The following is a 144,179-nucleotide window of genomic DNA, read 5'->3' as shown; positions in this document are numbered from 1 at the left end:
AACATTCAGAACATCACCTTCACATTCAGAGAAATTTTACATATATAAACCAGCTGTTTTCTCAAAGAAGTACAGCCATGTCCTTTAACAGGGAGATGCCAAATCTAGCAACTTTTTAGCATCCACAGGCTGACAGGCATTAATAACAAATTGATTTGTTAAAGACAATGACAAAATAAGACAATAAAACTGCCAGCATTGCTGTTGCTGTCTCACCTGTCAGTGCAAAATGAGGAGCCCCCTCCAGGAGGATGCAGAAACCTACACCTCCAACTCCACATATCACACCGACAGGCAGAGCTCTGCAACCAGTGGCTGACCTTTCTACAAAAAACAAATAGAACATTAGAAGTATTACATTATACAACTTTTCTATAAAACATCAGTGCAGCAATAACAACCATGACCTTAGAAGGATGACTGTGCAACATGCCATAAAGAGATTTTTAAAACTCTTAAAACAACTTAAAACTAAAAAAAAATTAAAACTTACACCTCCAACTCCACAATGACAGGAAAAGCTTAGCTGGAATGACAAATATCGCCCACCTTCCCTCCCCCTTAACATGGGGGATTTGAAACTGCAGCATGTGTGTTGTGGGCATCTAGTTAAAACATCTGAACTCACCTAATACTGTAAAAATCTGTATTTCTACTCCCAAGCCCCATGTTTTTGGATTTGCCTTTGTGTGTGTGTGTGTGTGTGTGTGTGTACATTCAGTCCAAAAAGGTATTTTCTGAGCTCTGAGAACAGCTCAAATGGCCCATTCAGATTCCTTCTGCTTGCATTCAAATTCCTTCAGCTGAGAAACCAGCTTGCACACCTGTGGAGGAATGAAGTGCCGTTTCTTCCCCTTCTTCTCTGCCTTGGAGCCTCGCTCAGGATTGACCCCAAAGAAAACTCTGAGGGAAAAAAAAAAACAATAGTGATATGCAGACAAAGTTTGCACATGTAGTGTGGCTTGACAGGAGTGGAGCAGTTCAATAAAATCCTACATTTGTTTTCTTCAATATGCCCCTATGTGTGAACCTCTCTATCATTCTAGTTGACCATCTGTCTAGAACCCAATGTTGTTGTGGTGCTGGTGCCAGTGGCTAAGCTCTCTTCCTTTGTCTTTTCAAGACACATGCATTCACACTGTGCATATACAGAAATGTTTGCAAGGGTGAGAAGTCTGCTTATCACCAACACATGACAGCATGCATCCTCAATGTGTATGCAGGGATATTATAAATGCACAGAACACAGAAGGGGATAGAAAACACAGTTGACATTGTCCTATCAAAAGGTGTAACAGCACATTTGAACACGGACTGTCCTGGGGGTTATTCAAACATGGAGTGGAGAAACTGTGACATTCAGTGCACGTTACACATCAGTACAAGTATTAACATTTGGGCATGAATCCACTATGTAGTATTTTTTAAAATTAATATGTTTAGTCTTTCCTTCGGGGGGGGGGGGGGGGGGGGGGGGGGGGGGGTCCCTGGAACAACATATTTTGAGTTTGGGGTCTGCAGCCAAATAAATTTCAGTTTGTGTGTCTTTGACATGAAAAGGTTTGACCACCACTGACATAACCTGGTCTCAGGTGCTAATGGTTTTAAAGAGATAGCTCAAACGAATTTTGTGTCAACAAACCATTCTGAGAAAAATATGTTTTTGCTCCATTTCCCAACTGGAATCATGTTATGTTTGTTTTGTTATTGATTGACTTAGGACACTATTTAAAGCAAAAAGCATGTTACCTGCCCTTTAAAAAGATATGACACATTTATTCCAACAATAGTCTTCAACAGGGAGCTACAAAATCTCTGAACAAATCCATATTCAGGGGGATCATAAGCCAATAACAGCTGATCTAAAAGCTCACAGCATGTGACGACACATTTTGAGCTTGTACATCTCAGACAAACGGGTTTAGTGTAGATTGACAAAAAGCAGGTCAGGTGCAGAAAGGCACGGCAAAGTCACATTTACAAAGTATTTCCAAACAATGAGTGCTTACCTTTGCATGAATTCGAGAGTAAAAGCCATCTCCGGTGGGTATTGGACGTTGCAGACATAAAACATGGAGAAGACGTAGCTCAAGGCCACAATGGGAGAGGTGATGTGGTCATTGACAAGTAACCCATCAACAGCAATCTTGAATTGCTGGTCACCTTAAACACAGATAAAAACCATGTACCATTTACAAAAAAAAAAAAAATCCTATATTTTAAGGCAAGCAAAACATTTCTTTAATAAATATGACGCAACAACAGCTTATAACAACAGCTAACAACAGCTTGCTGGGATACAAAAAAAGATTTAACTACAAACCTCTGATTAGGATGCATGGGGTCACTGGGAGTTCGACTTCAGGATCTGCAGAGATCTGTTTTGGTGACAGACATGATACATGAATTAATGTTTCCAGTACACACAAACCTGCTGGCAAATTGACTATCTGCTAGTGTCTTCATCAGACAGAGGTAGCCATTATGCAAAAACATTAATGTAAATAGTTTATAGATAGAGAGTTTATAGAGAATATCAGCAGCACAATTAGGGGAATCTATACTTCCTACTGTGGTTGGTTACTTGGTTCACCACTGGATGCAAATAATTATCTTGCACACAGTTTAAAATCTACAACATCTACCTCTTTTTTGTGGAAGAGTTTATAAGAGTCTTCCTTGAAGTATTTTGAAATGCCACAGATGAGCTGTATTGGACCTTCGCCCATCTTCATCCCTTTGGAGTCAAGGAAGTCATTGATCCCCTTTTCTTTTTTGGAAAGTTCCTGTTCAAGGTTCAAGGTGTTAATTTTGTACAAGTACATAAGACTAACACTCATTTTCGTTTGGAGCTATGGAGAGAATTTTGAAAAAAATAAAAATAAAAATGAATTATTTCATTTTCATTTGCAACCTGTTCTGTTTTGATCTCAAATGTCCTGCTTTTTTGGTTGTCACTTCCTGATTTTTGGTCTCAAATCTATTCCATTTGATTGTTCATCCAAGTTATTCTATTTGATTGGTTGCCAGTTTATCTTTTTTGGTCTCAACTCTTTTTGGTTGCAAATCTTTTTCTGATTGATTAATAAAGACAAAATTCTCTCCATATGGAGCAGCACAGCACAATCATAATAATAACAATAACAACACACCTGTGCCAGCTTGTTTTGTACAGAGAAGCCAAGGAGTTTAGATGCATGATCAAACAGGTGAGGAACTTCAAACAGGAACGGCCACTCGTCCTTTACAACGGCAATAGTGGTATCATCATCGTTGAGGATTTCACGCTGAATGGGATATGTTTCAGTCATCAATTTTCGAACAGATGACTCCTAAAGATATGAGGCAGTTAGACAAACAGTCGAACAGTTAGTCAAACTAACCAATTAAAATAATAAAACAGGGTATCAATTTCAATTGACTATGGGCATAGTGATCTACAGACGATCTACAATTTCACAATGTGTCCTAAATTGTACTTGGACCCAGACCTTATCGCATTACTCCTGCTATATACTATTGCTGTGTGAATGGTTGTATGTCTAGATGGTGGACTGTAGGAACCGAATTGCCCTTCGAGGATTAATAAAGCTTTCTGTATCTGTAATGGATGATTGCAGACCCACCTGAAGATCCTGGGTTTGAAAGGCACGTTTCAACTCATCTCGTTTAGACAGCAGGTCTTCTCTACACACGGCCCCCTCAATGATTGGATCCCACGCCACACATCCATACAGATCTGAATTCCTGGGCCTTTTCTTTGTTGAATTTTCACCCCCTGCTTGCCTCTTCAGTGAGCTTTGTGGCCTCTTCATATTTTCAATTCTGTGTTCCAGCTGACGAAAGAGAGTTTCAGAACCATCTTTTGCAAAAGGTTTGTTTCCAAACGGCTCTGTCAGCTTGAAGGAGGCAGGATATTGTCCTACAATCATACTGGCGAGTTCCCTCAGCTTTTGTCTACCAGGTCTTCCTGGGTGTTTATGGAGGTAATCTTCAGCGACGATCCGAACCATCTCTCGTCTGTCTTTCCCCATTATGTACTTTTTTTCACGCAACTCATCCATGACTTTTGAGGGAAATTTGTGCCATGGTACAGAATATGCGTCTTGGGATGGGGAGTCGGCTGTCTCAGGTGGTGTTGAGGGCAGCTGAAACCTCTGTGGTTCAGGTGTTGATGAGGGGCCAGGCCGGGTGAACTGCGGTGGAGTTTGTGAATCTATGGATGACATGACAAACATCTCCATAAATTAAACACATCACAATTGTTGCAAATCAATTAATACATTGGTCCTCAATGTCCAGTTTGGGTCAACCAGGAATACAAATGGACCTAATTATGAAAACCAATTATAGAGTAATTATTGCCATGTACAGCTGATGGCAACTTTTTTTTTGCATTTTTGGAATAAACCTTTGTAGTTTCAGAAAACTTGCATTAAAACAGAGGGGCAAAAACTCACCTGCTTCCAATGCTTTGACAGCTCTGACGAATCTTTTGCACTGAATGAATGGCAGAGTGTCTTTAATGTCCTCCGGGTCCACAAGGCTCAGGTCATCTACAGAGAGAACTCCTAATTCCTCCAGTTTAGCCATGAGTGTATCCATCTGATCGCTACTGAGCGATGGCATTGCTTTCTTGACATAGTTTTTCACAAGTTCCATGTTGGTGTGTGTTTAAGAGGAATGAGCCACCGAGTACCTCTCTGGTAAGAATAAAGTGGATGATAATCAGCAAGTTTGTTCAAATCATGGCAACTGAACAGGTCAGAAGCATTTTCATCAAGTTCATAGAGTCCAAGCTCAGGTATCCAGCTGGCAGTTTTCCCTCGAAGCAAAAGTAGGACAGTAGTTTCATTTTTTACAAAAATGCTTGCTATTTGTCCTAACTGCAGTAGTCCTTTTGTGTAGCTCAGTAAGACCAGCATTCCATTTGCATATGTAGTGCCTTTAACCTGCACACTCTCTGTGACAACTGAGTTACTTGAGTTCAAATCAAATTCTCCAACCACTGTCTTTATGTTCTGGTCATAGAGCTCTGGATAGAACCGTGTTGAGTCTGAGACATGAACCTGGGAACGAAACAAGGTACCACAAGACTGATAAGCCTGAAGCAACTGGTGCCGTTCAGCCAGAGACTTGGTTACATTTATGAAGTTCTTACTTGCTCTAATGCACCTTTTAAAATAAGAATGTTTTGACTCAAAGCGCATTGTCCAAGTATATATGAGTGGGCCAAATTGTAAAGTCAAGTGTGCATAGTGAAGCAGATAGTGGTGTTTTGGTCTAAGTTGAACTCTTGGAAACAGCTCTTGCCTCAATTCCACATACAGTTCAATCAGTCCCTTCATGAAAGCAATCTGCAACTCTGAGAGCCGAGGTGCACAGACAAATTCAACAAGCTCCCTCAGAAGTAGTACAAGTCCCCATACTTCATTATCAGCATCTTCAATTGTGTCATGCACCAAAACAGGCAAGAATTTCAAAAGCCACCTGTTTTGGGCTGCATGTCCTCCAAGCCTGGCTCCTGTAGTGGGAATAGTGTTTAGCTTGTCGCTGCTTTCACCAGGAAATGATTTGATTCTTTCATTAAGAACCTCATAACTGAACCACTTTTGTGTTCTGATTAAGAACTGCAAAAACAATGCCAAATCATAATCTACTACCCCCTCAAACAGATCATGAGCTAAACAAGCTGGTAAGCCTGGCTGACACACATGAAAGTTGGACAGTTTGTTGAAAACACTGTCACATTTAACACCGTGATGAGTGTGTACTTCATTGTTACTTTCCAGAAACCGCACAGTCTCATTATGATCAGCTGGATTTCTATGAGTGAAAACTGTGAGAGGGTTCGACTGAAATTCACTTTTTGTTGCCAAACAGTATCTGCAGAAATATTGAGCTGTGCTGAAATTTTCTGTAAAGCCACCAATCATGTGGGAGCCCAGATTATCGCCCATTATGCACGCAACAGTGCCTTTATATATTTTTCCATTGAAAGATATGCCCCTTTCCTCCAGCTCACACAAGTCTGACACTAGCTTATTGAAAATCTTATCCATTCCAAAGTATTTGCAATCTTTCTCTACACAGAGTAATGCCAACTGTATCTGATCAACAGTTGATCGTTGGTGTGGATGAAAATTTCCAAGTGTGAAGTAGACAGCCAATACTTTATGCTTTGTCTTGGCAGATCCGAGTGGATTAGCCACCTCAAAAGCATCCTGAAAGAGCATTACCTTTAAACTGTCTGGGTCTGAGGAAAACATGGCATTGGATTTGATGGCCCACCCATCAGTGACATCACACAGTACATCATCTTCAGAATTTGAACTAGGACTGTGCTGATCTAAACCTTGCTGTTTCAGAATTACTTTGAGGGTTTCCAGTATTGGGATGTAATGATAGTGCCTCTTCTGGCCACTGCGATTGCGTCCAAGAAAGACTTCAACAGGTTCAACATAGTCATAGTGTGACTTGTAATATTTCAGCCTCTTGTGTTGCGTAGTTAAATGACCCTTTTCATGTAATGCCTTGTGCATAGGGCTCTGCTCGTATATACTATTCCCAAGAGATGTTACAGTCTCCTTTGGAACACCATACTGCCCCAGTTCACAGGCTAGTGCATCCACAGTATATTCCTGTTGAATATCACTTATAGTTCTCATTTCATTTGCTATTTCTGTTATTGTGGAGGCTGGAACCAAATATTTTGCCTGTAAACCCAAGTAAAACTGAGCAAGACTCTCTGTGAAGTTGTCTTTCACTTGATCACTGCAGAAATTATCACTTTGTTCTGCATCAATGTTAAAACTTTCAGGTTCTTCAGGTGATCCTTCACCTTGGAAAGACCGTTCTGTTAGTTCACATATATGAACTGGGGCTATCTTGGTAACATCCCACCCTTTATGGTATCTGGAAATATGCGTTAAAAATGATGACTTTACATTGAATGTCTTAGAACATCCATCAAAGGGACATGTTACAGTCAAACCCTCATCTATGTGACCACTCAAATGACACTTTAAAGTTTTAAGATCATCATATTCACTGCTGCAAAAATTAAACAAGCACCTTAACTGTACAGACACATTACGGTTCCATGTTTGTGTGCTCCTTCTGTCTACATGAGCTCGTGACATATGCACAGCAAGGCTACTGTATGTGTTAAACTTCCTTCTGCAATCCCTATGGCCACATAAAAAAGATACATTATTATTATTTCTGTGTGTTCGGCAGTGTTTCAAGTAATCAGTCGAAGACCGAGCGTTAAAGCCACAAATGTTACAAGTCAACATTTTTAAGAGATTGAATTTGCCAATTGAAGGATAGCCAGAATCAGAACAGAATCAATATGAAAACAATAAATTTATATCAGCACAGTGAAGCACATTCACTTTTCAGGTACCTTCAAATAAGTAATCTGTGTTGGGCTGCATGGGCCACTCTCTTTGGGCTGCAATGTTTTCTGCAATGAAATCTGATTCTACTTAACTATCACCCCTTTTAATTATTACCATGTTCAGTTGCATGCTAACGTAACACAGCGAGCTATAACAATACACACATGTGGCTAATTTACACACACACACACACACAAGCGCGCGCATCCAACTTATGGGCTAACGTTAACTTTAGTTGGGCAAACCACGCTTCAAAATAACGCAAAACCCACACATTCAAATGTTACCATGAAACACACACGGCTACCAACTGACTATCGAGACCAAATTTCATGTAAGAGGGAGGGAAAAAATGGTTTTTGACGTACTTACGAAGCGCAGGCGGCTGGCTAATGCTAACGCAGCTAGCAGCAAACGTCCACTCACATACACACCACTACCAACTGCCTATCGAGACCAATTTAATGTACGAGGGGGAACAAGGTGGCACTCAATTCTCATTCTCATTCCACACAACCAACCTGTTTCCAACTTTCCTTGTGACTTGCAGAAATTTAGGTAGGCACTGACCGCACTGAAAGTAATGGCGTCGGAATATTCTGGGTGGGGCAGAAAATTCTGCCTTGCGCAACAGCAAACTTTCCGTATTTCGCAAAACGGAGCGAATCCGTAGCAAATCCACGGTAAAGGGACCCCTAAATTTACGGATTTTTTTAACAGTGTATTGGTAATAAATTATATCCAAAATCGATCAAAGAAGTAACCTAAAACAGCTCTACCATATCAAACAAAATGAAATTTAGTTTTTAAAATAAAACTGTATTCCTGTTTGTGTTTAAACAGGATGCTGAGTGGGCCAGGGTGATGACTGCTACAGACACCTTCTTGTGCAGAGCTGTGATTGTCACCTGCCCCCCTCATTTGGCAGGTCAGTGTGCGTCTCCCACCACTGTCAACTTGCTAAATGAAATTCTCAGTGATGCAGAAGGCAAATATCCTTCTCACTCATCTGTCTGTCAAATGTGGCAAACTGTCCATCCATGCAGATAAATCTATGATTTTCCTAAATCTTCTTCAGCTCTAGAGTGTGGCAGCCACTTTGGCTGAAGTACACTCAGGTCTCCAGCTCATGGACTGCCGGGATTAGATTCTGAACCACAGCAAATGTTAAAGCCAAAACTTTAACTGGAGTCTAACATGACTTACAACTGAAAGCTGTGGGAAGTTGAAAGTGGCAAAGATGCCATTACCAACCTTTCTAAATTCAAGTTACCAAAGCAGGGAGTGCTTTACATATTTTGGACTGTTTGTAATAAGCTTTAGCTGAACCAAAATTCAAAGGAAAGCAATGCTATAAAATTATTTTTACAGACAGGTGATTTGTTTACTCGTGGCTGTCTGACAATATATGGGGATTTTTCTCAACCCTTGATTTATTTTCCTCATATGGAAATAGAGATACCTGCACCCCAGCATCTAATCAGCTACAGTAGAAAATTGTGTTGATGTTGATTGGGATTTGGATTTGATTTCTGCCTTCCAGCTGGTGCTTGTCATGTGTAGGACACACACCAAGGGTGGAGTTGATGCAGGTTGAAGTTGTGACTGGAAGCACACTTGGTTTTGCCAGGTTTGGAAAGGGCTGAAGCTAAATCCGAAGTGCAGGCTTATACTGAGTCTGTTCCTATTTGTACTAAGCTGGTAAAAGATCTGTCACTCAAAGCCTCATAGTCAGAGCCATGGACCAAAGTCAGGATCCTTAATGAGACAGGTCTGAGAGCAATGTTGAATTATGCAGCATGGATTGCTCTGGCAGTGTCACACTTTGGCCCTAAATCAGTGTGGGGAGGTTGACAGGGACTCTTGAAAGCCAAAGTCAACCCAGTGATTGAGACGACATCTCTCCCAAAAGAAGTTGGGTGTAAATTTAACAAAGGTTTGCAGCTTAAAGTCCTCTTTGTGACATGTTTCAGGTTGAATTTTCTGGGAACTGGGTAAACCTGGGCAGCTTTGTGATTTGTGGGTGTGAGAAAGAACAAGCCAGGTGGGATTGACGATAAAGACGAAATGATACCAAGTCTCTCTTTGACGGCTGAAGTCTAAAATTATACTTGCTGTATGCACAGCACCTGTCTCTTTTACAGATTTTTGGTGCTGACATTTCAATCGAATTGTAAAGTCACTGGAGTAATGGGCAGCTGGTTACAAAATGTGAAACCCCCCCAAACTTCCCGAGTCTACAGGATGCCTGGCATCAAGATGTGCCACTATATTCACACACACCAGGATTTGTTTTCTAATACATCATCTTAGACCTGTTCCTGGCTCCTGTATTTACCTCCCTGTTCATCCATCCATCTTTTGTAATGAGTCCCGTCAGGTTTTTTTTCTTTTTGATAGCCCTTCTTTCACTCATGTTCATGATTTATGAACTGTTTTGTCACACGGCATATTGAGATTGCTATGCATGAAAATGATGAATGTGGAATTAGGATCTGTTGCCATGTGTTAATTTTGAAATGTGGACATGCAAAATATTTGGATGTTTTTCTTGGCAAATAGTTTATAGGTTAGTATGTTTATAGAATCTGAGACTAGATACGATTAAGATAAAAATCCTGAAAAGCATTTTCAAATTTCTGTTTGTTTGTTTGTTTGTTTTTTAATATAATGCAATTAAGCATACCATCCAATATTCAGCAACAGTTACAGAGAGCTTTGCAGCTGCTAAATTAGCATTTAGTTTCACACCGTATTACTGTTTCTCATTTCAGGAAGCTCTTAGTAGAACATGCTGTGAGTGCACGCGTTTGTGTGGGCTTGTCTGTGTGTATTTATTTTGAAAGCGGTGAAGCTAAAGTTCTCAAAGACTGCAAACTCACAGTACCTGAGTATAGTGGGATGCATATCTCGTGCAGGAGGAGCTGCTCTAATTAGAAGAGGCTTGGGCAATGGTGAGGAAATGTGCCATTCAGGTCTGGTTTACACTAGTAGAAAAATGGGTAAACAGTGCATTAGCAATGATTTTGACAACTTACACTGCATGAGTCAGGATTCTAGGTCAGTATCTGCTGTGCTGTGAATGAAACTAATGGAGCCTAATTTAGGGATTAAACATGAAGTGGGAGCTAAAGTGATTGTGATGATAATTAACGCACTGTGATTTTTATCTTGCTGAGTTTAAACTCAGTGGAAATAAATTTCACTCTCTCTTTATATTTTACATCTCTCCTGATGAGTAATATAGCAAGTGTTGAAGAACAAACAATCATAGCTATAATTTGCAAACCTTCATTGACCAATGGATAATTGCTATGGAAAATTTGGTCTCCTGGAAGGCTAAACCATGGTCGATATGAGCTTTTGTCATTGGAGATTGATCGTTACTGTTTTTTTTTTTTGTTGTTTTTTTTTTTTAGGTCAGTAGGGATGTTAGTTTTTGAAAGATAAAAATGATGATATTAAAAAAAAAGGGTCTGAAGTGACCATTTAACAAACTACATTTTTGGGGGGTTAAACCTGATCATTAAAAAGCTGTGGTTAGTCCTTTGCATCCAAACAAATAGAAATGGTCACTGAGGCTTTAATGCACTGTGTGTGCAGTCAGTGTAGCTTGATTGTATTTAACCGATACAGTATAATCAAATAGGTTTGGTTTTTTTTTTTAAAAATGATATCTCCTCATCTCAAACATGCCATTCTTCATTTCTGAGCATTTTCAGCTGCCATGCCTTTATTGTGGTGGTAAAATATTCAGTGCTACAATAAATAATAGATAAAACTTGTCTGTATGGGCACTGCATAGTATGCATTTTAAAGGTATGATGGGATAACATCAGCAAACAACACAATACTGTAGTTGCCCTGAACAGCCCTGTAGTAATAGTTGTGCAGTCAAACAGTAATACGAAATATCAAGAAGTTGTTGCCCAGATAAGAGATTACTGCATAAAAGTATGTCTTAATTAGATTCTCATTTCTATTCAGAAAACTGTAAGGCATGGTTTCCTGGCACTAAAATTAGTAGTCAAGATTACAGTCAGGTATTCAGAAGCAATTAAAAGTCATTCAATATCAAAGCATAGTTAAATTAATTAGTAAACAAATTGCTTTGGACTCAGAGGTCATTGTCCTCAAGTCCACTTTTGCTTAGACCAACAGCAAACCTCGAACAGTGGTGTAGGTATGGATGGGGGAGGGTGTATATGTCGACTACTGCGCCTTCAATTTCAATAAGTGTCAAGGGGATGCATAGGTAATTCAATAAAGGGTCTGTGCTGTAACATGGCCATAGATACAGACCTCCATCTTTAACATTTTGTTTAAGTGGTTGATGAAGAGTGCTGCCCATCTCTAATGGCCTTACAGATTTATGATAGTAAGTAGCGACTGCTATTTCTTTGGTATTCATTTGTCATTATTACCTGTATCTTTTAAATTAGCTCTGGGTATGGATACCTCCCCAGGATTATGGCCAGAACTGTGATTTTTTCCTCCTTTGTTTCAATCAAACAGCTGACACATTAATTTATTTTTCTATTTTCAGATGCAATTATCTTAGCCAGTTACCTGGCAAGAAGGTGTGTGTGTCACTATTTTTTTTTCCCTTTTCTCCACAGCAGGTTGCTGAGGCTTACGCTGTGGACTGCTCTGTTGTTTTTGTGAGGATGGAAATGATTATCTTTTACAGCTTACAAAAAGACAGCCGGAAGTTTTCATACTTTTTAAAAGATTTTTTTTTGCACCACTCCTCATAAATTGCCATTCAGAAGCTGCATCTCTGAATCATCACCCCTTTGATGTTATGTCTTGATTTGAGTGGCTTTTCAAGTTTCACTTTCCTCATCCTTCTAACAGTCAAAGACACTGAAAGTGCCAGTACCGTATGCTGTGCTAAAAATTCAGAATGAAAAAGTAATGGAAATTTTGAGGCCTTAGTTGCCGAAGGCAACCGCAGATGTGACTTGCAGGTCACATCCCAAAGAAATTGAGAAAGTGTGGTTACTGTTGTCCAGGAGTGCATTCACAAAAATTAAGTCAGAGAGGATCAAATGCCAGAATTTTTTTAAAAGGAAGGACATGAAATGAAGACAGACAGAATGACGATGAAAAATTGAAAGGAAACCACTCAGAGGGGAAGCAGTTATCCTCAGATGTCAGAGTATTAAGGGTCAGGAACAAAAATTTGTGCAGATAGCTTGGACGCTATGAGATGCTCTTGAACTTGCCACTGTTTTGCATAGATGACAGTGTAATGCAAAAAATCACTGAATAGATGTAACACATGTCAAATTTTAAAAGGTCCATGCAGTCAAATAGAAATGATAATGTGAGGACAATGACTATCCGATCAAAACTAAAAATACTGTCAGCCCTTGAGTGTTGGACCCAGTGAGGAACCAAGAGACTATCATTGCCTTAAGTAAACCCATTTATTTAGTAATTAAATGCTCTAGAGTGAAGGATATTTTGTTATTGTCAAAGTGGCTTTTCCACTTTTATATCAGACAGGGAAAATCATCAGTATTTATCCTGTGTATATACTGAAATCTGTGCTCTCAAAGCTTTATGATTTAACCCACCTTTTCAGAAGATGCCAAAAACAAGGGGACCTCAACAGTAAAAAGAACAGAAATTATCGGATACCTTAAAAAGATAAGACAACAGTGTTATTTTTCTTTCTGCTGCAAACAGCTGATGGCTGTCTCAAATAGGAAAATTTGCTCGCACTCGCTCATGTTTATGTAAGTGCATAAATTGCCATTGCATTGTTCCTGTTTTATACTTTTACCTATGTCGCCTTGATTTGACTGTGATTTTGAGTTGCGGTAGCAAAGTTCCACAAAAGTGTCACAACAGATTAGCATATTTATGAGCGGATGATTTCACTGCACTTTTGTGTTCAAAAGCGTGAGATGCCAGTGCATGTATTTACTTATCTGCAATTCAACAGCTGTCTGACAGAAATGTGGTAAAAGACATCCCTTGCCATCAACTTAGCAATGCATGGTGTCAAAAATAGTATTATGGATAGATACCACTTGACAGGTCTTATGTCATGTGTACAGTGCCGTCAATTGAATGTCTAGGTGCCCATGTCAAATTAGTTTTGAGCCACTTATCATGTCACTGTTTTTCAATTATACTGCTTCAAGATCATAAATTTTGTTCTGCATTGAGGGCATTATTTTGAGGTTGCTGACAGGCCCTTGACGGTTTCAAAATGATGTTTCACATCTTCCAGTGGTTCATTCGTTAAAAGCCTGGCTTCTAGCCAGATGTTGGTACACTTGCCAGGACAAGCACAGAAACAGCTTGCCTTCTCTTTATGCGTGACATACGCTAACTCTAACAGTACTGATGAAGTTACTTGACTGCCTTCACATCAGTGAGATTGAGCTTTAACAGATGTAAGCACTGTGATTAGTACTCTGAAGCCAAGCAGCAGAGAGAGTTGCAGTAGGTCATGGCAATTTATTTAGAAGGTCATTAATGCTAGTCAGTGATTAAAGATAAAGCCTGATCAATAGAAGGATTAGCTCCTGAGTTCTGTCTTAACTTTAGTTCATTTACTCTGTGTTTCAAAATAAAAAAAATAAAAAAAGTAGACTAGTCCTATGTGTTATAGTATGGTTTATAGTAAAGCGCATGAAGTAAGATTAGTGAAGGTGATGCACTAGAGGGCAGTTTTTGGGGCATCTGTCAGTAAGGAGGTAGAACAGGCTGTCTACCAATCAGAAGGTTGGTGGTTCAATCCCCAGCTCCTCTAGCCTGCATGGCAAAATGATGCAGTGTGAGTGTGTGAATATCAAGTTGAAAGCATTAGGACATAGAAAAAAAGCAACTCTATGAATGTGTGAGTGAATAAGGCTTGGAATAAAAATACTTTAAGTGCTAAAATAGATATGAAAACCACTCTGTTTATTTAAGTACTAGTCCAGATTAAGATTCATGGTTTACCTTTGTTTTCCCACCAGCAAAGATCAACTACCAACCAGCCCTGCCCAGCCAGAGAGAATTCCTTACTCAGAACATGCCTGTGGGTCATATGATAAAATTCATTATTACCTACAAAATGGTAAGTAGAAAAAAAAAACAAGAACACACAGAAGCAATGTTTATATGATTAAGGTTATGATGATCTAATCAAGAAGCATTTGTTTTAAATGATAACTCTTTTCCCTTCAAATCTGTTGGGCCAAAGTTACATATAATTCACTCCAATTAATTTGGTAGTTACCACATTTAAGACTGATTGGCTATGGTCGATAATGAAGTTGGTTGTAGATTAAAAAGGTTTTATGTGACTATATATTAGGGGTGCAACGATATTTGTATCGATATTGAACCGTTCGATACAGTGCTTTCAGTTCGGTACGCATATGTATCGAACAATACAAAATTTGTAATTTATTTTATCAACTTTCCTTCTATGCTGTCTGTGTTGAGCGCTCAGTGAATCTGCGTTCGACTACTCCGCCTAGGCTGCACTGTCGAGTGCAGATCCACTGAGTGCTCAACACAGACAGCATTGTCAGAAGGAAGAGCGCAGGGCAAGCTAGTGAGACAGAAGTTAAGCTCTCCTTGCAACATGGCAAATTGAACCTCCCCCACCCTCATTCAGATCTGGCCTTTGGAATTATTTTGGTTTTCATGTGACCTATGACCCCGAAGGTAAGCGCGTCATGGACTAGAGTAAAACAGTATGTTGGATGTGCCATGCAATGCTCAATTACATGGGTGGGAGCTAGTGTGTTAGCGTAGTTAGCCGAACTGAGCCTCCACGTGTACAAACCATGACGGGGGGTCATGGAGCCAAAAGTCCGGCAGTTTCAGCGCCACAGCGAACGTAGCTGCAACAGGAGGCGGAGGTCCGGCGGCCGCTGATGCATCCATAGCGGAGTCTGCGTTATCTACGGCCCGTTGCATGCTCGAGTCAGGGGTCACCAATGTGGAGGTAAGCATCAACGACACAGAGCTCTCAGTTCTCACTCCTTCTTTATTCGTCTCCAACATCAACTGCGCATATCGCGCCACAAAACACAGGAACACACTTCCTATACACCGGGTGTGAGTGGAGTCCTCTAGTGGTCCACCACAATATATATATATATATATACACACACACTTATTAGGGGTGCAACGATACTCGTATCGATATTGATCCGTTCGATACAGTGCTTTCGGTTCGGTACGCATATGTATCGAACAATACAAAATTTGTAATTTATTTTATCAACTTTCCTTCTGACGATGCTGTCTGTGTTGAGCGCTCAGTGGATCTGCGCTCGACAGTGCAGCCTAGGCGGAGTAGTCGAACGCAGATTCACTGAGCGCAGGGCAAGCTAGCGAGACAGAAGTTAAGCTCTCCTTGCAACATGGCAAATTGAACCTCCCCCACCCTCATTCAGATCTGGCGTTTGAAATTATTTTGGTTTTCATGTGACGTATGACCCTGAAGGTAAGCGAGTCATGGACTAAAGTAAAACAGTATGTTGGATGTGCCACGCAATGCTCAATTACATGGGTGGGAGCTAGTGTGTTAGCGCAGTTAGCTCGTTAACGTGTTGGCCGTCCAGCCCCATGCACGGGGCGATCCGCGGTAGCTCATTAACGGAGATTTGCCGTGTTGTGGCGTTAATGTCATTTCAACGAGATTTACGGTGACAGCACTAGTGGGAACACAACGAATATGACTGCACATTTACGCCGACAAACAACAAGCACGCATGCTACAAACTTTACCCGAGTTATTTAGACAGCCGTTAGCACATGATTCTCCTTATGGGGACCTGATATGTTTAATATGCTGCTGAGAATATAGCCCAGAAGAAGCGTATAGTATATCTTTTATTTTGGAAAGAGCCATTTCTCTGTAATAAACTCTCTTTTCCAAAGATGAGTGATTCCTCAATCAGATACAGGGCTCACAAAATTGCTAGCCCGACGTCCCGGGCCTAGTGATTTTTCCAGTCGGGCTACCAAGATCTATCTCTGCCCTGCCCGTCGGCCTATCGTGGGAAGGAAAAATATTGTTACAACTTTGTTTTATTGATTTCAACAATGACATACAAAGTTAGCAACAGCTAAGTCAATCTTGATTTCAGAACAGTGGTATGTCCATTATACCCTCCAACCCCCCAACCCGAATTCTCCCCCTACCAGGTCCACACTAGACAAAACACCGCAGAGAACCAGTCTCTGCCCACACACACAAAAAAAACAAAAACAACATCTCAGGACCCATACACATAACAAGCATAACCCCCCCCGCAACCAAACAAACAAACAAAATCAAGCAAAGCAAAAAAAGAGAAAACAAAAGCAGAGAAAGTACCAAACAAAACAAAAGGAAAAATAAATAGATAAGGTATAAGTAAGATTTAAAAAAGACAAAACAAAAAAAAAAACATTATAATGTAGCTTCGCTCAGTTCACTTCAGACTCAGGAAGTAAAGTAATGGTGTCCACCAGCAAGAGAAATGATTTCCAGATTTTGTTAAATTCCCTAATAGAACCTTTTAGAGAGAATCTAAGTTTTTCCAACTTTAAGTTAAAGAGTACATCTCTCACCCAATGATCATGAGTTGGGGGGTGGGGAAGCTTCCACTTCAACAGAATAAGCCTCCAGGCCAGTAAAGTGGTAAAGGCTAGGGCCTGTTTGAGGGGACCAGATAAGTTCAAGTCAGGAGGAATGCCAAAAATTGTGGAGAGTGGGTTAGGAAGGACAGTCTGGCCATATGCTTGGCTAAGTGTGTCGAATATATTCCTCCAAAATGCACTCCATTTCGAACAAGACCAAAACATGTGGACATGGTTGGCAGGCGATAGTCCGCATCTGCTACAGGCATCACTGATGGTTGGATAGATTTTAGATAATTTTGCGTTTGTATAGTGTACTTTATAGACCACCTTGCACTGAATCAAAGCATGGCGAGCACAAATTGAGGACGGGTGAATCAATTTCAAAGCATTTGGATTATCTCCAATAAAGGTTGGAGAAAAAGGGAGTGGTGAGCTGAGTATTGATGATAATGAGTAACAGCTAGATGCAGTTTCCATTTGTACCCAGACTGTTGCAGGGGGGTCGTTATGAACCCAATGTAAAAGTTTTTGTATGTTAGCTGCCTAATAGTAGTGTCTAAAATTGGGCAGACCAAGACCACCGTCACTTTTAGAGGACTGAAGAATAGACTTGCGAATTCTAGCTTGTTTCCCTCCTCATACAGTGGGGCAAAAAAGTATTTAGTCAGCCACCGATTGTGCAAGTTCCCCCACCTAAAATGATGACAGAGGTCAGTAATTTGCACCAGAGGTACACTTCAACTGTGAGAGACAGAATGTGAAAAAAAAAAATCCATGAATCCACATGGTAGGATTTGTAAAGAATTTATTCGTAAATCAGGGTGGAAAATAAGTATTTGGTCAATAACAAAAATACAACTCAATACTTTGTAACATAACCTTTGTTGGCAATAACAGAGGTCAAACGTTTACTATAGGTCTTTACCAGGTTTGCACACACAGTAGCTGGTATTCAGGCCCATTCCTCCATGCAGATCTTCTCTAGAGCAGTGATGTTTTGGGGCTGTCGCTAAGCAACACGGACTTTCAACTCCCGCCACAGATTTTCTATGGGGTTGAGGTCTGGAGACTGGCTAGGCCACTCCAGGACTTTCAAATGCTTCTTACGGAGCCACTCCTTTGTTGCCCGGGCGGTGTGTTTTGGATCATTGTCATGTTGGAAGACCCAGCCTCGTTTCATCTTCAAAGTTCTCACTGATGGAAGGAGGTTTTGGCTCAAAATCTCATGATACATGGCCCCATTCATTCTGTCCTTAACACGGATCAGTCGTCCTGTCCCCCTGGCAGAAAAACAGCCCCATAGCATGATGTTTCCACCCCCATGCTTCACAGTAGGTATGGTGTTCTTGGGATGCAACTCAGTATTCTTCTTCTTCCAAACACAACGAGTTGAGTTTATACCAAAAAGTTCTAGTTTGGTTTCATCTGACCACATGACATTCTCCCAATCCTCTGCTGTATCATCCATGTGCTCTCTGGCAAACTTCAGACGGGCCTGGACATGCACTGGCTTCAGCAGCGGAACACGTCTGGCACTGCGGGATTTGATTCCCTGCCGTTGTAGTGTGTTACTGATGGTGACCTTTGTTACTTTGGTCCCAGCTCTCTGCAGGTCATTCACCAGGTCCCCCCGTGTGGTTCTGGGATCTTTGCTCACCGTTCTCATGATCATTTTGACCCCACGGGATGAGATCTTGCGTGGAGCCCCAGATCGAGGGAGATTATCAGTGGTCTTGTATGTCTTCCATTTTCTGATGATTGCTCCCACAGTTGATTTTTTCACACCAAGCTGCTTGCCTATTGTAGATTCACTCTTCCCAGTCTGGTGCAGGTCTACAATACTTTTCCTGGTGTCCTTCGAAAGCTCTTTGGTCATGGCCATGGCGGAGTTTGGAGTCTGACTGTTTGAGGCTGTGGACAGGTGTCTTTTATACAGATGATGAGTTCAAACAGGTGCCATTCATACAGGTAACGAGTGGGGGACAGAAAAGCTTCTTACAGAAGACGTTACAGGTCTGTGAGAGCCAGAGATTTTCCTTGTTTGAGGTGACCAAATACTTATTTTCCACCCTGATTTACGAATAAATTCTTTACAAATCCTACCATGTGAATTCATGGATTTTTTTTTCACATTCTGTCTCTCACAGTTGAAGTGTACCTCTGGTGCAAATTATTAAATTGTGCACAATCGGTGGCTGACTAAATACTTTTTTGCCCCACTGTATGAAATGTGACAGAATCTTTTCTAACTTGTCAAAAAATGCCTTGGTAAGAAGAATCGGAACATGTTGAAAAAGATACAAGAATTTTGGGAGGACACTCATCTTTATCAGGTTAACTCTCCCTGCCACTGACAATGGTAGAGAAGTCCAGTGGTCACAATCTTTCCCAACATTTTCTAGTAGGGATAGAAAATTCTCCCTCATCATTTTATGTATAGAAGAGGAAATAAAAAACCCCAAATATCTAAATCCGGTTTCTGTCCACTTAAAAGGCACTATTGAGTGGGGAAGAGCTCTGGCCAGGGAATTGAGGGGTTGCAACTCGCTTTTTTGATAATTGACCTTATATCCTGACAGTGTACCATATTGGTCCAGTATGTCAAAAAGCACCGGGAATGAGTTTAGAGGGTCAGAAATGTACAGGAGCAAGTCATCTGCATAAAGGGAGAGTTTGTGAGTCACACCACACCTTGTAATGCCTTTAAATCTATCCTCTAAACGCAGCCATATTGCAAGAGGCTCGATAGCAATGGCGAATAGGAGGGGTGAGAGAGGGCACCCTTGCCTAGTGCCCCTCTCAAGTGGAAAAGGCAAAGACAAGTTGTTGTTAGTACGAATACAGGTGGATGGCGAGGAATATAGTAGCTTAACCCAGAGAATAAAGTCAGCCCCTAAGCCAAACCTATCCATCACCTCATAGCTCCACTCGACGCGGTCGAAAGCTTTCTCCGTGTCAAGAGATACCGCAACCTCTGGAATCGAGTTGCACGATGTATGGATAATATTCAAGAGGCGTCTTGAATTGTCATATGAGTGCCTGCCGGCCATAAATCCCGTCTGGTCAGAGGCGATAATTTGTTACAGAACACGTTGTAGCCTAAGTGCGAGGATTTTAGATAGTATTTTAAAATCAATATTTAAAAGAGAAATTGGTCTGTAACTGCTGCACAACAGAGGATCCTTGTCCTTTTTCAAGATTAAACAAATAGTAGCTTCGGACAAAGTCTTGGGTAATTGACATTTTGAAAAGGCTTCATTATACATATCTTTCAACAACGGTGCCATAAGATCAGAATTGACTTTATAGTATTCTGCAGAGTAACTGTCAGGGCCCGGCGATTTACCTGTGTTTAAGGATTTAATGGCTTCTTGTACCTCTACTACAGTAATAGGTCCCCCTAATCCCTTCGTCAGATCTCTATCTATTCTTGGAAAATGTATATTTTGGAGAGTTTCTTCTGATAGAGGGGGAGAGCTTGAAGTGTACAGATTGGAATAGAAACTTACAAATACTTCATTAATTCCCTCTGGGTCCGATATTATGTCACCAGCAGCAGACTTGACCTTTGGGATTAGCTTGGAGGTTCCTTCGGCACTGGCTTGATAAGCCAGAAGTTTCCCTGCCTTGTCACCGGATTCAAAAAAGCGTTGCTTAGTCTTAATTAATTATAAATTTAAAATAAATGTTAGAATCCACAAGGGGGTTCTTTATAAGTCTGCACTTTGCTTGATTAAGAAAATATCATATGTTACAGTGACATGTGGGGAAATTAACAGCTGATTTTAATTGCAGACAAAACTTGTATATCAATAACAAAACAAATTGCAGTTTCCGGTGTAGAAAAAGTTTAAAAATATTTATTTGGTAAGCAGAAGTCTTTATCAGACAGCAAATAACTAACTTGACACATTTATACATCAATCTGACAACAATCTGTACAAAAAGCTTCGAGCACATGAAATTTGATTTGTGTAATCTAATCCATTTTGCACTTCCACTACAACACCACAGTTAATTAACAAAATGCTTCTGTGCCTTGTTAAGTAACTGAAATTGTCAGCTGTACAGAACATAAAACAATTTGTGCTCATGCAAACATTTATTTGATCAGTGTCTTGGCAAGATGCACTAAGATTCCAATAAACACATGGAAAAACTGCTCACTGATAGACAATATGGTGTCATTTTTACTCTGCTCCTGTGCATCTGCAGAAATTCTATAGTCTCAGATGTATGGAGACCTTACTTTTATCAATTACGATCATGAGTTGTAGCCCAGGAGCCATGAGTCATATGTCTGAGATATACATGTTTAAAAAGGTTAAATATAATAGATGTAAAGCATATACATTTCCCTGACAGGCTGAAGAAAATGAGAGTATACGTGAATGGAAGGGAAACAAATCATCACGAGAAACAAAGTTCATTGTTTGTAGCTCTTGAAAAGAGCACCATTATTTCTTTGTGCACAGTATTATCACGGCTGGTGGGTCAAGACATAGACACCAAAGGATGCCTTGTGCCTAATTTGGCTGCCAGCTGCCTCTGACTATTCATGTATAAAAGTACAAAAAACAACATTCCCGTGGTGTAGGTGCACCCATTTGCTTTATCAGATGTTTTAACACTACCGTTGTGTGGTCTTACATGTGTATGTGCAACTACTTTCATCCTGCTCTAATGTCAACGTGAAAATGCTCTTTAACAACTTGGTGAGCGACAAAACTATCTAATTTTCCCTACAAAATACCTCTGTTGTTGACCTTAATGGTTGTTTTTAGTATTTTGAACATCTAAATCCGCGGTTCTAGTGTTCCATTTCATTTCTGCACTTTATTTTAGCCAATTTCTGGTTAAATCTGGTTTGCATTATTTCTTTATTTATTTTTTGGGAGTAGTAATTAAACATTTTTTTGCAGGTTTTATAGGGAAAAACAAAAACCAAACAGCTGAATTTCCACTCACCTGTGCTACTCTGGGATTTGGAAATCAAACCTGATTGCAGCAAAAACACCTGATTCACCTAGTATTTTCCAACACATAGCACAACCTCCAAATCAAATCAAATCAAATCACTTTTATTGTCACATCACATGTGCAGGTACATTGGTACAGCACATGTGAGTGAAATTCTTGTGTGCGAGCTTCACAAGCAACAGAGTTGTGCAAAATACAATAACATAAACAGGCAAAATACAAGAATGGCTACATCTGAAACTAATAAATATATGTACAATATATAATAGTATATGCATTTCTGGATGTGTATACTAAATATTTTTCTACGTGTGTGTGTGTGTGTGTGTGTGTGTGTGTGTGTGTGTGTGTGTGTGTGTGTGTGTGTGTACACATATTTTACAAATTAAATAGAGTAAACAATAAATAAAATATATAAAATAAATAAAATAAAATATACAGAGTGAGACATGTGCAAAACAGTGGCATTACTGTACAGTATGGAGTGCATAATGTTAAAGTTCCAGTAGTGAAGCTGAGGTGTCTATGACGTGTTCATCAGTCTGATGGCCTGATGGAAGAAGCTGTCTCTCAGTCTGCTGGTACGGGACCGGATGCTGCAGAACCTCCTTCCTGATGGAAGCAGTCTGAACAGTTTATGGCTGGGGTGACTGGAGTCCTTGATGATCCTCCCCGCTTTCCTCAGGCACCGCTTCCTGTAGATGTCTTGGAGGGAGGGAAGCTCACCTCCAATTATCCGTTCAGAGCACCGCGCTACTCGCTGGAGAGCTTTGCAGTTGTAGGCGGTGCTGTTGCCATACCAGGTGGTGATGCATCCAGTGAGGATGCTCTCAATGGCACAGTGATAGAAGGTCCTGAGGATGCGGGGGCTCATGCCGAATCTTTTCAGTCTCCTGAGAAAGAAGAGGCGCTGCTGCGCCTTCTTCACCGTTTTGTTTGTGTGTACTGACCACGTAAGATCCTCAGCCAGATGTACACCAAGGAACCAAATAACCAAATAACCAAATCCACTATCAACTCCTTTGTCTTTGCGACGTTGAGGGTGAGATGGTTGTCTTGACACCAGTGGGTCAGGGCGCTGACCTCCTCCCTGTAAGCTGTCTCATCACTGTTGGTGATAAGACCCACCACTGTAGTGTCGTCCGCAAACTTCACAATGATGTTGGAGTTGTTAGTGGCTGTGCAGTCGTAGGTGTAGAGTGAGTATAGGAGAGGGCTCAGTACACACCCCTGTGGAGCACCAGTGTTCAGTGTGACGGGGATGAGGTGATGCTGCCCAGTCTGACCACTTGGCGTCTGTCAGACAGGAAGCTAAGGATCCAGCTCCCCCACCCTCATTCAGATCTGGCCTTTGGAACTATTTTGGTCTTCATGTGACGTATGACCCTGAAGGTAAGCGCGTCATGGACAAAAGTAAAACAATATGTCGGATGTGCCACGCAATGCTCAATTACATGGGTGGGAACTACTGCGTTAGCGCAGTTAGCTCGTTAACGCGTTGACGCCGTCCACCCCCACGCACTGGGCGATCCGCGGTAGCTCGTTAACGGAGATTTGCCGTGTTGTGGCGTTAATGTCATTTCAGATTAACCCTGACAGCACTAGTGGGAACACAGCGAATATGACTGCACATTTACGTCGACATCATCCTAGTGCAAAGACAAGTGGAAGCAGACAAAAACAACAAGCATGCATGCTACAAACTTTGCCCGAGTCATTTAGACAGCTGTTAGCACATGATTCTCCTTATGGGGACCTGATATGTTTAATATGCTGCTGAGAGTATACCCCAGAAGAAGTGTATAGTATAGCTTTTATTTTGGAAAGAGCCATTTCTCTGTAATAAACTCTCTTTTCCAAAGATGAGTGATTTCTCGATCAGATAGATTTATTATTTTATCCCTTTGTTTAAGCAACATTAAATTTAAAAACTGTACGTTTGAGTTAAAATATATATTTATAATTTTAATAACTGACAAATTAAAAAAGCATGAAAATATTTTTGTATCAAAAAAATATCGAACCGTGACACCAATGTATCAAACCAAACCGTGAATTTTGTGTATCGTTGGACCCCTAGCCACAGCTGCCCTGGGGCAGACTGACAGAAGCAAGGCTGCCATATCGCGCCATCGGCCCCTCTGCAGGACACCGGCCCTCGAGGCCTGGAGTTGGACACCCCTGGTGTAAAGGAACTTGACTAGCCTGCACAGAGTCCTGGTCTCCACCTGATAGAACACCTCTGGGATGGGATTAGAGCACAGACTGTGAGACAGACTGTCTCATCTAACATCAGTACCTGACTTCACAAATGTGCATGCGTAAGAATAGCCAAAAATTCCCTAAAACACACTCATAAGTAGGGATGGGTATCATTTAGGTTTTATCCGATACCAGTACCAAACCGGTACTTTTGGAACGGTGCCGGTGCTTAAACTGTGCTTGAACCGGTGCTTAAAGAATGAAGAACACAAACTTTGTCCAAAACCCTCTCATGTTCAGCTGTTTTTTTGTAAAAAGATAACAATGTTAGCCTTTTCTGCAGCTATAGGGGATTTATGGTATCACTCTTGGCTGGAAGCAGTGTTTAAACAATGGGGGGAAAAAAACTATCCAAAAACCTCTCATGTTTAACTGTTTTCCACTGTTTCTTTGGTCATTTTAGCTTTTTTGGCCAGGGTGAAGGGAGTATCTGCCATCAAACAAGAAGACAGCCGCATGTAACTACGAGGTGTTTGCTAGTTCACCTTACGTGCATTAATGTAATAACGTGGTTAGCCTACTCAACATAAATTACACATGGACAACATTAAGCTACTCACGCAGAGAAGAACGGCTGCTGCTGCCATCATCACCCGTCATCATTTCTGCTACACTGGCAGGGCTAGGGGCCAGGACTCTCCTCTTTGGGTTTTTGGGGGATGTTGCAAACTCCGGGACCGATAACAGGCAACCCACCCGGAGTAGATGTGCTTGGTGTGAGGTCTCGCAGCAAGCTATCAAATACGGTGCATTTCTCGGCTTTTAAAAAAAAAAACGCTATGCGTCGCCAGGTGTTTCATCAGATTCAAGGTGTTACCTCCTTTGCACAGTATCACCTTAAAGCACTTGTTGCAGGCTGCTGAGTTTGCATCTTTTGCTGTGAAGTACAGCCAGACTTTTGACCGGTTCGCCTTGGGCGTTTTTAATCTGTATTTCTGCTCTAAAAGAACGTACGTACCTGGGCCTGCCTACTACGCTCGCAAAGGTAAAATGATTGGCTGGAATCCAAAGTGTGTGACATCTCAGGAAAAAAAAGCACCGAAATAAAGCACAGAAATGTGCGCTGCTTTTCGGTCTGGTTACTACCGTTTATGTCAGAACGCACCGGATGCCGGTACCCATCCCTACTCATAAGCCTTGTGAAAATCCTTCTCAGAAGAGTTAAAGCTGATATAGTTCCAAAGGCCAGCACACATCAAAGATTAAACCCTATGGATTAAAAAAGGGATGTTACTCCAGTTCAGTTTTGTGCATCTGTGAAGGCTTTTGGCAATATAGTGCATTTGTCTTGCCAGAATCTGCTTTCTCTTTGGATTGTTTCTAGAATAGGAAATAATGTGAACTTAAACAGCATATTGGATGCTCGTTTAGCATTTGAATTAGCCTGGGAGAGTTGATATGCCCTGTGTAGATAATAGATGAATTTGTCATAAAGTATATAAAACATAAAAAATATCAAATATAAAAAATAAAAGCTTAATTTCAATCACAATGTAAGCACATTTTGGTTGAAATCTATTTAGCCTTTTTGTGGGTGGTTGTTGGGGTTCTTAGCAGTGAATAACTAATCAAGATCCAAAAAGGAAACTGTAATTGAAACCAAGTCTCCAGTAATCATGTATTAAGCAAAGTCATTATTTATTTTGAGCAAAAATACAATGGAAATAATTAAAAGAGAGAATACAAATTCAAAGCAAGATCCAGAAATATGCTTTCAGAATCACAGTTGCCATTATACAATGACACTGATCACAATGTTAGAGAGAAACAGCATAAAAAGATGACTCATCACACATTTAAATTCATGTGGATGTAAATGTGACAGCCCATGCTTATACAAATGTAAATGCAGAATACATAGTAGCATTAGTAATACCATAATTTGTGATACAATGCTGCTAGTAGCAGTGGTCATATTATGTTTTCTTATAAAATTCCCCATGTCACAAAGTGAATAAATTCTTAAAATAAAAAGTTTAAGTGTTATTTGATGCAGGTTCAAAAAAGTCCCTACTTTCCAAAAGCCTGTGCTGTAAGAACATTAAAGTTACTTATTATTACATGAGGCTATGAGATTGCCAGAAAGCAACACTTAGTGTGTGTGACAGAGCCAAATGATTATAATTTTATGAAGCATTTGTATTACATTTGTACATCTCATGCTATTTTACTGCCACAGGATGGTCTTCACATACATGAAATGTATTCAAATTACCAACACTCCAATATATGAAAATAAAATTATAGTTACACATGAACATGTAATTTGCATTAGCTACGACATATTATACTTTATAATATTACTAATATTATAATATTGTTCAGTAAAACAAAGCTGTCACAGACTGTATATTTATATTGAGCACACATTTCTTAAAAAAACAAAATAAAACCCACAATTACTGACAGGTTTTGGATCTGTTGTTTTTGAAAGAAATTTAATGAGGAATCAATTTAATATTTAATCACCACAAATCAGGGATTTTCCTTTATAAAATAACTACATAGATGTACTATACAGAGGCCCATCCAGTGATGTGTTACCTAATTTAAGGCTGATTGATCATTATAAAAAGCCTTTGCCAGTAATGGTAATTGCCGATTAAAGAAGCACCGCTTTTTGTTCCCTAGTGTAGTTGCATGTCTGGAGCTTCAGCTTAGGTTTCGATAACAGTCTCAAAAGGGGTAGAGATGCAAAGAAAAAAGCCACTCCTGATATTGGCCCAAAAGATCAACATGGGCAAAGGGACACAAAACCTGGACAGAGAAACATTGGAAAATGTGCTATGAACAAACAGTCTGTGTTTGAGATGTCTGAACCAAAAGAAAAACAGCTGTGAGATGTAGAATAAATACACAGATGCTGAAAGAGGTGGTTGGTCCCAACTACTATGGTTTAACATCATTCTAAAGTGAAACCAGATAATAACCAAAAGTTCAAAAATTATACACAAATTTTTAAAGAAGTTGGTCAGGTAACTTCAGGTCAGGTCAGGTATTCAGTAACTGAGTGGCCAACACAGGACCTCAACCTTATTACTAAGGTGTTGTGTGAACAGCGTATCAGTATGGTACAAAGTAAGTGCTCAGTAAACTAGGGCTGTGCGATATGACCAAAATCTCATATCCCGATATTAAAACATCTATTGTCCCGATAACGATATAAATCACAAAAATGTAACATTCTCTGTAAAGCTCAAGTTGCGTGAAGTGTTTCCAGCTGGGCGTCGTGTACCTGGAGTCGAGTGTTTTACTGATGCATGAAACTATAAATTTTTAGACATAGGTTGTAACGGCCGCCGTTTTCTTTGTGAGTATTTATTACACGGCGTGCTGCAGGGAAAAGCCTGTTCTAACGTTTGACTCTAAGGTTTATTTTTTAGCACCTGACGGCTCTTTTTTAATTGTCATCTGTAATTAATCTGCTCTTTCACGTGATTCAGTTTATTTTGAAAAGTCTAAACAGGATCTTGAGCTTTATTGTGAAAGGTTTATGTGGAACATAAACACGCGGTGGTTTTAGTGTTGTTGCTAACGACAACGCATAAAAACAAGCGCTTGTCCGTCCGTAGTGTGGTTATATTAAATATAAGAGAAAGAGAGAACTTTAAGAAATTAATATAGCCACTACAGTGACCATCAAAACGATGAAAAAATATTGCCGTAAACAGTTTATTTTGCGACACCATGAAACAAACGGTAGTGTAAAATGAAACGATAGACGTTTTTATATCGTCATCCGATATATATCGTTATATCGAACAGCTCTACAGTAAACCATCCTGATTTCATGAAGGGTATTCTCTCTATCCATCCATCCACTTATCCTTATCTAGCACAATCCTGCTAGCCCTGGTGGATTGTGCAAGCCCTGCAGGATTGCAGGGCTACCACAGAGACAGACAACCATTCACACTAATGGGCAATTTAGAATCACCAGTTAACCTAACCCCACTAACTGTTTGTCTTTGGACTGTGGGAGAAAGCCAGAGTACCCGGAGAGAGCTCATGCAAACACGTCTAGAACATGGGAACTCCACACAGAAAGGCCCCAGCCAGGTGGAGGATTTAGACTTGGGACTTTTTTTGCTATGAGGCAACAGTGCTAACCACATTGTGCACTGTGCTTCTTTACTGTTTTCCTTTAATTTAATATTTCACATTTGGATGTGTAAAGAAGTTCCAATATCCTACTGACAACTTTGAGTAACTAAAAGTTGTCAATACAAGGTTCTGTTGATTTATCTTCAAATTTGAAGACATTGAGGGAAATGTGAGCACAAAAGACTATTTTTCCTCCTGACATTATCACTTTTACCTCCTAGGACCTGGCGTCCACATATGTGGACATCACATTTTTTGGGTTATTTAGAACAAAATACTCAATTTTGCTCTACAAGGGCCTGATATCCACTAACCAGGACATTATACTGCTACTGTTCTATCGAAATTTCAAATGAATATCCTCATATGTAGCTCTCATTTTTCTCAGAAACAAAAATTAGGTAAAAAAAAAAATCAGGTAATTCTTTGTTTTTATATTTATCAGGTCCCAATCAGCCCAAATATCAAAGAGAAATTAAAAATGCATGCCGTGGAAGAGTTCAGGTCTTAGGAGGTTAATCATGAAGCACAGAAGGTATTCGTTATTGTTTTCAGACAGATCTATGGTAGCTCCCCTCTGTTTTAGCTTAAACAACTTTTCTTGACAAAGCAGTTTGTTGGTTTTTTTTTTTGCCAAACCTTCAAATTAATCCAGTCAAAATTTAATGACATTTCCCCAACGTGTAATCAAGGAATGACTGTATGCAAATGGTTTGTAGCTCGTTTCAGTATTAAAGTGTTGCCATTATTGATGATGCTAAGAATGTTTGTATTTCTTCGCAGGCTTTTTGGAGGGAGAAGGGCTTTTCTGGGGAAATAGTGGCAGGGTCCTCCACCGAGTGTCCATTCTGTGTAACCTTTGATGCCACCAGCCCTTTTGGTAATGCTGCTCTGGTAGGGTTCATTGCTGGCCAGCAGGCTTCTCATTGGGAATCAAAAGAGGTAATGGAAAAATGCTGTAGAGAGGCTTTTAAGTAACTTTCTATGCACATGTCATTTAAACATGACAGTATTTTCAACATGTTTTAATAAGCAGAAACTTGCATACTCCTCCACCATCAGGATCATTTGCTTTTTCTTGGATGTCCATTGCTAGTAGATATAAACTAAAGAGCTCCACAATCATGGGTATATTTAGGGTTAAGTCTTGTTTGCATTAGAGAAAAAAAGCCACATAGAATGCATTCTCAAAATGATATTGTTCAGTGGCAGCATTTTAAAAATGCACTCAAGATTGCTCATCACCCGAGTGCAGATAAAGCACTGCCTTTAGACTGAGAATTGTGGGGTACTGATGCAAGCTTTCAGTAACTGCAACTTAAGTGAATAACAGACAGAAGTGATTTTTTTACCTGTATGGTAGAAAGAAGACTAAGAGCATTCCTAAAAATAGACAGTGGGTATTTTTTGCTTGTTAAGTGTTTAGAAATAAAGGGAAGGTGTTTATAATTACTGTTACCAGGTTTAAGTTTAAGATTTAAGTTGTAAAAGACAACCCACAAAAATAGAGAATGACTTAACTAAAATTTAAGATGCGTGGTTGTTCATGTTATTGGCCAACCAATCTGTTATTTCTTAACAAAGAGCATTTAAAATTATTTGGAATTGTACAAGTCTTGTCTTAATCCTTTAAATTCCTTTGAATTCTTTTCAGCAATAGCTTTGGTATAGGACGAATGCAGGCTTTATATGCCTTTAAGCATGTGTATGAGGTTTGCAACATGCTTTTTGCACACAGCCTACACGCTTTCCTTCTATATTCATAGAGACATACATACATACATACATACATACATACATACAGGTAGCAGTGTTTCCCTTTACATAAAAATATAAATACATTCAGCCCCATCTCTACAGTTGTTTTTGCCATCTAAGTCATCCTGACTGGCTAAAGCTCTTGAGTAACTATCACTATGCTGCTTTATTCTGTGTAGGATGCTAAATAATTAAACTCCACATCCCCCACAAAAGAAAGAAAAATCCTCAAACTATGGTGGTATATGTGAGTAGACGTGGCATCAGGCATGCAATTACGCACAGTATGTGCTGTTACAAAGTATGAATTTGTTATTATTTTATGTATTTTATGTGTTTTTGGTTTTTTGTTTTTTTTCTGTATTTCTTTTCCATTTTCAGGTCTCTTGCACTTTGCTGGCTTTCTATTGTTGCAGTTTTAAATTTGTTTAAATGTTCACTTGGATGCTCTTTCTTTGCCTGTTTTTTTGTAGTATGCTAACATTCCCAATGCAGAAATACAAGAGATTGAAGATCGCACATAAAAATAGTGTAAACTTTACCGTTTATTGGAGCAAATGGGATGACTCCAAAATTAACTTGACACTTCATTCACCTTCGTTGAACTCAAGTCTTTATAAATAAATAAATATAAATAAGTAAATTAGAATTAACTACAACGTTCCTGAATTATAAATATTATTGCTCAGCTCATGTTTTATGTAATAGGAGGCCATTCTTGTTTGGTTTTACAGAGAAACTCAAACAGAATGACAGGCTGATGTTAGAAGAGTCGGTCAGAGTGTAAAAGACAAATCCGTGACTGTTGTGACACACAAAAAAATAATGTATTATTTATTATTTTATTAGGAAACATAAAAAAACTACAAATAAAAACATTTGTAGGAAATCATCTGTGTTTGATTTACATACATTTACTGTAATAGATCACTTTCAGAAACACTCAAAAACATGATGTGTTTGGCTTTAATTATTTTCCTAGAATCTCTATAACACAATCAGAGTTTAAGTTATTGGATCTCCTTTTGTTACCAGGCCTCAGCTGCTCATCATGTGTGCTAATACAACTGTGAGAATGAGTTGCACAAATTCTTTACTTCTTTTGTCCAACTTGGTGATTTCTAGACAATACATTCATACTTTAGCACAAAGCATGTTGTTACAGTCTTGAGTTAGAGAAAGTGCCAAGTTACAACACACATTTCTGTTTCTGTTTTCTGTTTACAGGTTGGAGAAAGGAAAAACGCTGTGCTTTCCAGTCTGGTCAAATATCTAGGTCCTGAGGCTGCATCTTTCATGCATTATGAAGAAAAAGTAAGTGCTAAGTGCCAAATGTCTGGTGAAATAAAACAATATTTTTAGTTTAAGGTGGTTTTGTACAGTGCCAAAATGGATCCCATCTCTCTCACTCACTTTGCAGTTTTCTGGTTTGTATTCTTAAGGTATAAAGTTTTTGTATTATATTAGGGGGAAAAAATGCTTAAATTAAAAGTTATTTTAGACTTCACTGGGGTTTCACAGTGAGTCTAGAATCATTTCCACAAACCATAAATTGTGTCTAAAACCCTCCAAATTTGCATCCCTTTCTAGTGTGGAAAGTGGACAAGTTCTGTTAACAGACCTGCCTTTTTAAATTCCAAATGAGTAGCTGCTGCATTCTGTTATTCTTATTTTCCTGATAGTACTGCTTCTGATTACTCCGCTTTTAAAACATCTCAGGCACAAGCACAGCATGGTTTGCTCTTTTATTGACTGCATGAGCAAATACAAGAAACCTGAACTCCCAGCACCTTAGGAAATGAAAAACCAGTGGATTACACTTAAGTTGATGGCAATACCACCATAATAGGCAAATTATCTTATGGCTAGTGCTATCTTAGCTTTGATTTACTTTAGAACACCATATCTCTATCAATCTAGACCAGGGCTCGACAACCCTAGGCACGCGTGCCACACTTGGCATGCGAAGGGTTAACTGATGGCACGACCATAGCTGGACTAGCCATCGGTGGCCCGATGATTTTTTTTTTTTTTTTTTTTTTGTAACGGTATAAACAATGAAAGCTTGTGGATTGGCCAGATGCTGGCCGGTGTGTAAAAATAACTCAGTTGTTTGGTGGTGGCTATGGCGGAGCTTCCACAGATTCAGTAAAATTAACAAGTGGTGGAGGCTGGCAGGTGGATGAGGGAGAGGGGAGGCAGGAGGAGGAGAGACCCGAGACGGGGCGGTCCGAGTGTCAGGTGAACTGAACTTCAGGTAAGAAGTTATGACCTGCAGTCTATGTGGGTCAGATATGAACCAAGTTTAGGTGGAGTTTATTTTCGTTGTTCTGTTTTTTTAGAGTCAGTTACAATAACTCGTACTGCGTACTAGCTAGCATGACAGAGTTTCTATACAGCTGGGTGGGTGCTACTATGTTACTGATAGTGAACTTTGTTTTATTCATAAGGTTAGTTAGTAGAGTTGCCAACCGCCCCGTAAAAAGACGGAATCGTCCCACATTCAGAGAAAATATTACGTGTTTCGTGTTGAGCTGAGAAGGAACACAGTTTGTCCCGGACTTCAGCTAGGATGGAAAAAGACACAAAGGTGGAGTTATTCTGTCGTTACGCTGCACAGCTGCCTCTTCTTCTCCTCTCATTCTCTCCTGTTGCTACTTTAATCATGAAACTGATCAATGATCAGCTGATCGGCTCTCTTGTTTGTTTATCGCCCACTTTGCGCCAGAAAGAGGAAACCGCCGGATGTCGCGCTAAACAACAGCAGCACGTTTAAGCTTGATCAGCTGTTGTTAGAATGTATTTAATATTAATTTCTAGTATCAGCTGATGTTTGCTGGAGCCACAGCTGTAAAAGCTGCTGGTCATGATATCGGTTTGGATATGTGGTGAGAGGGAAACATGAAGATGAAACCAGGAGATGTCCTTACTGAATCATCAGAGCTGAACAGGTGATGGAGAAACAGGTTTACCTTTTAGGTGACATGGATGAGTTGAAGGGAAGTTATGAACTGTTTCTGAGAGACAAATAACACCAATATCATTTTCTAAGTAGCTGACAGCTGGTAACTGTGCAGGGGCGGGTCTAGCAAAGTTTTGCCAGGGGGGCAGGTAGGGCATTAACAGGGAAAGGGGGGCACAAAGAAATACTTTCTCATTCTCATTTAAAATGTCTGGCTGTTCTTAAATAATTATCTGAAGCTTACAACCAAAGTTTTCATCTTATGTAAAATGTATAGAAATCATACATATACCAACAAGACAGCGTTTGTTTTCATTCAAAGGCTTTATGGCTTTAATACCTGGTGGGCCGGTCTGTAGTCAAAATGCCTGGGCTGTTTTTTTGTCCAGCCCTGGGCACGACACGCAGTGAATTAATCTGAGAGGGTAAAAAATAAATGGCCGGGCCAGCGGTGCACATTGCAAATCAGCTCGCATAGACGCATTAGTTGACGATATCTTAGCTAACAGCCCCAACTACCAGATTCAACTTGTAATTGGCTAAAAAAAATAACTTACTTACTAACTCACCTACCGGTGAGAGGGACATTGTTAGCTTTCCACATTCCGACACTTCAAAAGCTTCAGGAGCTTTCCGCTCAGCACAGCATCAGCACCACGGAAATACACGGATACATCCGTAGACTCGAGACACAATGCATTTTTGGGACTTTCAGGTGTATGGACCAATGTTTTATTTTCTTTTTTTTTTTTTTTTTTTTTTTTTTTTTTTTTTTTTTTAATATTTTTATTGAGAGACAAGTGTACAGTAGTTTACAATGACAACACAATCTGTTCCCCTCACATATTTTTTAGTTTTTCTTACATGAACAGACACAATAACACACACACACACACAGGCACACCTACACACACGCTTAAGTAAACAAACAAAACCAAACCTAATAAGAAACCCAAAACAAACACAAACCCCAAAAGGGGGAAAAAAAAAAAAAAAGGGGGGGGGGGGGGGGGAAGAGACATGATATTAATCAGCTGGTAGAGCGTTTAATGACTTGCAATAGTCCACGAAGGGGCCCCAGATAGAATAAAATTCTTTGTATTTGCCCTTCGCCACAAGGCCTATCTTTTGCAATTTAAGAGATGACATCACATCTCTAAACCAAAAAGAAACTGAAGGTGGCTTTGAAGATTTCCAAAGGAGTAAGATGCAACGTCTAGCCAAAAGTGATGTAAAGGCTAATATTTTGAAGTGTGTAGGGTCGGTTAGACCAGTGTTGACTGGAAGCCCAAAAACAGCTAGAAAAGGGTCCATGCAGATTTGGGTCCCAAGAGCTTTGGAAAGAATAACTGAATACTGACTCCAGAAGCCATGGAGTCTTGGGCACAGAAAGAACATATGGCCTAGGTCACATGGGGTGGCATGACATCTCTCACACTGATCCATCACTTGTGGGTAAATCTCAGACAGACGAGACTTTGAATAGTAAACCCTGTACAACACCTTGAACTGGATGAGTTGTAACCTGGCACAGGACGTACTATAACGGACATTGGATACTGCTTTCTCCCATTGCTGATCCGAAAAAATTATTCCTAACTCCTGCTCCCAAGCCCCCCTAATTTTAGCAACGGAATGGACATTTAAATCCATAAGTTGTTTATATATTAAAGATATAATTGACTTCTTATTGGGTTTAAGGGATAAGAATTCCTCCCATGGTTGGACATTTGGGAGAAGAGGGTAGGAGGGGAAGAGAGCAGAAGTGCAATGCCGTGCCTGAAAATAACGGAATAGATTGGTAGCCGGAAGATTTGTTTCTGAACACAGGTCTAAAAAAGTTAAGAAAGTGCCATCTTTATAGAGATCCTTAAATGTATTAATACCATGACGCTTCCACTGTACATAGGTACCATCAATGAGGCCAGGAGTAAACAGATGGTTCTGCGTGATGGGCATGTGTACTGATGCAGAGATGTACTTAAAATGACTCCTGAATTGTGACCAGACCCTTAGACTAGACTGTACCACGGGATTTTGGGTGAAATGAGAAGGCTTAAGTGGTAGTGGAGAGAATAATAAAGCTTCTAAGGATGAGGAAGTGCACGACAGGCGTTCCAGTTTGCACCACAGCAGGTCTTGAGATTCAAGCCAATGGGTCAATTTGTGAACATGAGAGGACCAATAGTAAAATAAAAAGTTAGGCAAGGCAAGACCACCATCAAATGTCAGTCTCTGTAATAATGATTTCCTCACCCTGGGGTGTTTCCCTCCCCACAAAAACGATGTAACTAGCTGGTCTAACTTTTTGAAAAAAGCTTTAGGTAAAAATATAGGAATACTCTGAAACAGAAATAACAATCGAGGCAAAATGTTCATCTTTACAGCATTGATCCGACCAATTAGGGACAAAGGTAGCGATTTCCATCTCTGAAAATCTGATTGAATTTGAGTCATTAAAGGGGAGAAATTGGAAGAGTATAGAGAAGACAAAGTACGAGTCATGTTAACTCCCAAATATTTAAAGCCAGCAGGGCTAAGTCTAAAAGGAATGTCAGATTGTTTAAGTGTAAGACTTAAAGAATTTATGGGGAAACATTCACTTTTAAGAAGATTTATTTTGTAACCTGACAGAGAGCCGAACTTGTTTAGTAGAGACACAATCGATGGTATGCTAGATAAGGGATCAGAAACATATAGAAGCAGGTCATCTGCATATAAAGACAATTTTACGTCAAGGCCTGACCGGGAAATACCACGAAAATGAGGAAGGGCCTTCAAAGCTACAGATAGGGGTTCAATTACAATAGCAAAAAGTAGGGGGGACAGGGGGCAACCCTGTCTCGTCCCGCGTGACAATGAGAAGTAGCCAGAGGAAACACCATTTGTATAGACACTGGCTTGGGGTGCCCTGTACAACAGTCGAATCCATGAAATGAATCTGTCCTTGAAACCAAATCTTTGCAAGACCGCAAAGAGAAAGCTCCACTCTACACGATCGAAAGCTTTCTCAGCATCAAGTGAGATAACTACTTCTGGATTAGTGGTTGAGTGTTGGGAAAGAATGACATTCAAAAGCGTGCGGACATTAAAGAACAGCTGGCGGCCTTTAATAAAGCCATTCTGTTCATCTGAAATAATAGTAGGAAGAATCAATGTTTTATTTTCTGATCAAACCAGAAAGCTTTAATGAGCAGCTGGGTTTTTCTCGCATTAACTGGCTGGGTTAATGCCAGTTAATGCAACATCGAAGCAGCTAGAATCCACAGCTGTGCGTGTTCATGGAGCTTTCATTTTCACCTGCTGGACATCACTACCTGACAAGTTTAACTGTCTTCAGAACATTGCAGAGGCCTTATTGACAGTATTTGGCTCTACATATCTGTGTGATCAGATTTTCTCTCACATGAGTGTCCTCAGGCAGCCATCTGAATGCTGGACACTTGGAGACCTGTGTCTCTGTATTAACAGACATGCCATATTGGCTTAGTTTATTTTTCTTATCATTCTTGTGAGGAGACCATAAATAGCATTTGTATTTTCTGTTGTACAGTTCATTTACTGTTATGGATAAAAAGTCTTTTTTTGTTTCAAAATAGCTGATAACTATTTACTGATAGCTGCCAACATCTGCGAACAAATATAATTCTATAAAGTGGTTCTATATAGTGTGTAACTGTTCATATAGAGCGTTATTAAATTCATTGCTAATGCAATCATGTGGCACACTGACTTCTGAGGAAATTTTAAATGGCACTCGCCATCAGAAAGGTTGCCTACCCCTGCTCTAGACAGATGGACGGACGGACAAAAAACACCACAATGAAGAACATACACAAACAATTAACATGACTGTGTCATCAGCCGCCAGAATAATGAGGACGAAAGCCAGGATAGAATCAAAAAGTATAGTGGTGACTCTATATAAGGCTCATAAAAAAGGTAATTCTTGACTTGTGACAGCCCCTAGGGACACACTAAAAAAAGGTCACATTTTGAAAGTTCAATGGCAGACTTTAGGTGGCTGCTTTAAAAACATGATGTCAAAATAAGCAGAACCTGAATAAATAAGTCACTGGAAGGCAAGCATGCTGAATTTAGGCTGGGTCTCCAAATGGGGCACAATCACCCATTTTGCACACGAGATACTACATCTTCTACAGTCCTGCATAACAACAATGTACATGCAATAAACTTTGAAAGATATTTTAATTTTAATCTGCCTATCATCCTAAAAATGTGTCAAACATAAACCAAATAGCTCAGCTGTATTACATGACGTAGCACATTCATTTATGGCCTGTAAAGGAATACAGGCCAGATACAAGGCTGATAATTTATTCACTTCACCAGCAGCTGCGGAGACAGAAAATATATGGCACGATCTTAAAGTCACTGAATAATCCACAGGACTTGTTGAGAACATCAGTCCTGTAATGAGTGAGGGCTAAACAGAGAATATACACCAGAAATTTTCTCTGCACTCTGGGTTAAGCAGTGTGACGGACTTTCTAGACATTAAAGGAACAGAGAAATTTAATCTGGTACTTAATAATCCATCTTAGAAAGAATGTTAAGTTTAAAAGAAGAGAATAAGTAAATCTGCACAGAACTTTGGATAGTGACTGATAAGTCCTTAACATTTTTATTTCTATGTTTATATTTAGTTGTCCTTTCTAAGGTGTTATTTAAATGTGTTGTCATGAAGGCATCCTTACTCTTCTTTAACTGGATGACATCCTAGGAGGTGCAAGTTGAAAGATTAGTTTTCCTGTGTGCAGATTCAAGGTGTTGGATGATTAGTATTAGTCAGTGTTGGGCAAGTTACTTTGAAAAAGTAATTAATTATAGTTACTAGTCACTTCTTCAGAGAAGTAACTGAGTTACAATATTCTAAAAGTAATTAATTACTTGAAAAGTAACTATTGCGTTACTTTTAAAAAAATGGTTTAACCCTCTGGGGTCCAGGGTATAATTGGCCATTTTTAACTACTTTTGATTTTCCCTCCACATTTTACCTTTAAAAACTATTTACTTTGCCTAGTTTGGTATCATTCTTTTCACCACAACCTCACGTTTCTGAATTTACAGTTATGTTTTCATTTTGACTGCATTAACACAATTGATCTAAAATCAGACAAAAAACATAAAATCAGAGTAGAAAAAGTTATATTTTTTACTGTAACAACCACAAACATGTTTAATGAATCATATTTCATAACTTTAAATGCAAATATAAATTGTCAATTTTAAAATCCTATGCACAAGTTTTGCAAACAACAAAGTTATTTGCAGCCATTTACCTTTTACCTTGATTTTTTAAAATAACCATTTCAAACTATTTACAGAACAATCAGCTGTTTTGCATCAATAAGATGCCACACAAATTATTTGTGCCACTCCAAAAAAATAATTTCTGTTCACTATAAAGGAGAACATCACAGCCTGATACCTGCAGGTCTGACAGCAGCAGGTGTATCACTCCTTTTTCTACCTGGAGACAGCAGTCGCCTCATTGTTCTGACAAACAGCACAAAACTATCCACAACACTACACACTAACTACACAAGACAACACATTAACTACACAACACTACACACTAACTACACAAGACAACACATTAACTACACACTCCAAACACGCTAAACTTCACAAATCTCTCACACCACAAAACTCGCTCTCTCTCTTTTTCTGCTGTCTTTCTTTCTCTCTCTCTCCGTCACTCCTAAAACTTTCTGTTTTTTGTTGTTGTTTGCTCATAAGCAGAGAGTGCTTGCTAGCGCTGTCCTTAGACAGTAAACGTGACGAAACTATTGAGGAAAAAACACGTGTATATATTGTTTATCATGACTCACCTTGTTGCTTTGTCATCTTAAAGTGGACATGTGATTGGCTTACCACGACTACTTTATTCTTCCTCAGTCAAACAGCAGCACTCATGCAATTGTTTTGCCCCCTTAGCTCCAGGTGTTGTGCTAGAAAGTGATCGTGATTATCGTCCGCGGGAGCGCGCAGCTGCTTAAAGCTGTAGCATCCAGATTACTTACAGCTACTTCCGTACAACTGATATAAGATGCGGTAAGCTGAACACAACTTCAACCGTCTGTTTGTTGAAAAGTAGTAACAGACCGCATTTTCTTGTTAGTAACGGTAACGGCGTTGTAACGATAGGAATAGTAATTAGTTAGATTACTCGTTACTGAAAAAAGTAACGCCGTTACTTGTAATGCCATTATTCCCATCACTGGTATTAATTAGTATTACACATTTTCCTCAACAAATAATTCAATATAGTTAACATTTTCCAAAGGAAAATTAGATGCTACATTTTGTACTTTAGGCCTCACTGGGGCTTAAAAAGAGTCAAATTCTGTATAATCAAAACTGTTATTATGTCTTTTTGGTCCCCGCCTGAGAATCATTATATATTTAAGTTTTCACACTAAAATGTTTAATATTGAATGATTGTAATACGAGTTTTACGGATTTAGGCAGCCTGCAAACATTAAACTAATAACAGCTTATTTAGCATACTATACAGGAATGTCAAGGAGTAGTCCATGGTGTTTTCCATGGTCCATGGTTATGTCCTCATAAATTGTCAAAAATATTATGACTACTATGAAATCAAGTCATGTGATGTGAAACAATACTGAAAAATATAATTAAATCCATTTTCTCCTACAGGATTGGGCCAAGGAGGACTACAGTGGTGGCTGTCCAGTTAATGTCATGGCACCAGGTTTGCTAACATATTACCACCCTAGCCTGAGGAAGCCTTTTGGCAGGTAAACACCTTACTAATGGCATATATACCAGTGAATTACAATACTTATTCTCCCTTACATTAAAATAACTCATCGTCCATCTGTATTTGTATCCACACAAGATTAATATTAATGTTTTCAATGGCTAAACGTGTGGAGTTATAGAATTCACAGTTGTAAATGTTAACATAGTACAGAAGGTGACAGGATGAGAGATACTGAGAATATTTGCTGAATGTTTATACTATTTTTATACAACAAAAAATAGGTCTATTCTCCCTGCCAACTAGGTATTACTCACTAGCACCCAGTGCGTACAGATCATTGACATGAGTCGTGGGAGTGATTACATCTTTAATGATACATAGTAGTCCAGTTCTAAAGAAATGGCAAGAGGTCATCAGGAGGGGTGTTCTCATGGGAAAATGCCCTATAATCCATTTCTAATGGCCTCTTCAGAGATGCACAAAGCTGAAAAACGAGAGAGAGCGAGAGAGAGAGAGAGCGAAAGAGCGCGAGAGAGAGCGAGAGAGATGGGGGGGGGGGGGGGGGGGGGATCCAGGTAATGCATTTCCATAATGACATCAAGTCCGTGGGGAGCAGAGGAAGCTCATTACATAACGTGACTGAAACAGCAGAAAGGTGATGGTAGCTCTCAGCCACATCCCTACCCCATATAGGAAATTGATTCTCAAGGGCATACTGTAACCTTGACACAAATCTAGCACATGTAATGAAGACAAACCCAAGACTGGTGGACAAAAATGCTGCTGGTGCTTCCAAGGTAATGTATTTACCAGTGCAAAAAATTTAGCTAGTGTCCCATTATGGGATTTGACATGGTCTGTATCTTTATACTGACAATGTGATTTTTACACTTCACACACTGACTAATTATTCTAGGTTAATAATACGCTTGAATAGACAGCATGGAGGATGTTTGAGAGCAGAGAACAGGGTATGTGAGGTGTGAGGAAAAACCAAGACATATGAATAAACTGACCTCAGTAGGTTTTACACCAAGTTAGCATTTTGTTTAAAGAAAGATTAATTCTTTAGTATAAATATAAATACGTAGTTTAAACAAAAGATCTCTGTTTTTTACCAAGGGAGGAAACATCTGGGATAATATGTCAAATCCAAAACAAGCACTGTTGTGCCCCTTTGTGAAAAAGGAGCAACTAAAAGTAGCTTGCTTGGTTTACACTAATTTGATTATATGTTTAATATAATTCCCGGGGCTTGCATCATTGTATCACTGAATTCTAACAACTTACAGAGCTATCACTCTCCATCGGATCTATGTTAAAGTCTGCATCTATTCAGTCAGTTCATGATTAGTCTGTGAGTCCCATCTAAGTCTGTCTTAACAGCAGCAGCCTCATTCTGAAATACCAGTATGAGTCCCTGTTCCAGTAGTTAAGGCCTGAACTTTCTTACTGTTTACAGGTGGTTAGCTCAAGCTAAAATAATGCAAAGGAAAATTAAGTCATGACAGATTTTCCACAAGCAAACCTTCAGGGGAACCACTTCATTACTGATTCTTTATGTATTTACATGGTTTACAATAAATTACATTTTCTTTGAAAACAAATACATTCTTTAAGCAAAACTTATCCTTCTGAATTTCTGAATCTTGATTTTGCCATAATCAAGGAACACTGATATATGACTAGGAAACACTGCACAGTAGGAGTGCTGAAAACATGCAAGGCACCCCCACTTTAAATGGCTGAGAAAAAAAAAACAAAAAAACAAAAGATACTGGCCACCAGTTCTACCCCTCAGCCTCAGGAGTGTTTTCAGAAAAGTTGATCTCAAGATCAAAGGTTTCGAACTCACACAGGCGACTGCATGTATGGGATGAATTTAAAAACCCACGTCACCTTGTTCTCGATTTATTGTGGTCACAAGATTTTTAGAAAACTTCAACTTTGACCATGACATTGAGGCCAAGGTCACCCGGGGTTCAAACTTGTCTGAGACGATTAGTTGCTTTAGTTGGTATCAATTTTAAAATCCTAGTTGACTTCATCATTCCCAGTTTTAGAGACTGTATAAATGTTATACTTGTGCATATCCAGCCGCACCTGTGTTATATGACTGACTTTTATACCACTACTTTTACATCCCACACACATTTAAGCTCACAAAACATTTCCTTTATTTTGAAAGAGCGCTACAGTTATGACGGCTGTCAGCTGAACGGTTTCACTTACTTCTTATCATTTAATCACCCATTTAAACAAGACACCAATCAAGTTCAATCAGGGCCAAAATGCAGACGTTTTAATTTGACAAGCTCTCGTTCTTTTCATCATAATGCTGCGGCTCATTATACTGTTTACTGCCACCTGCTATGCATGCCACTGTAATGGCCGAGTTGATTGATTTCCCTCTCCACCACTTCTGCATGTTTGATTTTTTTTTTTTTATTCTTACTGGATATATTGCTTTCCTTTTTCATTATCATGTATCCTATATCTCAATGATATGAATCACTGCTGCATAAATCCATTACAGAGTACCCCTCAAGCAAGTGTGTAATCATATGCTGCAGTCAATTATCCTATAGTTGAGGTGATGTCTGGTACTTCCAAACATACAGTCTGGAAAGCTAAACTTTACCTCTAAGCTTAGGCAGTTGCGTGTTGTGAGAGACAGACTCAGCATTACCAGCTCATTACCAAGCTCTCTGACATCTCAGACTTGGGTCTTAAAGTCTTAGAAATTCTGCTGTTGTTGAAGTTGCCTATTGGGCTGGACTAAACAGTCAAAATCCTTATTACACTCAACAAAAATATAAACGCAACACCTTTGTTACTGCTCCCATTCCCCATGGGATGGACGTAGAGACCTAAAATTCATTCCAGATACACAATATAACCATCCCTCCCAAACAGTGGTCACAAATCAGTCCAAATGTGTGGTAGTGGGCACATCTGCCATATTGAGATAATCCATCCCACCTCACAGGTGTGCCACATCAGGATGCTGATCTGACATCATGAGTAGTGCACAGGTGTACCTCAGACTGCCCACAACAAAAGGCCACCCTGGAATGTGCAGTTTTTTGCGCTATTGGGGGTCTGGGGACCCAGAACCGGTCAGTATCTGGTGTGACCACCATTTGCCTCATGCAGTGCAACACATCGTCGCATGGAGTCTATCAGATTGTCAATTGTGGCCTGTGGAATGTTGGTCCACTCCACTTCAATGGCTGTGCGAGGTTGTTGGATATTCGTGGGAACTGGTACACGCTGTCGTATACGCCGGTCAAGCACATCCCGAACATGCTCAATGGGTGACATGTCCGGTGAGTATGCTGGCCATGCAAGAACTGGGACATTCTCAGCTGCCATCTGCCCTGAACAATGTGAACCATGATTCATCCGTGAAGCGCACACCTCTCCAACGTGCCAGACGCCATCGAATGTGAGCATTTGCCCACACAAGTCTGTTACGGCGACGAGCTGGAGTCAGGTCAAGACCCCGATGAGGACGACGGGCATGCAGTTGAGCGTCCCTGAGACGGTTTCTGACAGTTTGTGCAGAAATTGTTTGGTTGTGCAAACCAATTGTTCCAGCAGCTGTCTGGGTGGCTGGTCTCAGACGATCTTGGAGGTGAACCTGCTGGATGTGGAGGTCCTGGGCTGGTGTGGTTACACGAGGTCTGCGGTTGTGAGGCCGGTTGGATGTGCTGCCATATTCTCTGAAACGCCTGTGGAGACGGCTTATGGTTGAGAAATCAACATTCAATGCACGGGCGACAGATCTGGTTGACATTCCTGCTGTCAGCATGCCAATTGCACGCTCCCTCATTGCTTGTGGCATCTGTGGCATTTTGCTGTGAGACAAAACTGCACATTCCAGGGTGGCCTTTTGTTGTGGGCAGTCTGAGGTACACCTGTGCACTACTCATGATGTCAGATCAGCATCCTGATGTGGCACACCTGTGAGGTGGGATGGATTATCTAAATATAGCAGATATGCCCACTACCACACATTTGGACTGATTTGTGACCACTGTTTGGGAGGGATGGTTATATTGTGTATCTGGAATGAATTTTAGGTCTCTACGTCCATCCCATGGGGAATGGGAGCAGTAACAAAGGTGTTGCGTTTATATTTTTGTTGAGTGTACATTCACACTGCAGCTTTGCCACACATTGACCCTCTGTTTACTCCTGATTACGCTCTATTCTTTTAGCACCTTTGCTGAATGGTATTTTAGTTGTTCAATTCAGTGTTCACATCTATTTGTGGATTTCATCGACATAGCCCATGAAATCCACAAATAGCCATAGTGTGAATAGAGAGTAAAGACTGTTTGTTGCAAAGACATCAAACACTATTGTTCAGACAACAGAAATTCATCAAGCATATTTGCCAGTAGGTCAGCTGAGGTGAAGCCCTTCTCAGTTGCATTGATCAGTGAAAATTGGTGGCTGCTGTAGTTTCAGAAGAACCTTAAAACCAGTTAGGTGAGGTTATGTTGAACTGGACAAACATAATTAAAGTAGTCTAGATCAGCGGTTCATAAAGTGTGTGCAAAGGCCAATAATGTGGAACCCAGTGCAAATGAACAAATTTTAAAAAGCCGGGGGGGGGGGGGGTAAATCAGCACACCCATTATTCACACACATTAAACTCATAACTTCAACTGGCTTGATTTCCTCTAACACAGTTATCACATGCAAGGAGGTAACCACCATGCTCCTGTATCATTATTCCTATTTTATTTTTATTTTTTTTGCATATTTGTCACATTTACAAGCTTTAGATCAAACTGATTTTAATATTAGATAAAGGTAACTCAGGTAAATGCAAGTTTTCTGTTTCATTATCCAAGGGAAAAAACTGCATGCCCCTTAGTAAGTTAATACATACATAACTCGATAAATTTATTTATTTAATTTAATTCAGTATTAAAATGCAATTGATGGCCTAAAACATGTAACTGCACACAATCATTGTGGTGGTGTAAGCAATAGCTTCTAAGTATCAAAACTGAGTTAGACTGGCATCATTTTTAACCAACGTGATTGGTTTATACGTCTTATTGTGGCATATGGTTTTTCCCTTTTTGTGGGTAGCCACAAACAAAGAAAAAAAAAATTGTATGAGAACAAAAGAACCAATCATATGTACCAAATTAAATGCATGGTTGCCATATGAAACCTTAGATAACCCACCTCTGACCGCAGGTCATTCAGATTCACTCCCACTGAGGAGGCAAATAGTTTTTTTTTTCATAGATAATATAAAACAATAGGACAACAGTTACTACATAATGGACTGGCACTCTTACTTGCTGTAGGGCACTTGAACCACCCGGAAGATTGTCTCTCTTTAACCTGGAGAGGCTGTGAGTGACTCCATCAGGTCACCAAAACGTGGTACAAAAACATATTATATCCCAAAGAAAAAAAATCATCCACATAAAAAACCCTCATCATATCTAATAGTATGTTGAAGTACCTATAGTGTAGAAAGCTGTGAATAAAAAGCTACAAATCTCTAAAACATGCCATCCTCAAAAGGGGATTTGTCCAGTGAAAGCAAAAATGATCCTACATTTTATTGGTGTTAGATTCCAGTAAGACTGAGCGTTGTGTTAAAAAAAAAATCAAATTAACCATCATCTGCGTAAGGTGTGCAAACGCAAACATCAAAGAGACTGCTGGCAAAAAATACATAGTCAACAGACACAGGGAGGCAATGAGGTTAAGGGATATGTCCAGTTGCTACCTATATATCCGCAAACAGGTGGATAATTTACAGATACGTCCATAAATATTTGGACAATGACACAGTTTTTATAGTTTTGCCTCTGTACAACTCCACAGTGGATTTTAACTCAATCAGGGCGTGATTCAAGTGCAAGCTTTTTTTACTTTTAATTTAAGGAGTTTAATACAAATATTGCATAATTAGAGCCAGTTTTGTAAATAGTCCAACATGTTAAAGCACTTAAAAAAATATACAATTGACTGAAAAGGAATTTCACAGCACGACAAGGCCTGGTCCTTTGTTATTTCAAGAATAATTAATTAGTGTTGAACTTACTTTTGTTTGCTCACCGACGATGACTAAAATGCAGAATAATTTCCTTGGTTAGTAAAAATGCCTTTACAAAATTTAGCCACATTGAGAACTCTTGCTTGACTTTGTCAACCTGTATTACCAAGAGAGACCTTCATAAATATAAACACAGAGAGTTTGCAACAAGGTACAAACTGGTTACAGTCAAGAACAGGAAGGCAGCCACTGGCACTAGTATTTATTGACGTTTTAACTGCTGATAGAAGTAGAAGGATGAAATTTGATGTGTTGACAGCTACTCTCCGCTGTGCTCAGATAATGACCCAAAGCATAGTACAACCAACAACCAAGTCAAAAACCTGATCTCAATCTGACACAGCATGTTTTCCACATATCAAAGACAAAACTGAAGTCAGAGATGCCCACAAACAAGCAGAAACCAAAGACAGCTACAGTAAAGGCCTGACAGGGAATAACAAGGACGGACATTGGTGATCCCGATGGGTTCTAGACAGTCTTTGACTTTACTGGATTTTCACCCAGTTATTCGAAACAGTCATTGTCCAATTACTTTTGTACCTCTGAAAAAGTAGTAGACATTATATAGCTGTAATTCCCAAACAACTAATGCAATGCTTTTGTTAAACCCCTCTGAAAGCCTGCACTTCAGTCACATTTTGATTCTATGAGCTAAAATCTACTGTAAAGATATGCAGAGGCAAAATTCTGAAAGTTTGATTGCCCCATATATTTCTGATCCTAACTGGTATCAAATGATCAGTGTGCAGTTGTTGATCGTAATTACGACTAAAAATTGTTGTTGCAATTAAGAACCAAGCAGACAGAAATGACTGTAGATGCCCTAATAGTCATTTTGTCACTACCTCTTCTGGTGAAAAACAACAGTGTGTATAAAATGGCCCAACTCCAACTGCTAATTTGAATCAGCCAATGCAGTAAGCACCCTTTAGAGGTAATTATTTACTGAAATAAATTCTCAAGGAGGTGCACAATTCAGTTCAGTGCACAAAAAAAATGACAAAAATTACCTCTCGAAAAAATAGAAACAATTGACTCGGCTAAGCACAGATAGACTATCATCCAAAAGCACCAAGCCATGACACCCATCCCAATCTGCATTGCATGTTTAGTTTCTGCAGAATCTCAATTACAGGGTCAGGTCAGGAAACGTTACGTGCTATTATGCTTGTTTAGGAGCTCATGTTTGGTTTTCCAGACCTTCCAGACAGTTCTTCAATACTATCCTACAGCAAGCCCTACAGCGTTGAACAGACCTAATCTAATTTGTTAGTGGGAGATTTCAGTGCACAGAGACATAGACCATCTAAGCCAGGAGAGATTTGTTTTATGGGTGAATCTTAAATTGTATCTGTTTGTGAGAGGAAATCTTATCAGTCAACACCATCATATGTATTATTATTTCTTAAGACATCATAAATACATTACTATCATGTATTGACAAGGGCAAGGAAACACTGAACTTTGTGTGTATTCGTATATGAATCACTAAATTTCTTGATTTACAGGATACATTGGGCAGGAACAGAGACAGCCACCCAGTGGTGTGGATACATGGACGGAGCGGTGCAAGCTGGTCAGAGAGCTGCTCTGGAGGTGCTGGCTGAAGTGTCCCACATGACTCTGACCACAGAGGAGCAGGAAGAATTGCAGCGCATTCAAAATGTCAAGAGTGCTTCTAAGCAAAGACCATCATCCAAACTCATGTACCTGCCTACAAGCAAATCTGTGGTTATAGCAACACTGACAATAGGAGCCGTTCTTCTGCTGGCTCAGCATCAAAATACAGTATTAAAGATCAAAGAGTACTTCACAAATGCCTTTTCACCAATCAAGCACAACCTTCTGCTGTGATAACAAAAAACCCTGTAAACCAAGAGTACATTTAAACAAAAGCAATAAATAAAATAAATAAATTTAAAACAAGATGAAGGATATATTGGCAGCAACCAATGATATCAATTTCAAAAAGTTTTCACAAGATTTTCAAAAAACTTGACCTCAGACCTCTGATCTTGAGGTCAGACCACTGAAATTGGAACTCCATTCAAGGTTTTTAGTAGTTGCACCTGGGGTATCAATTTGAATGGTCTCCTTCTCGAGTTATTGCATTAACAAGCTTCCACAGTGCCCGCCTGCCAGCCGGGCAAGGTGACAGCAAAACCCCATCAGCCTTTTATGGCTGACGGGTAAAAAGCTACAGGTTTTGCTGGAATCTAAATTATTTTCACTAGCAGTGACTACAAAAACAACAACAACCAAATGCCCCCCCTAAAGTCATAAGGTTGTGCTTATGACATTAGGACCAGAATGCAGGACCTTTACATGTACTCTACTTTTGCTTGCAAGATGTAACTAATGAAGTGACTGGTGAATACAGATATATGTGGTAGAGCCTTTGGGAAAAATAGCTAAGAAAACTCAAAAGAAACTATTTATATAAATAGGAGGGGAAAAAAGGTCTGCACTGCAGTTAAAACCAGTTTGTCATGAGAAAATCAAGCCTTTACAGTGTATGCCTTTTGAGGTCTCACACAAAGCCATAACATCTGGATGAAAGGTTTGAAGCTATTCCACAAGCATGTTTTTTGACTCACAAAACCATCAAAAGATGAACGAGCGTAAGATGGATGAACCAGTCACACAATGGACATATCCAAGAGAAGGTGATTTAATCGCTATCACTTGATTGCACAGTCGATTGAAAGGATTTTTGTCACTTCCAATGTCTCCTCTAGAGAGAATCTCAAATGCCCACTAATCACTGTACGGTAGTCTGTGACTCCTTTGGCGCCATGGCTTTCCATTTGTCTTTGTTATCACTAGCTTGCACTGAATCAACTGCTTGTTCTCCCTGGTTTCACTTAAGCCAGCCCAGGCTGAATCAAGGCCAGTGTCCTAACATTTCTGAACATGTTTGATTATTTGTAGCATTTGATTACTGACCCATTTTTTGTTGAGAGTCAAATGAGCTGAAATCAGTGCAATGGTTCTCGTGTAAGTAAGTTCTGAATAAATTCAGTATAAAATGCAAAAAGATGCTTATGTACATTTTTCTATGAGTCGTCTGTAATACGTATAGTGGACTGTACTATTTTAGAACTCCTCATTGCTCTCAGAGGTACCTTATTATGATATATGCCATTGCCAGCTCAAGGCACACATGCAGTAATGTACCATCTGGGAGAATGGCAGCTTGCCTCGTCGGTTGCTATTTTTTAAATCATTAGTTGAAATCCAGGTCTTGATTTTAATGATAAATGCATTCCCATCCCCATTCCCATTGGGATATCATGAGTACTAAGTAGAAAATAGTTGGCCAAACTATTGTGTTGAATGAATATGTGCAACATAAGTGAAACATGAGCCTCAAAAATGGCTCAGATTTTTAAAACAAGCATCAGCATACAGTGTCCATGTTAAAGTTTAACAAGTGTAGAAGCATGGATGCAAAAACCTAGTCATCACTGATAATAATGCCATAGTTCATTAGAAGTATAAATGCTTTGTATTTTTAAAAAATGACTGAAGCCACGATATTGTGGTACATCAACTAAAAACCCAAAACAAATTTCAGCATTTTTTACTATCTCTTGAGATTTTGCACTGTGGAGTGTTTTTTTTTATCCAATATCAAAGAAAAAAACAACAAAACATTTCTAGCAAAGTCTCTAAGTAATGTTCCTGTAATTACTGTAGCCTCTAAACACCTGTCAAATCACTTGCCATGGTGTTTGCCTTTGGGCAATAGCACCAACTTTAAAAATTCATACTTTCCAGTGCAGTGTAATCAGGGTGTGTAGCCATAAACAACGCTTTTCACAGGACTAAACCAGAACTCAGCTAGTTTAAATAGATGTCATTATTATTTATTTAGACACGCAGTGGCTTGTGAACAGAAGTGTAACATTAATGCAATCATTCAAAACTGGAAGAAAGGATGCATTCATCACGTGAGCAATTAGTTGATACAATGCCGGCAACTATGTTTATCCTGTCTTTCCTATTTGTTGTTATGCAAATATCCTATTAAGAGCCACTGAGTTAATGCTTGCAAGGACTTCCTCGTGGCCTCTACTGCCATTTGTCAGAGAAGACTTTCCGTATTCAACAAACATCATGATTTTTGAGGCCCTTTTAAAACTTGATGAGTCATTTATGCAGCTGCTTTAGCAGCTGTAATTTACTCACTTCAAAGTGAGAGGCCAGTTCGCTTTAGAATGTAATGTATACAAGATGATTTTCTAGCGCCAATTTGTACCCAATACCAACATCCAACTTTGTTTTTGTTTTTTCTTTGAAGAGAGAAAAAGTCTGGAGGAAAATGATGGGCATATAGCACATCTGACTTTGACATTGATATTTATGTTCCGCCTTAAACCAGCAATAAGAAATATGCTGTGCCAATTGCACATTTCAATCCACAGAGTCTGACAATGACTCATGGTGAAGGGTTCAAAAAAAGAAAGGATCAAAATATATGCAGCTTGTGCATCAAACTCTGGTGCTCACAATCCAACTCAATTTGGTCAGAGATACATTTATGTTAAAAGCAGCCAAAGGATCATCAATTCATGAGCCTTGAGAAAATAAATAAATAAAAATGGAGACTGGTAAAAGAGCCCTAGCAGGAGTGCTCATTTCTTCAACTTGAATTCTTCAGCAACTTCCATCTGGAGCTACCTGGATATATACTTTTCTTTTTCTCTGACATGTGGTAGCACTATAACTGATGTGTGAAATCTGGTAAGCAGCCTTCAAAACATTGTCATCACATCGGTTTACTTTACTATTTATTTTATACATAACTGTTTACATAAATCATGCAATAGAATCTTACAAGACAGAGTTGTTTAATCGTTATCACTTGATTGCACATATTTGATTGACAGGATTTTTATCAGTCCCACTTTCTCCCCTGATGAGTATCTCCTAACACCCACTGATCACCGAGAGGCAGTCTGGTGCCATCCCTTGCTATTTGTCTTTGCTAGCTTGCAAAAGATCAACCGAGACAGTTGTTCCGAGTTTCACTTAAACCAGTCACAGCTGAAACACAACCAGCAACCTAAAGTTTCTGTCGCATATACAGGCAGATTTGTACTAGGAGTCATAAAAAGACTGCAATAGCAACTGGGTGTATAGACAGCAACCCAGGCAACTAGACCAAAAGAAGTGACCGTGCTGCCAAGCATTCAAGGGGATTCGGAATGAATTGTCATTCATGAATACACGAGGAAATTAGATACTGACAAAGCACAGAAATAAAAACACTCACTGCCTGCGCATTTAGCACCACGGACAGTGACAGCATGGACTAAACAAGAAAGCGCCGTGTTTGTGAGCCATATACAAATTAAGCCGCAGAAGAACAGAAGCACAATAATGCCAACGGGTAAAAATAAGCTTCACTCACCCTTGAAATAGCTGAAGGCGGACAAAGTCTCAGTTAAGCCGTGTGAAGATAGCATCTCTCCACTCATTAGTGCACTTGCGGTAAGTTCTCTCGAAGGCCAGCTGCAGTAACTTGGCCTTCTGTGAATTAAACCATGTTCACTGTGAGACTGAATCATAACTTATTTCTTATGTGGAAGTCGAGGAAAGAGATCTTTGAATGCTGCATTAGGGTGAACAGCGTTTGCTACCATCTGTCCTCATAATGAAATCTACAGATCCCACCCCTGTCTTTAACAAGGGCATAATCTTCAAAATGACTTGATTATAACTGAGGCCATCATCATCGGAGAGTTGACAGAGCTCGACGTAAAGCAGCACGAGAGAGTGAAGGAACACCTGTCGCTAAAGAAAACATTGTTTAGCTTTTAGCTTGAACTGACAGATGTCGCGATTACAAATGGTTGGTTTTCTTTCCCTTTTTTGCTCCAGCCTGGGTCCCAGCTCTTCCTTCATGTGCTACAGAGAATGCCTTTGTATTTGGCACAGACTTTGTGTCACAGGAAAACAATTTTACAAGTCCGTCGTCTCAGTCAGCCGGCTTGAAAACTAAAGCGCCCCATCCACTCACTTCCTGTCACATTAATTTTCACCTGTTGGGGAAATCCCATTAACAAATCCAACGTTCTATCCTTAGGTACATGTAAGTCCCACGCATGAAGATGTATTACTTTCTCCTTTTATTCAATACAATTTAATTTAATTCTCATATAAATATATACAGAAGTAAAAAAAAATTAAAAATGGATGGATACCGTACTGTAGTTGTTCACTCAGAGAAATCACAAAGCAGTCATCGTCGTACTGTTTCAGTTTCAGTTTCCTTCTGTTTTGCAAATATAAACAACAACTTAAGAAGGTACATCAAGTTCAATACCAATTAGCACCTTTTCAGCTACAAGAGAGATTTTGTAATAATTTACAAATGATGAGAAATGTTTCAAAACGATGTAAAATGTAGGTTTCACCACAACTTGATACTTTAAAACTATCGTTAGTAAGGTGATAGCAAGTTAAATTAATATACGCACTTATCACTTTGTTAGGTATTGGACACTTTGCTAGAACCAAGTTGGAGCCCTTTTGTTAATTCTTCTCAGATTAGATTAAGTAATGTGTTGAAAATCGAGATTTTGGACCATATTGACATGATGTAAGGGTACCTATAAATAATATTCTTTACTTTATTATATATGTTGGTGGGTGATTCAGTAGGGAGTGGTCTCAAGCTGCTTTGAGAAATGTGTGAAAATAATGTGAGGCAAAAACATATAACAGCAACATATTCATTTGCATTCATGTGTGGCTTGTGAAAAACAGATTACCACTTATCTAAGTGTGTGAGATAGGGTCCCTACAACCCTAAAGAAAAAGACAGAATGCCAAATTAAATGGTAAAGTAGATAGTTACAGTTTTTGAGGGGATATTTATTTGTTATAGTCATTTGGCTTTTTTTTAACAAGCATTTTAAACTAGTTAAAGCAAAAAAAAAAAAAAAAAGAAGAAGAAAAGCACGTTTTGCTGAGAGAAAAAAGAGCATTTCCAGCCCATTTCATTTGTCATTCAAAAAAGCAAAAAGGCATTACGCTATCCATGAAAAAAAAACAAAACATAATGGAAAACTATGAATTGGGCTCCGCAGAGCTCATGCCTTAACATTCTTGAAGCAATCTTTGTTCATCTTGACACTGAACAGAACCAAGAGCAGACAACAGCGAGAGAAGAACGTTGTCTTTTAAGAAACTCAGAGTATTTGTTCCTGAAGACTATTTAGAAAAATTCTAACAATGCTCTTCTCTAACAGAGACGAATAAAGGAAGGCATATAGAACATGGGCTTTCAATGTTTTTAGAGTTGCACAAGCTCTGTTTTGACATATGCTTTATTTCCATGTACGTTTGCTCATGTGTCAGCGAAATATGAAGAAATGATTGGTGTGGTAGCTCAAAGGTTTGCACAGTAGTGTGTTTTTGTCGTGGTTCTTATTTCTAATACTCTTTAGTCTGGTGTGTCAAAGACTGACCGAGGCTGTCTCTTCATAGTATCCACTCAGTCCATTTTTTCATCTCAAATACATGAAATTCTTTTAGCCTAACTCATAAAATAGGAAGTAGGAGCAGCTCCACAATTATGCTCTCTCTCATTCATAGGATTCGATCTTTGGCTGCATTTATGCTTAATATCTTTCCCTCAGGAGATACATCTCATTGATCCCAGTGTGTTTGGGAACATCATTGCTATGTGGAAAATACCCAGCTCTCTTAAACCTGCACACTTTAGCAGATAATCAATTGTATAAATCCCCTGGGTGACATTGCACAGTGGTGGGACATAATATCAGGTATTGAATGTGAGAATTAAAACAAAAATCTCTGTTGGCTTTAAAAATGTGCTAGATGTCACCATTGGATTTTTTTTTCTGTTACTGTAATCTTCAGTTGAGTCTTCAAGTGTGAACTTATACAAAGTAGTGATACATCTCCCCCCCTTTTGTATGTTTTTTTGTAATCATTTTACTTCTTTTTTTGTTAAGAATATGTCCTACAAACTGAATTATCATATTGGCCTTTTGTCTTTGTTTAAAACAGTTCTTCAGGTTGCAGTTATTTAAGGTTAAGGGTCATGGATTACCAAAGTGAATAACAGATCTATCTCTGGAGTTTGCTTGTGCTGCTTATGGTGACTAGCTTAATTATTTAAGTACCAGTGGAGGTTCCAGCCAATCTGATCTAAATACTCCAAACCATGGGGTCTATTAGACCCCATTCCTATTCCTACAATACTGGTCAAAGAATTCATACCATTAATTAATACTTTTATCTTAAATATGATCAATCTCAGCTGTTACAGGTAATTATAGGTCAATCCCTATTCCCATCTTCCTTTTATGTCTAAAATCCTTGAAAACTAGTTCTAAAAAGGCCAAATGATTAGGTGCAGAGGGTTGGTTTATTTGAAGAGTCTCAGTCAGGATTCAGAATTCATCAAAATACAGAATCAGAATCAGAATCAGAATACTTTATTGATCCCTGGGGGAAATTATTTTTTGTTACAGTGCTCCATTTTAAACCAACATTAAGACAAGACAGACAATACGCTAACTAAGAATAGTACAATATATACATATATATACATACATACATACATACATACATAAGTCACTTATAAATAAATATTTGGAAAAGAAACATGTGTAGTTGTAGCAGCAAACAGTGTGTTAAGTGGATGCGTTGTACAGGGAGATGGCCACAGGCAGGAATGATTTCCTGTGTCGTTCAGTGGTGCTTTTCGGTAATCTCAGTCTCTCACTGAACGAGCTCCTGTGACTGACCAACATGTCATGGAGTGGGTGGGAGGTGTTATCCAACATTGTCTTTATCTTGGACAGCATCCGCCTCTCCGACACCACCTTGAGGGAGTCCAGCTCCATCCCCACAACATTGCTGGCCTTACGGATCAGTTTATTAAGTCTGTTGGCATCTGCGACCCTCAGCCTGCTCCCCCAGCATGCAACAGCATAGAGGATCGCACTGGCCACCACAGACTCATAGAAAATCCTCAGCATTTTCTGGCAGATGTTGAAGGACCTCAGTCGCCTCAAAAAATAGAGACGACTCTGGCCCTTCCTGTAAAGTGCTGTGGTGTTTTTAGCCCAGTCCAGTTTATTGTCAATGTGTACTCCAAGGTATTTATAGTCCTCCACAATGTCAACACTGACCCCCTGGATTGAAACAGGGGTCAAGTGTTTCCTGGTCTTCCTGAAGTCCACGATCAGTTCCTTGGTCTTTGCCACGTTGAGCTGCAGATGATTCTGCTCACACCACGTGACAAAGGAGTCGACCACAGCCCGGTACTCTGTCTCATCATCCCTGCTGATGCATCCAACCACCGCAGAGTCATCAGAAAACTTCTGAAGATGGCAGGTCTCTGTGCAGTGGCTGAAGTCTGTGGTGTAGAGGGTGAAGAGGAAGGGGGAGAGGACAGTCCCCTGTGGTGCCCCTGTGTTGCTAATCACCTTGTCAGACACACACTGTGGGAGACGTACATATTGTGGTCTTCCTGTCAGGTAATCAACAATCCAGGACACCAGAGAAGCATCCACCTGCATCGCTGCTAACTTATCACCCAGGAGGGTCGGCCTGATGAAACAACATAAGTGAAGACTATGGATGACATTTGTTTTGATTTTTGTGCTTAGAACATGCTGTATGCATGTTCTAAGCACTACAGCCAAATGAAACTAAGTCCCTACAGCCAAATGGCTGCTCTCGGGGCTCTAAGTACTAGAGGAATATCTTAAAGACATCAAGGCCCTAATGCTTCCCTAAAATTCTTAGAAACATACCAGATACTTACACTGGATAGCTTTACCTTGGCTTCCCATGACACTATGAGAGATATTTAATGCTTTTTTTTTTTTTTTACCATAATATGTGTCTCAGTGTGCTTGATAAACAAATATGTAGGACTGCTTTCTTGCATTTGCGCAATATTTCTATAATTAGAAAAAAATTCTTAATCAGAGTGATACTGAAAAATTCGTTTATGCATTTAATACTTCTAGGCTGGACTACTGTATTTATTACTGTCAGGTTGCTCTAAAAGTTCAACAAATACTTCAACTGATCCCAAATGCTGCAGGGAGAAAGAGACATTTCTCCCATACTGTTCATTGGTTCCCTGTTAAACTGAAAATTTCTGTGATACTTACCTCTTTTCACCCTCTATGTATACAGGATTTTGGATTTTTGTCTCCTCTGCTCTCTTCTTTTGCCCTCAACCCAATTTAATTATGGCAGATGTCTGCCCCACCCCCATGTGGTGCCAGAGGTTCCTTCCTGTTAAAAGGGAGTTTTTCCTAACCACTGTTGCCAAGTGCTTGCTCATAATCATTGTCTCATTATTGGGGTTTTCTTTACATTACTATAGTGTCTTTACCTTACAATATGCCTTGAGATGAATGAACTAAATTTTAAGTAAAGTATCAACTAATAAGTAGTAAGTAAAGAAGGCTGTGAAATTGATTCAATCCATAAAAGTAAAAAGTAGCTGTTCTGGCACCTATTTATAATTTAGTTTTAAATTTTAATTTAATTTAAAATTTTTATTTTTTACAAATTTAACTAAATCAGAATCAGAATCAGAATCAGAATACTTTATTGATCCCTGGGGGAAATTATTTTTTGTTACAGTGCTCCATTTTAAACCAACATTAAGACAAGACAGACAATACGCTAACTAAGAATAGTACAATATATACATATATATACATACATACATACATAAGTCACTCATAAATAAATAGTTGGAAAAGAAACATGTGTAGTTGTAGCAGCAAACAATGTGTTAAGTGGATGCGTTGTACAGGGAGATGGCCACAGGCAGGAATGATTTCCTGTGTCGTTCAGTGGTGCTTTTCGGTAATCTCAGTCTCTCACTGAACGAGCTCCTGTGACTGACCAACATGTCATGGAGTGGGTGGGAGGTGTTATCCAACATTGTCTTTATCTTGGACAGCATCCGCCTCTCCGACACAACCTTGAGGGAGTCCAGCTCCATCCCCACAACATTGCTGGCCTTACGGATCAGTTTATTAAGTCTGTTGGCATCTGCGACCCTCAGCCTGCTCCCCCAGCATGCAACAGCATAGAGGATCGCACTGGCCACCACAGACTCATAGAAAATCCTCAGCATTTTCTGGCAGATGTTGAAGGACCTCAGTCGCCTCAAAAAATAGAGACGACTCTGGCCCTTCCTGTAAAGTGCTGTGGTGTTTTTAGCCCAGTCCAGTTTATTGTCAATGTGTACTCCAAGGTATTTATAGTCCTCCACAATGTCAACACTGACCCCCTGGATTGAAACAGGGGTCAAGTGTTTCCTGGTCTTCCTGAAGTCCACGATCAGTTCCTTGGTCTTTGCCACGTTGAGCTGCAGATGATTCTGCTCACACCACGTGACAAAGGAGTCGACCACAGCCCGGTACTCTGTCTCATCATCCCTGCTGATGCATCCAACCACCGCAGAGTCATCAGAAAACTTCTGAAGATGGCAGGTCTCTGTGCAGTGGCTGAAGTCTGTGGTGTAGAGGGTGAAGAGGAAGGGGGAGAGGACAGTCCCCTGTGGTGCCCCTGTGTTGCTAATCACCTTGTCAGACACACACTGTGGGAGACGTACATATTGTGGTCTTCCTGTCAGGTAATCAACAATCCAGGACACCAGAGAAGCATCCACCTGCATCGCTGCTAACTTATCACCCAGGAGGGTCGGCCTGATGGTGTTGAAAGCACTGGAAAAGTCAAAAAACATGACCCTCACAGTGCTCGCCGGCTGGTCCAGATGGGTGTAGACACGATTGAGCAGGTAGATGATGGCGTCCTCTGTTCCGAGACGAGGCTGATAAGCGAACTGAAGGGGATCCAGATGTGGTCTTACTATGGGTCGCAGCTGGTCCAGGATGAGCCTTTCCAGGGTCTTCATGATGTGGGAGGTCAGTGCCACGGGCCTGTAATCCTGGGGGCCACTGGGACGAGGCGTCTTTGGTACAGGGACGAGGCATGATGTCTTCCACATCACCGGGACCCTCTGCAGACTCAGACTCAGCATAAACAGTTTATGAAAGACTCCACACAGCTGGGGGGCACAGGCCTTGAGGACAAGGGGACTCACTCCGTCTGGTCCAGCAGACTTGCCTGAGTGAAGTCTCCTCATTTGCATCTCAACCTGGTATTGAGTGAAGGTGATGGGTGGGGGAGGGGTGTCAGGAATCTCACAGGAGGCAACATGTGAAGAGAGAGGCTGGCACAGTGGTGTGGCTCTGGATTCCAGGCTGACTGCAGGTGAGGTTGTGGGGGTGGGAGCAGACACTGTGGTGTCGAATCTATTGAAAAACAGATTCAACTCGTCGGCTCTATTCTCACCTCCCTCAGCTCCCCTGCTGTTGGTTGGCCTGAATCCAGTGATGGTCTTCATGCCCCTCCACACCTCTTTCATGCTGTTCTGCTGGAGTTTCCACTCCAGCTTCCTCCTGTAATTGTCCTTAGCCTCTCTGATCTTGTCCTTTAGTAACACCTGGACCTTCCTCACCTCCTCTTTGTTGCCCCCTCTGAAAGCCCTCTTCTTGTTGTTGAGGAGGGCTTTGATGTCCTTAGTCACCCACGGCTTGTTATTTGGGTAACAATGAACAGTCTGAGCTGGAACAATGGAGTCGGTGCAGAAAGTTATGTAGTCTGTGATACACTCAGTAAGCCCATTGATGTCCTCGGCGTGAGGCTCACAGAGTGTTTCCCAGTCGGTCACCTCGAAACAGCCCTGTAGTTCCGCTATTGCCTCCTCTGACCACCTCCTAACAGTCCTGGTGGTCACAGGTTCCCTCCTCACAATTGGCACATAGCGGGGGGTGAGGTGAATCAGGTTATGATCTGACCTACCAAGTGGGGGGAGGGAGGAGGAGCTGTATGCATCCTTGACGTTAGCATACAGTAAGTCTAAAGTTTTCTCTCCCCTGGTGGGACAGTCCACATATTGTTTGAATGTTGGTAGTGTATTGTCCAGTGATACATGGTTGAAGTCACCCGAGATCACAATAAAGGCACTCGGGTGCTGAGTCTGTAGCCGAGCTATGGCAGAGTGGATAGTGTCACATGCAGCTGTGGGGTTAGCAGAGGGGGGAACATAAACAGCCACCAAGATGACGTGAGAGAATTCCCTGGGTAAATAATACGGCCTGAGTCCAAATCCTCATCTTTCATATTAACATGATAATAAAACCAATATTAATATAACAGAATACAAACTTTAAGTTAAATTCTAATGAATTTGCACGCCATGAACATGTATTATTTAGAACACAGGCAGAAACAAACCAATCAAAAGATTTAAAAGTAAAAAAACAAAAACAAAGGTCTGTTCACTCTTCCCTACATTGCCTGCTGAGATACATTGCTTTTTGTGATTTGAACTGAATTCAATAAGACATAACCAGATATTTCATGAGCTATCAAGGCTGATCTCCAAACCCCTAGAATGAATTAGAACATTAAATGTAAGATTTAATTTTCAAATTTAATGAATGTCACTGAGCACCTACCTTTGACAAAAAATTCTCTTCTTATTCTCCTGTCCTTTCTTTCTTACATCTTCTTTCATTTGTGAGTGAAGTTAATTCTTTTTCTTTTTTTTGTCTCCCTGGGAAATTAAGCAGTTATACCTTTAGCTAGCAGACATTGTGTGGCAAACTACTAGGGGTGGGGGAAAAATCGATACTGTGTAGTATCGTGATATTTTATTTGCTAATAATGTGTCGATACAGGGACAGCAGAAATCGATATTTTGTTACAAAAAAAGTTTTTGTGGACTGGAAGTCAGAGCATGTCGATCCTTTTTCTGAGCAAGAATCCTGACACTGTACAAATGTGTTTAACTTTTTTTTGGCAGCAATAAACATGTTTTATTTTAAGTTTAAAACTTTTTTATTTAATGTAAAATTATATTTTGTTTTAATTTACTTTCAAATTCTTCAGTTGCTGAAGGGGCTGCATATTTTTCATAAATTGCATAGTTCAGAATAGCTATAATTGTACCAGATGGTTGCATTCAGTTAAGTTGGACTAGACTGTAATACAAACCGTTCAGTTTGTCAACAATAAAACTGACTGAAATGAGAGAAAGACTGAGTGCGAGAATTTGATATTAGATAAAATGAATATTGATAAAGTTTACCTTTATGTACAGACTCTGAATATCGCAAAATATTTTCAAAAAATTGCAATAATATCGTATCGTGCGTTAAGTATTGTGATAATATCGTATCGTGGGATGTATGGTGATTCCCACCTCTACAAACACACAGGAACAGTTTTGTGTTCGTAGGGATTGAAATTAAGAAGTAAAAAACAGATACTTTAAAATTCTACTCAAGTATAGCGATTTAGTATTTATACTTTATTACTTCCCAACTCTGCTGCTATTCATTCAAGGGCATTCAAACATCTAGTTTATTCCGCATCAAAATTGAGAAGTTGATCATTGTGATGAACAATCCTCTTATTTATGTGAAAGTGCATAACAGCTAGTTATCTGGGGCATACTAACTGCTAATCAAAGCTTTTTTGCTTAGCTTTCCTTGAGACTGATTACATATGGTTGTTCTAACAATTAACCACTGTGTTGCCCATTATTACTGCAGTCACTTGAGTGTAATATACAGTAGATTGTATATACAGTTTTGTTTGTGGGAGTTAACCGATGTGACTGATTGGGGTACTGACTTACAGTGGGGCAAAAAAGTATTTAGTCAGCCACCGATTGTGCAAGTTCCTCCACTTAAAATGATGACAGAGGTCAGTAATTTGCACCAGAGGTACACTTCAACTGTGAGAGACAGAATGTGAAAAAAAAAAATCCATGAATCCACATGGTAGGATTTGTAAAGAATTTATTCGTAAATCAGGGTGGAAAATAAGTATTTGGTCACCTCAAACAAGGAAAATCTCTGGCTCTCACAGACCTGTAACGTCTTCTGGAAGAAGCTTTTCTGTCCCCCACTCGTTACCTGTATGAATGGCACCTGTTTGAACTCATCATCTGTATAAAAGACACCTGTCCACAGCCTCAAACAGTCAGACTCCAAACGCCGCCATGGCCAAGACCAAAGAGCTTTCGAAGGACACCAGGAAAAGTATTGTAGACCTGCACCAGACTGGGAAGAGTGAATCTACAATAGGCAAGCAGCTTGGTGTGAAAAAATCAACTGTGGGAGCAATCATCAGAAAATGGAAGACATACAAGACCACTGATAATCTCCCTTGATCTGGGGCTCCACGCAAGATCTCATCCCGTGGGGTCAAAATGATCATGAGAACTGAACTCATTTCAGGTGCTGCTTTTGCATTTTTATTGATAATGAGTTTAATATTTATTGTGGCTGACCTAAATTTTCTGTATTGCACTGTCTGGCAGCTCCAACACGAAGGTTTTATTGTGGTTTATTGTGCTCATGCATGAATATTATGGGATACATTGATTTTGCTGGTTATTGTTTCCTCTTGGCTTAGCAGAAGCTCATATGCTGGCAGAATGTAAAGTCTACTGCTGTCTTGCACATACAATTATTGGCTGTACAATTGGCTTTGTTGGGAAAATCCCTGTGTACAGGACGTTGACCTCTTCACATTTTCTCAGCACATTTCATACTCAGGTAAACATTAAACATATTTTGTCTCAAATGTGGTCATAAGAGAGCCCGTTTTGATAAATCCATCTAAACTACTGAACTTCTTTTAATCCGTGTATATGTGTAAACTTTGCTCCTCAGTCCAGTTGCATTCATGGGTAACATTTAAGTTCAGGTACTTTATGGTGATCTGCTTCTTGCAAATTCTACATCGCACTTCATCGCTCCAAGACATAGATTGTAGATTTTTATACCCATGAGATGATTATTATCAGCTCCTCCAATCTTAGCTTTCTGCTACATGTTATGTGAATTATTCGGTTTAAAATTATTCATTCCAGCTCATTATGTTTTTCCCTGCAGTGGGTGGAGATGCTTTGTTGAGGCGTGGCTTTTCAATGATGCCCCACAGATGCACATACCATATAATGTGTTGATGTATAAAATAGCCCACATTAACTTCACATTGTATGAGACATGGCTAATTGAGATGCATCATTTTCTTGACATTTGTTAATTTTGGAATTGCTGTAAAGAGGTATTCCTTTATGTTACTGTAAAGGTACTGTAGGGCCCCAAAAGTTAACGAAGCTAAGAAAATGCTCCAGAGGTGTATTTCAATATGTACTCAGTTATGTCTTTTAAAGGATCAGTCATACATGGTCATGGTATATATGGTGTTCCCCCCCCCAGAAAAAAGAAGAAAAAAGAAAGGAGATGGAAGCATGTGAAAATATCAGACCAGCAGTTGGCAATGACTGAAGATGATCTCAACGAGAACCCTGCAGTCCCCCAGCAAGGAGCAGATGGCTTAAGCAGATGATCTGCTGATCGCCACTCCTGGTGTGTTGTGAAAGCAGTGATGTGACTGGTGCTTACGTAAAGATTTGCCATTCGTTCACTGATGGAGTTCGATATTTTAGCTTCTAACTCACTTCTTTCAGGCAGTCGCTGACTAATAGCTCCAGCAGTCGTAATTAAAGTGAGAGCCACCTGGTGAGCTGTGCTCCAAGTTGGAGATTATATGAGGTTATGAGTGATTAGAAGTCATTCCTAGAGAAGCAGACACAGTGCTATTTTAACATTAAAAAAAAAATACAAATCCTACTGTCTGAATGAAACTTCAGATTACAGTGTCACATCAAATTAACATGCCTTACATAAAAAAAAAAAAAGAATGATTCGGTTGTGAGTCAGGTTGAGGCTAGGCAAATTTATTAGTGGCATATTTGTTTGAAGTGACGACCAAGAGCAGGGAAGGGAAAAATGTTTTCTTGCATCTCTTTTCCAATTGGAAGCATTCCAATGGATGAAAACACTATAGATCAAGGCCCAACAGGGTCTCTCATAATTTTTGACTCCTTTCTTCTTCAAATTTGCCTTTACATACATTCTCAGTTTTGTTCTTTCATTTGTCATATAATCTGACATCTCTGCTATCATAAATTCTTAGAGTAATGTCATATTTTTAAATTCTCCAAATGATCCATTGTCCTACTTGCAGTGTATGTGACTGCAGCTGCTTCAAAGGTTTTTCAGATACTTTAAGCTATTCTTTCATATCCTGAGATGACAGCGATGATGTCTGAATGTTACGTTGTTTACGATGTCACGGGATTGGCTTGATGAATCTTGCATCAGTGTATTTTCCTCATAGTTTAACATTTTCTTCCTGGGGCTTTTCTGTGCAAGTGTTATAGACTGCCAACTGTTTGGACTCGGGTCAACAGGGAGCCCAAATCACATGAATTATGCATGGTGTCTGCTCTCAGGCATACAGCCCTGTCTGTGCTGCCACTGCACATGCAGCACCGGAGACGGAGACTGAGTTACAGAGATCATAGAGAACAGTGGCGAATAAAACCGATAGACAGGGGGAAAAAAGAGAAGGCGACAGAGAAATATAGAAAATATGACCAAACACAGAAATGTATAATACGCAATAGAGAAGAACAGGCCATTCAAAGTAGTGCTTCTCTAAAATTTAATAATGCTAGTCTAGCGTTTCTAAAAATACAAATGGCAGAGACGTTAAATTGCAACCCTTTTTTTGATTGTGGTAAATGTTTACTATTGGTGCCTGATAAATGCTATTTAAATGTTTTCAGACATCATTGTGGAAGTCTATAATTGCAAACAAAGCCCACCGTTGCAGTCTCAGATTTTGCATTTGTATTTTCTATAACTGCAAATTGAATATCTTTTTTTTGTGCTCCTGAATTTCACAACACATTTGCTGGAAGAGTTCCTCTATCGTGCCATTTTCTTTTTTGGACTAGATCATTCTATTAATTAATTAAGCACACAACTGGGGTATTGATCGATACAAATATTAACTGTTGGATGCAGGCCGACCCCCATCTCTCTGCGTGTTTCCTGTCTGTCTCTACTGTGCGCTGTCAATAAATAGCTGATTAATGAACCACTCACACTTCCATTCACTCCCATTGGAAATTTCACAACTTTGACACATGACCAGCTGACTTCATCAGCTCCGTGAAGCTACTGCACTCGAATGGAACAGCCCAGAAATGAAACCTACATTATTGAAGTATATGGTGTTAATCTTTTTTTTTTTTACCCATTTCAAACATAACTTATTTGCAACAAGTTTTATAATCTGTATAGCTAGATAGTATCAGGAATAAATCTCCTTTGATAAATTTGAGTCCACTGATGCTTTGAGGCAGATGGAGGGGAAGAAAGGATTAAGAGTGAGACTGTTATGCATAGGATTGGCCTTGTATGTCATAATAATATAAAGAAACTAAAAACGACTCAAGTATGGGCACCCAGAAAGGAGGAAGAAAGTGTGAGCAAGGGGGAGTTGCAGGGGGATAAAGGTAGAGAAGAGTATAAAGACTGCCCGACAGATTGGCCATCTGGACCTCTGAGCTGACAGCCTGACATGTTCCAAGCGCAGCAAATGTGGAGCAAATTCACTAAGCAGGGCCCCCACATTACACAGGAAGCATAATTAGAGGCATGGTGAGGCCTGCAGCATCACCTTGAACAGAATGGTCAAATAGAGATCAATGTTCTGCTCTCTAAATTAATGAGGCTAATGTTGGTGTGACAGCATCGACACTCGGGATCTGTGGGGAATCAGACAGATTTCACCATTTGTGAATGGAGACATGAAACAAGTACAAGCTTATTAAATTCCAGTGCATGCCAAAGAAAATGCCTCAAACACATAGCTAGAACCCAAGAAAAATGATTAATGAATATTTTAATTGGACCAATTCATATTGCTCACCAATAAAGTCATTATTTTCTTTATAAAACATACTGTCGAAAGTGAATAAAGAATACAGCTGCTTACTAAATATCAACAAATTCAAGGGAGGAGGGACAGAAATTTACAATAGAAAATTATCATTTTCCGCCGTAGAAAGGTTATGTCGAGAGGTCCAAAACAAACAATCCAAAACTCGGTGTGTCAAACTCAAAACGAATGAAACACAAGCACACGCAGGAACTACACACAGCAACATCTGCACTCTCCTTTGAGGAGAGAGGTGGGCTGATTATCTTAAGGAAAGTGAAGCATGTATTAAACAAAAGTCATACAATGTAAAGCAGTGCTCAGAGTCATCTTCCTTATGAAGACTGTAATTGTAAGATTTTTTTTTTCCACAAAGACATACACATTATACACATGAGAAAAGCCGATTCAGTAATGGAGCACTGCTGTACGTCAGGGGTGTTGAGGCTAGCTTAAGATTTTTTTGGGGGGAGGGGGGGTTATTTCATTTAAAAGAACCATTCCTGGATCTGTTATGGCTCTTATTTGGGAGAGCCAAAAGCCAAGAAGTATCCATTTGGCTCTTTGGTATTTGTCATTGAAAACTGCAGAAACACATATATATATTTATATATATATAAAGTACAACGTTAACGACATTATAATTTCAGAAAATCACATTTTATCCTTGATAGGACTTTTTTTTTTCTTTTATCCCCTCATTTGCGTTTGATTGCCCTTGCTGTCCTCCAAATCGTACAAGACAGTCAAAGTTTGATTGCAGTTTATGACAACCTAAAAAAATAATTTCAAAAAAGCAAATAAGCAAACATCTTCACCAAATGTTATTGGCTGGGGGATAGTTTGCCTTCTTCAGGCAATTTTCCACAAGCTCCAAATGGAGATTCCAGCTGCTTACTTAATTTCCACCAGACGTCAGACTTCCTCTTTACTGGCAGGTGCTTAAAAACTCAGTGACTCGTTCCATAAATTTTCTGCTCCAGTGAGGCACATTTACATCATAGCCTTTGAATAGTCTTTCTTAAAAAAAAAAAAAAAAAGTAAAAAAAGTGAAAAATGACAGAACAATGCTTCATATGGAAACAAAATATGCAAGCCCACTTTAAATTATACACAAATTAGTTAACAGATTAGTTAACTAATTAGTTAACAGATCACCATTACTTGTTCAGTGCATTTTCATTGACGACTCATTGCTCGGTTTACACTTTTTAAAGCATCTTGAATTTGTACAGTGCCTCGTTGTCCTCATGGAGACAATAAGCTGTTAATATCTATACAATAAGCTTGGTTGTTGTTCATAATCATCCAGTTAGTTTTCATGAGTTTTCATCAAAAGGTCTACTGTGCAACATACAGTAAGATTGTATGTTCACAATCATCAGTGTCAGTATCTGTGTAGTGATGAAGCGATGTGATGGAACGGAGCAAAGCCAATGACCAAAGACCACAGGCCAAAAAAAGACATTAGAAAATTTTAAGAAAAAAAAAAAAAGACAGTAGTGTCTCCTTGTGTTGGTCCGTGGTTGCCTTTGTTAGCATGGAATGCCATTGTAAGTGTGTCCTTAAATGTGAACTATGGGAGTAGGATCCTGGTGGGTTCTCTGCATGTCTCTCTCCTTGCGTCTCTGTGGTTTGCTGCATCATCCGAAAGCAGTCCGTTTGAGGGTTAATGGATGGTAGGCAAATCTCCCAACCAGGCACCGGGTAGGGGGCGTGGACATGTATACTCATTCTGCAAGAACAGAAAAAAAAATACAATGAAGACCATTTAACAGTTGGCCTGCACCAGTTACAGAGGTGGTGGTTACAATGTAAAGTTAATTACAGTGCCCAGTGATTTGATAACAGTACAATGGGGCTGTGACAGTGCCAGCAAAGCAAATTAGGGTAAGCAATTAAGCAGATGATGAAATCCCATAAGCTTAGATAACTTGGAAGGCTGAGGTGGAGTGACTTCCCAAATGTCTCACAAAGATTAAAAGGCAGCTCAGCACAAGTATTCTTTTTGAAAATGTTAATTAAAGCTGAAATTAAAAGATTAAATTTTTCACTTTAGTCGGTAACTGTTTACTACTCTTTGATGATTAACATACAACTGGATTAATTATTATAACAATTTTAATGAATTATTATGGTTATTGAAAGAGGAGCATTTTCCCCCGTTATTTTCCAGACTCTTGTTTTTAGAACAACGTGTTCCTGAAAAAAAAATATAGAGTAACTTTTGCATTATACATATCCATCCATCCCTCATCTGTGTGTTTGGACTGTGGGAGGAAGTAGCTGGAGAGAAGATGTAAATGCCACACGGAAAGACCCCAGACATGATTAAAACGCAGGACTATCTTATTGTGGGGCAACAGTGCTAACCACTACACCACCATGCTCTGAGTATCTTGATGCATGCTCAATCATCCAGGTAAGAAAATCACAAAAGGTTAATTCCTGATCCTCTGGACATAGTGTTTTCAGTGGGAGAAATGTTTTATGGACGAACCTTATTATAAGGTTCATCGACGAACATTGCCATTGTTCGTTAGTCGTGCTAGTTTTAGTCATTATGTAAATGTACTGTTTATAAGGCTGGAGAAACTTGCAGTCAGCTGAGAGTGAAGACGTCACTTGGATGAGTGGCGAAGCGTTTCGTCCACTGAAAAAGTCAAGATGAACAGAGTCAACTTTTTGGTCATGCTCTCAGCAGTTGTCTTTCTATCCATGTTAATTCTCTGATAGACCTGGTGACCTGTGCAGAGTGCACCCTGGGGGATAAGTGCATGGTCACACCTAAATACAGGGATAATAAAAGGCTCATTTCTATCACACAGCACATTGGATACACTAGAAAAAGTAAATTAGAAATCATCACAGGTGAATAATTTGGAACAGTTTAAATGTCAGTGCTTTCCCACAGGTCAAGTCAACCTTGTTGAGATGCTGCAAATAAGTAAGAATTTTGTTTGACATTTTACTCTAACCTGCTATGAACTGATCTCCACACGGAAAAAAAAAAGGCAAAGGCACACTCAACCTCCTTATCCAATTTTGCCTCTGAGCATTTTTTTTCTCAGACCCTTTACAACTTAACCTTTAAAAGAGCCTATTTGTGACTTGGCTACAGGTAAATCCACATTGCATTAATATGAAAAAAAAATGCTCAGAGTTTTGACAGGCTAAGCAATTTCTAAAGCTTTCTGAATCTGCTCAAAATTATTCCAGCTCAACTTTTTGCTGCTCAAGCTGAGATTGTTGTCAGTGTGAAGCAGATCTCTGTAACAAAGGGCTCAGACGAGTATGCCCCGAGCAGAACTTTGATTTAAACGTTATCAAACAGGCTGACAAGTCTTCACTCCACTCTTTATCTACCTCTCAGGTGGATGTGAAAGAAGTGGAGACAGCTGCACAAATTGTCATACCTTAGACAATTTCAACACAGCACAAAAACAGAAACAACTTGCAGCAAAACCTCAGACTGTGCATCTCTGAACACATGTGTAGCAACACAGAGACAATAAAGTGCACAACTCTCTGCAGACACACGCCTAAATGGAAGGAAATAATCCTATCAGGTACTGTGCCATCAGATCATCCACTCAGTAATTTCTGCCGTTAATCAGTATTGCAGACTTAATTTATCACATTGCAAACAGTATGCAGAATATGAGTGTCATTTGTTCATCTTGTAAAACATAATCAAATCCTGGCACGGTGTACAAGTTACTTTATACAGATTTATAAAAAAATACAATTATATATGCATAAACAAGCACTGAATTTCAGCCATCAGTCAGCAAGATATATGGAAAGGTCTTGAATAGATCTTCATAAATATGCATGTAACAGATGTGCCTGCAATCCTGGTAGATTCACAAATGCACTCAGTTGATATCCTCCCATGCATCCAATTGGCACATATCATTTTTAAGTTGCTTTAGTGTGCCTATAGTTGCTGCTGTGGCTACAAGCCACTTTGACACTTACAGTAACTCTATCCAAAGTCTGTTGTTGCAGATGCCTTCTCTGTTCTGCACCCGGGGCTGTTATTGCTTTTGCTGCTGCTCTCCTGCTCTGTGCATTGATGGGCAAAGAGGTCCCCTAACAACACATCACAACCAAATATAAATTGATGCAGAACTGTAGTGGTCCTGATTACAGTTTGCACAGTCTGTACTTTGCATTCCAGAAACAACTTGGAACATTACAGAATGTGGTCAGAATGGCTGTAATTTTAATCTGTATTCAAGAGCTATTCTTCACATAACTTGCTGAGTGATGGCAGAAGTGAGGACTGATGATAAAAGCCCACAATTTCCACATGTTAATTAATGAGCTTTATGTTGTTGTCTTGCATTTGTGCACTGCAATTATGCAAAATGTCCTCTTTTTAGCACAGTGCAGACTTTCCTTCACGGCTACTGACATCTGAGCTGAGCTATTGCAAAACTCATTATGGTCCTTCAAGATGATTTTCTTGAATTGCTTGGGCAAATGAGTGCTATTGTAATAAACACTTAAGCTTATACCTCTTCAAACACTTCCAGTGCAAACAGCCATTAAATGGTCAGTGGCTTCTAAAGCTATACGTTTTATATCCTCACATGCTGGATGTCTAAGAATATCTTTGTTTCCAGACTCCATCATTCAAATCACTTCTACTGGTGAAAAAAGAAAAGATCATTAACGTCCTTCACAGCAACAGTGAAGGTTGTCCTATCCCCCCCCTCAAAAAAACAAAAAAACAAAAAAAAAAACAGTGAAGGTTGCCGTTACACAGCAATGAAGAAGTTTTGTCACCAGTCATCAGAAAAACGGACTTCACTTAAGCAGTTAAGTATTTTCTTATTGTAGAAAAATGACATTTTTTCTCTCCTGTTGCTTTCCCACCATTGTTTAGCAGGACAACTGGAGAGCAATGCTGACCTTTTTTTTTTTTTTTTTAAAACCATAGCAAAATGTATTTGCAAGGGCATTTGACTTCTTCACCTGCTTGCTAAAACCTCTGCAGGAACTACTGGTATATTCAATGAAGCAACACATACGCTGGTGTGCTTTCTTTTTTCTAGTAGCTTTCCCGGAGTTTAAAACAGGTGGGAAAAAGCTCAATAAATTCTATATTCAGGGGTCCCTGCCTCCCACCACTGAAAAATTGCAATATGTGGTAGAAGTGTAGCTGCTGTTTACTTACAACTGAAAATCACAGAGAACCTATTTCACTGTGACTGACACACACACACACACACACACACACACACAAAATCTCCCCCACATTGCAGCCCTTTCCAGGCATCTGAACTGACAAACTTAATGTCCACAGTAAAGCCACTAGGCGATAAGATAGTCCAAAAGAGAATCCAAAAATTTGAGGAAGATTTCTTCTTTTTTTTTTTTTTTTATCCAAATGACACGTCTACTTTGTCATTTTAGATCTCTTGCCAACCCGTAACCATCCACCCTCTTGGATGCTTGTGCAGTCCTGCTAGTTGTTCAGAAAAGAAGACATAAGAAGCTGGCGTTGATCCTGGTGGTTTCAAAATGGACAGTTCCCCCTGAATACACAGACAGAGATGGCTTGGCTTTTGTAGCACCAACCTCATCAGTCCCCCTATACAGATTTACTGGGGACAGAAGTGATGTGTAGGGTTCAGCCTCTCAAGGAGTAACATTGTGAATAGGCCTGGCACAGAAATCTAGGGCCGTCTGCTGTAGTGGCATTACTTAGGGCGATTGTGGCTCAAGAGTTGACAGTTCGTCTTGTACTCGGAAAGTTGCAGGTTTGACAGTCTCGGTCGTTGTGTCCTTGGGCAAGCCACTTCACCCGTTGCCTACTGGTGGTGGTCAGAGGGCCCGGTGGCGCTAGTGTCCGGCAGCCTCGCCTCTGTCAGTGCGCCCCAGGGCGGCTGTGGCTACAATGTAGCTTGCCATCACCAGTGTGTGAATAGGTGGGTGAATGGGTGGGTGGATGACTGAATGTAGTGTAAAGCGCTTTGGGGTCCATAGTGACTAAGTAAAGCGCTATAAAAGTGCAGGCCCTTACTTTGAAACACAAAGCATGTCCCCAAAAGTAGTACTGTATGAAGGCTCATGATTTATTCATAGTGAATCAAGTCCCACATTCCAACTCATGTATTAAACAGTTGTGGCTGATATTGTTGATAAGTATCCCCAGTACTCTACTCTACTCTAATCTTTTACTGTCACTCTCGATAACAGTGAAATTAATTTTCAGATGAAGCCTGCTTGTACAAGAGTATTCCATAGTCAATGTAAGTATGACTTAATAATTTCTTGAAAAAGTATGCATACAACCAGGGCCCATAAATGTGAGCCCTTTGCTTGTAAGCTTTCTTTTTTGAGTAAAATAAGTATTGCACTACTCTACACAGCTATGAATAAATTCAAGATAGCAAGAAGGTTTCTGGGTTTCAATCTGCTGGCTGGGGCTTTCTGGTGTAGAGTTTGTATGTTTCCCCTAAGCCTGGATGGGTTCTCTCTGGATATTCTGATTTCCAACTGCAGTCTAAAGATGTGTATACAAGGTTAAGAGTTGATTCTTAATTGGTCATAGGTGTGAATGTGGTTGTCTCTATGTATTAGCCCTGTGATGGACTAGCAACCTGTCCACAGCATACCCTGCTTCTCAACCAATGACAACTGGGCTAGGCGCCAGCCCCACTGTATGCCTAAATTGCATTAGTGGTTAAGAGTTTCTATGGCCTTCTGTATTTGATTAGCAGTGGGAAATTAGTTGTTCCAAAAATGACCAAGTTGTTAAAGTGTGTACAGATGTATTTATTCAACGTTTGATAAACAGTTCTTATTTATCTCTATGTATTTATTTTTGTGTTTTGTACTTTCTGATCTTGGCACAAAAATCAAATCCATGGTGAAAGTCATGTTTCATTTCATCTGACATTGTAAGATTTGAAAATAAAGGTTAATTATATTTGAGCCTGCTGGTTTTGAATGATCAGTTATATTTAATTTCAGTATATAATTTTAACAGTCTAAAATACGTGTGGATGAATATTAGATTCAGATAGAATGCAATGCTAAAATCTTGACACTAATTTAACAGACTGAAAAGACTTCAAAAACAGCACAAAGGGGATGCTATAATAAACCGCAGAACATTTTTGTAGTTTTTTTAGGCTACAAATACATCTAATCTAGTTCTAAAATCATAATTTGACAACTACTAGGCCTACAGTTTTAATAGTATTCAAACCTTTAATCAAGTTTTTTGAAGGCAATATGAGTTTCCAAGGATTGTTTTATGATTTTCATCATGGACTGACAGGTGTTTTAATCCAACCTTTGAGCAAGCTTTCTACACGCTGTGAAGTGCTTTCATATTAGGCTTGCTTCTGTCTTTAGTCTCTGTTCACTGACATGCGATTGCTTTTTTTCAGCATTTGGACCTCAGTGTCAGAAGCAAGCCAGTACAATAATTTCATTTTAGAGACCTAGCAAATCCAAAGTTTCCAGTCTAGTTCCAAAATCCTCTCTCTCTTAACTTTCACACCGACCCACTGCATAACCCCCATCTCTGTGGGTTTGTGACTGCCGATTTCAGAATTCCTATATCATATCTTGCGCACACACACACACACACACACACACCTGTAAAACCTATATTCTTGATCACTAGTTAGGATTTATAATTGACACTTTATGTTGTGAGGGAATGTACTGGCTGTGAGTGCTGTGAGAGTGATTTGTGTTGTGTATATTGGCTGTATGGTTGCTGGTGTTTTTGTTACTCATTCTTGCAGAATATTATCTGAAACCATGCTCTGTAAACAAAGTGCTGCCAAATGACTTCATTATTTGGCTATTTGATTTGTGTTAGAATCATAGTTGCAAAATCATATGGGTGCAGGATGAAAAGAGGATGGGTTTCCATTAAAGTTAATTCTGAAAAAAATTCCAGATAATCAACAAAAGAAAATGTGACTTAAAATGCATTTCTTTGAAAATATCAGTCCTCTGTAATATGCTATTTATATTCTCTCTATATATGCTCTGTGGTGGGCAGATGTCAGTTTCTATTTCACAAAAGTATTCTATTAAATGTTTTGGAATTAAAGTCCACTCAAACATAGTCATACAATTGAATGACAAGCAGCTTCACAACCACTTATATTGCCACCTATTATCTTGGGACAAATTAAGCGGATAAATGATCCCGAGTTGATTCCAGGCATTTGGAATCAGAAGCTGCCAATTTGTATTTGGTAGCTGTTCACTGGAACTCTCTGTGAAGAGCTGTATAGTGATGAAATACAAGCGAAGGAGGACATCTTTAGACCAAAAGACAAAGAGATATAAAAACTGTAGGAGTAGAAAAACAATCTGGTGCAAAGAAGGGAAAAAATGGAATGAACTTGCCAGCTGGTTAACACCCAAAGGCCTGGAAGATCATTAAAGAAAACTAAAGTGAATGATCACAGAATCCTTTGGCAAAGTCACTGTCAAAATCTGCAATTGATAGATGCTCTCATGTATGAAGTCCAGAGAATTTAAGGTTATTCCAAGTGGGAGGGGGGGGAACCCCGGACAAAAACCTATATATTTCAAATTAGGTTGGTTTGTATAATTGGATAATCTGAGAATGTGGGACTATGTACATAAATGGAAATAATTCCTAAACAGTTAACACAGTACTTTTGTTAAAGCACTTTAATTGATCCTAAAGTTCTGCATTTAAATCATGCCTTGATTGTTTACCACAGAATTTGGCTGTGGTATAAAAATAAAAATGTATAAAAATGTATAAAAAGTGTATTAAAATGACCTGAAAGAGCCCAAAACAAAACAAAAAACCCCCAGACAAAATCTATTCTATTCACTCATGTACCCTAATTAAGGTGGGCTTATTCATTCCATCTTTTTCTCACCCTCGTTCTCTTCTCGTGCATCTGAGGTCTGAAGCAGCCAGAGCTGCACCTAGGCAGCTGCCCAAACCACAGCTGTTCTGATTTTGACACACAGCGCATTCTGTGTGTCAAAATCAGAACAGGATAGTGCTCAGTTAACCTCCCCACAGCCCTGTCTCTAACAACCTTTCTGGTTGGAAATCCAGCTTTGCAGTGTCGCTCAGAAGACACACAGCCGCTGCTGCCTGTTTTTTTTTTTTTTTTTTTTTTTTTTTTTTTTTTACACAACTGATTGTTCTTTTTCACAATGGAATGTCTAATATTTTAAAAATATTCATTTATGCAATCAAATTTAGAATATACAGTGGGGCAAAAAAGTATTTAGTCAGCCACCGATTGTGCAAGTTCCCCCACCTAAAATGATGACAGAGGTCAGTAATTTGCACCAGAGGTACACTTCAACTGTGAGAGACAGAATGTGAAAAAAAAGAAATCCATGAATTCACATGGTAGGATTTGTAAAGAATTTATTCGTAAATCAGGGTGGAAAATAAGTATTTGGTCAATAACAAAAATACAACTCAATACTTTGTAACATAACCTTTGTTGGCAATAACAGAGGTCAAACGTTTACTATAGGTCTTTACCAGGTTTGCACACACAGTAGCTGGTATTTTGGCCCATTCCTCCATGCAGATCTTCTCGAGAGCAGTGATGTTTTGGGGCTGTCGCCGAGCAACACGGACTTTCAACTCCCGCCACAGATTTTCTATGGGGTTGAGGTCTGGAGACTGGCTAGGCCACTCCATGACTTTCAAATGCTTCTTACGGAGCCACTCCTTTGTTGCCCGGGCGGTGTGTTTTGGATCATTGTCATGTTGGAAGACCCAGCCTCGTTTCATCTTCAAAGTTCTCACTGATGGAAGGAGGTTTTGGCTCAAGATCTCACGATACATGGCCCCATTCATTCTGTCCTTAACACGGATCAGTCGTCCTGTCCCCTTGGCAGAAAAACAGCCCCATAGCATGATGTTTCCACCCCCATGCTTCACAGTAGGTATGGTGTTCTTGGGATGCAACTCAGTATTCTTCTTCCTCCAAACACGACGAGTTGAGTTTATACCAAAAAGTTCTACTTTGGTTTCATCTGACCACATGACATTCTCCCAATCCTCTGCTGTATCATCCATGTGCTCTCTGGCAAACTTCAGACGGGCCTGGACATGCACTGGCTTCAGCAGCGGAACACGTCTGGCACTGCGGGATTTGATTCCCTGCCGTTGTAGTGTGTTACTGATGGTGACCTTTGTTACTTTGGTCCCAGCTCTCTGCAGGTCATTCACCAGGTCCCCCCGTGTGGTTCTGGGATCTTTGCTCACTGTTCTCATGATCATTGTGACCCCACGGGATGAGATCTTGCGTGGAGCCCCAGATCGAGGGAGATTATCAGTGGTCTTGTATGTCTTCCATTTTCTGATGATTGCTCCCACAGTTGATTTTTTCACACCAAGCTGCTTGCCTATTGTAGATTCACTCTTCCCAGTCTGGTGCAGGTCTACAATACTTTTCCTGGTGTCCTTCGAAAGCTCTTTGGTCTTGGCCATGGCGGAGTTTGGAGTCTGACTGTTTGAGGCTGTGGACAGGTGTCTTTTATACAGATGATGAGTTCAAACAGGTGCCATTCATACAGGTAACGAGTGGGGGACAGAAAAGCTTTTTACAGACGACGTTACAGGTCTGTGAGAGCCAGAGATTTTCCTTGTTTGAGGTGACCAAATACTTATTTTCCACCCTAATTTACGAATAAATTCTTTACAAATCCTACCATGTGGATTCATGGATTTTTTTTTCACATTCTGTCTCTCACAGTTGAAGTGTACCTCTGGTGCAAATTACTGACCTCTGTCATCATTTTAAGTGGGGGAACTTGCACAATCGGTGGATGACTAAATATTTTTTTGCCCCACTGTATGGGCATTAGCTCCCCAGAAAGAGCTCCCCTGTTTAATTGTTATTGTGTTTTGTTCTTTGTTTTTCTTTGAGTAAAAATATGCCTGGTTGTGGTGCTTTAATTTTCCTGCCTTGTTGATGGTTAGAGGTGTTCCATTCATGTACATGAACACACAAGAGTGGCTATTTTCATACATAAACTTATAACTTAAAATTAAACTATATCCTTTGTCTCATTAACTTTATATTTCACAATTGGCACATTCTGTGAAGTTCATATTGTCTGCCTGCCTTTGAGGGACTTTGAGGGAACGTGCAACTTCACACAAACAGGGCGGAGAATTAGAACAGGGTAATTGGTGCTCTGAGTGGAGCAAGAAGCTTGTGATCCTTTTGAGTGTGGCAGGCATATGTCTGTGTTACTTCCAGCTGTCCTAACTGAGAGCAAACTAATTACATCATGTTTGCACAATGCTAATTAGTATCCTAATTAAAAACATAACCGCTTTAGCGGGGGGTGGATGAAAGTAGGTTCAGCTCTGGACATGTAACCTGTGTTCTTGAAAAGACCAGGACTTAGTCTTAAAAGTGCTCATTTGTTCACTGGTATGCCTATGTAGCATAAGAGAAACATTTATAATTATGAAGCTTTTAATGATGGTGTTTTTTTTTAGTAGGTTTTTTCTATGTAATTATATACAAGCAGAGAAAGAGTTGTGTGAGTTTGCCACGCTGTTTTCAGAGTTTCATTAAAATTACTTGTACTTTTCTTTGTTTTTCAGTAAAAATACATGGATTTAAATTCTTTTTCTCGCATACTTCATCCACACACAAACATTATTTATTTATTTATTTATTTATTTATTTATTTATAAGTAACTCAGTACAGTTTATTTATAGAATATTTTTCACGGACATAAAGTGCCTTACAATAAAATAAGCAAATGTTAGGAGTAACCACAATAAAATATGAAAGCTAATAGAATTACACTTTAGTAGGAATACAAAACCATATTTAAAAAAACAAAAAGGATTTAAAAAAGAAGGCCTGGTTAAAGTTTTGAACGAGTCCACAGAGTCGAATGTATCTCTGCAAAAGTTGATTCTGTTCATCTGGACGTAGCGTTTTGTGGGAGAAACGTTTCGTCACTCATCCAAGTGACTTCTTCAGTCTCAGCTGACTGCAGGTTTCCCCAATCTTATAAACAGACATTTGCATAATGACTGAAACCAGCCCACTGAAAGAACAATGGGCTGGGAGGTCAGTTCCTTAATGTTAATTATGCAAATTCTCATGACCATTGATCAACAACCATTGACCGGTGTAGATGTACATAGACTGCAGAGTCCTGGCCTGATGAGGTAGCTTTTCTGTGTTGTGCCATCCGCTTCGCCAAAGGTTGTTTGGTTTTCCCGATGTATAAATCCTGGCAATCCTCCTGGCACAACACAGAAGAGCTACCTCATCAGGCCAGGACTCTGCAGTCTATTTACACCTACAGGCCAGTGGACACTCTTCCAATGATGAGGATGTACACATCTTGGACAGGGAGGAACGTTGGTTTGAGTGCGGAGTCAAGGAAGCCATTTACGTGAAAAGGGAAAGACCATCTCTGAATCAAGGAGGGGGCCTAATGGTACATCTTTTGCCATCTTACAATGCTGTGATTGCAGCCATTCCCCAACTCTCTGTGAATGGTACTCACGGCCATTGATCAGTGGGTTTTGGTCAGTGGTTGTTAATCAATGGTCACACACCATGGTGTCAATGGTGTGTTTAATAAGAAGTAGGTTAGGGTTAGGATTAGATAAATAGTCTGGAGCTAGTCGATTTAATGCTCTGTATGAAAGTATGATCCATCCATTTTCTTCCGCTTATCCGGGGCCGGATCACGGGGGCAGCAGCCCAAGCAGAGAAGCCCAGAGCTCCCTCTCCCCAGCCACCTCCTCCAGCTTATCCGGGGGAACACCAAGGCGTTCCCAGGCCAGCTGAGAGATATCTCTCCAGCGTGTCCTGAGTCTGCCCTGGGGCCTCCTCCTGGTGGGACATGCCCGGAAAACCTCGCCCAGGGGGCATCCTTGTCAGATGCCCAAACCACCTCAACTGGTTCCTTTCGATGTGGAGGAGCAGCTGCTCTACTCTGAGGCCCTCCCGAATGGCCGAACTTCTCACCCTATCTCTAAGGGAGGGGCCAGCCACCCTTTGGAGGAAACCTATTTCCGCCGCCTGTATTCACGATCTCGTTCTTTTGGTCACTACCCACAGCTCGTGACCATAGGTGAGGGTAGGGACGTAGATTGACCGGTAAATTGAGAGCTTTGCTTTTACACTCAGCTCTCTTTTCACCACAACAGACCGGTACAGCGGCCGCATCACTGCAGCCGCTGCGCCAATCCATCTGTCGATCTCCGGCTCCCTTCTCCCATCACTCGTGAACAAGACCCCGAGATACTTAAACTCCTCCACTTGGGGCAGGGTCTCGTCCCTGACCCGGAGTGGACACTCCACCCTTTTCTGGCTGAGGACCATGGCCTCAGATTTGGAGGTGCTGATTCTCATTCCCACCACTGAAAGTATGAGAATTTTAAAATTAATTCTCAAAATACCTGGAAGCCAATATAGAAAGTATAAAATTAGGGTAATGTCAACTTGTTTGCTAGATTATGTAATGAGCGTGGCTGTAACATTTTGTATCGCTTAGAGGTGGGAAAGAGATGATTTATCTAATATGGTAAATAGGATATTACAGTAATCTAGATGCAATGACACAAATGCATGAACAAATTTCCTCCAATTCAGGGGAACAGACTATAGCTCCCAAATGAGTGTCCCCTAAGTGAGAGAAAGAGAGGAATGTGATCAAATATTTCACTGAGATTGTGAACACTGGAGTTCGCAGATGAACAAAAGGAAGCAATCACTGCACTCATTCTTAAAAGCTTTTCAGGAGGAGCCATAATCATGACCTCAGTCTTATTGGAATTTAAAACAAGGTCATTGTTGGAGAGCCAGTCAGTTATCTGGGATAAAAAGAGAACTAGGTTGGACAGCATATCCAGCTGGTGAGGCTTAAGACATATGCAGCTAAATGTCTTTTGCATAAAAATGATAAGAAATGCCAAAAAAAAAAAAAAAAGATTGAGATGCTGGCTAAAGCAAGGATCTAAAAAGAGAATAATAACTGGTCTCGGATTGAGCCTTGCAGAACCCCAAAGGTCAGAGAAGAGTTAAAGGAAAACTTCCTTACCCTAACAGAAAAAGCCCTTTAAGACAAATAGGACAATATTGTCAACTGCATCAAATTCTATATAATTATAGACTGTAAATAAAAAAGCCTGATTGGACGGGCTTTGACTAATAGAAGCACAGTGCAGTCTGTCAGCATACAGTGGGGCAAAAAAGTATTTAGTCAGCCACCGATTGTGCAAGTTCCCCCACTTAAAATGATGACAGAGGTCAGTAATTTGCACCAGAGGTACACTTCAACTGTGAGAGACAGAATGTGAAAAAAAAAATCCATGAATTCACATGGTAGGATTTGTAAAGAATTTATTCGTGGAAAATAAGTGTTTGGTCACCTCAAACAAGGAAAATCTCTGGCTCTCACAGACCTGTAACGTCTTCTGGAAGAAGCTTTTCTGTCCCCCACTCGTTACCTGTATGAATGGCACCTGTTTGAACTCATCATCTGTATAAAAGACACCTGTCCACAGCCTCAAACAGTCAGACTCCAAACTCCGCCATGGCCAAGACCAAAGAGCTTTCGAAGGACACCAGGAAAAGTATTGTAGACCTGCACCAGACTGGGAAGAGTGAATCTACAATAGGCAAGCAGCTTGGTGTGAAAAAAATCAACTGTGGGAGCAATCATCAGAAAATGGAAGACATACAAGACCACTGATAATCTCCCACAATCTGGGGCTCCACGCAAGATCTCATCCCGTGGGGTCACAATGATCATGAGAACAGTGAGCAAAGATCCCAGAACCACACGGGGGGACCTGGTGAATGACCTGCAGAGAGCTGGGACCAAAGTAACAAAGGTCACCATCAGTAACACACTACAACGGCAGGGAATCAAATCCCGCAGTGCCAGACGTGTTCCGCTGCTGAAGCCAGTGCATGTCCAGGCCCGTCTGAAGTTTGCCAGAGAGCACATGGATGATACAGCAGAGGATTGGGAGAATGTCATGTGGTCAGATGAAACCAAAGTAGAACTTTTTGGTATAAACTCAACTCGTCGTGTTTGGAGGAAGAAGAATAATACTGAGTTGCATCCCAAGAACACCATACCTACTGTGAAGCATGGGGGTGGAAACATCATGCTATGGGGCTGTTTTTCTGCCAAGGGGACAGGACGACTGATCCGTGTTAAGGACAGAATGAATGGGGCCATGTATCGTGAGATTTTGAGCCAAAACCTCCTTCCATCAGTGAGAACTTTGAAGATGAAACGAGGCTGGGTCTTCCAACATGACAATGATCCAAAACACACCGCCCGGGCAACAAAGGAGTGGCTCCGTAAGAAGCATTTGAAAGTCATGGAGTGGCCTAGCCAGTCTCCAGACCTCAACCCCATAGAAAATCTGTGGCGGGAGTTGAAAGTCCGTGTTGCTCGGCGACAGCCCCAAAACATCACTGCTCTCGAGAAGATCTGCATGGAGGAATGGGCCAAAATACCAGCTACTGTGTGTGCAAACCTGGTAAAGACCTATAGTAAACGTTTGACCTCTGTTATTGCCAACAAAGGTTATGTTACAAAGTATTGAGTTGTATTTTTGTTATTGACCAAATACTTATTTTCCACCCTGATTTACGAATAAATTCTTTACAAATCCTACCATGTGGATTCATGGATTTTTTTTTTTTTCCACATTCTGTCTCTCACAGTTGAAGTGTACCTCTGGTGCAAATTACTGACCTCTGTCATCATTTTAGGTGGGGGAACTTGCACAATCGGTGGCTGACTAAATACTTTTTTGCCCCACTGTATAAGCTCTTGATCTCTACAGCATGAATACTTACAAAAAGCCCTCAGTCTGACTTTCTTTCTGGAACAAAAACAAATACTCAATCCTCTTATTCTTTAGGAACCAATCGTATTTCTTGGTTAATAATTTGCAACACTTATTCTGCATGAACATGACAATATAAAAGCCACTGTGAACAAAGATATCTGTAGATGGTTTGAAGTAATTAGGGTGTCTGTGAAGGTTCTCAGTCATCCAAGTAAGCGTAGTCTAAGGAGCTTGGAAAGAAAAGCGTCTGGACTTCTTTAAGTTGCTTGAAGACGTTCCACCTCTCATCCGAGAAGCTTCTTCAGTTCTAGGGTCAAATGGTGGAGAGTCCCAGATTTAAGCTCTGTGGGAGTAACCCACAGAGAGGGACAATGGACCCCCTAATGATCTTCTACCTAATGACATGAGCCAAGGTGTGAAAATGGGTGTAGGTCACAATCAGCCAAGGTTTCGGGTGAACTCATTGTGAAACCTAGCCCCACCCAATAATGTGATTTCTGACCTCAGGAAATCACATGATAGGGTGGGTTAGTCCCACAGAGCTTAAATCTGGGACTCTCCACCATTTGACCCTATAACTGAAGAAGCTTCTTGGATGAGAGTTGAAACGTCTTCAAGCAACTTAAGCTTGAAGCTTTTCTTTCCAAGCTCCTTAGACAAGTAATTAGGATGCTCTCTTTATATAACAGTGTTCAGTAGAAATAAAAGGTATAAGGTAAAATAATAGACTCTCCACCAATGACTTGAAATTCATCCATTAAGGACCTCTAATTTAGTTTTTAGCAAGGTCTGTCAAATGTGACTTGTTGCTCACAGTGCTACATAGAAATATTGGGATCTGGGCAACTACACATACTGTATATAAAGCAAAAACAGAGTTTGTACAAATGTAAAAGAACAAACAAACAGCAACTTTGAAGTACATATTTTGAAATAACCTTGTAATTTCTTTAAGCACCAAGTAGTTCTTGGACAATATTCAAAGAAACTGTCTGCCTTTTGTTCCATTCTGTGTCTAGATGATTCCACACTGCTTCAATAATGTCGAGATCCAGGAAAGAAATTCATGCCTGATCGCATTCCATTCTATATTTATTTTTCTATTCAGGTATGCTATATTGTATTGGCAATATGTTTGCAAGCTGAGAAATGAAGCTTCTGCCAGTCAGATGCTTTCCAGATGGCACTGTATTGTGGGTCAAAATCTGATCGTATTGTTCTGCGTTCTGTCTTCAAGAACGCAGAACAGTGGTATTGTGACAAGATTCACAATACCACTGGAAATACAGCGCATACAATATTTATTTTATTTTGTTAACACAAGGCTGCCGACATTCACTGTTGTACACCTCATCCATACATGTTTACAGTGACTTGAAATGTATAAATGTAAAATTTGGATTCATGACTCCATAGGAGTCGTTGCCATTGACTGTCAGTCCAGTTCTTCTGGACAGAAAATTCATTCCTTAAGAATGACTTCTTGACAGCTGCCATGATACCATTTCTGATTAGGCTTCAGCAAACTGTAGATGGGCCAACAGATGCAACTGATGTCAGTTCTTTATTGCACTTTTTCTATTCCTTAAGGACGTGACTTACAGATACTGATCATCTGCTGTAAATAGTTTAAGCCTGCCACCGCTTCTTTTATCCTCCACTTGTCCACGGGACTCCCACAGCACCATGGCATGATAGGACAAATTTTTTACTACTAGATTTTTGGGAATCAACCTTGTTGGGGTAGAAATACAATTTTATGCCTGTAGAACTTTGTTATCATAGGCATTTTTCAAAATTTCAGCTCAAGAAATGGGAACCAATGGTGTGTTTTTGTGACAAACTGCCAGTATCAAAATATCTAAAGATAAAATATAAAAACTATTCTTTGCCAAGTTTTCTGTCATTCGTAGACACAACATTGGTTCATCTGTTGAGTTAGGTAACCTTGCTTACAGTATGTCTGAATGATCCATAAGTCAGCGTTTAGTGGCTTAACAAACAAAGAAAAACATGCCTCTGAAAATGGTCAAGCACAAGGATGGGACGCAGAAAGGGAAAAAAAAAACAAACAACCAAACAAAAAAACAAACAAACAGCCAATATCCAAGGAAAAGCTTTGAAAGACCTTTAGAAAGTCAGGAGAACGGTTCTCCTGAAACAAGGTGTGGCTCAACATTTTTGCATAGTACTGCACAGTAAAGATATCCACTTTGAAGTAGGCCAGTACAACCAGAAGTAAAAGTAAACTGTTCTTATGTCATGTGAAGTTGAAAAAAAACAAACAAACAATATTCTATTTGTACAAATTAAGGGAGGCATTTAATCCATGGTCTATATGTAGAGCTCAACGATTTCCCTGAGCACATCCGATTCAGTGATTTGTGGCTGGGAGCAAAGTGAGCACACCCCTAATGAAATATCTCAATGTGTATGCATATTTATTTAAGTGTATGCACATGCATGTTTATCTCTGCTTGAATGTTATGATTTATGATAGCTGTGATTCAGGCAGGTGATGGATGACCGCATTAGAAGCAGCAGTTTTTTTCCCCTTCAGGTCTTTCTCTGTATATATTATGTAGCACACAATAAATCTGACTTCACATATCTCAAACAATAATACATAAATAAATAAGGCAAGTAATAATTTTTGACCTTGTTAGGTTACATGCATCATTTCAGCAATCATACTCAAAAAGGAATGTTCTGCTAGTGTAATGAAGGACGTGGCCACAGTGTCATACATTATTTGTGTTATTTCACTGCAGGACTTAAAACAGAAAATCTTCTCACATCTCAGCATTTGAGTCTCATATCCAAATGTTGGATACCACCAATATTATTTCCTGTGCCTTAAAATGCTGCTCACATTAGGTAACACAAAAGGGCCAGCTAGGAAAGTGTGACGAGGTTAGACTGCAAGATTTGACTAATTTTGAAGTACGTTTCATCACACAAAGCTTCAGTGATTATCTGCTTTGAATCATGAATATACTTAAACTAGAAGAATAAAGAACAGTGTTGCATCACGGACAACAGGATTTTCAGAGGGTCTTTCACTCTATTGCATGCACAGACTCACCTCACTCCCCTTTTCTCTACCTTCCGTTGTCAGAACACATATGGTTACTTTCTCTGTCTCCTTGTCACACTTGTTAACGTTCGTCCTTCATCTGTGAATGTAAAGCCTCAGCAGTTTCAACAACACTTCTCCTGCAGCTGTCTGTTAAACCTGCCAAACACTAATGCAAATGCTAACAAATTGAAAACTTAATGACAGAATTGCTTGTCTTTTTATTTCATCATAGAGGCATGTGATAAAATAGAACCCCTTTTCAAATAAATTCAAATTTACTGATTTAGAGTTTAAAAATACATTTGTCTCATTCCAGGGTAAATCCAATGTGTTTCTGCTGGACTGATGTGCGCTGATGATACTGCAGTAGCATATCGGTTCAGAATCATTGATTGTGAACCACTCCTACTTGGGAGTGGCAAGGTACTATGTTACACAGCTAACTACTACTTACTAAATTTCAGCAAAACCTTGGAGCTGGTTATAGAAAGCACAGCTGGATGCTCTTGAAACTGCTTAGTTCAGAACCATAAAACTACCCTACCACAAGATCTACTACTCTCCACTCCACCTCATCGTGCAGAACCAAAACTAATGTGATTACAAAGAATCCTCTACATGACAACGGTGACATATGCCAACTTCTGGCAAACAACTATGTAGCAACAACTGCAAAATGGTGACAAAAGAATTTAAAAAACAAAAACTAAACATTAGAGATTTTTTTGTTTTAGCTTTTGTGTATTCTTAACCTTATTAACTGCTGTCTTCACTGAGCCCACTGGATTGTTTATTGACTTGAATGTTTCCTCCATCTTTGAAAAGTGAATTTGTACTGTTTGATTTGAAATTGCAACATATACATAATACATTTGTACATATATGTTTTTTTATTATTATTTTAATTTGTAAGGAGCGAGCAAGAGGGAAATGGTCAGCAGAATCAAACCACAGCATGTGTCATCTCCTCAACCACGTGAGCTAAAGCAGCACGCAAATCATTTTTTAAACATCACACTATATGGTGATAAGCAATTTTTAAAACTTTTCTAAACAATAATGTATGTTAAATAACCTATAATCTGTATATTGGTAATGTATAATCAACACACTTACAAAAAGTACAATTTCTTATTTACAACAATCAAACCCCAGGGCTCTCCAAATTATAGTCAGGTGTATCGTCTTTGCTTCAATTATCCTTGAGATGTGTCAAGAACTAAATTAAAAGTTCCACTGTGGCTAGAGCTGGGCGATATGAGATTTTTTCATATCACGATATGTTTTTTTCATTTCAGGCGATAACGATATCTATCACGATATAAGCCAAATAACTATATTTGTAAGATTTAAATGTGCCGTTGCTCACAAGTAAAATGTGAAATAATCAGCAGCTTGTTTTTATTTAAATATTTATTTCCCATAATAAGTTCAACAGGGTAGATGTACTTAAGGAACATGAGACTTTTTCAGATAAATAAAGGCAAATATTGCAAACTACACAAAAGGCAGCCGCTAAAGCATTTAAGTTTCAAAATAGAACAAACGAAACAGACTAAATTGTCAATTCCACTTAGAAACAAAATATTAATTCTAAAAATAAATCTTAGTTTGTTTTACAGAAGAACAGACAAAACTGACTAACTTTTGTCAATATCAAATAAACTGAGAACTAAAAGGAAATTCTCAATCTCTCCTTGTTGTATAGCTGAGCTTTTCAAACAGTTTTAACAGTTACTTTAGTCTGACAAAAGCCGAATGACGAATTAGCGCTTCCAGTCAGAGACTGAGGCTACGTCCACACGTACACGGGTATTTTTGAAAACGGAGATTTTCCGTTTTCTTTTTAAAAAAGAATCCCGTCCACACATAAAGGCAGAAATGAAGGAAAACGCTGCTATGAACATGCCAAAGCAGCAGGTGGCGCTAGATTCCTAACCGTGCAGAAATGTTGGCCAATCAGAAGTCTAGAAGCCTCGGTGGGAAAAAGTAAACAAAGCTGGGGCATAGAAGCAGAACCGAGTCGTATGTGTGGAGGGACAGTAACTGTGTGTATATGTAAGCATTTAAACACTGCAGAGAGTAGAATTAACAGTAACAGTATTGTAGAAATTCATTTCACCGAAACAATAACGTGGCGCACAGTGTGACGCATGCACCAGTTTATTGTATTTCCAGACTTGCTTTCGGCACAATTTACAGTGCACGCTACTCTGTTTTTTGTCAGACTTGAAATAGCCGAAATACCTTCAAACTACGGAACTTCTATGGCTCTTCCGTTCGACAATCTCTCCGGCGTTGGAACCATCATCTGTTTTCTCTTCGGTCACGCTCGGTTGATTTTTCTAGTCGGCACACTCATTTCCTCCATTACGCGCTGGCTCCATTACCCGCTGGCTGCTTCCCAAACAAACACGTGCGGCTTGGCACTTGTGCTGTACGTAACAAGTCACGCGACGTGACGCTGCGGCTGTGATTGGTTCGGCTCTGCGCTACTTAGTTTGGATTGGCTGACCTTTTTTTAAAAAATTTTTTTTAATTTTTTTATTTTAAGAGGACAAGAGCGGCGAGGTCTATCGCGATAGCTTAATTTCTCTATCGAGTAAAAGTTATATCGCGATACATATCGTTATCGTTCTATCGCCCAGCTCTAACTGTGGCTAATTAAATTCTTTAGAAAAGTACACAAGTGTGTATAAAAGGATGTGTGTCAAGAAAAAAGAATAAAATGGCACAATGAATTTGTGAAACACACATTAGGGGAAGGGTTGAAATAAATTCAAAAGCTGAGTATTCATAGGAGCACCTAGAAACGACGTACTTCAGAGTAAAAACCAAGAGCTGTCACATTCACGCTAATAGAGTTTCAGAAATTCTCTGCAGAGACAAAATAACCTGACACAAGGACGACCATGTCAACAACTTGCCATCAATAAATACTTTATCATGAGTGCGAGCATTTAAAACAAATCTACACAGCAAAATCTCCAGTGTTAAATTACCACTGGAGAGTGTCTATATGGGTCCACACCTCTGAGTGTTAAATACAACTCTGTTGATTGTTAAATTAACACTTTTGACAGTGTTATATGTTTAAAAGTAACCTAGTCAGTTTTGAAGATTAACAATGGCTAACACTGAGCAGTGCTGATTTTCTAACACTGGAATACTTCTAACATTTTGAGTTATTTTCCAGTGTTAGAAAATCAGCACTGCTCAGTGTTAGCCATTGTTAATCTTCAAAACTGACTAGGTTACTTTTAAACATATAACACTGTCAAAAGTGTTAATTTAACACTCAACAGAGTTGTATTTAACACTCAGAGGTGTGGACCCATATAGACACTCTCCAGTGTTAATTTAACACTGGAGATTTTGCTGTGTATGAGTATAAGGAAAACCATTGAGTCAGAAACTGAAATATTTGGATGAAGCATGTGGCAGCATGATACTATGGGTGTGGATCTCACCCATAGGGACACAGTGAAAGCGGACAGTTTAATTTTAATTTGGCCACTAAATTGAGAAAAGTCTCGTTTTGTCCATAAGAGGCCCAACTAAAACCCAGAGGGAACATTTGAGACCTGGACGTTTCCAAGCACTTTGACAATATCAGTCCAGAAGAATGTCATAAACTGCACGATTTCAGGTGTGAAAAGCCTATGGAGACTTATTTAAAAAGAATGATGGCAGAAAAGGTTGACAAAGGGTCTTCAAGTACCAATTTAATCTCAAACAATTTGTAAACAAGAAATTTCAGGTTTTGTCTCAATTTCACTTTGAAATTGTGAGCTGTCAAGTGAAGATGTGTAAGGTGTATGAATTTAGTCATTTTAAAATTAAACACTAAAATGTGGGTAAGAAGTAAAATGATCTGGATATGTGATATGGTGTTATTTTTGTGCCACTATTCTGAGCACACGTAAAATAAGTTTGCAGGTGCAAGTGTTGCATTTTGAGGAGAAATTTATTTTGAGCGAAGAAAAGCTAAATTTGAGTGAACAAAATTCATTGCTGCGTGCAAAAAATGTATTTCAGTGTTTGCTATTATCCGTGCACGCGAACACACACACACACACACACACACACACACACTAGCAGCCCCTCTCGCTCAGTTTTTGCATTTGCGCTTGCTCGCAATGTGTTGCTCGCGCTCTCAACATTTCTGCCCGTGCGCGCTCAACTCTTTCTGTACACCGTTATATTTGTGCCACAAAACCAGCCAAACTTCAAATAAACTTCAAATATCTGCTCGATTTATCAAGACATCACATATTTCCATAAGTGCTCTAATGTTTTCGGAGATGCCTGTTACCCACTGGCATCCTCACCCTGAAGTTTACACAGCACCGTTCTCGCATGAAAATATCTTAAAAAGTTTATTTTGTGAACCAGAAAGAGTGATATTTTAAACGCTGCCACTCTGTGTTCCTCCGCCACTGCCTCGTTTGAATTTTGGACGAAATGGATTCTGGGATACTGCATTTCGTCATTTCGAGCTGATTGGTGACGAAAAAAGTCCGATTTTTTTGCATCCAAGTCTGTGATTGGCTGGTTTTGTGGCACAAATATAACGGTGTGTACTAGGGCTGCCACAAACAATTATTTTGATAGTCGACTAGTCACCGATTATTTTTGCGATTAGTCGACTAATCAGATCATGCATCCATTGGACGTAAAACGTACAGCTTATTGCACCAGCATGCATCTGCTCTTATATAACTATCATTAGCTTACAGCTTTAAGTGTTTAAGGTGTGTGCTAACTAAAAATAAAGACAAGATGATAGTTTATTAAATTTTAATGAAATTTGCAGATTGTTTCGGTGAAGTTTAATAAACTCCTTGCTATCTAAAATATACTGTAACAGGACACCGGAGTATATTCTCGAGCATCTCACACTTCTGTTTATTGGACTCATCTCGGACGGGGATGAGTCTGCCTACAGGAGGGAGGTTGAACGTTTGGTGTCCTGGTGCAGCCACAACAACCTGGTGCTGAATGCCCAGAAGACAGTGGAGATTATTGTGGACTTCAGGAAGCACACAGCTCCACTCCCCCCCATCATCCTGACTGACACCCCCATCACCTCTGTGGACTCATTCCGCTTCCTGGGTACCACCATCACCCAGGACCTGAAGTGGGAGCCAACCATCACCTCCGTCATTAAGAAAGCCCAGCAGAGGATGTACTTCCTGAGGCAGCTGAAGAAATTCAACCTGCCAACACGGACGATGATGCAATTCTACACTGCAATCATCGAGTCCATCCTCACCTCCTCCATCACCGTGTGGTACGCTGGAGCCACTATCAGGGACAAACAGAGACTGCAGCGTGTTGTGCGCTCTGCTGAGAAGGTGATTGGCTGCAGACTCCCATCTTTGCAGGACCTGTACACCTCCAGGACATTGCGGCGTGCAGCTCGGATCTCAGCTGACCCTTCTCACCCTGGACACAGTCTGTTTGACCTGCTCCCCTCAGGCAGGAGGCTCCGGTCCATTCGCACCAGAACCTCTCGCCATAAGAACAGTTTCTTCCCCTCTGCTGTTGAACACATGAACAATAACCGTATGCCTGTTCCCACCACTAACACATGACCCTACGCTGTGTTCACTGCATCATTCCATGTTTGGCACTGATCACCACCTGCACTCATGTATATATCTATATCTACTTAGCACTTTTAATTCTTATTCTCATTTTTATTTTCATGTCTATTTAAGCTTAATTTATAACAGTATGTTTGCACCGAAGCACCGCAGCAATTTCCTAATGTTGTAAACCCGCTCAACATTTGGCAATAAAACCCTTTCTGATTCTGATCAGTTGTTTGCTTGAAGTTTATTCAGCTGTGTAAAAACTATAACTTTAATCTCAGCCAAACCGATTTACTCAGGAACAAATAAAATACTAAAAAAAGCCAAACAATAACATTTTTAAGTTATCTAAGTGACTTATATATATTTAACCTGAGTAGCGAAAGACGGCGGTGGGTTTGAAAACGATTTGCCGGGAGTCCGGTGTTCTCACCGGCTAGCTATCGAGCTAGTGGGTAACAGATGTCTCCGAAAACGTCGGAGCGCTTTTGAAAATATGTGGTGTCTTGATAAACTGAGCAGATATTTGAGGTTTACACAGCTACATTCTCACTTGAAAATATGTTAAACGTTTATTTTGTGACCCAGAAAGAATAATAAGAGTAATATTAAAACTAACTAGCTGCCGCCATTGTTGGAAACTGAGCTGGGCCGCGCTATGAATTCTGGGACAGAGCTTCTTCTTCTTCGGGGTTTAACGGCAGCTGGCATCCTTGTACATGCAGTGCTGCCATCTTCTGTTTCAGTCCGTTATTACACTTAAATCCTACTACTTATTCCTGCGTCTTTTATGATCTTACAAAGGTTCAAACAACCCGTCGACTATTAAATCAGTCGTCGACGATTTTGATAGTCGACGTAATCGTGGCAGCCCTACGGTGTACAGAAAGATTTGAGCGCGCACGGGCAGAAATGTTGAGAGCGCAAGCAACACATTGCGAGCAAGCGCAAATGCAAAAACTGAGCGAGAGGGGCTGCTATTGTGTGTGTGTGTGTGTGTGTGTGTGTGTGTGTGTGTGTGTGTGTATGGATAATAGCAAACACTGAAATACATTTTTTTTTGCATGCAGCAATGAATGTTGTTCACTCAAATTTAGCTTTTCTTCGCTTGAAATAAATTTCTCCTCAAAATGCAACACTTGACTTGCACCTGCAAATTTTTTGTACGTGCGCTCACATTTTTTTTTTTACGTGTGCTCAGAATAGTGGCACAAAAATAACGTCATAATGTGAAGGCTTGGCATGATTCCTAACTCTCCCTACTTACTGCCCTCCTGTGCCACCTTCCTGCATCACTGCCTACTCCACCCTAGCACGTTGCACATGTGTGCAACTGTCTCCCCTGTATATTTAAACTGCATTTTCCCCCCATACCTCTGTCCAATCATTGGATATATTCTTACAGTTCCAGCAGTTTATTAGTCTTAGCTTCCCCATATATTTGACACAGTTCTGTCTCATTCTTTTTTGCCTTGGTCTACTCTTTTTTTGTGTACTAAACCCATCTTTACCTCAGTAAAATGCTTAAAGCCTTGGGGCTAGGGATGAGCACAAGGATGTCTAACAGGATATCAGTTGAAGATGAGGTAGGAAAACCATCTATTATCTGTATCAGGGATGTTAGCTTTATAAGTAGAGAAATTACCTGAGTTTAATGTTAGCATCAACCTAACTACTCAGTCCTCTTTCGTTAAAATGTACCAGATACTGGATATCGGCCAGGTGTTCTGCATTAATCCAAAACCTAAGCAGAGATGAGTGCAGTTAAACTGGTAGAGTTTCACTCCAAATGAATGTATCAATGCAGGATTTAATAAGCACAATCAGCCAAACAGCATCGCTAAAAGGCAATCTTTTTTTCCCCCTCTCTAGCGAATTCTAAGAAAACATGATACATATTCCCACCAAAGCCATCAGTCTGCTGCTCTATCAGCTGTCACCGATTCCCACAATAAAAGTCTAAAAACATGTCAAACACAGAGTCTGACAAATAGTTATTAAACAGTCATGAACACACAGTAACAATGTGGGCTGTCTTGCTGCACAAACAAGCATTTATTTCTGTGCAAAAGCATCTACAGCCATCATAAAATCCATATCTCTTCTCAGACTGGTGGAGCTAATAGGTAATTTGGTTAATAATAGTTAATTTGGTAATCTTAAATTGGAGTTAATGTTTAATCTCCCAGTTAATCTATGAAGAAAAGCCTTGTTGTTGCTTCTGTCTGTTCAAATAGATTGTTGAGACCAGGTCTCTGTTGAGGCTGTACTGTATGATACAGGAGTCTTAAGAGTAGTCAACAAACTCTAAACCTACTACCATAGCCACACTGCGAAATTCACTTGAGGCAAATCAGATGCCTTCCAAATGAGGCTACATATTGTAAAAATCTGAACATCTTAAACTTTTGTACAGCAGTGTGGATCCAGATACATGGGTCCCCAAGCCCTCGGCAGTGCCTACAATGGCTTAATGAAACCAGACACGGATATAATCATTAGGAACACTACAGCAAAATCTCAACTGACAGTTGACACATTTTCTCATAGAATTAATGTTATTAGATCACACAGTTTGGCTGTGCACTGGGAGGTACAGTGTTTAAATCAAAATCTCCCCGTTTTTCCCCACACGTCTTCTGGGACCCCGCTAGAAATGCAGGGGCTCTTCTTTGGTCATGTTGGCTCCCCGCAGATCCTCTCATCTCAGAAATGGCATTTCCTTAGTTCTTCTCTATAACACTCAGCTTTTACAACCAAGTTTCTGCATTTGTTTGATTAAAAATTAATTCGTCCTTCCCCAATGCCATCTTACTTGTATTTGTCTAGGTCATATCTTGGTAACATGGTTACAATCGTGATTATTGATTTCTGCAAGAGTGACACGAACGGGAGGTCAGTTTTCCATTTTCCTATTTTAGACCTTCATTTATTTATTTATTTATTTTACATTGGGAATAAGACTGCAGTGACTCACTTTATGAAATATTATCATGAAATGAAACAATAACTAATATAGGGAGAAAGTCACCCTGAATCAGAGTTCACGTGTTTTATTATGTAGTCAGAGACCGTTCAATTAATCAACATTTTATAAGCGTGAATAACTCATTAGCAAAGTGACACAAGGGAACCAACAGTATATGTGAGTTCATGTAATATGGTGCAAAACTGTCCTGCAGCAAGTCTCCTGAGCCTTTGCTCAGTCTTACAGATTATTTCTAAATCTGAAGATGAGAAGGTGAGAAACTGTAATTTGCTTCTGTGTTTCCTTCACAAACTGACTTAATAAATATTTTAATAGGGGATCATGATCTGTAGTCACTGAGTAAATGAAATTCAAGTCAGGACTGTCTGATGCAATACAATACATTTTAATATGATTAAGTATGATAGAGATGTTGTAAACACTTTTATTATTCAATTATTTCATCTGGACAGTAGTTTGGCCAACGGTTACACAAGGGAGGTTTTGGCATCAGTAAGAGGCAAAGATGTAAATTAAAATGGACTCTTTCATAATGTAATGATCATGATAAAAACCTTTTTAGATGATTAATTGTATTGTGTTTAGGCAGTGGTACAGTTTCATTTTATAAGAGGTAAAAAAGAAATAAGTCAACTCAATTTAAGCCTTTCAAACACCCCATTGTTTATCCATAATACCAAACTGCTATGGTTTATATACTGCATGTGCAGTGTTTACAGTAATTGATTTCTATCATGGTTGGAGGGTTTTCTGTACCGCTTACCCAGCGCTATACTCCAGACTGTACACTTGTCAGTACTATTCAGGCTCTGTGCTTTGGCAAATTAATTTTGACATAAGACAATGAAGTGCACATTCAAGTGTCAAGTCTCTGCTTTAATTTGAGCAGTTTTCAATATAGAAAGAACTGTTTGGGAGCCCTTTTAGCACATAATCCCAAAGTTTAGAGCTTTAAAAAGTAATTGGACAAATACACAATATACAACTATGTTTAAAAATTTGTGAAAAATCTTTTCGATTCTACAGCGGTGTGAAATTGTGGACCTTCATCAGCAGACACCTTCAACGATGCTTTCACTGTAGTCACAGTCAGCTTGTTGTGTGATCCCTTTGCCTTTGATTTATGCTTCGGTAAGTAAATGTAATCTAATTATTGGCTGACCAGTCAAAGACCTACTTTGACTGGTCAGCCAGATACTGTCAAGCTCTTGGGTTACTATGAACCCATGTTTATAATTAATGGTCTTGTAAATGATGAAAATTGTCCATTGAATTTTGATGTTGACTCTTGGCTTAGAACCCTGAATTCATTGTGTTGATACTGTCCGCAGTATAAACATCAATAAATGCCAGCATGCCAGTTCCATTAACGGTCACACATGCCTAAAAGATAACAGAACCATCACTAAGTCTAAGTGATCACGATCTAAGTGATCACGTGGTACAGATTGGTTGGGGTGGTTTATTCCATTTTTATGCCAAGCCTTCTTTTTGTGAATGTTTTTGATGCACTAACATTTAAGAGACTGACAGAAGTCTTCACATGATATGAAAGGAAAGACGTTCATTTCTAATTTTTGGGTGTGTAAAGCAGCAATTTCTAATATGTTCATCTTTGGAATTTTATAGGGAAAAAGAAAAAAAGTTTGCTAATTTTAGGATTATGTCAGATGACTTTAAATCATCTCAGGCTATCAGTTATTAATATCCATATACCACACAATGCTTTTAAGGCAGATAGGGAAGCTGTTCCATTTCTAGGAAGCACTGGTATAAATAAAATGAAGATTTGAGACCAGGTAAGGTTTGAGATTAAGGGAGACTTAAACTGTGTTTTACCTCAGTATATACGGAAATAGTTTGAGGTTGATTTGAGACACAGTCTAGTGTCAGGTTAAAGCATCAGTTTCTCCAGGAAACAAATTTTAACTTTACTGAAAAATATACAATAATCAGAAGATAAATATAATGACATACATTCATATGATGGGTCTACTGAACTATTGTAGTACTTATCTGATCCTGGATTAAAGGATTTAGTATATATCTGGGGATGGGACGTGGACATGATCCTGTGAAATGAACCAAAAAAAAAAAAAAAAAAAAAAAAAAAAAAAAAAAAAAAAAATTGTATCTCATTTGAATGAAATTTGTTAGCTACTAAACCACAGCTAAACTTTTAATGTGTAAAGAGTAAACTTATTAAACAGATTTGGGAACATTGCTGCCAAGTATTCAAGACTGACTGCAATGTCTTGTGAAATGTGTGATTTCCGACCATATTATGGTGCATGAATTATATATTATATATATATATATTATATATGAATTATATATTGCAAATATACTTTAAGTGTAAGAAGATCTCATTGTGATTTCATCACCCCTACAATTCAGTTGAACTGACTAGTGTAATGGGGCCGAAATTTCAAATTTATCTCCATTCACTATTTCAGAGAACAAGCTGTATTTCTTCTCACTCATGTATGCCTTCTACTCTGGAAAAAAAACCTCCCATATTGTGTAGGCATTTGCGTTTGAACATGATAGTGCAGAAAACAAAATTACATGGGAGCAGGCTCTGCCTAAATGGTTCATTCAGTTATATTTTTGGTACTTGTTGAAAGAGGGGAAAGCATTACTCATACACGTTTCCTCCTCTGAATCTACAGTGGTTCTTTCGATCAAAAAGCCTACGTGTCATTTCCTATTGGTATACATAATTTGATGACATATAATTTTTATCTCTATTTTTCAAAAATAGATGTACTATTTACAAGCCAAACATATCTATCCATCATTACTTTCCTCACTTCAGAGCCTTAATCAACCGTGACAAAATTTGTTTAATACAAAAAAAAAAGTCTCTAATAGTAAGAGCAGGCCGCAGAAATTTAAATGCATCTAAATGTAGTAGGAATTTGGCTATTATTCCTTTTACTACCAGGTATTTTAGCTTAGTTAATTCATTACGACATTGTTGTGTTTTTTTCTTTTTGTTTTATGCAAAACATGTTCACATGTTCCAAATCACTTTTGACTGTCTGACATAATAAGATTTTATCCTGACGAACTGCCAAACAGCTACAGGAGATATTGTTTTCCTTTCCCCTTTTTTCTACTGAAGTGGCCTTTGACACTTGCCAGAGGGTGCAAAAGTGCAAGTAGCACTCCAAATGCAACTACTAGTGACAGTGTCATACTCAGCAGTTAATAAATGACAGCCTCAATGTGACATTTAACAAAACTTGAATGTACATTATATTATGAACCAGAATATAAAACTAACTTTACACATTCTTATCCAAAAATGATCACCACTAATAATGCAGGAGAGTCCAGGCGATAGGCAGTTACTGTAGAAGAGCTGGACAGGGCCATAGAAGGTCCTCAACCCATCAGGGAAGTATAGCATTAACTTTGATGGAGGACTACAAAGTTACTTTTAGCAAGCCACTGGTGTGAATGTCTGATCAAAAAAAGTCATAAGCAGGGTTCCCCCTGAGAACATGTTACAGACATGAAAGCAGGCAGTCCCTGGAGGATGAAGGCCCCCCAAGCTCCAGCAGAACACCTCTGGGACATTTGTTCCATCACATCTGACACCACCAGCTTGCACCTCAGACTGTCCGGGAGCTCAGTGACTGCCTGGAACAGATCTGGGAGGATATCCTCCATGACACTGTCCGTCATCTCATTAGGAGCATGCCACAACATTGTGAGGCATGGATACAGGCACGTTTTATTTTCATTAAACGATGTGGCATCCTTTCATTCCTAACACGCTACCCGGTCTATATCAGGATAGACAGATATTCAGCATGTTTTTTGTCTTGTTTTGGGTTTTTTTCTATTGAGATCTGATGCATTTTTAAAGTGTTAAGAAGTGTATATGACAAAGCTGTAGGTGGTGTGTGATGCTATCATGTCAAAATGGACCCGTGCTGAATCAATACAATGAGGAAGAAAATGCAGTTATAATACATGCATGTAATTAGATAAAAATAAAGAAATAAAAATAGCTCCATAGCTCCAGTCATCCTCAAAGTCATGGAGTCGCTGTGCCTAACTGACACTGGGAAAGAGGCAGGGCTCACCAACCGCAGGTCACTACTCACATGGGTAACACGGAGAGACAGATAACCTACAGCCATTTTTGAGTCACGATTTAACCTACCAAGTGCCATTTCACCCTGTTATAAGACACAGTCACACAGGGTGCACCACAGGACCATGGAAACAGCAATATAATGACGGGAAGTGGGATTAATTTGTTCACACAGAGGATGTCTTCAGATAATATGCAAGATCAATTAGTGATAATTTAATTAAGTAGCAAAATTTATTACAAACAGTAGCCATGCAGCCATTACTCATAGAAAGCACAGGGCAACATAAATGTAAGAGGTGTGTGAGGTAGGCTATAGGTATTTTATTTAAACTTTTTAAACTAGCATGGGTCACTTTGAGTAGAAAAGGCACTTCAGGCAGCATTATTCTGGTCTACTAAGACATGCTTTTTTCATGGGTGGATGTGGATTTTCAAAAAGAAAATTGTGCCTATAGGGAGCCATTTAAAAATATGTGATCTCCTCAAATATTTCTGTTCCCTTTAGGAAACCACACTTTAATGATTTAAACATTTGTAGAGGAAGAACCATCAACTTTGCGCATGAGGAGAGAACCCCCCCCCCCCCACACACACACACACACACACACACCCACCCCCCTAACAAAAACAACAACACACACACACAAAAAAAAGAAAAAAACAATACCCCCCCAGTTCTGCACAAAAGTTGCAGTCCTATTTGATCCTTATTATATAAGCAATGCATAAAGAAGGCAAAAATAATATTGTACTTACTTTAAAAAATGTATGTAAAACCGTTTGAATTGGTTAAATTGGTGGTTTTTTTTATTTTTACCTGATAGGCCTTGGAGCCCAAAATAACTCTTTGAGATTTCATAACCAAAAAGCATTGTGCAGTTCAAACTATTGACACACAATTAATTACTCTAACCTATGTCTTTTGAAGAGAACAACGAAGTATTTTTTATGACTAAACTACCTTCACACAGTTTCAAGGTTCATAGGGTACAGTCTGTCTAGCGCAGACAGCTTGTCAGGATACACTGGTCATTGCTGTAAACCCTCTTATGCTACTACAGCCATGCTCTTCCTACATAGAGGTGATTTCATGGGATTCCTTGCCTGGCTGCACATTAGCCACCAACCTCTTAATGATAGAAATAGCACAAATGGCATAGTGCCTCCTTGTTCCACATTTTCATTCCAGCCGACTTCCTTCAGCCTTTATTTTCTCACATTTTCTAAACTCAAATGCTTCACAGTTGGAAATAAAACAGCAATGAGAAATCAAAAGGTGCTACAAGGGAAGTTTTAATAAGACAAATGGGAAGATAGTTGTGGATGCTTATTCCCTGCAGAATTAGAATGCTACACTACAGGGCTCCAACTAATGAGTAAAGATTCATTGTGAGGGTTTGAAAGACGATTACAAGGATCATCATGGAGAAGAAAAAAGAATCAGCTCCATAAAGTACAGCATATTTAGGCCCTGCAGTGGACGTTTGGTCTGCTGCTTTGGTCCAGTCTGAAATATCATACTTTTTTTTTGTCCTTCGACACTGGTGTGCATTGCACTGGCTGTACCATTTTCCCTGGATTAACTCAGTGAGTTAACTTAGCCAGTTAACCTATAACTAGCAGTGCCCTTGGAATGTTGAACTTTAATATAGCCAACACTCAGCCTGATCAAGACACCAATACCAAAGGAAACCTTGTTAATATCAGTCTGATGCTACTGGCTTTGAAAATGTGAGTATTTGATACCCTTGTGAATGACAATGTTTCCATACTGGTATTTGCATTAAGCTGAAATCATAAATGTCCATCCATCCATCCATCAATCCATCCATCGTCATCCGCTTTGTCCGGGGTCGGGTCGCGGGGGCAGCAGCCTAAGCAAAGAGGCCCAGACCTCCCTCTCCCCAGCCACCTCCTCCAGCTTGTCCGGGGGAATACCAAGGCGTTCCCAGGCCAGCCGAGAGATATAATCTCTCCAGCGTGTCCTGGGTCTGCCCCGGGGCCTCCTCCCGGTGGGACATGCCTGGAACACCTCACCCAGGAGGCGCCCAGGGGGCATCCTTGTCAGATGCCCGAACCACCTCAGCTGGCTCCTTTCGATGTGGAGGAGCAGCTGCTCTACTCTGAGCCCCTCCCGGATGGCCGAACTTCTCACCCTAAGGGAGAGGCCAGCCACCCTTCGGAGGAAGCTCATTTCTGCCGCTTGTATCCGCGATCTCGTTCTTTCGGTCACTACCCACAGCTCGTGGCCATAGGTGAGGGTAGGGACGTAGATCGACCGGTAAATTGAGAGCTTCGCTTTTACACTCAGCTCCCTCTTCACCACGACGGACCGGTGCAACGTCCGCATTACTGCAGCTGCAGCCCCAATCCGTCTGTCGATCTCCGGCTCCCTTCTCCCATCACTCGCGAACAAGACCCCGAGATACTTGAACTCCTCCACTTGGGGCAGGAACTCATCCCCGACCCGGAGTGGGCACTCCACCCTTTTCCGGCTGAGAACCATGGCCTCAGATTTGGAGGTGCTGATCCTCATTCCCGCTGCTTCACACTCGGCTGCGAACCGTTCCAGTGCGAGCTGGAGGCCTTCACCCGATGAAGCCAACAGAACCACATCATCTGCAAAAATCAGAGATGAGATTCTGAGGCCACCAAAGCGAAAGCCCTCCGCCACTTGGCTGCGCCTAGAAATCCTGTCCATAAAAATTATGAACAGAACCGGAGACAAAGGGCAGCCCTGGCGAAGCCCATCACCCACCGGGAACGAATCCGACTTATTGCCGGCAATGCGAACCAAGCTCTTGCAACGGTTGTATAGGGATCGAATGGCCCGTAGCAATGGGCCAGACACCCCATATTCCCGCAACACCTCCCACAGGACACCCCGAGGGACACGGTCGAATGCCTTCTCCAAGTCCACAAAACACATGTAGACTGGTTGGGCAAACTCCCATGCACCCTCAAGTATCCTGGAGAGGATAAAGAGCTGGTCCAGTGTTCCGCGACTAGGACGAAAACCGCATTGTTCCTCCTGTATCCGAGGTTCGACTAACGGACGAACTCTCCTTTCCAGCACCCTGGCATAGACTTTCCCAGGGAGGCTGAGGAGTGTGATCCCCCTGTAGTTGGAACACACCCTCCGGTCCCCTTTCTTAAAGATGGGGACCACCACCCCGGTCTGCCAGTCCACAGGTACTGCCCCTGATCTCCACGCAACATTGCAGAGGCGTGTCAACCAGGACAGCCCTACAACGTCCAGAGCCTTCAGGAACTCGGGGCGGACCTCATCAACACCAGGGGCTCTGCCACCAAGGAGTTGTTTAACTGCCTCAGTGACCTCGCCCCCGGAAATTGGCGGGTCATTCCCCTCATCCCCAGATTCTGCTTCCTCCTCGGAAGACGTGTCAGTGGGATTAAGGAGGTCCTTGAAGTATTCCTTCCACCGCCTGACAATTTTCTCAGTCGACGTCAGCAGCGCTCCGCCAGCACTATACACAGTGCAGGTAGAGCACCGCTTTCCCCTCCTGAGACGTCTGACGGTTTGCCAGAATCTCTTCGAGGCAGTCCGAAAGTCTTTTTCCATGGCCTCTCCGAACTCCTCCCACACCCGAGTTTTTGCTTCAGCCACTGCCCGAGCCGCATTCCGCTTGGCCTGTCGATACCTGTCGGCTGCCTCCGGAGTCCCACAGGCTAACCAAGCCCGATAGGACTCCTTCTTCAGCCTGGTGGCTCCCTTCACCTCTGGTGTCCACCATTTGGTTCGGGGATTACCACCACGGCAGGCACCCACCACCTTGCGGCCGCAGCTCAATGCAGCAGCTTCGGCAATGGAGACGCTGAACATGGTCCATTCGGACTCAATGTCCCCAGTCTCCCTCGGAATGCTGTTGAAGCTCTGCCGGAGGTGTGCGTTGAAGATCTCGCGGACTGGGGCCTCTGCTAGACGTTCCCAGCACACCCTCACTACGCGTTTAGGTGCACCAGGTCTGTCCAGCGTCCTCCCCCGCCACCTGATCCAACTCACCACCAGGTGGTGATCAGTTGACAGCTCAGCCCCTCTCTTTTACCCGAGTGTCCAGAACATATGGTCGCAGATCTGCTGATACGATTACAAAATCGATCATCGACCTACGGCCTAGAGCGTCCTGGTGCCACGTGCACTTATGGACACTCTTATGTTCAAACAGGGTGTTCGTTATGGCCAAACTGTGGTTAGCACAGAAGTCCAATAACAGAGCACCGCTCGGGTTCAGATCAGGGAGGCCGTTCCTCCCAATCACGCCCCTCCAGGTCTCGCTGTCGTTACCCACGTGAGCATTGAAGTCTCCCAGCAGGACAACAGAGTCTCCAGGTGGAGCACCCTCCAGCACCCCCCCCCCCCCCCCAGGGACTCTAAGAAGGCTGGGTACTCTGAACTGCCACTCGGCGCATAAGCGCAGATGACAGTCAGGACCCGTTCCCCGACCCTAAGGCGCAGGGAACAAACCCTCTCGTCCACCGGGAAAAACCCCAACGTACCGGCAGCAAGCCGAGGGGATATTAGGATACCCACCCCAGCCCGCCGCCTCTCACCAGGGGCAACTCCAGACTGAGACAGAGTCCAGCCCCTCTCCAGGAGACTGGTTCCAGAGCCCAAGCCATGTGTAGAGGTGAGCCCGACTATATCTAGCCGGTACCTCTCAACCTCACGCACTAACTCAGGCTCCTTCCCCACCAGAGAGGTGACATTCCATGTCCCTATTGCCAGTCTTGGCAGCCGGGGGTCAGTCCGCCAGGGCCTCCGCTCCTGGCCGCCACCCAACATAAATGTACATGTGGATTTTGTGCTACTACCACTCCTCGCCACACTGTTTGGTAGAAAGACACATGTATTTACTGCACTTCATAATTCTCTACCTGAGTAAATGTATTCTGCTAAACCTAATATGAAGAATCAGCAGTCTCATCCCAACAAACCATATGCATTTCTCCATCTTGGCATTTGCATGCTAGGTTATTGCTGGAGTTTTGTTCAGCTGCACAATGCTGCAAAGAAAACCGTCTCAAATACAATTGAGAAAAATCTCAACTGAAGGCAACACACTTTATCCCACATCCCAGCATTCCTACTTAATTTGAAAATCTTTTCTCAACACACCATTGTTTCTTCAAAGAATGGAGAATAGCGGATAAAAGTTTCTGGTTAAAAACTACTAAGAGTATCAGCAATAAAAAGCAAGGACAACGTCTTACGTGAGTTGTTTATTAACTACTTAGCCAATCACACAAAGATCTTATTGCTTCACTAGCTTTAGGGCACTGTCTTCCACACCCATTTACACCCATTTACTTGTATTAAATAAGAGCAGGATGAAGAAGTGTGCTGGAGATGAATTGCTGTATTCTGCAAGACTAGCACTGCAGGCAAATGGAAAGTCAATACAAAGTAGATTCATTTTTGAAGTTAAAATTAAGCCACACAGTATGAAATTAAGTAATATTAAATTTTTTAAGAAGTTAGTTTCATTTAAAAAAAAAGAAAGAAAAAGAAATCCCCTTTTTTGTGTGATGACACTTAATGAGGTTTTGTGGCTTCTGGCATGAAACAGACACACTCTTGACTAGATGGGTGTTGTTGAAATAAATCCTGCTGACTATGAAGGTGACAAGAACTGCCCATTCATTTTTGATCTATTGATTGATTCAGTTTAAGGCAGTAAATGGTATGAAACGCATATGGCATATGAGTGTCACATTAAGACAGAGGTTCAATATATGTTTATTCACCTATTTTTTTGCTGTTGCTTACTAACTTAACATACGTGTCGCAGAGGTCAGACTGCCTGCTATTACAGTTCAAGAATGGCCAGAAACATTTGTTGCAAGTTCCTTACCTTTTTTTTTTCCTACCTTTATTTTCTTTATCCTTGCTACATTTGTCAGTTGCTTTACTAACATTAAATGCATAATTACTACACAATTTACCTGTGTCCGTGTGTCTAGTTACAGTGGGGCAAAAAAGTATTTAGTCAGCCACCGATTGTGCAAGTTCCCCCACCTAAAATGATGACAGAGGTCAGTAATTTGCACCAGAGGTACACTTCAACTGTGAGAGACAGAATGTGAAAAAAAAAATCCATGAATTCACATGGTAGGATTTGTAAAGAATTTATTCGTAAATCAGGGTGGAAAATAAGTATTTGGTCACCTCAAACATGGAAAATCTCTGGCTCTCACAGACCTGTAACGTCTTCTGTAAGAAGCTTTTCTGTCCCCCACTCGTTACCTGTATGAATGGCACCTGTTTGAACTCATCATCTGTATAAAAGACACCTGTCCACAGCCTCAAACAGTCAGACTCCAAACTCCGCCATGGCCAAGACCAAAGAGCTTTCGAAGGACACCAGGAAAAGTATTGTAGACCTGCACCAGACTGGGAAGAGTGAATCTACAATAGGCAAGCAGCTTGGTGTGAAAAAAATCAACTGTGGGAGCAATCATCAGAAAATGGAAGACATACAAGACCACTGATAATCTCCCACGATCTGGGGCTCCACGCAAGATCTCATCCCGTGGGGTCAAAATGATCATGAGAACGGTGAGCAAAGACCCCAGAACCACACGGGGGGACCTGGTGAATGACCTGCAGAGAGCTGGGACCAAAGTAACAAAGGTCACCATCAGTAACACACTACAACGGCAGGGAATCAAATCCCGCAGTGCCAGACGTGTTCCGCTGCTGAAGCCAGTGCATGTCCAGGCCCATCTGAAGTTTGCCAGAGAGCACATGGATGATACAGCAGAGGATTGGGAGAATGTCATGTGGTCAGATGAAACCAAAGTAGAACTTTTTGGTATAAACTCAACTCGTCGTGTTTGGAGGAAGAAGAATACTGAGTTGCATCCCAAGAACACCATACCTACTGTGAAGCATGGGTGTGGAAACATCATGCTATGGGGCTGTTTTTCTGCCAAGGGGACAGGACGACTGATCCGTGTTAAGGACAGAATGAATGGGGCCATGTATCGTGAGATTTTGAGCCAAAACCTCCTTCCATCAGTGAGAACTTTGAAGATGAAACGAGGCTGGGTTTTCCAACACGACAATGATCCAAAACACACCGCCCGGGCAACAAAGGAGTGGCTCCGTAAGAAGCATTTGAAAGTCCTGGATTGGCCTAGCCAGTCTTCAGACCTCAACCCCATAGAAAATCTGTGGCGGGAGTTGGAAGTCCGTGTTGCTCGGCGACAGCCCCAAAACATCACTGCTCTCGAGAAGATCTGCATGGAGGAATGGGCCAAAATACCAGCTACTGTGTGTGCAAACCTGATAAAGACCTATAGTAAACGTTTGACCTCTGTTATTGCCAACAAAGGTTATGTTACAAAGTATTGAGTTGTATTTTTTTTTTATTGACCAAATACTTATTTTCCACCCTGATTTACGAATAAATTCTTTACAAATCCTAATCAAATCATTTTAGGTGGGGGAACTTGCACAATCGGTGGCTGACTAAATACTTTTTTGCCCCACTGTATATATGTTAATATCTTTTTCGACCTGTCTCTGCAGTGAATGTGATGACATAGTGAGTTATCCTTATTCTCATTTTTGTATCTGCACATTTTAGTACGTGTGTGTACATGTGCCAGCTTTGCAGTTATTAAGACTGAAGCAAAACAAGATGTTTGTGTGTTTTTGACAGAACAAGTGAGGTGGGTGGGTTGATGCTACTGTTATCTGAGGATGAAGTATACAGTGGCTGCCAAAGCCAACGGCAAGAAGAAGGGAGAGGAGGGGGGCAGGTAGCAGATTAGAAAATTCAATTTAGGGCAAACGCGGAGGTGGATCTTTTATATAAGGTGCCACTGAGCTGTTTTCCCCTTTTCAGTCTAAAAACTGTTCAAAAAAATATATACTATAGAATCTCCTCTCTGTTTTTGGTGTGATATCCAGTAAAACAGAAGATCCTTATTTGTCTTAGCTCCAGGGCCAAATCAGGCTCCAGAAGCTGCTAAGAATACACCACTCACCGGGGTTTGTGTTGTGTATGTATGACTGCATCTCTTCATGTGAGATAGGAGGGAGTGCCTAGGGTGCAGAATCACATCTACATTTTAGTACATGCATCATCATCCAGCACAACCTTCCTGGGAGTTCTTTTGAGGGTGACCCAGCAATCGAGGGAAGAGGGCATGAAATTGTCCCTCTGAGAGGGCTAAGAGGTTTGTTGCACCGAAGAAGTGGAAATACTTCTCACCAAGGGACATCTTGGCATTGTCATACAAGCAGCTGTTCCAACTGTCCGCCATTTTAAATGATGATAAAGAAAGATGTTTTGCAGTTTTTCTCTGTTATGTCAACTGGAAAAATACTTGGGCCGTGCAGCCAGAAATATATATCGCTCCCTCATTAGCCCTCCGTTTCCATTAAAAGAGGTTCAGTTATTGGCTGACAGGAGCAGCAGGATCTTGCTCTCTGGAGCATAAGACACAGAAAGTTTAAAAAACAAGAGAAAACAAGACAGAAAGCTTACTATAGACCAAAAAAACTCTTAATAATTCAGTTACTTTAAACTCTATCTTGCTCGATCACAGAAATGATGAATTTAATAATGTAAGACCGGAGAGGATTGCATGATGCACATATTAAAAGCTGTTTTAGTGCCTGCAAGGGAGAATTTGGGGCAGGAGGGGAAGTGAGGGAGCAAATGACTAAACTGGAATCAGGGGTGTGAGACTTACTGTATATTCATTGAGATCTTTCTCAGTAGTGTATGCCTGCTTGCACTTAAGCTCTTAATGGTTCCTTAGAGCTGATGAGGTAAAGGGGAGAGAGAGCGGAAAATGAAAGTGTTCTTCTAAATGGTTTTTGGAAGAACGCCTGTCAAGTGGAACGGGACTAGAGGGGAAATTAGCCAGGGGACATGCAAAGTGTACGCTGGGGCTGACTGTGTAACACCCGCCTCTCTTCAAAGCCATGTTAACGTAAAGGGTGGGGGTAGGATACCAGCACAGTATCTCCCAGAAGCAGGGATCGCTTGAGGAAAGACCAATGAGAGAATGAACTGCCAAATCTACTTTTTCAGTTTCTCCTATGGGACAATCAAACATCACTCACCTCATGTTGATTTCTTAAACTGTTTTAGTGACTGTTTATGTCAAAGCGTGCTATTATAACAGTATTTTAAACATATATGATTGCCTTTCCACACACATACAACACAATACTGTACAACATTAAAATCATTACAACTGCTTACCAAAAATACATGTAATGAGCTCTTAAGATCAAAATATGCATCCCAGTATTATTTATTTTAACTGCCCTATAGGTATGTGTAACAATTTGTACTACTCAATAATCTGTCAACATGTACGAGGATCACAAACAAGCCCAAGATGAAGTTAATTTATGCTTTGAAGTCTTAAAAAGAAATGCAGCAAAAACATCTTTAAAAATAAATAAATAAATAAACAAGATGAACCAATTCGCCTGTTATTATAGCCCACACACAGAGTCTGTGAATTTCATTGTCTGGGCAGAATTGTCAACTTTATCAACACCAAAACTGAATACAATGAGTTCAAACTGTGCACTGCTATATTATAGCCACAGAGCTGAGCAGCATGACGTAATGCTCACACTGCAACCATGCTCGTATGTTTTACTACTATCTTTTTCTTATAATTGTAGCTATGTCAAAATATGTATAATTGACCTTTTACAATATCACTTTATAACAGAATTTGTTAATAGTTGTTTTACTGCTGACAGAAAGAAATATGTTTCTTAAATTACATTGATTTTTTTTTCAGTTTAATTATAATAAATTGTGTATTAACTGGGGTATCATTTTTTATTATTTAAAAGGCATTCCAAAGATTTAGAAAATAATTTTAGAAATATAAAAATGTGATTGAAACATATTCAGTGTTATAACAAAGACTATTCCAATTTTTCCAATATTTCAAAGTAGCTGAACCCATCTACAATGAAATACAGCACTGTGTTGCCAACCGAATGTGATCAGCAACAAAATGAATCAGAAGGCAAAGATTATCATTCTAATATTTAAAAGAGTCACCCATTTATGCTTTAAACTTCATGCCGCCTGTTAATGTAATGCTATTATGTAAATTAAACTTCAGCATTCACTATTTTGAAGATTCATGAACATCACTATTTTGGTATAGAAACAATGAGTCAATAGGCCTACCAGGGCTTATTAAAGCTTCAAGGGAAGTTTTAATAAGATGAATAGGATGATAGTTGTGGATCTCGAATAGCAGAGTATACCCACACATATGAGCTTCCTGAAATAAGCCGTGTTTCATTTCTATTTGTGGTAATGCTTGCAATCATTTAGGCACCACGTCTAAAGCTGTTTTTTTTTTTTCTCCAATAGCTGTAAATTTTCCACAACTCCTACATGAGAGACCTGCCCATATTTGAATTCTGTACATGGTGTATTACTGATCCATTTTGGTGATCTCAGCAAACGCCATGCATAACTGCAGCTAACCTCAACCTGTGAAACCCCCCCCCCCCCAAAAAAAACCCCCAAACCTCTGGAGCTGCACAGGCTTTTAAGTGTTGAGTTTCTTGCCTCAAAATCTTTAGGATGTAAGTAAAAAAGACATCGACTTGTCTCCTGCTGGGCCGTGTCAGTCAGAATACCTCACCGAATTAGCCACACCAGAGTAAATGTGTTGTGCTAGCTTTTGTTCGTCCCCATTGCCACCCAAAAGGGACTGCTGGCGTTGCACACAGCCGTAATGAAAGGCACAGCCAGCAAGATGGCACTTTCATCAAACTAAACCAGGCTGACACCAGCTTCTCAATTATTAAACGGCTGAAATAGGCAACAGTGTAGAACGCCCCCAAGCAAACTACTGTAGACACCGTCAGTGATGTTGAAAAGGAAAGATCGTTTTTGAGATGATGAGATTTGGATTATGGTTATGTGGAGAGAAACAATACTTACACTGACACTGATTGCTACAGAAATATTTGCAGTTAAAAGAGAATCAGAGCATTGCTTTTGTTTGTATCAAACTGGAGTCAAGCTGTGTGCTGGTGACTAACACAGCAGTCACAAGACACTGTACAAATATAGATCTCTTAATCTTTTCAACTGAAGTATACAATACTTTTTTATCTTTAAAAGACATTCATTTTTTCAATTCTTTACAAAGAACCTAACTCTGATGTTATGGACTTCTTTGGAATTTGAATACATCTATAAAAACAAAACAATGAAAAAAAGCCCAACAAACTATTAATCTAAATGCTTTTTACCAAATTCCAAGTAGGATTTTGAAAGTGAGAATTAACTTTATTAACTGAGTTTGTTTTCCCACATTATTCTCTACAGTGAAAAGTTAATAACATCCTTGTTCAGAAAAAAACCGCAAATACTCCACTGAATAAAATCGGCCTAAAGATATGTAAATTTAACATAATGTCCTTTGTTCAGCGTAAATGCGTGTTGGATGCTTGGCCTTGTAGCAGGGTAAGCAATGCTTAAAAAACCTTCATAGTATGCAAGTGAGCAAGATACCTTTTATTGGCTGGTTTTCATTTGCAACTGATGAGCCCCAGATTCATTTATTCAGAGCAGAGAAAAGCTATACAGCTGTGTTTCTGATCTCTGGAGGGTAGATTAGCATTGGTCAAACCCAGGCGTAATCAGGCATCTGATTCTCTATTTACAAAAGCAAAGGTATGTTTCTTTTAAGAGTTTTCAATTGGCGTAGTTTTGGGGTACTAGTAAAGTTTAGGGGCAAACATCCATTCAAGCTATGGCTCATTGCACAAAATTGAGATTTCTTCAGCAAATATTACAAGCTTTGGGAAAGAGATATCAAAACACCTCCTCTATGCCACCAAGACATCTTGTAATTGAAACTGAATAAGCACCAAAGGGGAAGTGGAGAATTTTTGAAAGAAGCCATAACCCTCTGGATGAATAGCATCCTAATTGGCTTTAGATTTGACATTAGTTTCACCCCTTAACCACTGGACTGCATCTTTGAAGTGCTCCTTCATTCATCCTTGAAGTCAGACTGCTTGATTAGCTGCTTTGCTCACAAAAATCTATGCATGAAACTGATCGCCATTTGTTTATTCTGTATATAAGTACATGTCATTTTAACACACACACCATTTTTTTTAAACCTTGGGAGCACTTGAAATCAATTTAATCCTCGTACATTTCTCTTTATCGTTACTGCTGACATTATCCATTCGATCATAATGCAGTGCATTATGACTGAACTCTACAATAGCCCAATATCATGAAAGTGAATCATGAAAGCAAACCAGCTACCATTGTAACTGTCAATATGTCCTTGTAAACATATGCCATGAGGAAAACTGGAATAAAAATACTGCTATAACTGCAAGTAGGAGATTGAAAACAATTTTACTGTTGATGTAAAATGTTAAAAGCTGGACCTGCTCCATTGTCAATATCAAGTGAGTTACGACTTAGAGTATATGGAACAGGCTGATTTGATTAGGTGATTTGGTTGACTTGCTGTAATTCATTCGACCTCCCCACATCTGTAATGCTGACTTCACCTACAGGGAAGGAAAAAATATATATATTTTCTTACTGACATTTACTTATTATATTATAACTTCACAATGTGAGAAAATTAAGTTTATAGCTCAAGTAAAAATGAATAGTACCAAACAATTTAAATTTCAAAATTAAACATTTTGCTCAGTGAGCCTCTTTCACATTAGAACCCACAAAGTTTGAATATGAGTTAGGATAGCTAGAGAAAAAAAACTATTATTTGATGTATTGTATCCTCCAATTCCCCCTTTTTTCAATTTAATTGAAATCAATCACATTTAAAATAAAATATTTAGACAAAAATATTTTAAGTATTTTAATTTACTTAAACTATCTTGGGCCCATTGGTGAAAAACACACAGGTGTGCAGTCATTACTTTGAAAGGTAAAATTTCCGTCCCAAAATTAGACATGTCTTCATGTTTGTGGTTGTAATTACAATGGTTTATACATTCACTCCTTACCAGAGCAGAGGGATCCTCATTTAAGCCATATCATAAGCTTTGGGATTACCATAGTGCCTCCCCTCTATGCAGATTAACATAAATTTCCTCAAGTGAGGAGGCATGCAGTGCGCCAGACACACTCAGTGCAGATCATCAACTTTAGACATCTATAATGGATGTTCAGCTGACGATAGGCAATATATTTGAACTTTATGTTCTATCTAGTATTGATCAGCTGCTCTCACTTTGTGACAGCAAAACTACCAAATTCTTACTTAACAGCATTGCACTTCGTAGACCCTTGCCATTTTACCTTAATAGATGCTAAATATAGTATATTTGGCATTTTTCAATAGAAAAATTAATTATGTAGGCACACATTTATGCATTAGTCCACAAACACATCATTCTCACTCCTCCAAACACGCAAGCCAAAAAAGCTTTAAAACATCTAAGCCATGCAATGCTAATGTGGAGTAGTGTCTACAAATTAGTTAGACAGTTTCCAATTATTCCCTGTGCTTTCAAGTCTACATACCATGAAGAACATTTTCAAAAGGGTAGCTTTGAAAAGATCATCCAGATAACCAGTGATACAAAGATAAATTCCAAGCAAAAGAATGGTAATTAAAGCCATAACCAATATAATTCAGAGAACAAAAAATTATGCATGCATTAATTATTGTGTTAATGCAGTCCTCTGAGACCATGATGTAGATTTCTTTTCCTAGATCAGATCAGATTAGCTGTTTTGTATTTTCCCCTTTAGAGTCGGTTTCAAAATAAAAAACTGGAATAATTGGAGACATCTAACATTTGGAGTCAAGCGTGCTTTAAATGAAGAGTTAAGGGTGCTTTACTGTGATTAGTGTTTTTACAGTACATACTTGATAAAGGATTTACCTCTCTGTTGGGTCTTGTATTTTGATTTTGAGTTTTTATTTTTAGGCTGATGCGATCGATCATACCTCACACTCCCTGGAGCCAGAAATTGTGCAAGTGCAGGAACCAGTGCCATTGCCTAGCACCTCCAATGCTTCCGGTGTTGCAGCAGGATTGTAGCTCATGTAATACTCTTGGAGCTGGGAGCTGAGGTTCTGTTCTGGCTCTGGACTCTTTTTGCGACGCTTCCGTCCCACCATGGATCTCTGCTGCAGCAACCTGGTTGCACCTGGGTAGCGCCGCCACAAAACATAAAAAACTGTCAAGATTAATGACATGGTGAAGAAGAGTGCTACGCTGCCCACAACCACTTTGTGCAGAGTCATGTGCTCTATCTCTGGGGGTGGTATGTGAGTGGGTCGAGGGCGAACCACTGAGTCTCTGGGATCTTTGCTCATATGCCCGGGAAAGGTAGGATGAGGAATGGGTCGAGGTCTAAATGGTGGGAGAGGACCAAAGGTACTGGTCGGTGGCATAGGTGGAATGCCACTTGTGGGGCCAAAGGTTGGTTCGGCAGTGGCTTCCGAAATGAGCTCTGATGTTGGTGAAGGTGTTTCAGTCAGAATGTAATCGGTTTCCTCACAAATACCATGGCTCCTTGTAGCATCCATGACTTTTTCTCCCTGGAGATACTTTGGGCTGCTGCATATCATTGTTGTGTCTTTACTACCCCGAAAATTTCTCAACCAAGCAACAAGTGGGCATATCCCAGTTCCACAATCCCAGATATTGCCAGCAAGACTTATTGAGGTCAGTGAGATCCACGCTGACACTGCCTCCTGAGACACATTGGACAGCTTGTTGGATTCCAGGTTTAAGACTTGCAGGTTGGGCAAGCAGTGAAACACAGCTGGGTCCAGAGTCTGAATTTCATTTCCAGACAGATCAAGCTTCTGCAGTGTATACCATGTCCATGGCAAACCCTGGTTGACCACCCTAATTCGATTCCACTGCAGATAAAGTGATCTTAGGTTGGCTAAACGTGGAAACAAAAAAAAGTTGATCCGAGAGAATTGGTTATGTTCCAGATGTAACTCCATCAGCTTCTGTAGACCCAGAAAAGTTGTGCGGGTAAGAGCTTTGATTCGATTGTAACCCAAATCCAGAAACTCCAAACTTCGACACTCCAGAAATGCTCGAATTGGGATGTTGGAGAGACCATTGGAGCGTAGGTGAAGGTTTTGTAGTTTTCGTAAGCCATGGAATTGACCGGGCTGTAGATTTTCTAATTTGTTGTAGGACAAGTCCAGACTTCGAAGATTTGGAATTCCATGAAATGTTGAATTGTGTAGGGCTGTAATCCTGTTGGAGCTCAGAATGAGCTCTTTGAGTCTGCGGACCCCCTGGAACGCTCGACTGTCAACAACTGAAATCTGATTGTGGTCTAAGTAGATCCAGAGAAGCTGGCTGAGGTGAGCAAACTGATATGGTAGCAGCGTATGCAGTTCATTGTATCGCAGGGAAAGGCCCTGGCAGCCTACTGAGATGTTTTCTGGAACATCTAAAAATCCAGATGAATCACAATGGACAGTTTTTCCCTCACATCGGCAGCTATTAGGGCATGTTCGCTCACCAAAACTGAATAACAGGGGAGCCCGCAAGAGAAGAAGCAAAGGGAAGAGGAGGTGTGTCAGTCGTCCATCACACAGCAATGGACCTACAAAACATTAGGAGAAAGAGATACAGAGAAAAACGTAAAGATTTGAATGGTGATCAAGTTATATTTACAATTTCAAAATATTCATGCTGTCAAACAAAAAGGACTAAGAAGTATTATTACTGATTTACCATGCAAAGTCAGCAATGTGTTGCTTGGGCTGGTGCAACAACAGCTTTATACATGCATTGAAAACGACTTAAATATAAAATCTCTTCTACAAAGATCTCAAAATTCGACACTGGTAAATATAATGTTTTTTTTAAATTGTGGGTTTTTTGTTTGTTTGTTTAAATTATTTCTTTAGTGATCTAAATAGTTTATCATTCAGCAGTGGTACTTTTCTGTTTCTGTTGAGATTGGCCCTTATTTAAGTATCTTTATGACTTCTCTTTACATTCTTTTTCTTTACATTATGTCATGAAAAGAATCATATTTACAAAAACCCGCCAGTCATGTCATGACCTAACACACAGTTGGGACAGTGGTTCTACGTAACCAACCGGTCATGACAATGGTTTCTTAAAAGAAATACACTAACTGACATATAGTTCTCCTCATAAATGAATATTCTGAACAGACTTCTCAAGGTCGATAACAGCATGATAAAAAATATACACATCTGATTAAGTAACCAGAAGACCTACTGCTTAAATGTGCAGCATTTTAGGTTTACAGGATGATGTAAAAGAGATATTTTCTCAGAATAAGTATTAGCCCTCATCAAGTTGTTTTGAATAAAAAAAAGCTTCCATGATTTCATACACCCTACATGACATTTGTTCTGTCAAATGGCTCTGTGAATCATTTACAATACCATTAGACCAGGAGTGGGCAACGCCAGGCCTCGAGGGCCAGTGTCCTGCAGGTTTTAGATGTGTCCTTGATCCAACACAGCTGATTCAAATGGCTACCTCCTGAAAATGTCTTGAAGTTCTCCAAAGCCCTGGTAATGAACTAATCATTTAATTCAGGTGTGTTGACCCAGGGTGATATCTAAAACCTGCAGGACACTGGCGCTCAAGGCCTGGAGTTGCCCACCCCTGCATTAGACTATAGTATCTCAGGTCTTTTATATAAATGGTAAATGGCCTGTATTTATATAGCGCTTTTATTAGTCCCTAAGGACCCCAAAGCGCTTTACATATCCAGTCATCCACCCATTCACACACACATTCACACACTGGTGATGGCAAGCTACATTGTAGCCACAGCCACCCTGGGGCGCACTGACAGAGGCGAGGCTGCCAGACACTGGCGCCACCGGGCCCTCTGACCAATATAGGACCTTAAGACCTTGTGCAGCCTATCAACATGGCCTTAGCACAACTTCTGCCTGTTGCTTCAGTGGCAGCCTCATCTGCCATGCAAATGCAGCGATTGTCCAAGTATTAAAGCTGATCTTAGATCTTGGCACATTTTTTGGACATTCAGCAAGACAACCAAAACAAGTTCACACCACTCAAATTATGTAAACACACCTTCATATCAATGCTGACAGGCAGACCTTGATTTCAGATTCGGCTGTATGTTTAAAGATGTATCACTGTCCTAACACATTCTGAGTCTGAGTTATAAGATAACTTATGTTCAACGAACAATCCTTTGAGATTATTTCTTTCCAGAACGTTGAGGACTGACAGATGGACCAACATCATTAAAGATAAACAGATATCATAACAACAACAACAATGCATTCCTTTTGGTAAATTCTTTGAATTAAACCTGAAGGTCTGCAGTTCAATAAAATCTTGACTGATTTTAAAACCCTGTGTGATTTACAAAAGTAGAAAAAAAAAACCCAAACAAAAACGCCTTACTGTCCAAATACTAAGGGGCCTGACTGCATATCCGTATCCACACATAACCGAAGTCTCTAGAACTTCCAGCTTTCAACTATCCAGTGCTGTCAAAATTGAGCACATTCTGTATCACAGTAATGGTGAAAAAGTATTGTTTGGCATGTCTAAGGTGGACTTTTGTTATCCCTGTGTCATCCTTTAGTAATATCATAATATCGTTATAAGCTCAGGCTGCTATGGGGACCTCCCATAATGTTCTAAGTAATTATCCTCTACTCTCCACACTTTAGACTTCACTTTTACATTTAATTAACTTTGTGATATTCTCTCTCCTGCAGTTTGTGCCCTTTCCTCTCTGTCCTCTTTCTTCTTGTACCTTTCTGCCCGTATCTCTGGTTCCAGAGCTGTACATGTCTTGTCTGTAGTTACTGGCCCCAATAGCCTGCTCAGTGTCTGCTATCTCTTAATGATCAACCTTTTTTTTTCCCCTCTTTGCTCTCCTCTCACCCCACCCAGTTGAGTCAAAAGCTGTCCTCCCTGAGTTTGGTGCTGCCCAATGTTTCTTCTTGTTAACCCTTTAAGACCTACCATAGAACCAAGTCCGCCAGAGCTTATATTATATTTTTACATGCTGTGGAGCCATTTTTGGGAGCATTTCAAGTTGCTATACATCAATACAACCATTATAGCCCAGATTTTAATAATATGTATTCATTAAGTGCATAGTAATTACATAAATTGCAAAAAAGTGCAATAAACTACAAAAAAATTGAAAATCGTTTTTGATTTTTTAACATATATTTGTAGTTAGAGAAATTTAAGAGGCTTATCCCTCAAAACTGTAAATACAAAAAAGTTGCACAAAATAGTTTCCCACCACAGGAAATTTATTTTGAGTGTCTTCATAGTTTTATTTTTGAAATACACCAATTTTTATACACTGCAGGAAAAACGAAAATAAATATTATACTGCAAATTTGCAAAAAAGCAGCATATGCATCAAAATAAACTATTTCCAGCAGTGCAATATGAGTCCTAAGCATCCCAGAAACGACACAGAAAGTCATAAAGTCAAAGATAACTTTTAAAAAGAGCAGTATAGGCCCTGAGGCCCTGATCGCAAAAAAGACTACATTTCCGCGAAAATGACGTCACTTCCGGTTTCGGGCAGGTAATGGCGGAAATGCAAAAGTTCGCGCTGATGTCTATTCCAACGTAGGAAGTGTTATGGACAGCTGATCGGATCGGTAAAGCGTGTTTCTGGAATATTATGTTTTTGTTCCTGCAAGCGCTTTTTATGCAGTTTTTGCAAAGCTATATGTGGAAGAAAACCGTGACCTAGGACAAGCTGATGGCATAAGATGTAAGTACAACTCCTCCGGTTTCATATGCAAAAAAAATTTTTGCGCTAGCTTACTTGGTTGCAGTGCTACTGGGATTTAAAAATAGTTACGCATAACAGAGCGTTCCCGCTCCGATCGGCTCTAAAGGGTTAAGTGGGTCTTTTTACTCCTCACAATTATCAATTGCTTACTCATGGAAAGATCACAGGGTTTTCCTCTACAACACTACAAGCTCTCTTTCGTACTGTATAAACTGTCCTGAATGATTTTGTGTTACATTAATGAAACTAAAAAGAGGTTGAATAAATAATTGTTTATTACTAGCTTCAGAAAATCCAATTTTTGTACAGTTCAACTCTTGCACTTTCTCTATACTAACCTGCTGCTGTAAGCTGCAAAGTAAGAAAATAAAAGGCAATTCTTCCCCTGTGCAGAAAATGGTATGCAGAAAATATTAGTATGCATCATTAATCCACAACTTAGGGGTTGTCATACAGCACAGTGACAATTTCATGCTAAAATGGGCAACAAACATCCAATGTCATACATGAGCTGCCACCACAAACTGCAAAATGCAGCTATGCTATACTTCAACACTAGCAGGTAACTTTTGACCTTTACGGAAATTACATTTAACCAGTGATTTGATTTACTCCTGTACGCTTCCTGAATCAGTGCGGTTTTAAATTTGCAGTGTTTTAGCAGTTTTTGCCATGCCTTCCTTGGAGAAATTATAATAGAAGAATCAGAATACATTATTATTATTTTACATTATTCCATTACATTCAATAAAGAAAGATGGATGGAAACTACATTGGGTAACCTGGTCGACAGCTCCTGTGAACATGAATTAGTCTATGCATCAGTCTATGCTTTAGAGGACACGATTTCACTGTCTTAATGTGTTCCAACAACAATTACCTTGTGGCCACTGGGAGTGCACACACCAACTTTGAGAAAGTGTGTGTTATCAGAATAACACAAAATGTCAAGAAATCATTAATCTGCATCTTGAGAGATAAGAGGTACAGATTTTCTTTGAAGTAACTTATCTGGTTTCAGCATCTCATCCAGCCTTCCCCTGTGTTTAATGAGTTATGTGACTGTTAAAAGGAAAATCATTCAAAATAATACTTTTCAGATTTCTTACATATCCTGCTATGATCCAGACAGGCATACAAATTCAGTTTAATTAATTTAATTATATCATAAAATAGCAAAACATAAGTAAATAAATTTCAAGAATAAAGCTATTTTGTGAATTGTACAGCAGGTTATTGGGGGAAATAAACGGAAGCAAATGAGTGCATGAAAATAAGTCAAGATAAACTCAACAAAAAAAATAATGGTTTTATAAATAAATCACTCTAATCCTTGAAGCAAAAGATGCAGTGGCACTTCCATCACCTCCTGTAACTACTTTGTGAACTCTCCAAGCATTTGCTGCACTACACGCAGCCATCAGTTTTCCCTAAATGATAATCCCATTGGAACATTGGCTGTGTTGTAAAACCCCAGGGCAACCTCACAATGTCATATCACTAAAACTACATCTGGGATTTCATGTGCATGTACTCCTAAAAAAAGAATAGCAAAATATGAAAAAACAAGAGGTGGTTATTAGATGGCAGAAAACTCAAAGCTATGCAGCCACAATAATGTGCCACTGGGCTCATAGACGCCTACGCATGACAGTGTCTTTAATTAGCACACAATGGTTCAGCATGGATTTCTGCATAGAGAGAATAGTAATAAAAGCCCCTTGGACATATGTGCGCTAGGTTCCCATGAGAGGCTTTATAGAATACAATGAAGAGAAATGTTTACTCTCAGTACAGTTTCATTAATCAGAAATTAAATGGGGTGCTACATGCAGGCAGTCATAGGCTTCCATTGATTTCACGTATTAGATGTACACCAGGGCATAAGTAAATATATCTATGATAACTATTACAAATAAATTATTTAATAATATAAAATGTGTCTTTCAATATAGCTGTGTTTGTGTCATTATTAAAGTTAAAAAAACAAAAAAAAACAAAACAAAAAAAACCCCACACAACCAAAATATTAAAAATCATATATAGAAAATCATTAAGTTACAACCTTTATCTAAATACAGCTTAAATAAAATAGAGCTGCCACAGGTTGATATTAAATCCATTCCCCTGCAGATCAGATTTGATATGGGATTTGTGGTAAGCTACAACTTTCCAGCAGCAAGGCTCCTTCTTCTCAGTAGAGCGTGACCAATCAGAGCCGGAGGGTTTTAAAGATTTCATATCTTGTAGATTTAACATCTTGGAGATTTCAACAAAACCAGCATAGTGCAGCAGCACCAACATTGCATTAAGCTCCAGTTTGTCACTGCCACCTATTTTACATTAAGTACAAAGAGCAGTAGGAGTTTGTTTGAACGGAAGTCTCCAGGCAACAAGTGACATCACTACAGTGTGTGTGTGTGTGTGTGTGTGTGTGTGTGTGTGTGTGTGTGTGTGTGTGTGTGTGTGTGTGTGTGTGTGTGTGTATTTTATTTATATATATATATATATATATATATATATATTATTCTGTAACTCTGTAACTTCTGTCGGTGCTGTGCTTTTTTGGAAATCGAATTTCCCAGAGGAACCCACCCGAGGGATTAATAAAGTTCTATCTAATCTAATCTAATCTAATCTACAGACAATATCAGATCAGATTCTGTACAAATCCCTATAAGCCAGAAACGATTTGTATTAAACTTTGTGCAAATGTCTTCTTATAACCTATGTAACAGCCTTGTAAAGTGTATTTCACCCTTTAGCTTTTATTTGAAGTTAATTTTCTCTTACTATTTGTTTTAAAAAGAATCCTACATTAATGACTACCACAAGTCTTAAAGAGTACCACATAAAGAGTAAATTCAAAGGTCAGAGAAAGATAAACAGATGAACGGTTTTATTTCCAATGACCTGTGGGTACATCTAAATTTAAATCCATATAAAGCCGATGATTGGTCGAGCTGGAGTGGTAGTAAAATAGTAGTAGTCTTCTACCACAAAATATATTATATATTTTAGTGAATGCATTAAGTAACCTAGTTTACTGATTCAGTAAGGATAATCTAGATTATATTTCCTATGCACTCAATGTACACAATGACTCTCAACATGTACATAACAGAAAACGTTTCAGCAACCAAACTAGATGCAAATATAATTTTTGTTGCCTCAGATGGCCAAAAAAAACAAAAAAAAACAAAAAAAACCCAGATGGGACAGTGTCAAAAATTTCTAAAAGACTAAACCCATACCAAATTTAACACCACCTTTATTAGTTTAGCATTTCATTTAAAGATTTCTTGCAATAGCAATAAAAGGTTTTAAAAACAGATTTCTTATAAGATGGAATTGTACTCTTAGTCAAGTATGTAGGAGACAAGTAGAGCAGACTTTCTTTTATTTTGTGCAGCGACCAATGTTTCAACACAATTTGCAGCTGATGAAAATGCAATTGAAGACCATAAATATTAATTAAGAAACAAGTTCTGTGCTCCGGTATCCCTGGAGCTCAACAACGTCCTGAACAGAGGTAATTTGCTGAAGTTACACTTAAATGTGCACACTAAATGTCAGCTGAAATGGGTTCAAATGCAAAAAAAGCTAAAGTTATTACACAATATCCTAAAATATATATTTTCTCCAATTACCTTACCCAAGGCCAGGTTCCAGTGGCAACCTTCCCGAAATCCCATAAAAGTGACACTGCCCCTCCCCCCAGGACAGAGTGGTCTCTGGCAGGCCCAGCAGAGTCAGCTGTCATCTTCCTTGGCGGTGAGACAAGTTGATATTTCATTTGAATGCACAGTGCTCAGGCACTGATGCAAAGGCTATTACCCAGAGTGCCCAAGTGAGTTGGCCAATAGTACTACATGCTGCAACAGGCCACATGCTGGGGCACTTCAAAGAAATGAAAGTGTGGAGAAAAAAAAGAAGAAAAAAAAACTAAATATTTCTTATTAAATGTTCTACCATATAAAAGATAATACACATTAAAAGGAGGGGTGTATGAGGTGGCTTTTAAAGGTTATTGACTGGCAGAAAAGTATAGTTAGCGTTTTATATTTAAACATTCGCTGCAGCTGTGCCTGTTTTAAATTGGAAAATAGAAGACCGTCTACACTATAGGCTTAATTGTCACTTTCTCTTTCTTTCTTCTCTATAAATATGCCAACATACTAAACTAAATTAAGATAGGATGTGACTGTGAGAAATACTGATCCCAATATGAGGCTTTAGTCTAGAAATAAAAGAGTATAATACATTCTAATCTGTATTTTTGCATAACCTAAAGCTTCAGGTAACACGATTTCTCCCAGTCCTACTTCCTGTGCATCCTTTTTTAACCTGACACTTCTGTTCTGACACAGCATCTAAGAATTTTAAAGTGTATGATGTGTGATTGAGCTTAGGCAAGCAAAACTGTATGGTACTACAGCATGTGTGATATATTACACTATTGAGTGTGTTCACTCAGATTTAAGGCACATAAAATTAAAAATACTTCCAGAGGACAGAAGAACGTGACATATTACCAGTCACGGGGCCTATCATGCAATTGTGATTAATTGGACACAGTGGCATTACAATATTGAAATGAAGTACCTTTTACACACTTAAAACCCATTATTTTACGGCCATTAATTTGAAAATTGGAGTCAGCTGTAATTTCAACTCGCACCGAAAGCATGAAGCAGTATAAAACAGCTGATTTATGATAAAAGCTTATTTTACTACTACTGGAGCTGCACATACGTGCATACAGACAAGCAGCCAGTCCTACATACACAATACACTGCATATGGTGAGCAAAATATATGTAAAAGTGGAGCTTAATAGCAGTAATAGAAAAATACAGCTTAAATGGGGCAGCATCCATTAAAATTTTAAATGAAATGAGCAGTCAATTCTGTGAGCTCAGTTATTCTGTCTGGATTTGTGGGAGACGTAGTAACTGAGGTCTATTGAGTCCACGACCTACTCAAGCATAGCAGTTAAATGGGGAAATGAAGACAGACAGAGCTGCTCTTGCTGGAACCTTCACTAGGAAAAGAGGCATAGAGTTGTGTGCAAACAGAAAAGAAGTGCAACCACTGCAGCAAAGAATTAGCCAAATGTTAATTAACTTTTATGTCATTAACTTGATAAATAAGGGTGAAGACTGATGAGTGTTCCACGTAGACCCCATTTGTGCATCCACTCTGTACAGTTGTTTGAGGGTATGCTTTGACATTCTGCCCAGCAGATGCAAAGTGTCATCTGAAAGGCTTCTTTGCCTTGAGATCTTCTCCATTTCTACTTTTCTGCTGAACCGGAATTTCATATATAATAACAATGAAATCTGTTATTATGAAATATAGTCACATCTTAAAAGTGAACTTACTTCTAGTGGCCATGTGAACAAGTGCGTATAAAAAAGGAAAGATAAATTAAACATCTTGGTAACTTAACAAAAGCAGTATGCATTCAGGATTTTAAAGTTATGCACGTTAACCCAAAACAAAAGTAAGGTACATTTGCACCGCCCTTCACAAATGTAGAATTGGACAGGGAACAGATCAAAGTGCTCTTCAGTGCACTTAAAGAACTCTTGCATCAGTTGCTTCAAACAGGGGAAAAAAGTGGCTGATATGATGTTCAGTTGGTGGGTTGGTTGGCTATTTGTCAAGGAAATTGCAGAGAATTCAACCGTTTTGGGAGCATGACTGAATAATTTTGGTTGATAATCTGTTGCTTATACTACTCTACGCATTGTTAATTTATAAAAGGTACGTGCATTCAGGAAAGCTTAGCAGTTCTTGTCATGAAATTTAAAAAAAGAAACCTGTTGCTGCATGGTTTTGTGTGTGTTTATGCCTCTTTAAATATGACAATACAAAATCTGTAATTTGCCAATAGGCACGCCTATAGATTAACTCTTTAAGACCTAATTTTGTAATCAGGATTTTCTAAATCTAAAGAAACTGAAGTCACTTGTTGGCAACCAAAGAACACAGAACACACGGCAGTCAAAATAACTGCTGTCAGCATCAAGAAGGCAGGTCCCAAGTGAAACTTTTCTCAATTTTGGGGTGAGCAATTAAAGTTAATCAACATATATCAGGGTTACCTAAGCAACTGGAGCCTGTAGTGACATTTCAGGCAACCAAAGGCCAACACGCCTCCTGTGTGAATGCCCCTTAAGCATATAATATTCCAGATCAATAGGATGAGTAACATAATTCCTTGTTTATGCATTTATTATTTATCCACAACTAACTGTAACAAACATCAATACCTATTTATAAATCCTGTGCAGAGGTGCTGAAAGTAAAGACTAACGATGGATATGCTGCTTCCACTGAGAATTCTTGGTTGTGACGGGCAGACAGTAAAACCAGAGATCACTGATGCAGGAATCAGTTTGTAGACCTAAATGAAAGAGCTAATATTAACCTGCAGTTAAAGACAGCAAATTCATGGCTTAGTCAAAGAATGTCAGGAAAAGGACTTTTCTTTAGCTAGCTACAGTGAAGAACGAGCCTGTGGGTCTAAGGGACTGCTGCAGGGGAAAGCAGAATGTAAATGTAACTGAAACCCCACGGAAAATAAAGACATTTGGATAAAGTTGCCAGTAAAGTATGGCAGGGAAAGTGGTGGTGCGACAGAAAGTTAACATCTCTGGATGTCTGTCTGACAGATAGAAGCAGGGGAGGAGAGGGGAAATAATGTCTGTGTGTGTCAGAAAGAATACCACAGTATCGCAGCTGGAATGGAGAAAGACTGGGTGTGATCTGTATTGTTTTAATTTGAGTATGTGCAAACAATTACTGAAAATTAACTTCAGGTTTTTCAAATTTGATAGAGCTTTAAATCTATGAGCCAGAGTGTGTGAAACATCATGTCTAAAGGTACGTGTTGCCTAGCAATGTGAGGATTTGCATTACATTTTAAAAACGGAACAAAAATTAGATGAACACAAAATGTTAATTAGTTAAATGGTTTAAAGCAAGTGGCCATGACCTACCCATGAACTTACTTCTTTAAAAATAAATGAATCTTGTTTATGTTTCCATGAGCTAAAACTAAAGGGTTAAGGTAATCTTAAATTATTTTATTTTCCATCAGAAAAACCAAAACAAAACATTTTCAATTTTCTTGAAAATAATTTGCCAGACCACATCAGGTAATTTGGCAATCATGTTTCAAAAAGGAAATGAATTAATTCTTTCACTTGTTGTTCTTTTTTGGAGGTGTCGACCAATTAAATAATCATTACTACAGTTTAGACTGGCGCTCTAACCGATGTCATTTAAACGAAGGAGCCCAGCAAATAAAAACATGACGACTAAAGTGATGTCTCACACAAGTCACAACCTAATGTAGAGTATTTGTACACACCACATTCTTAATTTGCAAAGAGGAAGACCTTTAAAAGGGCTAATTGGTAATTTTGAATGTCAACATTTTTATACCACCAGGTTTTCATGCCCATGAAAGCTGCCCGCTTTCGAAAAAGCCAGCCTTAATGAGAAGAGTTGGATGGAAGTGCTCTTAGCCATGTGACTTTTTAAAGTGAGCTTCAGCCAGCCTATTCTGGTCTGGTGCCTACAGTTTTCTCTCAGCCATACTGTTGGCCTGATATTGGTGTGACTTTGAGCCACATGAATATCCATAAATACACATCTGTTTATGCATGTGTGAGTAGCCTATGTGTTTCTGAATATCACAGACTATCACAAAAATGACATATTGAAAACTGAGAATAATAGATGGAAATCTGTGGTACTTAAGAGATGTCAGAGTACTGTTTAACGTCCCCATTAAAACTTTAATTATCTGGTGGTTGCAATGTTTTGATCTGACATGACGTGTCTTACGAAGATCCATGAAAGACAGGAAGCTGCAGGAGTGTAATTAAAGTTATCAAACAGCGGACAGTTTTTATTATACCTTGATATCTGCTATTTTATCTAGCTATTGTACTCTTTATCTTTTCTAGTCTAGTGGAAGAAGTTTAATTCCTTGGTTGAAAAGATACACAAAATTTTAAGTGCAATTTCTTCACAAATAACAATGCACAATATAAAGTAATAAGCACGTTTCACTCCAAAAAAAAAATTTCATATTATTTCCTTTGGCCTTTGGTGCTACTTATCCATCTACATTGCGTTGGTGCAATTAGTCCAGTTTGGAAATACTAGCTGTACAACTGTCTGTCTTCTTTTAACTATACAGGAACTAACTGAATTTGGTCTTCCAAAAAAATAAACACAAAACTTCCCTTCAAGTAATCATTACATAGAAATCCAAAAATCAGCCAGTTTATGAGACACAATGTACCGTAATTGTCGAGCTATAAGCCGCTACTTTTTGCACAAGCTTTGAACCCTGCGGCTTTTAGTCAGGTGCGGCTTTTCTATAGATTGTCCATGATTTTTGTCATATCGTAAGACGATTTGTTTTGTTTGTTCCGCTGTTGTACGGCACTACGTTGCCTGGCGGAAGGATCGGGGTTCAAGAGTGGTATGTTGGTCACATGTCCATCCGCCAGGCAACGTAGTGCCGTACAAGTAGCGCGAAAAACAAACTTCAAAGTAGCGCTACGCGTTCAGCGGGAGGCGTGGATGATGAGCGGCGATAAACTTGCGAAAAGCAAGTTATGCTCAACTCTACCGGTGGATTCTGACAGCGTGGAAAAGTGTGCAAACATCCACGATCACCAACGGATTTCGAAGGGCTGGACTGCTGCATGATGGAGAGGAGGACACCGCCACGGCCCTTCAGAGGGTGTTCGACTCCGACACTGACAATGACAATGAGGATTATCTTTGGTTTTGAAAGTGACAACGAAGGAAAGAAGCTGAGAGTGGATGACGAAGCCATCCTGAGCCTGTTCGTTTCCGACACTGGAGAAGAGGACTTTGGTGGTTTTAGTGCGCAGGAAGATGGTGGTGAATGACTGACTTTTCTTCTTGTTAAAGCCGTGTCTCTGCACCTGAGCCTAAAAGGTAGTCTGAATCTATTTTTCTGGTGTGCTGTAGGTTACTGTTATGTACTACATTTGTTACTCATTTATGAAGCACAGCACATGTGCAAATATGTACCCATAACTTGTTTTTCAAAATATTAATAAAAGGGGTGTGTCTCCAAACAGCCATCTCTTTCCTGACAATTCGCTTTGTGCATATTCTCTTACATATGATAAGTCAATATTGAAACACCTGCGGCTTTTAGTCAGGTGCGGCTAATGTATGTACAAAACAGGATTTTCCCCTGATTTTAGCTTGTGCGGCTAATATTCAGGTGCGCTTTGTAGTCCGGGAAATACGGTAACCACTTGATGATCTGCACCTTGTCATATTGTAATATTAAATGGCTGAATATTTCTATTGGTTGGCAGATACTGTTTGTCAGAAAGACAGAAAAAGTCACTATGTAAGATTGCTTGGAGTAACTAGGTCATGACTTCTGCAATGAGATATTGCTGCTGAGTTTTTTTTAAATGTATTTTTTGGCACACTGCACATCACAAGGTCAGTGCCATTTAGTTTGTTTATGTTTAAAAGAAAGAAGACATCTTCATACAGTGGATACATCCAAAATAGGGCAACTCACACCAAAACAATCTTGATGGATAAAGAGATTTACGGGCCAGAAATTTTTTTACATAAATTTGATTTTGGGATGAACTGTCCCATTATTATGATGGAATTTACTGTTCTGGTTGGGGTGGATCTGCCTTTTATTTACCTACCTATATAATTTTTAAGAATCAGCATTTAGACACAAAGATTTTTCTTTAAAGTCCAGGCAGCATCAAACTGCATGAGGCAGACAGGCTGCTTCTCAAACTGTTCCACCCAATAAATCAGCCATATCACAAAGTCTTCCATCTTTACACCCACAGCGCTTTCCATCTCAGGCTGTCAGTGACAGCTGAAACTCTTCACAGCCCCATAACATCGTACATATCAAGAACTTTACTGCTCCTGCCTTTCCTATGGGCCTACACACTCACACACACATGCACAGCTTATTGGTTTATAAATCGGTGCAGAGAGCCAGAGAGCTCTGCAGATCAATATAAGTGCTGATGTCAAAAGATCAGCACAAACTGAACCGTTTAAGCTAGCCACTGCAAAGCGCGTCTGCTGTAAATGTTGAGGAATTAACAACAGAGATGATGTTAATGCATAAGTGTGTGTCCAAATGCGTGCGCGTGTGAGTGGTGGCATGCTGGTAATCAGCAAAGGTCGAAAGCATTGCAGGCTACTTTCATCCAAAATTGTGGCAAGACACATTTATGTTTAATCAGAATTCAACACTTTGTGCCAGTGATTAGTCAGTCCCAATGTGCATTATAATCAGTTTAATGATTTCTGTTGCTCATGCTGTAACCAGCTCATTTTACTTTGAGAAAGCTATATTGCATTAGATATCTGAACTCTGGATCGTGGATTCTGCCTTCATTATTTTAACTGCTTCTTACATTTTCTTTTTAACTGGCTCCAGTGAAAACCAAAGGAAAAAAAAAAAGTGGGGTAGCATAGATAGTTGAAGACAAGGTGCATTTTCTTTTTCCAAAATGCTTTTGCTAACCTGAAAAATCAAGACTCCTGGCAGAAATTCATCAGAATAAAGCACCCAATGCACAAATTGCTCTGAATAAAACATATCCAAGGCACAAAACTGGCATAAATATTATCTGAACAGTTTCTTCTTCTCTTCATGTGTCTTCACACACATGAAGATGAGCATACACAGGGATGCTGTGGTAGTCAGAATAAATGACAGTGTTGGTCATTACTTTTCATTATTTTAAAGCCCCTGGAAATCTAATTTCTAAGTCAGCCTCTTACAGGTCATATGAGCGATGGGCTACTACATAAATTAACACTTTCTCTGCCAAAGTTAGAACCACTGCAGGTTCTTACACATAACAAATTGTCATCATGTGCACAGGTCTGGAGTGTGGGGGACATTACTGGAATAAAGTGATGTCATGTACTTCCATGCAGGGAGTGCAACATAGTCATGAGTTGCATTTTACAACTGAATTCATCGTCTGCCTAATGCATAATAGTTGCGGCCAGTTTAAGAAGATACGCCATTAGTCAGCGACACAGGTTTCATCCAGATTTTTGTTTAGGATTTGGGCAACGAAATTTCTTTGGTTAAGCTTAGAGAAAAACTGTGCTTTTAGTCAGCTGAAGCAAACACCTCTGTCAAGTCACTGTAACCTTAACGACTCTCTTTGAGTGTCTAAATATAACCATAAAAAGTTGAATGAAGTTGAAGATTGCAGGCACTGCCACCGGATAATGTGATGGAAAATTGGATTGTGGGGAGAGAAAAAAAATGAACACAGTCAAGACATTTTCAATAACAATATTGTTATGATTTGTCTAACATATTAACTAGAAACCATTACTTATAGTATCAAGATATATATTATACTTCAATACAATAGGAAGTATAGAACACAGTCTTCAATAATTAAAATTGATGACAAACACATGGATGCTCAGCAGCCACGACACTAGGTACACCTGTTCAACTGTTTGTAAGGTGCATAACTAATCAGAGAATCACATGGCAGCAACTCTATTTAGGCATCTAGACATGGTTGAGATGACCTGCTGAAGTTCACACTCAGCACCACAATGAGGAATAAAGTTGATTTAAGTGACCTTGAAAGTGGCATGGTTGTTAGTGCCAGATGGGCTGGTCTGAGTATTTGAGAAACTGCAGGTCTGCTGGGATTTTTCCACACAACCATATCAACAGTTTACAGAGAATGATCAGAAAAAGAGAAAATATCCAGTGAGAGGCAGTTCTCTGGGTGAAAATGCCTTGTTGATGCCAGAGGTCAGAGGAAAATGGCCAGACTGCTCTGAGCCGATGGGAAGGCAACAGTAACTGAAATAACCACTCATTACAACCAAGATGTGCAGAAGAGCATTTCCGAATTCACAACATGTTGGACGCTGAAGCAGATGGGCTACACAGCAACAGAAGACCATAACAAGTACCACTCCTGTCATTTCAACTGGCTCACAAAAGCTGGAAAATTAGAGAATTTGAAAAACATTTCCTGGTCTGACTAGCCTTGATTTCCTGCTGCTTGCATCGTTAGCCTCGAAGATCACACTGAGTTCACTGTACTGCTTGACAGTACATTTATCATATTCAACTTCTGACAGAAAATAAGTATTTAAGCGAAAATTTAACCTTATATCATCACATCTAACTATCAAGCATAAAGAACCTTTAAGCTTGACAGAAATGTTGTTTTTATTTCTCAACTCACTATGTTTAAAGTTTTCTGACAAGTGACCTCTTGTGGCCACATGAATAATGACTGTGGTAACTGAGTAAGAGGTGTTCGATGATGTCATTGGCGGTTTCTTTTAACCAAAACCCAAATCTCTTTCCTATTTACCAAGTGATTTTAGTTGCAGAATTGTAGCAGACCAGAATAATTTTGGATAATTAATTATCTTTTCTGTTGCTCAGGCTGGTGGACTTGCAAAGAAAGCAAATCAAGCCAAAATATTAAGAAGCCTGCATAATCAAATGTAAAACCATGACAACCAAATTCAGGCCGTGATGCACCTCAGTGGCATAAAACGTTATCATATGCCTCTAGCTGCAGAATCTTTTTCTTCTCCAAGCTCAGCTCCCACTTCTTACTGCCAGACTTTGTTCTCAGTTTTGTGTGTCTGCCCATATTTCACCGTATCAGTTCAATGTGCAGGACACATTGTTTGGGAAAGCCATTCACAGCTGAAGTCATTGCAGGATTTCAAGAAAAGGAAAAAAAATTGGAAAAGGCATTGCTTTTCAAAATAGCCCAACAGTCTGCACAACAACAGGGACAAAAACCCTTCAAATCAATGACCTGGAGGTACACTGAAAGAATCTGCTATATTATGACAGTTTGATGGCACGAGTGGGAAGCAGTACAGAACATATTACTAAACCTCAGCAAAAAAAAATGACTAATGGGGACTTTCAGTCATTCTCAGAATAAGGAAAGATTCCTCACAAAGAGAATAATTCTTAGTGGTGGCTTCAGCAGGTTTTAAAGTAGCTAGAGCTACAACTGTTTAGATTGTTCAAAGTCAGACTTTTTTGTCTCGATGTTTTCTATAAAGTAGAGACAGGGTTTTGTAAAAGTCATAAAGTCGTGCAAAGTCTAAAGGAAACTGCAACAAGTTCTGTTATAGTTTTAATCCATAGGGCAGAGAGACCTTGTCTTTTACATAAACGTATTTACTATATTTGATCTGATTAAAACTTGGCAGTATTACTGGCAACATGAATTTAAGAAGCTGAGGAAAAAAGTAGACTGCAGGAGCTGCAGAAAAGTGGATGGTTTACTGCCAAGAGCAACCTATAAACAACAGTAGATCTCCTAATTATCTGCACTATTATAAGCCTTAAAATGTGAAATTTAAAAAAAATAAAAAAAGCTGTGCACACAGGTGACTTCTTTTTTCTTTTCTTTTTTCTTTGTTTTCAAAGACATTCAGTTGAGGCTTTTCAAGAGTGCTCCGTGGACTAATTAGCGTCTCAGTCTGCTTGAGGAAACTGACGGATTATTGAATATAAGGGACGTTATTTCAGTCTAACGGCTCTGTTGCTCTTGTCTGCTCAGTTCTGCTACAGTAGATGAGTGTGTACGGACAGACTGGTGAACACAGAGATGCCGTGTCACAGAAACTCTTGCATCACTCTTGGAGCTGAAAATGTAGCTTCCTTGTGTCATTTATTGTTGTGGGATGAATACAAGTTTCACTGCTTGGGCCATGGAGCGGGGAGTTCACATCCATCGCTGTTTAGCTGTCAGTGAAATTGCACACTGATAAATTACGCACTGTAAAAATATTACTTGATTGTTTGTTACCAGTTTTGAACATGAAATGGTCAAAAAGAAAAATGTGAGATGTGACATTTTATTGCATTTCTATTTTTTTTTTTTTAAATCAATGCAAATTGAATGCATTGAAGCTGAGTCAGTCTTGCAAAACAGGCACAGTGAAGAAAGTTGTTATGGGAATTATTCACAGTTAGACCAAGCTATTAATTGATTAATGAGAGGACAATTGAGCAATCTTCTGTTGATGCTAAACTGTTCAGCTGCTAGTTTTCTGTATATGATATTAAGATAATGCCAAGTTTTATTGTTGAATTCACAAAGAAAACTTCAGCCCTGCCAACAGCATAAACTTCCCCTAATTAATCAGCCCCTGAATGAGGGAAAACAAGGTGATGGGTGCGACTGGGATGTAAGAGAGCGCTTTAGTGAGAAGTGTGGATATCCTAACAAATGCAGCCACTTATTCTGGGTTATAGTAATTGTGATGACATAATTAAAATGTGCTCATTAGCAGCACTAAGCTCCTCATTACTTGGGAAAATGCCACAATTCTGCACAGATGTGTAGGCACCATGCTTTCCTTGGGCCTGTTTCAGCTTTTCATTAGATTTAGTAATAGAAAAATAAAAACAAAGAAAAGGCGCATAAATCCAACAGAAAATCAAGTCAAACAAAAAGAGTGGCTGCAGTGTTAGGAAGAGTTAGGAAAAAAGAAAACAACTCATATAGGTTTCAGTGCACCACATGCTCTGGTCCAATGGTGCGTGTACGCGCTCGTGCATGCCTGGATATGAATAATAGTCTTTCACTGAGCTATTCAACAACAAAAGTTGCACTGAAAGGAAAGGACATGAAACATGAGGTTTTCTGTTTGAGCAGCTCCAGACTGCTTGAAAGTGACAGCGTCATTTCATCGCATATTCAGTGACAATCCCAAACACCCACAACTTGTTTGAGGACCAAGTATATGTAAAAAAAAAAAAGAAAAAAAAAAAAGAAAAAAAAAGTGCTGGAGCTGCAGAACACGAAGAATCCCCTGAAACACTGAAGAGAAGTGTGGGTTTGTAAGGCTGAGGAGTGAATTTAGCTTTGGAGCACCCACAGTCAGTAAAATGGAGGAGGTGATAGGCAGTGTGGGATGAGATTGTAGGTACCCAGAGCTGTCAGGAGAAGAGGGGCAGTCAAAACATGTCAGTGCTTAGAAAGGAGAAACAAGAGGGGGTATGAGGTGGAAGCCAAAGAAAACAGGCACATCTCACCACCATTTTTTTTTTTTTTTTTTTTTTGCCCGTTTCAGGTCAGGTTCAGATTGGGTGAACAAACTTGCCATTGCAGCATAAAAATCAAGGACAATTAATGAGCTGTTCAGCTTCAGCTCGTGTTGCAATGTCTCGTCGACTGATTCAGATTAGGGCTACATCACTTCCACACCAACAAGGTGACAGTAGTCTTCTCTGTCTCCTCGCCTTGATATTCACAAGCATGAACTCTCCCGTCTGTTTCTTCCTTCCTTTCTCCCCTCTCCTCAAATTCCCAAATAGAAAACGAAAGCCTCTTTTTTTCAAGTACTCACACAGATTCTGAGCGAATAGGACAAAAGTAGTCGCCTGCTCTTAAATAAAGGAGATGCCAGCTTGCTGCGCATTAATATGCCACAGAAGACTTGGGGATTTTTTTCCCCCTAAACGTCTACACATTCACAAAGGGCGGGAATCGTTTTAAAACGACACAGTTCTCCACTTACTTACCCATATTGTCTCATCGGTCCGTTCCCTCCGTAGTGCTATCCACCGCACAGATCACGACTTCTTCTCTCTTGTCTTTCCAGTACCTGGAGAGCCGAGGAGCTCTTTTCGCCCCTTACGCCACGGGTGACTCACCTGCCTTCATTCTGAAAAAACTGTCTCTTGATTATAAAAAAGCTTTTAAAGTTTGCGCACATGCTTCCTCACACGAAGCAACTTTCCAGACCTGTCGCGAATAGCCGTGTCATTAAGCCCTAAGTTGGAAGCCAAACGCCTGGCTCTACAGGGTTCTTTTACCCTGATAGACCCTTGGTCTCGGAGCAGGTATCTTTAGAAAAAAAACGAAAAAAACAAACAAAACTGCAACCAAAAAAACAAAACAGTCACGCTGCAAAAGTTAAGAGGTTAAAACGAGCATTTACCACTGGGATCGCTTGCAATGAACGGCTGTGCGCCAGGTGTCCTCTGCGCAATCGTCCAGCGGAGCAGCAGAGGCGCTAGGCACGGAGCACAAGCAAGCACGGGCACTGTCGGGGGCTCCTGTGCAGTGCTTTGGCGAGGTTTGCGTGTGCGCGCACGGCCGCGCGAGGGAACGTGTGTTCGCGCATGTGGGAGAAAGAAAAAGAGAGAGAGGGAGAACACGTTCGACGCAGCATTCAACAGCTGCAGGCATATTTTTGGTCATATATGAAATTTTTATTTTCTTTTGTTCTTTTTTTTTTTTTCTTTAGGTTCGCCTGCTTCTTCCACCGCCACCACAAATCAGCGGAGGAGCCGCCCCCCATTTAACATGCTTTTCCAAGTCTATTATGCAGGTGTGGAGGATATGCTGAGGGCTATATGTGGTCGTCATTATATCATGAGTGGGTAGCCTGCCTGATCCCACCTCGTGTTGCATAATTATTGCAGATAGATCGACGGGAAACCTGTTAGAGCGGGGAAACTGTTGGACAGGGTGTCGGGCTAATTAAAAATAGAGGAATAAAACATTGAAACATATCCAGATATTTCTCTGTAGGATGGCATGACACTACTGCTGAGAAACCAGAGAGATAGTGGTTGTTTAAGTTTTGCGTAATTGTAAAAAATTACATTCTGATATGGCATTCCTCTCTTACATTGACGATACCAGTTTATAATGATTTCAAATGTTTGATTTGGTGCTTCCTTTTTTGACTCACTTTACATTCTGACTAATCCCTGGGATGGTGTTAAGTCACCCAAACGGTACTTCCTTTATTTTAGATGATTCAGACACAGAGTTAAAAAAGGAAGATCAATTATAAAAATGTGCCCATTATGAAATAGCTTTAAGTTTAGGCTTGACAGACTGTGGGCTAAAGTGATTCACTGAACGTTTTATAACACCATGACATTGAAAGTGCAAGGTTTACACACATCTTTCTCTCACTCTCACTCTCACTACAAGTGCCTTATTGAGGAACAGTCCACATCTCAAGAGCCTGAGAGTCAAAAGTTAGAGTGTTGTAGTATTGTGTAAAAGTCTCGAGCTGCTACTTGTTTCCTAATATTTTGCTTCCAAGGATCCAGAATTTTTTTTTAAATTTGTTTCCAGGCTTTGTGGAGATCATTCCAAGTTTTTCTTTGGACACTGGCTGCTTTCACTCATTTTCAATCCTTGTAACTGACCATTGTTCTTCTTGTTGTTATGGCACTTAACACTGACCAGTGAATCATTTAAGTATTAAAAAAAGGCACCAAACTCAAGGGATGAGCCAGTGTTGTGTCTACACATCACAGATCACTTAGCAAAGAACCAATATTAAACGGTCTCTTTAGGTGCTTATTAGCAGGTATTAGCAGACTGTCACAAACACATAATTTGCTTCCACTGAGTGCTTGAAAAGAACAACTGACTTCTTCCTGATTTGTGAGTTCACCTTTCATCCAGGAGGCTTCTTCTGTTCTAAAACATCTGAGAGTCTGTGATATTTTACCCGTAGTTGTCCTGTTAAATGTGGTCCTGAGGGTCATTGCCACGTAAGTCAAGGAGTACACAAACATAAATTACTTAAATTAGTGAACTTGCACAGGAAAGAACCTCAGACATTATTGATGTAGAAAAAGGGGGACTAATGGAACAAGATTGTCATCTCTTCAATTGCGCGTTTGTCAGAGGAACTCCGAAGAAATTTCTTCAAGCATTACATTCCAGGACACTTCAAACACAGCATCAAGCTCAGACAAAACTGGTTAGGCTTCAGTGAGGATCCTTTACATGGGAGAAACCAAACGGCCATTCAACAAACACAAGGCATAGCACAGGAAAGCTACGTTAACTGATTTTTTTTTAGGTAGACCTGTAAAGATGCTGTTACAGTAATCAAGCCTACTAAAGATGAATGCATGGACTAGTTTTTCCAGGTCCTGTTGAGACATCACATCTTTTATCCTTGATATATTCTTGAGGTGATAGTAAGCTGATTTTGTTATTGTCTTAATGTGTTTTTCTAAGTTTAGGTCTGCATCCATCACTACACCCAAATTTCTCACCTGGTTTGTGGTTTTTAGATGTATAGATTGAAGTTCTCTGGTGACCTGTAATCGTTTTTTCTTTGGCGCCAAAGACTATTACCTCAGTTTTGTTTTTGTTTAGCTGGAGAAAATTGTGGCACAACCAGTCATTAATTTCCTCAATGCATTTACCAAGAGCCTGTACAGGGCCTCGGTCTCCTGGTGACATTGTGATATATATTTGTGTGTCATCTGCATAGCTGTGGTAGTTTATTTTGTTGTTCTTTATAATCTGTGCCAGTGGGAGCATGTAGATGTTAAACAGAGGGGGTCCCAAGATGGAACCTTGGGGAACTCCACATGTGATACTTGTCTGCTCAGATGTGAAGTTACCTATTGATACAAAGTATTTCCTGTTTTCTAAGTATGTTTTGAACCAGTTTAGTACAGTTCCTGAAAGACCTGTCCCGTTCTCCAGTCGTTTGAGTAATATGTTGTGGTCAACTGTATCAAATGCTGCACTGAGATCCAGTAAAACTAGGACTGACATTTTTCCACTGTCTGTGTTCAGACATATGTCATTAAACACTTTGGTCAGAGCAGTTTCAGTGCTGTGGTTCTGTCTAAAACCTGACTGGAAGGCATCATAGCAATTATTCTGTTTTAAGAAGTAACTGAGCTGTTGAGAAACTGCTTTTTCAATGATCTTACTTAAAAACGGGAGATTTGAGATCGGCCTGTAGTTGTTCATTTGTGTCTTGTCAAGATTGTCCTTTTTCAGTATAGGTTTGATTACAGCAGTTTTTAGTGATTCTGGAAACACACCTGATAATAAAGAAAAGTTGACGATCTGTAACAGGTCTGACTCTAAAGTCTTTGAGACCTTTTTGAAAAAACTTGTTGGCAGGACATCTAAACAGCAGGAGGAGGAGTTCAGTTGACCTAAGATGTCCTCCAGGTCTTTGCTGTTAATAGGGTCAAACTGTTTCATGGTGTTTAAACAGTTTTTCAGTGGACACAGTACATAGTCTGGATCTGCTGTTGATGTACCAATTGCTTGTCTAATCTTTTGGATTTTTTCTGTGAAGAATTTGGCAAAGTCATTGCAGGCCATGGTTGAATGAAGTTCAGCTGCCACTGACACAGGAGGGTTTGTTAGCCTGTCAACTGTAGAAAATAAGACCCGAGCATTATGGCTGTTTTTAGTGATGATGTCAGAGAAGTAGGACCTCCTTGCATTCCTCAGTTGTAAATTATAATTCTGAAGTTTCTCTTTATAGATGTCATAGTGAACCTGGAGGTTTGTTTTTCCTCCATCTGCGCTCAGCTTTCCTACACTCTCCTTTTTCATTTTTCACTAGTGTGGAGTTTCTCCATGGAGACTTTTTCCTTCCAGAGATAACCTTCACCTTAATGGGAGCAATAGTGTCCATTACATTTAACATTTTAGCATTGAAGCTATTGACGAGCTCATTGACTGAACCTCTGGACAGGTCAGGTGTTAGTGGGAAGACCTGGTTAAAGATCTCACTACTGTCTTCAGTTATACACCGTTTTGTGATCACTGCTGTTGATATATTTATGTGGGCTGAGATTTAACTTTCAAAGAAAACACAATAAGTACTCACATGTCTACATCTGCCTGTCTTTGGGGATGAAATTCTGTACATCAGCCAAGCAAGGTATTACAAATATTTAGCCTTTATTTAAAAGACCTGTTTTTTATTGGAAAGACAGATTCAGTGGGGGCACTCGACTAATACAAGATGGAAATTGGACTGACATTCAGTATTGATTGAATATTTAATTTGCAATATCGATTGGCAGGCCAAAGTGAGTAATATAAAAGCTTATCTTGCAGGAAATACTATTAAGTAGTCAGTGAAATTGGTATAAATAGTGTTTAATTTTTAAAGTTAATATTCACTTAATTTCCTACAAACTGAAATATTTTATTTAGTAAATGCTGTCAGTTTATACCCCATTTTGTTCTGTAGATCTAATTCCTCTTGGACCGACAGATGGAGCAAGACGTTTTAAAGGAGGAAGGATTGATTGGAGCGCTAGAGTGTCAGGTGTGACTGTGAGGCAATCGCAAATGATTTAAATGACTCATGGGTCACTTAGGAGGGCTCCTGAGCAAAATTATGCCTATACAGGGCCCTGGGGAGGTTGACCCTGCTCATGATCGGAGCATGTGCGCCACATTTTTCCATTCACTTATGTTTTCATTCATGTTAATTTTATTTTGGACAAGGATATATTAAAACCTGGAGAAATACTTTGGCTTAAAGCTGTAAGCGGTGAAGTTTTATAATCTATGTGAACAGATATGTGAACACCTATCATGTGCATAATACACAATTAGTTGTTGTGACATCTGCTTAAATTTATATCACATCTGCAAAACTCTCACAAATTAAAAAAGGAAAATTCTCCACCATGGTCACTGGCCGTATATAAAACTGAAAGACTAAAAGCCTGCTCTCATAACTTTTTATGTGGCATCAAATTTCTCCCGATCTTTTGGCATACTGTTTTTTATTTAATTAGACTAGGATCTGGACGTGATTCTGCTGCTGCAAATCAGTTGCAAGTTGACGGTGAAAACTTTTTGTCATATCTAGGACAACAACATCTTGTACCGTGAATATGAAATGTTAAATGTCTCAACTAGGCAGCCATCTTTCTTGATCACATCGCCCTGCTGTTGTAAGGCATTACTGTCTGCAAATTATCTTAGGAGAGTCATGACTCTGAAGTAGACAATCACGAGAGACGTTTGCATTGGTAATGTAGAAACTAGACTTTAAACTATTTATAGTTGTTAAATTTAACTTTAATTTGCGATATAAGTCATATATCAATTAACTAATTCCACATATTTGTCTGATTTTTCAAATAGTGGAATAAGTAGGATAACATTGACAGGATTACTTTTGTAGCTTAGCTACAGCTAAATGTTTTGATAGATTAACATCCTCAGCTCTTTTGAAACATCAGACATACATGTAAGCTTCTGGTGTCAGTCTCTCATGGGGAAAGATTTCTTGTTCAAGAGGCAGAGATGAAAATACTGGGAGCTCACAATACTGTGCTGCCACCAGACAGTATTATCACAGACATGCCCTCATATACACCAACCATTTGACTTGCTGGGAGTATTTATGCTGCCACTCTTCAACCTTTTGATTCACCAGCTTCATGTCGGTTTCTTGTAGAAATGTGGGAACTAAGTAACTGAAGTAGAAATGAAAGGACAAAGCCATGGAGTAAAGGCCACAATGAAAGTAAAGTAATAAAATAATTTGCATGACACAGTTTAGCGTGTTCAATCTGAATAATTTACTTCAGCAGTCTTCAATTATCCACTGTAGTTTAGCCATGCAGAGATAAGTGGCTTTACTTTCTCAACAAGTGTTCTGGTCACTATTGACTGCTGAGTCTATAATGTGACAGCAACCAACAACCAACAGACAACATCATTCCAAAATCCAAGTTGAAATCTCAAATTTTGTTGTTTAGGACATTTTCTCTGGTATACCTTACTAGGACCTTCTTTAGCCTTCAGAGCTGTATTAATTCTTTTTGGCATCAACACTGTAGTGGAAACATTCTTCTGAAATTTTGGTCTATATTGGTGTGATAAGATCTTGTAGCTACTGCAAATTTGTTGACGGCTTATCCACGATGTCACTGTTTCATTTCACTATATCCCAAAGGTCCTCTCATCCCAAAGGACTGGGAGCTGTGGATTGGATTTAAATTATACTTATTTACTACTGAAGGGTCACAAAATATGACACTCCATTACACTGCTATCACAAGTATACAACAAAGCATTAGTAAAAGGCTGGGATATCATGTTATTCATGCCAGAATATCATAGCAGAAATTAAGATTTATCAAACCAGGCAACATTTTTTCAGATCCTCTTTTTTCCAGTTTTGTTGACTCTGTGTAAATTATAACTTTCCTGTTCTCAGCTGTGGCACCTGGTGTGGTCTTCTACTGCTGTGGGCCATCTGCTTTGAGCTGTTGTGCATACAGAGATGCTCTTCTGCTCGGTTTTAACAAGTGGCTATTCAAGTTTGTGTTCCTTTCCTTTTAGCTTGAAGTAGTTTGGCCATTTCCCTCTGCTCTCTGATAACAACAAGGTATTTTGGCCAAGAGAATTGCTGCTCGCTAGATATTTTCAGTTTTTCAGTCCACTTTCTGTAAACCGTAGAAATTGTTGTATGATAAAAGGTCAGTAGATTTGCAGTTTCTGAAATATTTAGAAATACAGCCTGTCTGTAAGCAACAACCATGCCACATTCAAAGTCACTTAAATCCACTTTCTTCCCAATTCGGTTGCTCAGTTAAAACTTTAGCAGGTCGTCTTGACACAAATCACTTTCACTAAATCACTTTATCTACAATATATTTTTCTGATTAGATATTAGTATTAAAAATAACAAACAGGAGTTTAATTTAACAGGTGAACCTAATAACGTGTCTGCTAAATGTACATTTCAGAATGATGATGATGAAATTCTGGTTTTGGATTGCAGGGGTTTGAGCCATTCTAGCTCTAATTCACTGACTGTCCAAAGAGAAATCTGATCCCCCGTTTTCACTGATATTCTTCCCAAATTCACTTTAATATGAGGTGTTTACAACTCTCAAATTTCTATATTAAACAAAAGTCATTTTATTTTGTTGTCCAAGATAAGGACAATGCTGGACAGTTCCTCCCACCCACTCCATGATTTGCAGGCCAGTCACAGAAGCATGTTCACTGAGATTACCCAAATATACCACCGGACAACACAGGAAATCATTCCTGCCTGTAGATCTCTCTCTCAGCTCAATTCCTAACTCTAAAGCACAGTACACGCTGCAATAGTTGCACACCCATAATATCACTTCCTCTACAGAGAAAATGTAATATAAGTCAATATAATAAGAGGGGCACCTCAATGTCAACTATTTATATTTAATTATGTGGAATATACTGGAATATTTATAATTAGAGCTATTTGTATTTATTAGAGTTTTTTGTTATATTTTGTCACTTTGTAATATATTGTAATATTAAATTTAGTTTGTTTAATTACTGTTCTTACTGTCACAACCTCACACAACCTCTTCTGGGATTAATAAAGCATCCCAATTCTGATTCTGACTGTGATTTAGCCACACCACTGATAAAAAAAGTATTTGATATTTAAGGGATAAAAGCCAGATGATTGTGATTATATGAACAGTTTCTCAAAAATCAGTAAGAAAGATGGAGACAGACGTCAACAGCGGATGTTTGAAATGGCAATCAGAACTTACTGTGCAAATGTTTTCTTTTCTTTTCTTTTTATGTGGGAAAATGTGTTGGACAGTAGAGAGTAAAAACTTTCAATATATAGGAAAACACAAGGAGCTTCCAGTGTTGCCAAGCAACAGTAAATATTCTAGCCCAGAGGCAAACACCCTTAAGAAGTCTTGCCACTGGGCAGCCATCTTCAAATGCCACCTGCACCTGTTTGGGCAGTTATATTGAAGAATTATCTACATTATTTTCTGTGGACACACAGACATAAATACTGCATGCAATCAGCAGTTAACGTGATTAAAAAAAAAGAAAAAAACTTTTTTTCTCCTGTTGTCATTCAATTTTTATCATCCTCTTTGCTGGGTTTTAAATTGTCCTATAAATTGGTGTTATCTGTCATATACATGACTATGCTAAAGTCATGTATATGTCAGATAAAGGACAGGTAACATCTTCAATGTTCTTGTTCATCGCCTCTTTATAACCACTTTCTCATCTACAACACATTCAGCCTTTTGTCTTTTTTTTTTGCTTCAGTATTATTGATACTTGTCTGTTAGTAACATTACTACATTACTATTACTACCTACACATTCATTAACATTGCACATGAATGTGTAGCAGTTTCTCCTCATATGAGTAATGTAAGTTGACTCCAAAACTTATAAAGACTTTAAATGTGCTGCAATTTGAGCCTAGCATGAAACAGTAAATCCTTACTAATTATAAGTATGTCAGAGCTATAATTAAATATTGTAAAAGGATAAACACTCAACAGCAATGGACTTTTTTTTTTTTTGCCAGAAAGGTCTGTGGACATAGAAAGAACCTCCACTGGTTTTCTGGCAGTGTTGGTAAAAAAAAAAAAAAAGGCTTTCGCAAGACAATCATCATGCTGAATATCATTATCTTCAGTGAGAAATAATAAAACAATTTTTAAATGTAGCCTTTAGTTTGTTTTTAGATTTAACAATTTCCGTGTATCTTGCCATAACACCGTCCATGGCTTCGATCATTTCATGAATCACATGGCAGTTACTTTTGACTCCCAAAGAAGTGTCTAAAGTTTTTTGTGATAGTTCTTTAGGTCCCTTCAGAATACAGTTGGCCATCATGCAACTCTCACTCTCTCCCTCTCACACATGCATACACACAACACACACACAAAGTTAAAACAATGCCAGCCACATTGGTGCAGCTGGTAAAATGTGATACAGTATTAATTAGTGAGCTTTAGAGGTGCTGTATTGTTGAACTTTTAAGAGAGCCAGACAAGCTGTTATACACAGACTCAAGTCTTCTTGCTAAGGTACGATTAACAACTCCAAACCATAGCTCCATTAATTCATATTGTAGATATGAGAGTGATGTCAATCATCTCAGACAAAACATGTCTATTAGCAAAATTCTGGACTACTCCTCTATAGAAATACTGCTGCTGGAAAGTTATTCCTTGGCCAATTTACTGACTTGTAACCACTTCATTCATTTACATTGGTTTCTTAAATGAAATATCAACTGAGTTTTATCATCTCTATAGCGGATCTGTTTTGCAGCTTGCAGGGTCAGTAGCCCTTAAAAAATGCATGCGGTAACTGGTTTTTACCACATTCCTCAGATTATGTGAAGAGCTTTGAGTGGCGTGCTGGTATATCTCTGCATATCAGTGGTTTTCAATTGGAGCTCTCAAGGTGCAGAATCCTGCTGGTTTTCTGTCCCACTAGGCTGATAATTACATTTGTGTGGTTTCCAAATTCATTCTCAGTTTTAATGACTTAAAATAAAGGGATTCACAGCTGCAAGAATAAAAACATAACGGTCTGTAGTTTTCCATCTCATTATTGTAGGTTATTGGTCTCTTCATAGTACAAGTATATTTACTATTTACTAATATATTTATACAGATTTTTGCTTTTACTTCTTCTCTATTCATAGCGAGAAACTGGAATTGGTTACGTAGTATTTTACAAATAGAGTTATGAAAGATTTAAAAGAAAAGGACTGAATCGAGACCTTGGAAACATCTTGTATCTAAGCTGCAAAAAGGGAAAGTTTAAGTGCTGTCCTGTTCTTGTACATCAGTTTAAAAATACAAGAAAAGGCTTCAGGCTTTGTATGATTCTTAACTAGATTAAACGGCGCATGTTAAATTTGATATAAATTGTAAACATGCATATCAATTATTCAACAGTATAAGTAGAGGTCAATCAAGCAGATAAGGTCACATTACCATAATAAGGCACCACTTATCCTGTCCAGTGAAGTTTTATCAATACCCAACAATGAGAGCCAAAAATTATTTCAGTGCATGAGCGCAAATCAGTGTATAATGCAATTTCTCAAACACATGGCTACATATGTAAGTGCTATTCAGTAATTACTGAACCTTTATTGGGATATAGCCTTCTGACAGTCTTTTGATGCTGAAAAAAAATGAACAAGTATGGTTTCTCTTTTTTTAATTTTATTTTTGGGGGCCTTTTTTGGATAATGGAGCAGTGAAATACACAGTTTGGAGTCAAACCAAGGTCACTGTTCAAAATTTATAGTGACGCCATCACAAACACCTTATATCAACTGCCAGTCACAATGGCAGGGGAAGGGTGATTTGGGTTTGTTTTGCAGCTTGCAGTCCCTGAATCTACCAGGACCTCCTTTTAAACCAAAGTATTGTAGAATCAAATGTGAGGCCATCTGTCCGACAGCTAGAAATTTGTTAATACAACAGAACACAACCACAGAATGGCTGAAAAAAATAAGCCCAAAGTCTACTTTAGACCTTAATATAGTTGTTCATAAACAAATGCTCAATGAACTAAAGTAAGATGATAAAGAAGAGTTTGCCACAATTCCTCCACAAAGATTTTTTAGAGATTGATAAAATTATACAGAAAATGATTCATTAAATTGAAAAGTGGTTCTACAAGCTACTGAATGGTGGGGTGCAAAGTTTTTCCTGTGAAAACATTTTAACGTGAACGTGTTTGTCATTCTAAAAGTGCATTCACTTGAGTAGATTTTCACATCTAAAACAGTCAGAGAAAGTCATGAAACATGTTTGCTGTTATCAGAGTCAGCACAAAGATGCAATGTAGAATAAGAAACTCTGCTTATCTCTATGTCCATCGTCTACTGTAATTTTCACATTGCCTAAACATGAGAGGTCTAATGAAGGTTGTAAAGTTATATCATTCTACTTGGATTTTTGTTTTTCCTGTAATATTATGATAAATAGAAGGACATTATCAGGGCATGGTGGATGGCCTGTCACAGGCTGGGTCTCCAACCCAGCACTTTGAGCTTTCTTTGTATTGTTCTCATTTTTTGAGATGTTGTTAGTTTTGTGGTATTTCCTATTTGCCTTTAGTTTAGGCAGTTATTGTTCCTGGGTTTTCTGTTTGAGTTCTTGCATTATTCATCACGTATTTGGTATGTTAAGTTTGTATTGTCATGTCTAGTTTTAGTGTTTCCTGTTTTATTCTGACAGTGTCATGTGTTCTTTGGTCATTGTATTTAGTTTCACTCCTCCTGGTCCTGTCATTAGATTCATGTCAGTCAGCTGTTTCCTCATGTGTCGCCACTTCCCCTGATCACCTCATGTCTGTATTTAAGCCTTTTGTTTTCTTCATGCCATTGTCAGTTCGTCTGTTTATTCTCACCAGAGTCATAGCCTGTTTATTTTTCCACCTCGGTCATAGTTATAGTTTTTGGTCTTAGTACCTTTAGTGTTTTGTTTCTTAGTGTTTTGTCAGTTCAGTGTTTTGCTTCTTAGTGTTTTGCCTGTTTGCTTTGGTCTCTTGGTTCATTTCCTGCCGTCATCGCAATAAAGGTTCACTTTTCTGTTAATCATTACTATTCCTCGTCATCATCTGCTTTTGGGTCCTGTTTCCGCACACATCGGCGCACCCCGCCGTGACAGAACGAACTGACCAGTCATGGACCCAGCGGATTCTGCTCTCACCGAGTGTCTGGAGGAGACTGCTCGGATCCAAGCGATCCTCGACCGCTTCTTTACAGCGCCCGATTTGAAGAGCAAGCTAGTAATGATCAACGCTGCTGAAGCTATTATGGAGAGGGATCCCCGCCTTCTCCAGCTCCCGGACTCACCTGCCATCGTTGATGCCTTTACGAGGATAAAGGAGATGCTGCAGGCCCAGGGACTGTCGAGTCAGGAAATGGCTTCCAGCACCCACCAGTCACAACAACCCCACAATCAGTCATCTCCATTGCTGCCTCCGGAACCTGAGTGTGTTTGTGTCGGTTCGCTGAGATTCGCCGCAGCGTCACCACCTCTCAGCTCACCAGTTTCCACGCCCTCATCACAGTCTCGCCATACTCCTGTCACAGTTCAGCGCGAGGAAGCGCCGCACACCATAGACTTGGACGACGACGAGCGCCAGTCTATATTCTGCGCTCTCTTGGAGGAGGAGCTCCGGTGGAAGCCGTGGCTCATTCCGGAGCACGAGCACTCTTTCCGGGGAACTCGACTGGCTCTCGGGGGACCTCGGAGTTACCAGGGACTTCCACCCATCGCTCCGCCGTCTTCCACTCCTAAGAAAAAGCGGCGTGCGCGCCACCGACGCTCCGTATCACAAACGCAAGTGAGTGATTACATTTTGGCTCCTCATGTTTTCTCTCAGGAAGTTGTTGAAATTGACACTACTTTTCCGGTTAATGAGCCCGGCTATACAGAGACTGTTTGCCCTGGAAAAGCTAGCCATCAGGCTCAGCTAAGCTGCTGTGGTACTGCTATCCAGGCCGGTCTGGAGCCAGAGACGGGGGTACAGCTGGTGCGGCCAATTTCAGTGTCAGCCGGAGGGCCCGGGGAGCCCGTCCGGCCTCATGCTTCATCTGCTGGAGGTTCAGGAGAACCCAGCCAGCCTCATGTTTCGTTTGCTGGAGGTTCAGGAGAACCCAGCCAGCCTCATGCTTCGTCTGCTGGAGGTTCAGGAGAACCCAGCCAGCCTCATGCTTCGTCTGCTGGAGGTTCAGAAGAATCCAGCCAGCTTCATGCTTCATTTGCTGGAGGTTCAGGAGAACCCAGCCAGCTTCATGTCTCGTCTGCTGGAGGTTCGGGAGAACCCAGCCAGCTTCATGTCTCGTCTGCTGGAGGTTCGGGAGAACCCAGCCAGCTTCATGTCTCGTCTGCTGGAGGTTCAGGAGAACCCAGCCAGCTTCATGCTTCGTCTGCTGGAGGTTCAGGAGAACCCAGCCAGCTTCATGCTTCGTCTGCTGGAGGTTCAGGAGAACCCAGCCAGCTTCATGCTTCATCTGCTGGAGGTTCAGGAGAACCCAGCCAGCCTCATGCTTCGTCTGCTGGAGGTTCAGAAGAATCCAGCCAGCTTCATGCTTCATTTGCTGGAGGTTCGGGAGAACCCAGCCAGCTTCATGTCTCGTCTGCTGGAGGTTCGGGAGAACCCAGCCAGCTTCATGTCTCGTCTGCTGGAGGTTCGGGAGAACCCAGCCAGCTTCATGTTTCGTCTGCTGAAGGTTCAGGAGAACCACATCAGCCTCGCCATGTCCAGCCTCACGCCACGTCTGCTGGCGGGCCCGAGGAGCCCGTCCAGCCT

General features: G+C 39.8%; 3 protein-coding genes across 11 annotated transcripts in view; 1 reads left to right on the top strand and 2 right to left on the bottom strand.

The window, feature by feature from the left end:
• Positions 1–48,935, top strand: part of LOC146705560 (putative flavin-containing monoamine oxidase A) — a 65,343-nt gene extending 16,408 nt beyond the window's left edge. Inside the window, exons 7-12 of the mRNA XM_085463269.1 lie at positions 8,247–8,331; positions 14,381–14,481; positions 29,118–29,276; positions 31,320–31,406; positions 39,742–39,842; positions 47,414–48,935. Coding sequence (XP_085319395.1) covers positions 8,247–8,331; positions 14,381–14,481; positions 29,118–29,276; positions 31,320–31,406; positions 39,742–39,842; positions 47,414–47,759 — 879 coding nt within the window. The 3' untranslated portion in view covers positions 47,760–48,935. The remainder of the gene's footprint in view (positions 1–8,246; positions 8,332–14,380; positions 14,482–29,117; positions 29,277–31,319; positions 31,407–39,741; positions 39,843–47,413) is intronic.
• Positions 55–7,997, bottom strand: LOC146705561 (uncharacterized). Of its 8 annotated transcripts, none has more exons than XM_085463264.1 (8): positions 4,461–5,182; positions 3,627–4,216; positions 3,153–3,332; positions 2,646–2,786; positions 2,324–2,378; positions 2,010–2,163; positions 825–903; positions 55–324 (listed from the first exon to the last, which is right to left on the bottom strand). In XM_085463264.1, the coding sequence occupies exons 1-8, from the start codon at positions 4,660–4,662 to the stop codon at positions 283–285; spliced, it is 1,443 nt and encodes a 480-aa protein (XP_085319390.1). In that variant the 5' UTR covers positions 4,663–5,182; the 3' UTR covers positions 55–282. The 8 variants fall into 8 exon arrangements, with proteins under 8 accessions (XP_085319390.1, XP_085319387.1, XP_085319389.1 ...); XM_085463261.1 differs by lacking the exon at positions 55–324 and adding an exon at positions 7,925–7,997 and having other exon boundaries at positions 533–903; positions 4,461–5,069; XM_085463263.1 differs by lacking the exon at positions 55–324 and adding an exon at positions 7,925–7,997 and having other exon boundaries at positions 533–903; positions 4,461–4,703.
• A 16,908-nt stretch (positions 48,936–65,843) lies between the features above and the next one.
• On the bottom strand, positions 65,844–131,543 carry lrrtm4l1 (leucine rich repeat transmembrane neuronal 4 like 1). Of its 2 annotated transcripts, none has more exons than XM_085463259.1 (3): positions 130,830–131,542; positions 110,401–112,031; positions 65,844–66,534 (listed from the first exon to the last, which is right to left on the bottom strand). In XM_085463259.1, exons 1-3 carry the CDS (start codon positions 130,831–130,833, stop codon positions 66,469–66,471), a joined length of 1,701 nt encoding a protein of 566 aa, XP_085319385.1. In that variant the 5' UTR covers positions 130,834–131,542; the 3' UTR covers positions 65,844–66,468. The 2 variants fall into 2 exon arrangements, 1 of the variants encoding a protein (XP_085319385.1); XR_014921382.1 differs by having other exon boundaries at positions 66,473–66,534; positions 110,336–112,031; positions 130,830–131,543.
• Positions 131,544–144,179: the final 12,636 nt, after the last annotated feature.

The sequence above is a fragment of the Copadichromis virginalis genome, linkage group LG7 (assembly GCF_057382275.1).
Source record: "Copadichromis virginalis isolate Kocher_CV1m ecotype Utaka linkage group LG7, C_Virginalis_male_GT1.1, whole genome shotgun sequence".
Classification (NCBI taxonomy): Eukaryota; Metazoa; Chordata; class Actinopteri; order Cichliformes; family Cichlidae; genus Copadichromis; species Copadichromis virginalis.
The sequence above is the reverse complement of the archived record's forward strand: the minus strand, read 5'-3'. Positions and strand labels throughout refer to the sequence as shown.

What these genes read in the sequence shown, in the direction of transcription:
- LOC146705561 (XM_085463261.1), bottom strand. Translation starts at nt 4,662, where the DNA reads ATGGAACTTGTGAAAAACTATGTCAAGAAAGCAATGCCATCGCTCAGT. An exon ending in TTCAAACCCAGGATCTTCAG is followed by an intron (nt 3,333 to 3,626) that starts GTGGGTCTGCAA and finishes TCATATCTTTAG; the next exon opens with GAGTCATCTGTTCGAAAATT. An exon ending in ACTCTCGAATTCATGCAAAG is followed by an intron (nt 904 to 2,009) that starts GTAAGCACTCAT and finishes TTTTTCCCTCAG; the next exon opens with AGTTTTCTTTGGGGTCAATC.
- lrrtm4l1 (XM_085463259.1), bottom strand. An exon ending in CTGGCTCCAGGGAGTGTGAG is followed by an intron (nt 66,535 to 110,400) that starts GTATGATCGATC and finishes CTGTTCTTGCAG; the next exon opens with AATGAGTATACATGTCCACG.